At 40.0% G+C, this 144,179-nt stretch overlaps 2 long non-coding RNA genes across 3 annotated transcripts in view; both read right to left on the bottom strand.

The window, feature by feature from the left end:
* LOC135984294 (uncharacterized) overlaps nucleotides 1-168 on the bottom strand; it is a 3,051-nt gene extending 2,883 nt beyond the window's left edge. The window contains exon 1 of the long non-coding RNA XR_010602222.1: nucleotides 1-168. This exon is cut by the window's left edge and continues 1,125 nt beyond it. This is a non-coding gene — a long non-coding RNA (uncharacterized LOC135984294).
* Nucleotides 169-49,271: 49,103 nt separating this feature from the next.
* Nucleotides 49,272-137,248, bottom strand: LOC112059427 (uncharacterized). Of its 2 annotated transcripts, XR_010602221.1 has the most exons (5): nucleotides 137,110-137,248; nucleotides 123,298-123,447; nucleotides 120,888-121,159; nucleotides 111,476-111,670; nucleotides 109,447-110,083 (listed from the first exon to the last, which is right to left on the bottom strand). It is a non-coding gene; the product is annotated as an uncharacterized LOC112059427 (long non-coding RNA). The 2 variants fall into 2 exon arrangements; XR_002888724.3 differs by lacking the exons at nucleotides 109,447-110,083; nucleotides 111,476-111,670 and adding an exon at nucleotides 49,272-56,236.
* Between the last annotated feature and the right edge of the window lie 6,931 nt (nucleotides 137,249-144,179).

Here is a 144,179-nt window from a genome sequence, read left to right as displayed (position 1 = left end):
TTGATTGTGTATAGGTTTAATGCCTTTTGTGTGTTAATTAAATTGATATCCTGGAGGATTCATTGGGGTCTATACAGTGCATTACTTAAAATGCCAATACAAAGAAGCCTTATCCCCCGACAATGATATGCAGAGATCCTTTTAAACAGATTCTGACAGGAGATCTTATTTGCTGAAATCTCTGTATTTTAGAACTCTATCTTTGGAGTCATTAATGTATAACTTACCTCTTACTTAAGGAATTTATAGGGTACCTATCACCTTAGTTTATAAGCATATAATACAACAAATGAGATTTGCACAGCATTGCCCATTGTTGCTCTCATGGCTGATTCTTTACCTCTTTCAAGTTGTTGATGTCTTACCTACTATTTTTTTGTACGTTGTCTCTGTGTGGCAGGGAAGGCCTTAGGGAAAATGGTGCCCTGGGCGAACTTGTATTTTGTCACCCTTTCTTTGAGTCCGGATGCATGGGTGGACCGGGGGCAGTTCCCTATACAGTGACACATCCCCCTATGGCTGGGGAGAAATGGGGGCAGGATGGAAGGGGTCAGAGCTTTCTGCAGCCAGGGGAGGTTCCTGGAGGTGGATCTGACTTGGCCCCAGGAGAAGCACGTGCAGGGGAAGCGGAAGTCCTGTCCATCCCCATCCTGGCTGAGACTAGCAGTATGTCTCTGCTAGCTGAGACTACAGCACACAGTAGAAGCCCCCAGCTGGGGCACCACCAACCCTGCCCCTCCCCGACTCCGGGCACAGCACTCGGAGCTAAAGGGGCCTTGGGCTAGCTGTGTGTGTTGGGGGAAAGGGGGGGGGTGAGGTTGACCATGGCACCCCACCAGCCATGGTGCCCTGGTAGTCGCCCACCTGTAAGGCTGGCCCTGTGTGTCTCTGTGCATTTTCTTGTCATTGGTTATTGCAGGAAAGCTTTGGCAAACAGTGAAAATGATCAGACTTGGATAAATGTGTTATTTCCTCCAGTAAGTCATTCTAAAGTTGAGTCCACAAATTGAGACTGTATTTGGATAAATATTTTAAATGGGGAAGCCATTCATATAGGTGTAAACTTCCACCCACAACATAAATTGAATGCACAAATCTGAATACTTGCACCTCTAGGTACCTGACTTATGCCCAGTCTCACAAGCTTTATCCTGGCCACAGTATGTCTACATTGGAATAAAAGACCCACAGCACAGCTGTGGCTGGGACTAAAAATTGCTGTGTAGACATTTGGGCTCAAGCTGGAGCACGGGCTCTAGGACCCTTCCCCCTCATGAGGTCCCAGGGCTCAAGCTCCAGCCTGAGCCCAAACATCTACACAGCAATTTTACAACCCTGCAGCCCAAGCCCTGCAAGCTCAAGTCATAGAATCATAGAAGATTAGAGTTGGAAGAGATCTCAAGAGGTCATCTAGTACAAGCCCCTGCTCAAAGCAGAACCAACCCCAACTAAATGGAGTCAGTTGACCTGGGCTAGCCACAGGTGTTTAATTGCAATGTAGATGAACTCTGTGAGAAGCATTGTCCCAGAGGAGTACAGCTGTTTCAGTTAGTCATGGATGGAGAAGCAAACTCTGATGTAGCAGCACCTTAGCTCTTTGAGGACTATGATTATTTATTATTCTAACTATTACAGTAGTATTTCATTAGTAAAATGTGATGCAGCAGGCAGGATTATAGGAAAGAAATCTTCACTAAATATGCTGAAAGGCCCATGTACATGCACACACACAGTCTTATCATAAATCTTAGGATATTTGGTCTTTTTCTTAAAGACCAGCTCCTGAACTTATTTTATTTCATAAGAATAGCAGCTTTCATTTATAAAAAAGCAAGTTTTTAGAGCATTGAGCAGCAAAGCTGGAAAATGTGATGCAAGTGCATCCTAAAGGCTCAAAAACCAGATGGCAAATAAAACTAATCCAATATTTATTATTTTTACATTTTAGAAATCATGGGTTTTTTAAAGCCAGTCGTGACTTTTGGGGGACGTGACTTTTTGAATGCTTGTGGTTGGCAATACTGCAGGCTGATGCACCAGACTTTTTGTGCAAGCAGCTTCACCCTAGCTTGCATTCCTGCCTATGGTGCAACACCAAACTGGGTCCCCCTGAACCTTTCTCCAGTTCTACTCAGCATATTCCAAGTAGCACCAAAATCTGCTAGGCACTGTACATGCATGTAGGATGATACAGTCCCTATCCCAAACTGTTTACAATGGACTGGTCAACAGCAGATACGGGGGAGTGAAAAGATTCAGCATAATAAAAGTAGTCAGGGTGATGATTGGTATTTGCCTTGTTCCATGGTTGCTGTTGGGTGGTGGCTGAGGATTAGGGAGTTGGAGAGAGTTACTTAATCTGAACTGATCTAACCCTAAACAGGATTTCATTTGATTTTTGGTTTGAAATTCTTGCCTATTTTGACTTTTTTTTTGAACAGGTTCACCCTTTTTTATTTTTTTAAATATTTTTAAAGATATTGTCATAAAGACTCATCTACTGAAAAGACGTTCACTGGAATATGAATTCTCAACTTCTTGACTTACAAACATGATACAGTATAATGTAGCTTAAGTCAAACCCTCATCCTGTTAACTTCAATAGTTTTGCCTAGGTAACTAAAAAAGACTGCTGGATTTGACCCTTCTCTTCTAACCAGGGAAAAATTGTATATGGTTTTATTACATGTTGTATCTACCTTTCAAGCATATTTGCTATGATTCCAGTCCTTTTATTGTGTGTGCATATAAGGGAAGTATAATGAATTGAGTGCAGTATAGTGAATAGAGTGGTTGTTTTTTTAATATTGATTTCAGGGCTAAGAACTAAGTGAGGGTTACTCTCAAAATATTGACCTTTGATTTTTGTTTTTGTTTTTACTCTTTTGTTCACTCTAACACAAGAAAGAAGCTGCAAGAAAAAGAATCTATGGAAAATAGAAACCTTTTGTCCACTAGGATTTAAGCACTCAGGTACTACTAATAGCATTTTGTGAGTTTGTAATAAAATCAGAAATTTCCCAGTGGGGGAGTAATGGAATGCTTTTAAAAAAAGGTACTTTCAGTTAATGACTAAGGCATTTTTGCTAACAGCAGTTTGGCTACATATCCCAGGTAGAGGAAAAATACATGTTAAATAGTAGATTAAAATAGCCTTTCCTATGCTTGGTAATGCCAGCTACTACAGGCTTGGGCATATGTGAAGTGGCATTTAGTTGATGGCCATGGATGTTTCAGGGATGATGGGAAGAGAAAAGTCTTGCTTGGAAGGGGTCCTTTAAACACTGTGTGTGCAGAAATAGAAAGTGCAGGAACCAGACTGGTGTGGTACATTATACAATCTGTTCATTGCATTTTGGTTGCTAATTAAGGAGCAATATAGGCAGTGTTTCATGAATGCATGTAACCTGTTGAAATTCTGTCAGATTCTATCTTTGCTTTCACGTGTTTGAATGTTGCTTAAAAAGATGTCTTAATGGAAAGCGGAACAATATAAAAGGGGAGAACAGATATGTTAGATTACAATTCTTACATCACTCAACTGTGTGTGTGTATGTTTGTTCATGACTTCTAGCTCCCCTGAGCATTTCTAAGATGGCTACCCTAATTCATAAGCACAATATATAAATTCCACAATTCTTTTTTTCTGCAGGGGACTGGGCTGGACTGCAAATTTTGGAAACACAACACCTAAATATAAGTGTGAACCTACCAATGATTAGCAGATATATAATGAAAAATTACCCCCTTGTTTGCCCCCCAAAATACCATTGTTATGAGGCATGTTTAAGGAAAAGAGGAGGGAAAGTGTGTAGTTACTTTTAACAATGTACTGTGTGTGTGTGTGTCGGGGGGTGTCTTTCTATAACATTACATACTTCTCTTCATCTTTTCCTTGGTTTCATCTGGCAGCTTTTCTTTCAGTGTCCCAGAACGCCAACACTCCCTGCTTTTTCCTGAATTGCACCCCCCACACGCACTGCACAGTGACAGGATTAATGGAACATTTCTTACATTAACTGGATTACATTACATTAGCTGACACTGTTAAATATTAACACAGAATTTATAATACTGGTGACTGGTGAACTTCTGAAAGTTTGGAGATTAATACTTGAGGCTTATCTATATTTTCATATCCCAAGCCTGTAAAACTGTTTTTGGAAATATCATAAAGTTGGGAAAAGAAAGTATTCAGCAATGGTGACGCCTCAAGGATAGATTCTAAGCCCAGGAAACATGAAAGAACCTGATTTCCTTTCTATTGGTATAACTTTTCTGCTCACTAAAAATATCTTTTCCATGTTTTGGGTATTGAGACAGTCCAGTTTATGGGTTCCCACTGCCTCTGATGTTTCCTCATGGGCTCCAATCCAGCAAAGTTTTTGACTTCAATAGCAGTACTCACGGGCTTAAGCATGTGCATAACTTCAAGTCCTTTGCTGGATGAAGGCCATACTCTAATATGGCCTTGCAAAATATGACAACAGGAGTCTAAAGGCAGAGCTCACAGCCGTATTTTATCAGGGGCCCAACATTAGTACTGGAGAAGGGATTCCTCTTTCCAAAGATCCATTCCAGACACCCCTCAGACAGCTTGACACTGCTAGTTTTGGTGATGCAGGGTTCTTTTGACCACTCTTCAGGGACAATAGCAGAGCTGTTGAATCCCTTCTAAAGTTATACAGTAGCTGTAGTTGAAACTTCTTGAGCCATTGCCACTGGCGAGTCTACAAGATGATTCAAGATAGGAGAAAGTAGGCATTACCAGAGTGGTAATAAAGGATCCATGTGGGGGCAGACAACATGCCTTCATTCCATATTAGGAAATCTGTCCTGGAGGAGAGGAGGCATGTCAGGGTACCCTTAGTGACTCAGTGTCCCCTGTGCCTGAAACAAGTATCTCCTGCTGTAGTCTTGTGACAATGCCCAGTGGTGTGGAAGATGTGTTGGGCAGATGACCAATGGAGTCTCATTACCAGGACTTCTGTGAGATCTTCCAGAATGGACCGATTGAGTGAGAAATAGGCATATGAAGAGTGTGGGTCAAAATGAAGCAGTCAGTGGGAACAGCTTCCTCCTTCCTGGTGTAAGAGGAAGTTTGTGAGGTGGGTGGAGTTTTTGAAAGATACAGCATTTCAAACTACAGTGCGGATGCATGACTCTTCCACATGGCCTGACAGATGGATGCGAGGTGAAAAAGTCACTGAGGAAGGTAAGTTATGTCTTATTTACAGGGGACTCTGATGACTTTAGTTTGAAAGGTATGAAAGATAGCTCCACCCACTCAGTATCATTTAAAAGGCAAAGTAGTTACTCATTTATGAAAAAATGTGGTTTTCCCTAATTCCCTGTTTTTTGTATTCTAAGCAGAACTGAATCTTTATATAATGTTTTCCGTGAGTCACCAGGAGCTCTCTGAGGATCTTTAGGTTAGTACTAAGAATGTAATTGATTTTGTTCTGATTTCACTCATCAACTGAAGGGAACACTTTAAAGATTTTCAGGAATCTAACTGAATGGTTAGCTGGCTTTCAGGTGTTCTTTAACTCTATCAGCTCCCTATTTGAAAACCTTGAGTATCATATGTATTATAGTCTGTATATACTGTCTACAGTACAAATGTACAGGTAGTATAGTAAAAAGACAAGGTTACTGGTTTGAAGAAAGAACAGGAGTACTTGTGGCACCTTAGAGACTAACCATAGAATGCATCCGAAGAAGTGGGCTGTAGCCCACGAAAGCTTATGCTCAAATACATTTGTTAGTCTCTAAGGTGCCACAAGTACTCCTGTTCTTTTTGCGGATACAGACTAACACGGCAGCTACTCTGAAACCTGGTTTGAAGAACTCTTTTCTGCTGCTCTTCTTTTCTTTAAAAAGGAAGGATTCGGTATTAATTAATGCAGTTAATGCCATTCATCTTCTTCTGTGGTCTCTATAAGAGGCAGCATGGTATGAAGGAGTACAAGGCTAGGAATCACAATCCAGACTTTTAATCCTGGCTCTGCCACTGATTTTCTATGTGGCCTTCAGCACATTACTTAATCTCTGTCCCAATGTCCCCAATTTTCAAATGGAGACGTTAATATTTCCCACCTATTGACCTCATAGGACTGTTGTGAGGATTCATTGAAAGCATTTTGAAAGTGCGATATAAATATTACGTTTTTTATCATTGTTGTCTGTGCTTTGACAAAGCACTTCCCCTTAGCAACTGACAAGAACACATTTTATGAAGGAAACAACATGGAATAGAGAGCAAGAGACAGACTAGTAACAATGTAAAGGCCTGCTGGAGATGAAGTACCTATAAAAGTCAAGGTAAATTTTTTTACAGTTTATAAAATTGGACGATATATCTTTAAATGTTCTTCTCGAAGACTGAAGAGCTAACTAGCATACTGCAGCATTTCCAATAGAGTACACAGCAGCAAACATTTCCTGCCCACACCTCTGTACAAGTATATAAACAACTAAGTGAGAGAGAAGCTAGGAGTATTTTAATAAGGCTAGTCTTGGACTGGATTTTGGATGTATCTCAGAGCAAGAAGGCCAAAGTATAAATAATTATGCAGCCCTGAGATGTCTTAAACCAGAAGTTAACAAGGCAAATAAAAGGAATCACCCAGGGTCAGGGCCGGCTCCAGCATTTCTGCCACCCCAAGCAAAAAAAAAAAAAAAAAAAAGCCGTGATCGCGATTGGCGGCGGCAATTAGGAAAAAAAAAAAAACTGCGATTGGTGGCGGCAGTTCAGCGGCAGGTCCTTTGCTCCTAGAGGGAGTGAGGGACCTGCCGCCCCCGAATTCCCGCCAGTGCCGCCCCTCTCCCTTGGCCGCCCCAAGCACCTGCTTGTTAAGCTGGTGCCTGGAGCCGGCCCTGCCCAGGATGAAGGGAGAAAGAAGAGGAGAAAAGGGTGAAATATTTGGAATGGCTACTGAGAGTTGTTGATATCCACTCAGAAAGCAGTTCTATAAGAGAGGGGGAAAAAAACCTACATGAAGAGTTAAAGTGACCATATAATAATTAGGGCTAACACAAACTATTTCCAGGAAACAATTCTATGCCTAAATGGGAAACCATCTGATCTTATTTAGTAACTAAAGTGATCTGCCCATGTACCAGGAACTGAGAGAGATCAAGCCAAATGAGCAAGAAAGTCCTGGAACCAGGAGAAAAGAAAAGTCTATTACTCAGCCTGCACTATTATCTGGTAGTTTGTTTATGTGTTTATTTTATAACCACCATCTCAATTGGAACAAGTTGATCCTTTCATTTACAGTCTCAGGAAAGTGGCCAAAGTCTAAATGATCTTGGAGACTGAACTCCTCCTGCCTCCAGAGGCAGTCCCTAAAGAATAGACTTAAGGCACAGTACCAAGGGGGGGCCTGCACTCCTATTATTTTGCCCAGATGTGTTCTGTGGCTAGAGGACATCCGTATCCAGGGCTATCAGCCTAGCACCTTCCACAAGTATTACATTTACTTACAGTTAAAATAATTTTTTTAAATAGACTTTCTGATGTTCCATAAAATATGCCTCATCTGCCGTATGGTTTAGTCTTGTCAGAACTGAAATTAGGATAACTAAGAAATGCTCTTTCTACAGCATCTGGCAGCAATCAAAGGCTTATAATATTTAGACTGAAGAGAAATACAGTAGAATGTTCCCATTTGAGAATGAAAATGTATATTATTACCACAACATGCTGCCATAATTATTACCACTGGCTGCAAAAAACATGGTTTGTAGTTTTACAGTTGTAGAAGTTATCTGCAATAAAAAATCTGCAAAGGAAAGAGTTTCTTTGCTTTCCCAAGACAGAATAGAGGTTGTTGTAATATTCCTGGTGCTGAACTCTAGTTCTCAGTTGTTACCAGCAGTTTGTAACAAATATTATCCACAAAAGTAGAAACTATTGTATCAGACCTTTTCCACCTTCAATCCAGAAGCTTTGTCTTCGAAGCCTTCCACACTGAAAGCCATTGGTCTGTTTGGTGGTGGCACAACCTGGCCCATACACAGTAACTGGCTTTTCTAGATCTGTTTTCAGTACTGAAGGAACTTGAACTGTTTCTGATTCCATGCATCTAAACCCAAATAGAAGAAAGCAAACAGTAGCACTTTAAATTGCTTATATAGTAATCACTTAATTTTACTAACTAATACCAGGTCAACTACATAGTAATTACACATGCTTCCAGAACACTTAGTAATTACATTTAGTCGATCCAAAAGTTCATATAACCTGCAGTCTAGTTTATAAAATAATCTGTTTACTCTGTAATTACTATGGAGCCAATACTACACTCTCCGTGCATTTATTAATCTGAAAAGCGGTATTTGCCTGTGCGAAGGGAGCAGAATTTGACTCTGTAAATTTGCAGATTTTAAGGCCAGAAGTAACCATTATGATCATGTAGACTGCCTGCCTGCCAAACACTGGCCATAGAGCCTCACCCAGTCATTCCTACATCAAACCAATAAATACTCTACCACTACTGTGTGTGTGTGTGTGTGTTTATATACTAAGATTCTTCTACTGTGCCTATCACCATGTTTCTGAGCATCCATAGTATTTAGTATTTCCTATTTAATTAAAAGAGCAACAGGTACTGTGAAAATCAGGAGTATTTACTCGATATTCAGACCCTGATGTCCTCTGTCAAAACTTAATTAAAATAATGTATAAAGAAGTTGCTAGTGCATTATGTTGTAAGCTTAATACTGTAATCTAAAAGTCAGACCCTAGCATGAGTCTTTTATATTCCTTTTGTGAAGTTGAAAAGGAAGAAAAACAAATTCAGTCAGTCTAAGGTGAGCTATGGGACAAAGTGTTTTAGCCTTTGATCCCGGCAGCATAGGCTCAGGAATATGCCTGTTATTTTCTCCACATGATCTCTCTATAAACCAGTGAATGTCACTCTCTTGGACATTATTCAGAGAGGTATAGTATTCTGGTCAGATGGCAGAGATAAAACTTAGTTATCCAGTGCAATCAGAAGTGGTTGGTAGTAATTCAAAACTATGTATCACCTCTGTTGTGCTCACTTATTAGTAAAGGTAGAGATAAATAGAAAGAATGTAGAGAGCAAATTATGATTGCATTCAGGATTGTGGCCAAAATGTATAATTATATTAACATATGTTATCTGGCATAATTTGCTTTATACTGACCAATGCTGGTTATTGTTTGTGGTTCCATTAACCTGTAGTTGCTTATCTTTCCTCCCTTTAATATTGTTCCATTATTCTGCAAATGATTGAAGTTAACCCTACCAGAAGGTCAGTCATTTTTTCCTTTTAAAAAGCTGGATATCACTGTTTATTTTTTTCAGTCTTCTGGTACTTTCCCATTTCTCCATAACTTTTCAAAACCAATTGTCAATATTTAGATGACTTTATTATCTAACTCCCTTAGCACCCTGGGATGCATTTCAAGCAGACTTGCTGATTTGTATATATTTAGATTTTCCAAACTATTCCCTTTCCAGCTTTATATCAATTATAGTAATTGCAAGATCTTCATTGTTCCCTAGGTCCTGATTCTCCACTGTGTCTGAGTGACGTGAGATGTATTGTAGAATGGCAGCTGCAGGGAGCCGGTTGCTGATCTCAGATCTTCAGCCCCTGTCAGTCAAGAATAGCCAGATGCCTAACCTATACATAGACATAAGGTCCAAGAGATCTTATGTGAGTGGAAAATCCGGTGCAGCAGAGCTCTGCTCCACCATACTCCCTCCTACCACCAGGCTGTCCAAACCCTACTGCCAGAAATCTCCTCCTCCTTCTGTCACTCCTGTGGAAGAGGGTAGCTAGTGCAGGAGCTGGCACTAGCTGGCACAGGCTGTTCCTGATTCAAGGGGAATTTCTGCTGGCCCAAACATTTTAAGGCCACTCTGTGACACTTACACTTTGGCGAGCTAGAGAATATGCCCCTCCTTATCCCCACCCCTTCCCTGCCAAACTCTTCTTGTTGAAGACTGACTGATTCTTTTTAAAGCAGGTTAGCATCTCATTCAGTTTAGAGTCTTTAATGAATAGTCTTTTCTATTTTTCATTGATTAATGTGTGGGCAAACTGGTGGCCCTGTACATAACTACAGTATCCAGTTGGTTAATTATATGATTTGTGCATGCAAATATTAGTTTGTGTGCCCAACTATAGAGGTTGTTTGAAAATTTAGTCCAGAGTACAACCTCCCTATGTTTTCCTTGTCTTTTCTTTCTATCCTATGCTGGGACAAACTGTAGCCACCAATGCTAATGTGTCAGTTGTGAGAATCTTCACTAGATTGTGGCAATTCTTGTAGGATTGAGATTCAGCCCCAGAGTATTGCCCAAATTTCAGCTCAAGTATAAATAATCTACCTACCTAAATTACTAGGCAGTTTTTATTTAATACTTTATTCTTCTTAGTTTCATGTCCGATTGTGCTGTGGTGTTGTAAGCAGTTGATAGCAGTTATGTTCCTCCCTGAAAGTAGCTGCATTTCAGCAATGTACCAAGTGATTCTCAAGATATATACTGTCTGCCATTTATCTCACCCGCACCCCACATATCCATGAGGTGATTTAATCCTAAGAAATTTGCCACTGGTAGTGGTAGGATACAGTCATTTCTGATTGCCCACATGTCCAATAACACTATTCCAGAGATTGCTTTTATTTCTCATCCAGAAGACCACCTGTTTGTTACAATCTCAGCAATTTGTGTATTACCAAGGCCTTCTATAGGCACATGTAAAATATTTATAAATGCCAAGAAAAGTTTAGAGGATGCATTTTACAAGTATCACAATATGATCTGCAGTGGAGAAGGATCTCTTTCATTAGAACTGTACCAAAATATTCACCTTAAGTGAAACTGGTGGAAAGGAAATTTCCTTTTCTGCTGCCAATACCTAGATAGAAAAAATGTACTTTGTACCTCAGCGTTTGTCTGATCTTACCAAAAGACATTATCTTGTTGCAATAATTCAAAAACGATACTTTATTTTTACATTAAGTAGATTGTTGAATGGTTAGAAAGTGTTAAATTGGCAGTGCTGAAGATCAAACTCCATTGTGAACAAAATGGGAATGCAGGACCAGTAGCAGTACAAGTCTTTCCACTGTACTCTGCCAATATATCTTCAACCTGTCACTGAGGTATCACATTGAGGAGTGGATCTCTGGGGTCAGTCAATTCATGACAAATCACCCAATAATGGTGGCACTGGCAACTTGTGATGGTGCTTTCTGTGATAGGGAATCTTGTCCCCTAGGAATTTGTTTTGAACCTTTAATTCATTTCACAGGTAAATTTGTTCGTATGAAGTCAATATAAAATGAAAAGACAGTTAATTTTTTAAAATATGATTTTACAATAATATTTGACCTTGAATGTATTCATTCATCATTTGAAAATGTAATTTTTTTAAAAAAAGAACAGTTGTTATGTTCTCCTCTTTCTTAAATAGCATTTAATGTCATTTGAGATTTTTCACTTTGAAATGTAATTAAAAATGTATTGACTAAAGATAGAGAGTTATATTTTTCATAGATACAAAATAGATTCCTGGATATTAAAGTCATATAGTCAGTGTAGGATTTTCCCCTCTGTATATTTTCCAGTGGTAGATATGTGCCTAAAATAGGACTCATAAACATGTAAGACCAAGCCCGTAACCAGTACAGTGGGATTACGTGTTGACGCCCAGAAACACAGGGAATGCTAAAAGAGGAAACTTGACAGAAAGTATCCTTATGTGACTAATAGAGAAAATCCAGGATCCTTTGGTGAGCTAGAATACTAGCTTCCAACTGACATTTATCTCAAAGTAGTACTAACTTCTTGTGTAACTCCCCCAAATTAGTAAACATTTTCATACAATTCTAATAGTAAGTATAAACTCATCAGGTATAGGTGGGATAGGAGGTACAATTAATTAAAAAAAAACTTTTATAGTCCACTAAATCTCTGAGATGCACAAATTCCCACCATAAAATTCTATTAAGTTTTTTTTGACTAATGTCTCATCTGGTCATATGTGAAGACCTGTTAAAAGGATACATTTTCTGTGCTCTGTTCTGTATATTTCTCCATGACTTGTTTAGAAATATATTTTTTAAACACTCAGTTATTTAACAAATCTAAGATACTGAAAGATGATACGACAAATATATTCTAGTATAATATATTCAAAGCCAGTGGAGTTACAACAGGGATGAATTTGGCCTGAGATTTATAAGGGGTACATAAGGCTATTACTTGACTCATTTGTGTCAAGGGAAGTTTTACAGATTTAGAGTTTATGACTTTCTGATGTGTGGGTGGGAAACATCTCAGAAGGTAGAAATTCACCTCCTGCAATGAGGAGTGTTAATACTGAAAGATCAGCAAATCAAGCTGTCATACTTTCATATACTTTCCCCAGATCTGTAGTCCCAGTCTGCAAACCTATTCACATAGGGCTCATTAAATTTACATTAAATAGTACCTTAGGCCTTGACCCAGCAGAGCACTTAAACACTTGCTGTTTATTACTATTGGCATTTATTTTATTGAAACATTAATATTAATGTTGCAGTAGCACCTAAAGGCCAACCAAGTTGGGGCCCCATTATATTAAGCATTTTACAAACATATAGAAAATGACAGTTCCTGCCCTAATGTGCTTACAAAAGATAAGACATAACAGTTGTACTTCATAGTTGTATAACTCAAAAATCACCAAACTGAACTTTATGAAAATATTCCCTTTTGGACTGAGATCTGGCATGAGAAAAATGAGCCCCCAAAGTGATTGTTTTAGGAAGATGTAATCATCCTAAAATGAGGGCCTATGACTGAAAATGCCTCATGAACCACAGTCCTAGGCACGGTTACTGAGGCATTAGACAAACAATTCACACAATGTAAATTTTGTCTTCCTTGTTTTTGTCACACTCTTTTTCTCTTCCTTCCCTTCACTCCACTTCTTCTTTCCCTCCTCATCTTTCTGTCTTCCCTTCATTCTTTTTCAGCATCTGGTTGCCTTTACAAATTTTTCTATAACGTTCAGCGCTGTACTTTTAAAACATGTTTTTTGCTTTGATATCATCCTTATTCCGTCTCTTCAAGACATTTTTGTTTAATGTTTATACTCTGTAAATATATTTTTTCAAACTGAGACAGACCTTGAAACATAATGTGTCTTTTTATAGTATGACCCACCCACTCAGAAGAAAACAATTCACGAACATAGAGTTTAAAATACACCACAAAATTCACGCTTCATGCTGTACCAATTTAACTCAAATACACCACATCCCTTGCATTAATAACTATAGCACATGGAATTAGATATTAAAGAGTTCATAAGATTACACAGTCTAAAAATGTATGGACTTAACCCTGAGATATCCAGAATTAAATAAAAACTATACTAGGTTTAAATATTAACTTAATCAATGAATGAAAAGAAGACATTGGTCCGTGTTCACTAAGTGCAGGCAGGTGATCATTACACATCCTCATACTAGCTAAGACCCCATTGCTGCAAGGGATATTCACCCTGAAAAAATAAAGGTAGCAGTGCTGGTTTTCTGACCAGGGACTACATAGGAACTCCACAAGTGGAAACTGGTACAAAGATGTACTGAATGAGCATATTCTCTGTTCTTTCTGGCCGTGACCATTTAGTTCTGCCCTGTGTGGGGATGATGCTGGCTATTTTACATGGCACTTCCTCTGGCAAAGTTGAGTGTGGGGTCATTTCTCCTAATGCAGCTTCCTCCACTCAGAGGCCTTCCATTTTGGGAACTAGGGCAAGGTTGCTTACCTCTTGCTGTCAAGATGCAATTATCCCTACGTTTCCTCACTGGAAGGTAGTCTCCATCTCACCGGGAGCTGGGTAATTTAGCCCTCCATCCAAACAAAAAGTACACTGTTTCTAGAATAAAGTAAATCCAATTAAAAAATCCACTCTAAGGCCATGTTTTCCCCAGTCCTTACCTAGATTGCAGGCTTCTCCATGGAGGTTTGCTCTCAGTTCCCACCTGGGTAAGAACAATACTTGGAAACTACTACTACCAACATTCCCAGAGATAGTGACAGCATGCCAGATAGTAGCAAGCACACCCTGCTACAGATACTCTGTAACTGGCTTTATCTGGTAGCCCTTGTGAACCTGGGCTGAAGTTAGCTTGTACTCTGAAATCTCTGATGGAATATTTCAAAGTTTGCACCACATTTAAAATGCCCAAATAAATTAGTTAGTCTCTAAGGTGCCACAAGGACTCCTCGCTGTTTTTATTTAAAATGTAGAGAGCTAAATTCCTTGTTTATGTAGCTCAGCAAATGATCTCCGTTCAGGGAGTAAATAATTCATGATCCTTGTACAGATGATGGATTCTCTGTAACTTAAAGTCTTTAAATCAAAATTTGAAGACTTCGATGACTCAGCCTATTCCAGAGTAGGTGGGTGAGGTTCTGTGGCCTGCAATGTGAAGAAGAACTAGATGATCATGATGATCCCTTTTGGCCTTGAAGTCTATGAGTCTAAGATACATCTATACAATATATAAATATACAGGGCCCAATTCTGCAAACCCTTGCTCATGTGAATAGTCCTTACTCACATTAGTAGTCTTGTTCTCCTCAGAGGGACTGATAACATGAACAAGAACTCCTTAAAGATCAGTGTACTGTACACACAGAATAGTACACAGATAGCTAAGAGGTACACTATAGCACTATACACACATACTGAGTTTTGTATTAGAGTGCAGCTCATGAACCTTCATCCATTTTTAGAAACCAGCTGGAACCGAACCTTATGAATGGTTTGAATAACTTACTTTCTTCCTTTTTTTCTGATCCACTCAACTTCAGTGTTCTGTCCAGGGCTGAAAGCAGAAGGACTGAACTTCAATGTCATGAGAAATGCTGTCCTTGCAGTGTTTCTAGCTTTCTTGCTGATAATGGAAACATAAACAGCTGGCACTAGCCCTTTCTTCTATGGTTAAACATGACTAGCCACAAACACTTTTCTATTCCTTGTCTGTTCTACACTTGCAGCGGTACTCAGATAATTGAATACCTTTCCTAGGTTGTTCATTGTGTACAGCTGCTTTATCAAATTTATTTTATGGTTATGTTAGGTTTTCAGGCATTTTGGTGGCATCATGTGCTTGATTAAGAAAATTTAGTTTAAGTAAGAGCGTGAAATAAATATAAACTGTAGTTATAAAGTGAAATGCAGGTCAGATTCTGCCCTCAGTTAAATCTGGGCCTCAGTGTGATTTGTAAATGTTATATACCTCTTTCAAAATCAATAATATGCTGCAAACTCAAATGTCTCAAGAATTATGGGTTGTTTTATAGTGTACTAATAGTTTGCAAAACCGGCTTTCTCTCAGATATATTCTGGGGATTGCCCTCTTGGATCCATGTAGGAGGGTATTTTTGCATATGTAACTCCCTTGCCCCAGGTTGAACGAAAGACCAGTTGTGTGGGGACACACTGAACATGTACAGTGCCTCCTCAGTTTCCCAAAAAGATGGAGAGAAGGTACCTCGAGTTGAGTGACATGCAGCTGGAGACAAAACAGGAAACTAAATAGAAGTGCATGACTCAAGGCCTGTGCTCCCAGCTAGTAACACTGAAATGGAACTGTTAACCATTGAGCCTGTGGAGGCAAATGAAGCCTCCACCCTCCTACTACAGTCAGGAGGTATGATTTAGGACACAATTCCCCTCAGCAACCACTAATGATTCACTGCCAAGGTACCAGAACTGAACTAGGTCAGGAACCCATCCTTGGTCCTCTCCCCACTCACTTCCCTAAGAGTTTGCCAGGTTCACTTTCCTCCTGTTTAATAGGGAACCTCCTTCAAGCATCCATCTAACTCTCTCCAACACTCCACATACACCAGATCTGGACACATTCCTTATTATTTCCCCATCCTCTCACATGGGGGACTGACCCCCATCTTTCCTGCTGGTATGGGAGAGCAGTGTGGGACAAGCGGGGATGGTGGGGGAATTGTAATAGAGGGCCAAGCAAACAGTTTTGCAAAAGGGTCCAGCTTTCCATGAACTGGCCCAGGCTCAGATCACTGAGAATACCCCTTGATCTAATAGGGTGATAAAAGTAGCAGTAGGCAGAGATGACAGGGCTGAATCAGACAAAAAGACACATTCACCAGTTGCCAGAAGAAAGGCTTTGTTTTGTTTTAAAAATAATTGTGATACTCTCCTTTCAGTATATGTCACAACCTATGGCTTTGCTGCTCTTCTTCTAGGAAAATTAAATAAATCACTATTATTCCCAATATCACTTAGACAGGATTACTCTTTAATTCCCAGAAAATTAAAGGCATTGCTTAATGTGTTTGGAGCTAATTTTGTTAACTATCTCATCTCTGCAATATAGCCCAGTTAAAGGGCTAAGTTAATTTCACATACTTGTTCTTCTCATTGTTCCATTTTTGCCACCCAAATGATGGTAGCTGTGCAGGTCATTAAGGTCAGAGCTCTTGAAAACCATTCCATAAAATCCAGGTTGGGGTTATTTCTAAAACACCAGCCATTCTGCACAATGGGAATCCTGCAAATGTCTAGGGTGATGTGCTGAACTAGAATACCTGTTTTTTATGAGATCCATCTGGTCCTCCCTTTTTTAACAAGGTATCTATTTTATTTTATCAACTGCATCTCTCCACTCCACTTGTGCAAACCTTTGAAGTTCAAAGTCTGTCACATTCCCTGTGTCAGATGTATGATGGGTGGAGAAGTGGGCCATTTAACTTCAAAGATCAATCCACGGGAAGGGTGGTTGGAGCAGTACAACAGAAACCCAAAAGGAAACAGATCTTTCTCCCTGAAGGAAGCAGAAAACTATTCCAAGTGAGTTTTCCTCTTTCAGCTCTTTTTAATCTTTGGTCAGAAAACGATAGCCCATAGAAATATCAATAAAAACTAGGGTGTAGCCTACGAATCATAGTAAGTAACATTGTTTCAACTATAATTTTAGATGTATTTATCCAAGCTCACCAAATGTTTCAAATCTACTGCTCCTAAAATTCGGGGACTAGTACTGTATCTGATGCATCTCCCACACATTAAAATAAAGGAAATATTGTGTGCACAAGTGCAAGACTGGGTCCTGTTAATTGAGAAATAAATCTTTACATTTTTCTTGAGAAATCATCCACCCCATGAATTAATTTTAAGGAGATGAATTTTAAAATCTTATATGAAATTTGGTGCATATGTGTCACTGTGCCTCAGTGGGTCACAGCTGAGAATACCAGGTTCAGGACAAATTGCTGAGAAATAGGACAGACTCACCCCATTAATCATTAGATTATTCCAAACCAGTAACAAAAGTAAACTTCTCTCTCACCACACTGGTTAACAAGAAGTCAAAAATGCAGTCTCCTTAGACATTCCAGCCCTCATTTCACCACCTAGACACTAGATGATGAGTGGTTATTGAAAACCAATTTCATCAAACAAAAGGTTCTTCTGATCTCAAGAGATCAGCCACATAGACAGGTCTATATAACACAGATCTTACCCAATAATCACGCTGCTGCCAGTCCTTTAGTAACTAAAATCTAAAGGTCTATTAGTAAAAAAAAGAATAGTTAAAATGGTTAATAGATTACATACATACAATAATGGCAATGTTCTTATATCAGGATTGTAGCAGTGATGTTATAGAGGCTGCTGGCTTGTAAAGGCTCTGCAGGGGTGGCTCTAGCTTTTTTTGCCACCCCCAAGCACGGCAGGCAGGCTGCCTTCGGTGGCTTGCCTGCGGGAGGTCCCCGGTCCCGCGGATTCAGCAGCATGCCTGCGGGAGGTCCACCGGTCCCACGGCTTCGGCGTACCCACCACCGAATTGCCACCGAATCCGTGGGACCGGCGGACCTCCCGCAGGCATGCCACTGAATGCAGCCTGACTGCCGCCCTCACGGCAACCAGCAGGCTGCCCCCTGCGGCTTCCGCCCCAGGCACGCGCTTGGAGCGCTGGTGCCTGGAGCCGCCGCTGAGTCTCTGGTAACTTCCAACAGATTGGAAGTTCCTCAGTCCATAATCCATATGGAACTTTTAGTTGTAAATCCACAGTCCAGAGAATCTGAGCAGGAAAGAGGCAAAATGGTGTCAATCAAGGGGTCTTTTATACCCTTTGCCATGTGCCTGGAAATTTACTGGTTCAAAACAGAATTCACAGCTTTTTGTTGGTGGAAAGTTACTGCAAGCTTCACCATATAACCCTGCCATTGTATTTTAATCCTGAACTACAATCTTCATGCCTCTTATGAGAAGAGAATATGAACTAGATCTAATTATAGCAGATTGTAAACTATTGAGATTACTTCACATGTCGCATGTGTCAAAATGTGAGAGGCTAGTGTGTTTGCTCTGTCCCCCATATCTCTTATTTATGGTTTCTCAAAAATTAATAATAAGAAAATGAGTATAGAATTCATAGGACCTGCATAATGTTAATGCTCATATCTCTGGTTTTAAAACAACACAGATGAGTTTGAAACTGCGCTTGGTGGGAAGAACTCAACAAAATACTGAACTAGATCATCTTGAACAGTCCTCCAAACCTCATTCAAACCATTCTTTATAGATTCACATAATGGGCTTGATACTTCGTTAAAGCAAATGTCGGTGTGCAGCCACCAAATACTCTCACCCAGTAATGTTGACTCTGTACTGATGATCACATGTAAGCACGTTCTGGACTAGCTTCTCAGCAGGTATAAATTAACATAGTTCCACTATATTCATTGATGTTATGCCAATTTGCACTAGCTGAGAATCTGGTCCTCTTTATATATGATGAATCATGCCAAGGATTGTATTTAAATGCAGATTCTCTCACACATCCAGTCTCCACCCACATTCTGCCCCTTTATACCCTCCTGTCTTGTGACTAAGGGAGCAAGTAAACAAGGGGTTTGAGACTTGTTATTGCTTAGTGTGCACAGAGGCCACACATAGCTGTGGCTAGTGATGGGGTACAAACGAAAGGTTCTGGAGTGTCACATCCCCCCCCCCAATTTATCAGGACACCTCTGGCATGGATGCACAGCAGCAAGGAGGCAGCACTCCCCCTGGCAGCAGCGCTGTCAGTGGAGGGAGGAAGCAGCAGGGCAGCTGGCTGTATTATCATAGCACCTGGGAGCCTCAGTCATGGACCAGGACCCCATTGTGCTAGGCTGGAGTCCCATGTGTTGCCTCTGCTTCCTCCCACCCCCAACTCACCTCAGCGGATGGTCTGCAAAGGGGCTCCAGCAGCAGGGAAGGGAAGCAGCCCCACGTGGTTGGGGAGGAGCTCAGCCAGCAGCCAAGCACCCTGCTGCTTCCTCCCTCCCCTGGGCTGCAGGGACACAGGGAGAGTGCCACTGCCAAGGGGAGCACTGCCTCCTTGCTGCTGGGCATCCCCACCAGAGGCGTCCTGAGAAATTGGGGAGGGGGACACAGGACTCCAGATGCCGCCCCCCCCAACATGCCACATGTGCAGCCCAGTGCCTAGTGTGTAAACTTACCTGTGCCCACATGTAGTCTCCACTCACACTTGTGAGGCAGAGTTTCAGTTTTGCACTCATGGTTGGTCAGCTCGCAAGGACTTACAGGCTCAAAGCTGTATTGCATAACCCTAATTGGTCCTAAACATAGCCTCTGACACAACAGTGTCATATGTAGTATACTGGCTTAGTGTATGCATTTCCCTTTAGTGATGGCCTCAGCAACTATGACAGTCTAATACTTACAGCTCAAGGAGCTCTCCTTTAGTTCAAGTGGTAGAAGCCTGTGCTTTTGGTGCTGAAAATCCTGGGATCTATTGTGATGTTTATATGTGTGTGGCAGCAGTTTCTTATATACAGTAGCCAAATCATTGAGATGGCTTTGCTTTTCATAAGACATGATTTTCTGCCCAGCTTCTACCTGCATGTTTTCAGCTTTAAGTGCGCACACAATGTTTTTCAACCGTGACACCTACAAGTGCAGTTGGTATATACCTGCATGCAGAGGGGATAGTTCTCAAATGTGCACATACAAATGCATGTTTTCAAATTTCAAGAGTGCAAGCGGAAGCGAACATCTGAAAATCAGGCCCTCAATCTTTAAATTCCATTAGTAAGGAAGGCTTTATTACTGATTTACAGAAGCATTTAGTGAGCCAGCTTTGTTTTAGAGTCATTTATTTCTGCAACAATTCCTCGGCTTTGATTTTCCTGCAAATAAAAGAAACTTTCTAAATATAACAACACAACAAATATTTTTGTCTCAGAGCACTTATCATAGCTGCAGTCTGACTGTTGCTACCAGTTAATGTCTCATTTCTTTTGTCAATCAAAAATAATGGAAATACAGGCATACAATTAAGTTAGGACTTTGAATGAAGGGGTTATGTCTATTTCTTGTCTTCTTTGGCTTGAGGCCATTTTGAGTAACCAACTATGGGTCTTTTAAATAGTTATTATTAGGCAATTGTGAACTTATGTTTTGTGTGTGAAATCCTCACCTGCCCTTGATCCCATCCAGCAGGGAAGCTATTTGAAAATGTATTGCTGCCTTGGTTTTGAACATACTACTCGTAACTACAACAGCCCCAAATAATCATTTTCAATGTATTAGAAGGAGTAATGGTGGCAAAGAAAGCAGAACTGCAAGTGGAGGTGAGTCCCGCTCTAAACGTATTTGGGCTTTGCATGCCTCAATAGGAAGTGTAGTACCTTTTTTTCTGTTAGACTATTCTGAGGCAGCTAAAAAACTGTACATGTTAGCTATTATGTATCTTATCATATTTCAATTCAGTAGAGTTTAAACCAGAATACAGTAGCTCTGGATGACAGACAGAATAAGAATGCAATGCAGTTGTTTGAAATTAGGAAATGGGTGTTTATTGAAACAGCTGGCAAATCAGCAGGAAAATGCTGATTTTGAAAAACTATTATTCTTCTGGAGAATCAGCCCTATTTAGCAACACTGTTACAGCTGAAGACAAAATCTGCACTCAAATACCAGTAAGGGTGAAAAAGAAATTGAGGGAATACAAAATTCAAACTTAACGCCTGCCATAGCCAGAGGTGTGCCTTGTGCTAATGAATCATGCATGGTCCTTTATCACAGGGCACCACAACACTGAAAGGACAATGTCCTGATGATCCTTTGCAAATAGATTGTATTCATTTGAATGTATCTTATTTTTATATAGTTCATTCAGAGAAAAAAATCTCAAAACACTGCAGGGCAAGTGGTTCACAAAATATTTATATTTGTCTGATGTATTTAGCTGAGAATAAAAAAAAATAATTCTGTGTCATATCTCCCATTTCTACATATCAACAAATCATAATGCAGGGCAGATGAAGGCTTAGTTACAGGTGCTTGGGTAAATTTAATTCAAAAATATATTGCTGAATTTTTGTGGGAAATTTTATTTTCATTTTTTGCTCTAATTGGCTCCATTCTAATATTTTAACATCAGATATAATTGGTAAGATGACAGAAGAGTCATTCAGAAATGTTAAAGGGTGGCCTTTTCTACTTCTGTTCCAAATGTAACGGAAAACTCAAAGTCCCGCAAATCACATCGCAAGAATCAAATGCTTTGTAACTGGCCATACTATTCAAACCCCTTTTGAAGGACTATAGCATGCCTCTTGATCATCTGAGTAATCAACAAAATAGGTAATGGCAGGCCAATAGCTCTCCCTTATATATCTCCTTAATGCTTTAATTGTTTTACTATAGATTTTCAGTTTAATTTCCCTATTAGTGGCTTAATGGTAATATGTGGAGGGTGATATTATGACAAAGTTACCATAAATGTATTCATCATGAAAATATCACAATACAGTTTGTTTTGGGTAGAGCAACTTTCATTCTTAGTTTGGCACGAATAGCCTTACATAGTAACGAGAAAGATACCAATTATATGATGAGTGTGAAAGGCAAACACTGAATAGTACATTCTGGACAAATGAACTTGTAATAAGAGAGAAGGTGTTGACTATGACATTAGGATTTCTCCTGAATCTTTTCAGAAAATGCCAAAAGGACTTTAACTTTCTCCATGACAACCAGAGAGATATGAGTTTAATTTCTCATCAGGACACTAAAGGACATCTAACAAGATACAGTAGAACCTCAGAGTTACAAACACCTAGGGAATGGAGGTTGTTTTTAACTCTGAAATGTTTGTATCTCTGAACAAAATGTCATTGTTGTTTTGTCAAAAGTTTATAAATGAACATTGACTTAATACAGCTTTGAAACTATACTATGCAGAAGAAAAATGCTGCTTTCCCTTTATTTTTTTTAGTAGTTTACTTTTAAAAGAGCTGCCTGATTGCATGCTTCCGGTTCCAAATAAGGTGTGTGATTGACTGGTCAATTTGTAACTCTGGTGTTTGTAACTTTAAGGTTCTACTGTAACACTCATCTAGTACAGCACTGTAGTCTCATGACTTTTTATGGTACCTGAACTCTTGGTCTTCTGTCCCAGAGGTAAGAGTGTTATGACTACCATGTCATATGGCAATGGGGTTTCCAAAGATCGGTACTGACATTAATTTCCAACTGTAATGTGATTTTGAAATCCATAGTTTACTGAGACCAAATATGTGAAGGGCTGAGAAGTCTACAAGAGTTGAGAGAGAGCTATTTTTTCTCAGGAGGGATTCTATAGAAATGCATTGAAATATTATTAAGTATGGCATAAATCCTAGTCCCTGTGCACAGCCCAAATATACTCACTGCACAGTGGGACTATCTATGGGGATCTAACATGGAGCTTCCCTCCCAGGTCATGGAGAAACAGTAGAGCTGCTTGGACATCATTAGTATTGTGTCTAACCTCCCTCTGTCAATATGCACTTGCTGGAGCTGTGCAGGTGCATATATAGAAATCACCACTACTCCCACCATATCCCCCAGATCACCTATGGCACAAGAAGCCCCAGTGGATCTGTATTCCATTGTGTGCTGGAGGTTTGGGCTTGATGCTCAGACTCCTTGCATACTGTTCCCTCCCACTCAGGCCCGCTGACAGCAATTCCGGGCCCCAGGGCCGTGCCTAGGAGGGTGCGGGGCCTGGGCGGAACTGACAAATTTGTCACCAACCTGTCACTTCCGGGACTGACTGCACTGGCCAATCACGCTGGCCCGTCGGGCCCCCCAAAGCATGAGGCCCAGAGTGGTCACCACCCTGTGTGCGCCTAGGAGCCCTGCGGCCCACCTGGGCAATTTAAAAGGGCCCAGGGCTCCATTCTGCTGCCACCATGGGCCCCTGGGCTCTTTTAAATCACCCAGGCTCCTGGGCAATTGCCCCTGTTTCCTTCGCCCCGTCCCCCATCGGCAGGCCTGCTCCCACTTGCAGAGAGGAACAACACTAGTTCTGCTGCCATTAGGAAGCAGAGTCATGATGTAATAGTGCCACAGATATGCATAGCACTTTACAGACATAGAAGCAAGACAAGTTCATGCCCTAGAGACTTGTGGTCTAACTTTTACAGATAACACAACCACTACAATGAGTAAACACATCAAACCATACACAGTAGAGGGGGGAATAGGGAGGCAATATGGAGAAAGGTACAAGCTCTTCCTGAGGGAGTTTTTGATTGTGTGGTCTCTGTTCCCACATGTGTATGCACATAGGACTGGATTGTGCCATATCAATACAAATCTGAGTAAGACACAATCACTTCCCAAGTTTCCAAATTGCGAAGGGGGACTGATCAGGCTCCACTGTCCTGGTGCATGGTGTAGGCTGCTCCATGCTCCCTCTAAGGTTATGTATGCCCATGTACTCCATGGAGATGGAAGCTGCATGTTCCCCTGAGTGAGCACATGGACTGCAGTTGTGTTGTCCCTTGCAAATGATATGTAAGGAGGCGGAGATGGAGGCAAGCATAAGTGCCAGTCACAGTCTGCTGGGTTACAGGCATCGGAGTTATATTATATTGATTCTTGGTGTCCTTTAAAACTGATTTGGCATGTTTAGCTTTCTAATACTCTCATGTCAGGCATCGGCGTGGCAATGGTGAGAGCAAGAGAGGTGATCAATAGCAGATTATTAGCCAAATAACTAGATTTTGAGGAGGGACTATTACCATTACATAGTGAGCTCCCCATAGTTTTGCTTTTTCTATCGTGGGGTCATACAAGCATTGCAAAGGGGTCTCCTTCAACATGCATTGAAATCATGTTGCCATTAAAAATAAATCTGCGTAGAGTTTGTTTGACATTGTGTTGCTCTGATAGTGGCTGTATGACTGTGGTCTCAGTGGACTTGGAAAGAGATTGTTTGACCTTTGTAACGTGGTCTTCACAGACTTTCAGTAAAATAACTTTCTGTTGTGATGTGATTTCCATTAACTTGCACTAAAATCATTTTCCCATGTAGCAGGGTCCCCATGGATATTCCATATAACCATTATGCCCTCAAGATGGCAACATAGGGAGCTTTGATGTAAAGGCTTCACAATGTGCTGGTGGTGTCAACGCTGATACTGCTGCTAAATCAGCTGTGTATAGAATCAGGATTCTGTATGTAGACAATGCCCATTTTCTAGGGTCAGCTATGTTTTCCCAAACTGCTCTGGCACTAATGCCAGCTTTCAGGTTTGACACAATCTGAAGACTCCCCCGCCCCCCCCAAAAAAAAACCTGGCCTCAGGAACCCCGTCTCAATACTTTTGTATATATTTGTACTAATTCTGGGTCCTGAATTTCAAGGAGGGGCTGCAAGAGAGACATATGTGGCTAATTTGGAACTGGGGATGATTTTAAGGCCAACTCTTTGCCAGTTCCAATGTAGTTAAGAGCAGCCTATGGGGTGCTCCAAACCACATCAGCCAGTAAATGTCCCAAGGGATCATCTGATAACAGAGAGTAGCTGAAATACTTTAACCGTACTCCCTCCTTCCCTCAATTCAGCTGTACACTATGGCCTAAAAGAGGGGAATAGAAGTGGGCTATGCCAGTTTTATGTCATCCCAACATCCCCCTGCCATCATAGGGAAATTCTCACTGGGAAAAAAACAACAAATTTCCAGTCACTTTGCCCCTGTAGAATGACTGAAAGGAGTGGAGTGTATTGGAGAACCTGAGTGTTTATTTTACCCTTCTTTTATTCTCAGATGTCTTTTAGCATATATACATCAAATAGCATTTTTAGTAAATTTTAATAGTTTTATCTCAAGGGTCCATTTCCTTGCCTGATGCTGTGGACATGACTAATTTTGATATAGGTAAAATGAAGTGGCTGTTGGCAGTCTCAGTAAGTGTTAGAGAGATCATAACACTGGTCCACCTGTTTTGTGGATAAGAGAGTTTCAGACCTGGCAAATCTGGCACATGAATAGCAAATTCACACATTTAAAAAAATAGCAGTGCCTCGTTTCAGAGAGATCCAAATTTTTTAGAGCAAGTTCAGCCCATCTCTACTTTAATTTAAAGATGGGTCCAAAACCATACCCCTGCTCCTTGAACTGAACCGCACAAATATTTGGAAAGTTTGGCTCCATTTCTGAACATCATGGTTTTTATCCTTTCGCTATATTGGACCTGAAACTGAACTATGGTGTGAATGCCCCAGACTTGGATCAGGAACCAAATCACAAGCTTTTAAATGGTAGCTAACTCTTCCTGTCAGTCCTGAAATCAGTATTACACATTGTATAGTTATAGGAGAAAAGTCATACCTTTTAGGGTGAGGGTAAAGGGACTGGAAATAAAACAGGGCTGTGGGCAAAGGTCTTCCACCGTACAGTACTTCTGATACAAACTTGAACCAAATAATCATCATGTTCTTGTGTAATTAGAAAAAGCTGATTCATTTGTTTCTTTTTATATGTATAAATCCTATACTGACGAAAAGAGGAAAAGGCTGAGTTTGGCAGCTGATGGTCTGAGGAAGGAAATCTTCTTTGCAGTTAAGAAGATTTCTGTAAATCTCCATAAGCAAAAAAAAAAAAAAAAAAAAAAAAAAAGAGTATGGTCTAAATATCTGAACTAGTGATGAAATTTTATGATTGTAATGTAAATGACACTGTGCTTGTTTTCTACTTCAGCTGCAGTGTTTACTTGTTGGTAGACAGATGAAAAGGAGCAGGCTGTGTCCTCTTGGAATCAAGCGCAAAGCACACTTCACTTCTGATGACTGCAAAGCTTAACCCTGGCTATGGTATACTAATGGGGGTTTTATTGATGAATTAATCATGTAGTGGCACCCGATGGAGCACAACTTGGCTAGCCAGGTGAAAACTTTATTTTCTGCTCCTTTATATTATAAGACAAGAACACAGATTTTTCAAAACTATTGTATATCGGCGGTGAACTTGCTTAACCAGCGTTTTTAAAAATCAATTATTATACACAAAGCAAGTGGGAGGAGACTCCTGGTGTAGGTGGATGATTTGTGTTGCTAACTATGCTACCGGAGCCATCTTCATGTCTTTGATAAATCAGAATAGCCCTGCTTGCTGAGGATGTATAAGGGCAAAGCACAGCAAGCTTGATGAAGTACTGAGGATAACTAAGGGCAGAGAGCTTAAATGGGAGGCATGATTGTACAGGTTTTAAGGGCAGATTACATTAAGTGAGTTAATGTGGCTATCTAAGGACACAGAGCATGCCCAGTATGTGGCTGTGGCTTTTTAAACACTCAAAGCATGCTTTTGTACACAGCTCCTTATGCCACATAATCCCTAAAGATGCCATTTTATGCCATCTGGCTTTTGTTATTCTCAGTCAGCATTTCTAGATTTTTTTTTCCCACTGTGAAACATGTTTCCCTTTCATTTTGGAGTTATTTTTTATTTTGCTCAAAGCTTATCCTGCATACCAATAAATCAAATCATATTTCAATGGTTTAAGGCATCTTCTGTCTTATTTTAGCTTTGTCCATGGATCCATCTTTCCTATAATTACTAGCCACCTTCTAGCTTTGTCCTTTTTCTTTCTCACAATCATATGGGGCCAAATTATTTTATGAGTTGTGTGACATGTACAACCCCCTCTGCCATCAGTAGGAGCTGCTCAGGCATGCACCTGTCAGGATAATCAGGCCCATGATATTCTTCTTTTTAATATTCTCATTCTTACACTGTTGCTTGCACATCAAGTCATACACTGATTCAGCCATGTCATATTTTGGGCTGAGTTGGACACCTTTCCATTAGCCCTGGTTTCTGGAACCCAGATTGCACTGAGAAGACACATTATGTCATCTCCCTCTAAGCCAGATGTGCCTGCATATTGCTTGCTTTGTATGTGCATTCAGGGTGAGACGATATACCAGTGGACTAGACCTTAAGCACCAGATTTTCAAAAGTGCCCAGTGCTATGTTCACAGCACACACACAGAGAAATTAGGTAAAAACATAAGTAGTCTTGCAATGTCATACTACATTATTTTTTAGAATTCAGAACAATGACACATAAGAAGCCAAAAACAGAAAGAGAGAAAACAGGCTGCTCCCTAAGGCAGCAAGCCACAAGTCACCCCCTACCCATTGCTTTAAACAGGTTCTTTCCAGACTGGCTTTCTCTGCTGACTGACTCAGGTGACCCAGATCACATGACTTCCCTCAGAGCCTCTTACCCTGCAAGCAAGACCAGAAACTCTCTTACCCTTAAAGTGATAGCTTGTTATTTTTAGCCAATTTCTAATACACAACACTTAGTACTCAGAGTTAAGCTCTCAGTTAGGCACCTGAATGCAGTGGCCTGATTTTCAAAAGAGATCAGCACATTAGAGATGATCTCTTTGGAAAATTGGTGCATAGATGTCACAATGGGAGCTGCTGGGTGCTGAGCACTTCTGAAAATCTGACCTTATTTGGGTGCCAAAATGTGAGAAATCTGGTGCCAGTTGTGGGTGTTGGATACTTGAAAATCTGGTGCTGTATACGTTACCTAAGAGGTATTTATCTATTAACTGGATGTTCAAAGATGAGTAAATTTGGAGCAACTCCCAGCAAACAAAAGAAAGAGATGGATATGCAGATAATTTTTCATGAAAATAGTTACAATTTCAATTGACTTTGTGAGAAGATGTTGTTACCAGTGGGTAGGAGCATGGCTGAAGTACCTGGAGAGATGGATAGCATGCAGGTCACAACATGGGACAATGTATGTAATCTCTGACATTTCTGCTTTTATATGTTCTCTTTCTATTTCTGTTTGCCTTTTGTAAGCTGTCTGAGGCAGAAACACAATAATAATCATGAGAAAATGGAAAACATTGTTAAATGTTATTAATTCACCTAATTTGTATGCTCAGTAGCTCTTCTCAAAAAAACCCTAAACCAAACAAAGGTGAGAACACAGACTGATGTTCTGAATGAAACACAATGGGGTTTGGTGCCAGGGAAAGAGGTGATTTTTACCTCTCCACTGCCTATCAATGCGTGGCTAAATGCGATGTGATGAACTCTCTGAACTGGATTTCATTTGATTGGAATCTGCTAACTGAAGCAAGGAATGCAGTTTCTGGGTAAACCCAGAAAAGGTATTTTATTTAAGTATAGACATGTCAAAATGGAGGGAGCCTCATTCATGCTTTCTCACCCTCTGCTCTAGTTCTTTAGTGACAAGTGAGGTTTTTTACCCACAAAAGGTTATGCCCAAATAAATCTGTTAGTCTTTAAGATGCCACCAGACTCCTTGTTGTTTTTGTACCCACTTGTTCCCAGACAAGACCAGAGTAGAATCTGAGGCAGGATTGAAGGAAGCAAGCTACCCCTGGCCATTCTCTAAAGAGCACCAGAGACTAAAAGGCCTCTAAAGGTCCACGCCAGGTCGGGAGGAGAGTGGGCTGTACTGCTGTAGAAGGCATTTGGTATTTGATGGTTGGTTATTTGAAGGGTGCTTAATGATTTTAGTTCAAGTTTGGACTGGGGAATAGTTGAAGGCTGTTATAATTAACCACTATTAATAATAAAACTAATATTTTTGTTTCATTTCTGCATGTTTATATTGCGTAAAGTTCTACACAGCTTTATAGAAATTGCAGCAGGCAACAAACTCAAAAAGATTTCCCACAAACAGTCACTTGTTTAAAAACTGAATTTGCTTTGGCTGTGTTTGCCCTTTTTGTGTTTGCTTTTCACTAATGTGTTAGACTGGGATTTTCAAAGAGGCCCAAAGGAGTTAGATACCCAACTCCTGTCACATTACTGCCATCCCCAAAATGTTTGAAAATTCTGAGTCTGCTCCCCCCCCCCCCCCCCAAAATCATGAGATTGGCCTAAAATCTTGAAAAGTTGGGTTATTTTTGTTTACCTTCTGGTTTCTGAACCTTTAGGTTACACTCAGGCCATATTTCAAACTTTTCTGCACAACCATGAGGGCTAGAAATATACTTTAAAAAAAAAAGAAATAAAGTTGAGATGCTCATGCAAACACTTGTCTCCAGGAGCCACAGGGATTAAGTAAAACATAAAATATGAAACTTATGATAAAATCATGAAAATTGGTAATTTTGACTTTCAAAAATCCCAGCTTTATTGACCAAGTTTACTGACAGAAATGGCCATAGAAATGGTAAATTTGAAATGAATGAGAGTAAAAGTGAATATTGATCTCATAAAAGTAAGTATTCACCTCAGAAAGCTGATTCTAACAGTCATCCAATCAGGGAACAGAACCATACCATGTGTCTTATATGTCCAGTCAAAATCAACCAACACAGTTCTTATATATTGAATACTCACAACAAACTGCTAATGGATGATCTGCAGACCAAGAATTATTCACAGAGACCATCCCACAAGTAATGCTAATTAGCAAATAAACAATAGAATATCTCAAGCTGCTCACGGACAATTTGCAAACAGAATTAGAAGATAAATGTATCTGATAAATTAGGCCAAAATTTTCAAAATTCCCAAAGTTAGTCTCTCTAACCCATATTTAGGCATCTAAATAAATGGCTTAGCTTTAAAAGGTACTGAGCACCAAGCAGCCTCTATTGACTTGCATCCAACAAAAGCAAGGAAACTCAAAGGCAGGGCTAAATTTCTATCACCTACCATGCAGTATCTACTGCACAAATACTGTGTGGGCCCATTGTGATATTAATCACCATATATTATGGAGTTCCCAGAAATTTATATATTGAGAAAGCTAAGGACAAAGTTCCACAACAATTTTTTTAAAAAACCTGTGGTATTTATATCAATATTATTAGCTAACAGGTATAATTTGCTCTTTAGGTTTATTAGATTAGTTGGGATCAACAGGACTAAGAATTAAGCCATTAAGTGATTTTTAACAGGGTTGCAGTGAGATCTGTATAAATCAATTTAGATTTCTAAATGTCATTAACCTCTGGAGTAGAGGTCAAAACCTAGTTACACTTGTTCTGTTTGCTCCAGCCAGGCTGCCTGTTCTGTATATATTCCAGAGACAGAGATTCACATGTATCCTTGTTGTTTGCACCTCAAAAAAGAAATTGGATGTAATGCAGTGAGACTTAAGTTAATGTAAAATAAATCAAAGCCTAGATGATGTTTGAAAAGAGAAATTTGGCAGTTGCAGAGACGAGAAGGTGGTGGGCCTGGAAACATATTTTTCTTTTTTAAATGCTCACTTTTAAGTGTGTCTGGTTTCTAGCCCAGTTTGTATCAGAAGGGATCAATTTTTTCCCCCTTTCCCTGTTCTACTTTTGTGCTGGTATTGTCTGAATCCCAGAGTGAACAGCAATACATCATCCTGTTTCAACATCTGCTAGTGCCCCCTCTCCTCCTAATCTGCCCAGATCCCAAAAGCCTTTCCCACCTGCTATAGCACCAAATGCTCATTATAGCACACAGCTACGCCCTTCACTGTCCTTTCTCCCAGACTCTCAAGGTTAACATGGAACAATGACTATTATTAAACAGGGGCTTTAAGAATATGAAGGCAGCCTAGGGCGGGGAAGAGGGGGAGGGGAGCACAGAGGAATTGGGTAGCATGCCAGCAGAGCTGGCAGCAAAGATCTGCTAGAAAGCTGTGGCCAATTTTCCAGTTGAAACATGACTCACTTAACAGAGATGCGCCCGAAATAAATAGCTTCCCTGTTCTATGCCCAGCAGAAGCAGGAACCACACCCTCCTGTGGTTTTGTGTCAGGGTACTGTGTGTACTACTTTGAGCTGTTTGGTGGAGCCAAGTGGATAAAAATGGCAATTTTGAAGGAGCTGGCGGCTCTGGGGGCTTTGTTTATTTCTTGGCAAACTGCAAATTGTAAGCAATTGAAAGCCCTTTCTTTTTCCTTTCTTTTCCTGTTTTTTTTTTTTTTACTTCAAACTACCAACCTGCTCCTTCTGCTTACATCATCAAATCCATTGCCAATGGAAAACCTTATGAAGAAGAGAAGAGAGAGGCAGGCAGACTTGTGCACTGTTCTGAAATCCATATGATTACTGAGCACAGAGGGACTACTGTGGTGAAGAATGAAGAATCAGCCTGAACACTGAATACGCTTCCTTTGGCCATTCTGTGTCACAGCCTACAGATGACTTAAATGAATTTTTTTCTGACCTGTGCTGGTGGTGGTTTTCAATGGCTGTTCTTTATTTTTGAAGAAATATGGGAGAGTTGTGGTGATACACTGTGGTGGTGCTTTTTGACCCATTAAAATCCGATGTGCAAATGTGTAACAGAAAGACTTAAAATACAGAATAAAATATCTGGCTAGATCACAAAGTTTTAAGGCCCTGGCAATGCCTTTCCCTTCATGCATTGAGCTTAAAAGGCCATGAAACCAGTGTAATACCTACTGTGAATGACAGGTGTGATGGACAGGCTATGTACTGATCATACAGGCAGGGATTTTGAAACCTTTGTCCAATGCTCTGCAGAGCTGAGCTCTGTCATAAGAACAACCATACTGGCTCAGACTATTGGTCCATCCAGCCCAGTTTTTGTCTCCAACGGTAGCCAGTACCACAGTTTCAAGGGGAGTGTACAGGGCAGTTGGAGTGATCCACCTCCGTCTTCCTTTTCCCAGGTTCTGGCAGTCAGAGTTTAGGGTTGCCCTGAACATGAAGTTGCATCCCTGACCATCTTGGCTAATAGCCATTGATGGGCCTGTCCCCATGAACTTATCTAGTTCTTTTTTGAACGCAGGTATATTTTTGACCATCACAACATCCCATGACAATGAGTTCCACAGGTTAATCGTACGTTGTATAAAAAAGTACATCCTCTTGTTTGTATTTAAACCTGCTGCCTAATAATTTCATTGGATGATCCCTGGTTTTGTACTGTGGGAAACAGTATATAACACTTATCTATTCACTTTTTCCACACCATTCATGAATTTATAGACCTCAATCATATCCTCCATTAGTTGTCTCTTTTCTAAGCCCTAATCTTTTTGGTCTCTCCTTGCATGGAAGCTATTCATAGAATATCAGGGTTGGAAGGGACCTCAGGAGGTCATCTAATCCAACCCCCTGCTCAAAGCAGGACCAATCTCCAGACAGATTTTTACCCCAGTTCCCTAAATGGCTTCCTCACCGATTGAACTCACAACCCTGGGTTTAGCAGGCCAATGCTCAAACCACTGAGCTATCCCTCCCCCCCATACCTTTGATCATCTTTGTTGCCCTGCTCTGAAACTTTTCCAATTCCACTATGACTTTTATGAGATGGGGTGCCAAGAACTGGACGCAGTATTCAAGGTCTTGGCCCACCATGGATTTAGTGGTGTTATTATATTTACTGTATTATTTTCTATTCCTTTCCTAATAGTTTCTAACATTCTGTTAGCCTTTTTTACCATTGCTGTACATTGAACTAACGTTTTCAGAGAGCTATCCAAGGTGACTCCAAGATCTCTTTATTGAGTGGTAACAGCTAATTTAGAACACTTCATTTATATATATGTAGGTGAGATTATTTTTCCTAATTTGCATTACTTTGCAATTATCAATGCGGAATTTCATCTACCATTTCTGTCAGGGCCCTAGCTGCAGTAGCACAAGGTGGGATTTTGAGAGTATGACAGAGACAGGCTGTCATGTGATAGGTCTCCTTAGTCACATGGTATTGTTTCTAATCTATTATTGGGTGCATGGAAAGATGGGGAAAGTCATAGTTAAGTCACTGCAGGTACTCCACCTCCATGAGGGAATTAGCTTACAGAGCTGGGAGTGTGGCTCCCAGCGCTGGGGCACTGTTTACACTGGCGTTTTACAGCGCTGTAATTTGCTGCACTCAGGGGGGTGTTTTTTCATACCCCTGAGCGAGAAAGTTGCAGCGCTGTAAAGCACCAATGTAGCCATGGCCATAAAGACAGATGGAGGGAGCAGCTTGTGGCATTAGAATGAGTTGGGCCAAGCAGATTAGACAATGTTTAGGTTATTTAAGACATTTATTTCCATTTGTCTGGCCTATTGGAGTCAGAGCTTGCCTGAGACATCACTGCTAGAAAAGTTAGTGTTGTAATATTATAGGCCAGAGTAAAATTTAAAAGCAGCATTTTATTACTTAATTTGTCCTGACCACAACGGACCAGATCCTCAACCCCTTTTAAGTCTTTAAAAAGGGGAGGAAGGGGGAACAAAAGGGATTTAATGATGCCTTAGTACAGCACCTGAGGATACTAGGTTTGGAAGTCCTCCGATGGCATAGAGTTGTCCAGCCCTAAACCAGCTGTTCCTGGTTCCCCTGGCATAAGGAAGTTCCAATATGGGCTGGGTCAGAGTGGGAGAAAGTAGGGCCAAAGCATAATGTGCTGACCTGGTGCCCTTGGGAGTCTGTCCCAAAGAGTGTGAGCAAGTCTTTGTCAGGCTTATTACAAAAGGTGTGGGGCTGGATTCCTGTAACTGCCTCCACATCAAACCTCCGTAATGTGTCAATTAAGTATTGTTCCACTTGTGACTGCCTCAGTGGGTTTTCAGCACACACAACAAACAGGTGAGGCAGCAGTAGAGGGGGAAAGGGGTCTGCTAAAAAGATGTTTAAGCCCAGCATTGTTACTGTTATCAAAGGACTGTCCCAACAAAGAGAACCCCTAGGCTAGCTTTGTTGTCACAATATGGTGCTTTGGCTGTGGCTGGCCCTGGCTGCCTGCTGCAAGGAAACAGCTGTCTTTTTTGGACAAATTGAATGTGATTATTGCAGGAAGTTTACTCATTCCACTTATGTGCCAAATAAATTGTGTTTCTTCATTATGACCCTGATGCGACAGTCTATGTCTATTCAGAGACGCACTTAAGCACATGCCCTTGAGATTTAAGCACATGCATAAATGCTTTCTGAACAGGAATGGATTTAAGCACATGCTTAAATGTTTTGCTGAACTGGGGCCTGAATGACTGTCAGCTCTGGACTTAACATGTGTATATGAAGTTTTATATGAAAAAACTGCACTCACACAAATACTGATGAAAAGGTAACACAGAAAGGATTTAAATGCAATGAATCAAAATTCGGTTTCCATTTCAATGAAAAGTTCACAAATTATTTTTGCCACTCTGGTTGCTCAACATTGGACTCAAGTTTCTTTGAAATATTTAAACATGGGCTGTGTTTTGGACTTGAAATGAAAGTTAAAATCAGGCTAGTTTCAGGTTTTACGGCAAACATTTTGCACAGCTGTAGCAATTAATTCCCTGCCCTCCAAATTCCCCCAAAAATCAATGGCCAAATTCTAGGTAAAAGCTGAATATGAACTACAAGATTTGGCCCTGGACTGTAAATAGCCAAATGCTATTTGGGGCTGACCCTGTCCCTTTAGAAGTCAATGGAGGTTTGGCCATCAGTTTCAGTTGGAGCAGGACTGTGTCCTCTATATGGACCATGTCCTGTTTGATGCTCAGCACCGGCAGCTCCCACTCAGTGCACTGGAGGTTGAGTATTTTCAGTATTTAGTTCTTTTGTCTTTGGGATTAATAAAATGATCTGGTAAAGTAGATCCTGCCTGACCTCACTGTAGAACAAGGACAGAGGGAAGAGGCAAAGCCAGATAATGCTATTAGGTTACAGCCTTGGACTGTAGATTTAAAAGAGGAGGAAACCCCCCTACACACAAAGATCTGCTATTAAAAAACAACACTGGTCTAATGACAGCTGTGGGTGGCTATGCTTCAAAGATCACATAAACCTCTCTCAGCTGCATGAGTTTCTGAGGCAGTTTCAATATGGGTGATAGGATATTTCCATATGCCCTTCCTTTCAGTTAGTCTTCTAGTGAAACTTCCTGCCTGCTACTGAAGAAGAGAACACCACCTCTACCCACAGCACTGTTTCCTGGCCTGAAATAGGCTGATGGAATGTGATCTACAGGATTTTTTTTTATCTGACAGAGACAGGACCACTGTGATGGGCTTGATTGCATAATTAAAAGTTTCTAAGCATTGGTCAGGAATCTCAGTCCACTGGAAGTAGAGCTACTACTGTTTAATAATTGGAAGGTATAAAAGCTGTTTTCAATAAGTTTTGCGGGTGACTCAAACTATATGTGCACATATTTACATTCGACATCAAGGATTGACTTAATTACTGTATACTTTATAAGGCAAACTTTTTGGCCCGAGGGCCACACTGGGGATTAGAAATTGAATAGCAGGCCATGAATGGTCACAAAATTGGGGCTGGGGTGTGGGCTCTGGGGTGGAGCTGGGGATGAGGAGTTTGGGGTGTAAGAGGGTGCTCTGGGCTGGGACCGAGGGGTTCAGAGGGCAGGAGGGGGATCAGGGCTGGGGCAGGAGTCAGGAAGGGGGTGTGGGTTCCTGCTAGGGGTGCAGGTTGTGGGGTGAGTCTGGGATGAGAGGTTTGGGGTGCAGGAGGGTGCTCCGGTCTGGGATGGAGGGGTTTGGAGAGTAGGAGGGGGATCAGGGCTGGGGCAGGGGATTGGGGCATGGGGAGGAGCTCAGGGGTGCAGGCTCAGAGCAGCACTTACCTCAAATGGCTCCCAGAAACAGTGACATGTCCCTTCTCTGGCTCCTACGCGGAGGCGCAGCCAGGCGGCTCTGCACACTGCCCTGTCTGCAGGCACCGCCCCTGCAGCTCCCATTGGAGTGCTGGAGGGGGCCATTGGAGTGCATAGGAGCCAGTTTGGGGCCATGCCGCGGCTTCCAGGAGCCGCGTGGTGCGGCCCCGACCCTGCACCCCGGCCAGAGCGCCAGAGCTGGTGCGGCCCCCGATCCAGTGCCCCAGCCAGAGTGGGGCCAAGCCCGCTCCCCAGCAGGCGCTCACGGGCCCGCTTAAAACGGATCGCGGGACGGATGCAGCCCGCAGGCCGTTGTTTGCCTACCCCTGCTATAAGGCATTAAGAGTGAAAGTGCAAGTGCGTGTAAAGAGCAAGTCCAAGAATATAACTGTCATTTAAATGTTTGTATTATTTCATTAGAAATAATTGATTTAAATAATTAACACAGAGAGGGAGAGAGAGTACAAAAGAAGTAGATATAAACTTGAATCAAAACCTTGGTCAAACACCACTCCAAATTTTGATCCCTTTTTCTACAGTGAGATAAATAAAAGCACTAGGTATGAATGGCTCCTGAACACTGGGGAAATTTTGATCCATATCTGAACTTTGCAGCTCAAGCTCATCTTTGAAACAAACTTTAAATAACATTAAGATTGTCACACAAACCAAATTAAGCTAAGAAATTCAAAATTATGATAATTATGGATGAACTTGACACTCTTTCCTTAAGTCACACCTCTGGGTCCTCCTCCCTTGACCAAAAGAATTTTGAAAGTTTTGGATATTAACTGTACTTCAGTTTGCCTTGTGCTTTCATGACATTTAAACAGTGAGAACCAAATGGTCAAATGTCCACACCCAAGGTGTATCCATAAAGATAGGCACACATGCACAACTAGTTATTTTGGTATGCAAAGCCCACACTTGTATACTCCTATAATGAGCTACTTCAATGTACAAATACATGATTATGTGTGTTCATGGATGCATTTTTGTGGGGGCAGCATTTGCACAGAGGTTTGAAAATGTAACTCTTAATGGTCTGATCAAATCGACCATTAAGCCAGATACCCAGGGATTCCCGTATCTATCTGGAGAGCTTATATCTAAATTACACACAAAACCCCCTACAAATTAAACAATGAGGATAAAACAAATATTGAATAGCTACTCATTAAGTGAGCACTGTTCATCCTCTATACTGAATAAGGCAGGAGTCGTGTGAGAAAAAAATAGTATGTGATCATGTAATTAAAGACTTTACCATAATGCAGTGGTTCCCAAACTTGTTCCGCCACTTGTGCAGGGAAAGCCCCTGGCGGGCCAGGCTGGTTTGTTTACCTGCTGTGTCCGCAGGTTCGGCCGATCGCAGCTCCCAGTGGCCGCGGTTCGCTGCTCCAGGCCAATGGGAGCTGCACCTCAGCCTGCACCACTTCCATATATATAAAAGTTAAAAGACCATTAAGGTTGCAAAATCAAACAAGGAAATGTTAGCAAAATGCCAAATTTAATGCTGCAACTGCAACCTTAATTTGTCCCCCCTTTGCATGTATATTGTGACAGTCTTTAATTTCATGATCACATAAATCCCCTCTGCCCCTCATGGTATCTCGGAGCCTGAGCTCCAGCCTGCGCCTGAACATCTACATAGCAATTTTATAGCCTTGCAGCCTGAGCCCCGGGAGCCAGAGTCAGTTGTTCCATGGGTCTTTTATTGCAGAGTAGATGTACTCATAAATAGCTAGATAGAATAGAAAGAGAATGCATTAAAGTTGCACAGGCAACCTTAATTTTGGAATTTCCTACATTCTGAATGCTTGACTTTGCACCTTAATGTTCTTTTATGGCACTTGTGTGTGTGTAATATTTATTTAACAATTCTCAAACCATTTTCTGATTCATACAAATGTAGCTACATGACTGAAAATATTGCATGCTGTTGTCCAGCCCCTGATGCAGTGACACAGTGCTCCATGTGCAGATGGCTTGACTTGTGCTTCTATGCCATACCAGCAGCCCTGACAGTGTCCCCCTTCCCATCCCAGCAAATGTCCAAGACTTGGGTATTATTGTGCAATCTCCATTATTAGAAACACTGGGTAACAGTTCATTGTTATTGTCCCCAGCCCAATCAATGAACCACATTCTGCACTCTTACTGAGATTGAGTAACGCTTACTCATATTGACATGCATAGTGCTACTCAGGTGCATAAGTGCTATTCAGCCTGAGTTAGAGTTGCACAGTCTGGCCCCAAGTTTGTGCCACATAATACAATTTGTATTTGCAAATAATCATGCAATATTCATCTTGTTTAGGCCTTTTATTTGTCAGACTCACAAAAGGAAGGACTTTTGGCACTTGTGTATTATTGGAAATTCCCCAACCACATGCAATAAAAGCTCAGTCAGTTTAATGAAATTATCAGCTTTTACTCAGTCTGTGTTTAGTCTGTGTTTGTCTAATGTCCGGGTGGATATTTTCTATTTATTAAAATCAATAAATCTGCTACTTTGAAGATAAAGGCATATTTTAAGTAATGTGTACTAAATATTGCTCTCTGATACTGCAGTGTATCTGCTCTGTCCAACAACAGAGAAGAAAATGAAATTGATATGCAGCATGTCCTCTTCAAAACAATTTCCAAAGTTGTGTTCTAGAGAAATAAGCAGTGAAGATCTCTGACAGTCTCTTCTCATGCAAGCATGTGACATTTCTTTACTGGTATAAAAACATATATCTGTAAACTTTATTATACTCTCTTGTGAGGTATAAATAGATTCCCCATAAGTAGCATTTGCAGTGCTAGCATAATCCTGGCTTTGCAGCAGATGAATTTAGACTTCTTAGGTAAAATGTTTACTCTGGTAATTTTATGTTAGTCACTTACAATTGTTAGTTTTCTGTTTATCTTGGGACCTGACAACATCTCCGCCTTTATTACGTGTTCTCACCCTGTAAATATTTAAGTTGTCTTTGTCTTGTATAATATTTTATTTTTCCTACTGTGACAAATTGTCATTTTACTCTAAGCGCATGTCCAATTGGATCCTGGGTTGTATGCAGTTAATGCATCACATTATCATATGTGATATAACCCGACTTGGTTTTCTTATTGTTGTGCCGCAATGCAAGCAAGAGTCAACAGCACTGCCATTCACATGTAGATACAAGAGACACAGATGCTTTATAATTGTGGAATAATGTGGAAGTGACACAGTCAGCCCTACTTCTATATGTATGAAGGCCAACAGAATTAGCACTTTAAGCGCTTTCCAGAACATCTCCCCTCTTTTAGCTTCAGGAACACTTATGAAAATTGAAACATCAAAGTAAACAAACTCTTAACTTTAGAGAGGATTAGGCTTCTAATATTCAATAAGTTCTCTGTTAACATGTTGTACTTCTCTCCTCTCCTTGACTTTAGTTTTGTCCTTTTTCTCCCTCTAGCTTTCAGCTTGTTCTTTGCCATCCCTTTGACTTTATGCTCAATATATCTTTCTTTTTCTTCTCTCCGAATTTAGACCTGGCTTTTTCTCCTTCTTAGCTTTAGGCTTAGTCATTTTCTTCCCTTTGGCTCTAGACATAACCTTTTCCTTCACTTTTTCTTTATATCGTTTGACTTTCTTTCCCTGACTTCCCAATTCAGAGTTTTCCTGAGGGCTGGATCAAACATCTGTGCTTCTTGATCAGAAGGCCATCATCTTCTGCATCGTCAAGTCCAGCATAACATTTCTGAATGGCAGCTCTCAAGCTCTCATTACAGACTTTTCAGGCCATGCTTTCTCGTTGAACCACAGTAGGATGAAATTTCCCTTTCTTATCTGTGTGAGGTTGGTCAATGAAACATACATTAGTTTCCTCACTGTTTCATACACTCTTTTGATCTGGAGTTAGGCCTCAAATCATCAGCATGCCATCTGCCTGATCTCCCATAGCATACCTGAGGAAATTTACTTGTTGGACCTAGCTATTGAACGAGGTGGTGCTCAATCTGCAAGGAGGCTAAATCCTCTTGGGATTCAACCTGATGATGATGAAGATGACTCTCGTTAACAAATACTAACGCAACACAAAATTGATTAGAATAGCTTATTTATTTTGGCCCAGCTGATTTATCAGCAAAGCTAAAGCCTGTTGGAGGGATCCCGGAAAATATTAACCCCATTGCCCTTGAAAAATAACATGTGTTCCTTTACAAGTTCTGTTTTTCAAGGATTCCCGTCCCCCCTCCCCTTCCTTGGGCCCCCCCTGCCCCTCGGTGCTTCTGTGCCTTTAAAACAGTTTTTTTTCTCTGTCACTGCTTCTATGGAAATGATTGCCTCCCTTGCTGTTGTGATGGGCTCTGGGCCTCCTTGGTGCAGCTGTTGGGTTTTTAGCCTGCAGACTAGTTTCTCTGCTGAGCCTCCTTCAAATGGAGTTTATTTTTCTGTCCCCTGACTCTTCATCACTTTGTTCCTCCTTTAAAATGGGATTTCACCTACCCTCACAGCCCTTTTCAGAGCCTTACATAGTGGCTCTTCTCTTTCTCCTTGAGTTTTAACCTGCACCATAGTCTATTATGGCAGTCTGCTCCTGTGTTTGGTGCTGAGGAAACCCAACCCATTGTTTATCCTTCAGAGAGTTTCACTCTCTCTTCTTTTATTATTTTCTCTTTGCTTTTGTTCCTCTCTAGAAGTGAATCCAGACAATTCTGATATGGCTTCCTGGCTGCACTTACTAAGGGCCCTACAACTTCCTGTGATGCCTCACATATAATGATTGGAACAAAAGTTACTGAACTCTAAAAGTGCTGGACACCCAAGCAAAATCTGGGTTAGGGATTGTATGGCATCTGATTGGACTGTAACCCATTGAATAGATATGGTAAGAAAATGTGAAATGGTAAGTGATGATCCAAAAATGGAGGTGTGGCCATGTTAAAAGTGGGAAGAACAGCTAATAAAGTATCTGAGTTGGAATCACCAGGTACCAAAGCAGGGGAAGAACACATACTAGTCTGTAAGAATTAATGCTGTTCAAATAAATTCAAGGCAGCACTAATTTAGTGAGGATCCATCTGCATAGCCTGCTGTAGGCTGTCATCAGCTGCTCTGGTGGCTTCAGATTGCTGAAGGAAACACTACAGCTGCATTCATGTGGACTGAAGGTCTGGGATAACAAGCAGCTCCACGGCACTGGCAATATATTAGTACCTTGGTGCCACCTCTCCCACTCCAGCTATGGATCCATGGGACTGCACATAGCTCTGCAGATCCCATGGCCCACCTCAACATTTTTTGTGTTTCTTATTCAATTCCACCTCCTGCTTTCCATGTACCTACAAAATCTCCCTGTAGAGTCACTACTTTCATTCATGATTACTTTCTCTCATTCCATGATAGTTTGCATAAGAAGGGGGTTAGGACCCAAGTTCATTTCAGAGCAGATTGTGAAAGGCGACTTTAACTCAATTGTAATTTTGTGTTTTCAAATATGCCCTTGAAAATACCTGCATACACACGTGTTTCTAGAAATATATTTCTTGCATTTATTTTTAACAGAAAACCAGAAGAACAAAGAGAAAAATGCAGTGAGCAAGATATTTAAATTAAGCTAACATTAATTGTTACCAACATCACACCAGAGTCTGCACACATACTTTTAAGAACTAGCACCTGCCTTCACAATGGCTAGAATCTTCAGTCACTTGTGCATGTGGATATTAGAGCGTGAGAAGGACCAGTTCAGCACAGTGGACAATGGCCAGGAGCCTAACAGTGACCAGTGACCAGTGGCCACTACAATAGAAAAATCAGTGGCAAGGAGGAAACCCATATGAAAAATAATTTCTACTTGCAATAATCCCTAGTTCTTATGTAGTGCTTTAAATCAATAGATCTCAAAGGGAGTCAGTATCCTTATCCCCATTTTACAGACGGGGAAGCTGAAACACAAAGAAGGGAAGTGAGTTGCCCAAGATCACTCAGCAGGCCAGTGGCAGAGCTGGGCCTAGACCCCCCCCCCCAGACTCCTGAGTCCCAGTCCAATGCTCTATCCAATAGGTGACACTACCTGCCACCAATTTCATAAAAGATTTTCATGCCATATAGTAAAACCTGTATTTGTATATATATAGGCCTACTAGGAAAATGGTAAAAGATCAGCCTTGGTTTTGAATGTTGTAGGAGGTTTGGCAATTGTTTAGAGTTCAGAGTGAAACATTGTGCCAAGTCACCATTTCCAGGACAAATTGGGTGGAACCACACCCAGTCCCCACCCAGCAAGACACCCTGCAAAGCTGCACTTTGCAATACCCCATCAAAGGGCTCTAAATAACTCAGAAAATTACTCTAAAAATGACTCTAAGAAAACTTTATACCTACATTTGAAGTATTCCATCAGAACCAGATAAAATTATTATGTAAAATATACTGTGCAGGCAGTTTTGTAAAGACTCTAACATTTTTTTTAAAAAATGATGACAAATAGCTGCTGCTCTAGCAGGATTATGATAACAGCTGCTCTAGCTAATATTACCAGAATGCAAGGTGCTTTTAAGAACCTCGTCTTGTGAATTATGACTCTTTTACAGTCATGTGGCTGAGGGAAAGAAAAAAAATCTACAAGAAGTACTTTGAAAATTGGGTTCAAAGCTTGCTTCTGTAAGATGCACGTAAAACATGGCAGAACAGCTGCAGCAATCTACCTGAATCTTATCTTGGTTGGCTTGAATATCATTGCTGGGTTTTATGTGTTGTTTTTGTGGCTTTTGAAAAAAAAATCATTGCATATCATATCAGGATCTGATATTGTGGCTTGTCTTACTTGATAACATAAAAGCGAGAGAAAAAAGAGTCCTGCTGAGCTTGAATGAAGCTTGTGTTTTTTGAGCCTTTGTGAAATGAAAAGGCATCCTTAATTTACATTTGTGGGGGGAAGTCTACAAAGCTCACACAGGTTTATTTATGAGTTCTAGTCAAGACTGACAATGCAGACTAGTCTCTACCTAATTTAATGTAACTCATTCCTGGATGGATTCAGGTTGAGTTTCCAGGTGAGAGACGGGGTGGGTGTGCAGGAGAATAGAAATGTTCTCCCATGGGTGTGCAGGAGAATAGAAATGTTCTTACCCTAAAAGAAATGTTCTCCCATAAACTTCTACCTCTAGGTTCTTCAGCAGTTCTAGCCCACTGTATTTCAGGTAGATCATTTTGTAACTAGTGGCAATCCAAGGAAGCTTGCAATTCAAAGCCATTTGGAGAATGGAATGAAAGTGAAATAATTCATACTCCATGTACCATAAAATTTAACAGAGAGAGAGAAAGAGACAGAAAGTGCTTCATTCATTACAGCTGGCATCTTTTTTATCAGGTATACTATATAAGCAAATATGGTGTTGAGCTGTTGAGTCTGAGGTCATGGCTGCTCCAGAATCAGAGCGGTTTAGTATATTTTAGTATGCATTCATTACAAGGTACAGTGTACAGTTAAGAAACACGCTTGTGGCGCCAGCATGTGATTATGGCAAGACAGGCCGACCACTGGGAAATTGCTGAGCTAACAGGGAGAGGAGTCGGGCTGACCTGTGTTGGAGCCAAGTTTTATAGACAGTCACCACACCAACACACCTTCTAATGACATATCTGAAGCGCTCTGTACTCAGGATGCTCGTCTGAGCGACAGAATGTTTTTGTAAGCAAAAGGTAGCATGCATTTTCAAGGAACTGTTTATGAATCCTCCTGCTATTCTATTTTTGAAATCTCTTGTGTGTGTGCGTGCATGTGTTTGTGTTTAAATTGTCCCTCTAGCTTACTTTCTATCTCTCCAGATTCTTTCCTATTTTTTTTCTTCAAAGGGATAGAAAAAATTGAAAGACTAACCACAATGAAAAAAAACCCAGCTTCATACTTAGTGGTCAACTGGCTGCCAAAATCCTTTTCAGAGTGACCATTATATGAGGCAGGTATAGGTCAGACACCTTAAATATAGTGACATTCTGGTCACCATACACAGTCCATTAGTCTGTGTTATTTTGTTGGTCAAAAATGTCTTTCTCCCCCTGGTGAACATTTCTCTTTGCTCACAAACATTTCTATTTTTTTCCTCTGAGTTTCAAACAGCCTGTTTATGCAGGGTAGAAAAAGAGAGTTGTTAAATAAAAAGAGAATTTAGAAAGGGTGTCAAATGATAACCATGACAACTTGGAAAGCAAAACAAAACAAAACAAAGCACACACACCTGGGAGTCTAATGCTTGTCTCATGAGCACAGAAAACTGGCATTTGAAACCAACCATGCTCTGATGTATGTACCTGGGCTTAGTCAGTGAAGATATGAGACATCTAATGAAGCATAGGGGCTCACACTTAAAATTGTATTTTGGAGTGGAGGCAAATGCTACAAATTCACTATTACAAGCTTTAGTAATGATATGGCACTGTGATTCACCCTACGCATAGACATAAAACCGACAGTGAAACATTAAGGAAAATTCTCCACCCCGAGGTGTTGGTAATTTGGTACATCAAGGGAACAAATTCACCACACAGAAGCGCAAACAATTTTTTATTAAGATTTACTAAGATTTTGCTTTGTTTCTTGGAGTGATAAGATGCTTCAATTTTTCTGAACCTCTCAAGAGACTTGCATTCCTTCTCCCCAGGCGCTCCCCCAATTCTTCAATCTAATATCTCTACCTCTCTTTTATTCTCCTTTTGGCTTCTTTTCTTTTCTCTTGTCTTGTCATCCATTATGCTTTTTTTCTCTTTCCTCCATTCTCTTATCCTTTTATCACACATTTGTAAGGCTTTTTACAGTAACGATGTGTGCAGGCCATTCTCTCCTTGCCATGCTAAATCAGCACTTTAGGGCCTGTCACCACCTCAGTCAGGTTGGCATGCATTTCTTTAGTATGGCTAAAAGAGGGGATTTGGCAGCAATGGAAAGAAAGAAAGAAAGAAAGAAAGAAAGAAAGAAAGAAAGAAAGAAAGAAAGAAACTACTGTGAGTGAAGCCTTTTTGATCCTTAATCCTCCATGTCCATTGGTAGTATGGTTTGTTGGACCATGCTTGGGATGGTAAATCAGCAGCACCTGAGCTCTAATTTGCCTGTCACTGACCTGCACTTTGGTCTTGGACAAACTTCTCTTTGTCTTTTTCTCCATATGTAAATGAGAGTAATATAACTTCCCTAGTGCACAAATTTCTTAGTAGGATGAACTAGGTAAAGTTTGGCAGGTGCTTCACAGATCTGAGCCAGTTTGGTGGATGGAGCACTAGATGGGGTACAGGAAACCTGGGCTCTTGGCTTGCTGGGTGACCTTGGGCAAGTCACGTCACTGCTCCATTCCTCAGTTTCCCCATTTGTAAAATGGAGATAATTATACTGACCTCCTTTGTAATGTGCTTTGAGACCTACTAATGAAAAGCATGCTACAAGAGCTAGTTATTAATGAGAGAGAGCTTTGGCAACCAAAGAGGTTTATCTCAGGGTATTGAAACTAGTGCTGTGTGAAATTTATGCTGGTTTCAGATCATACAAACCTCTTCTTCAACCTCACTATGCCCAAATAAATCTATTTGTCTTCAAGGTGCCACCAGACTCCTTGTTGTTTTTGTGGATACAGACTAACACGGCAACCTCCTGATATTTGTACCTTTGAAAATCGCCCTCTATATCTACATGAAGAAGCCCCTAGTGGACTTAGTGGTCCTTCTGCTTTTCTCCCTTTCCATTTCTTACTATTATCTATATGAATTTTTCCATACTACTCCTTATGCCTGCTATTCTGGGTTTTCTTTTTCATAATGAGGGATTGATTTTTAATAATGGAAGACTTAGTCATTTAAGTTGGAAGTAACAAGCTCTTCATATTTCACAACAGATGCTCTGTGAATTGTATGAACTTGTGAATTCCAAAGCTTCTCAAAAGCATTCAGCAGCATTGCTAAAACCTGTAAAGTTTAACTGGATAAAAAGAGAAAATATCCCTGAGTCCTGACATCTATTTGCATTAAACCTTGCTTATGTAAAAAATGTGAGGCATCTTCTTTACATTTGTCATAAAAGCTATAGGGTTTCTGTGGTATTGCAAACATAGAGCATCAATTCTATATAGAGCAGGTGACCTAAAGGACTGTATATTAAAAGCCTAGTTCACAAAAAAGATCACAGCACCTGCGGTACACTAATTTCTGCATATTTTTCTGAGCAAATTCTATGTCTTTGCTACTAGTTGACTTGTAGAGAGCATAAGGATAACAGCTTATATAGCACAAGAGACTTAAGTTTGGATTCAATAGCTGCTGCTGGGAGCAGCCTAGAAAGTTCTGAGGCTTTTTTAATCCACTTCTCTTCCCAGTGTGTTCTGTGCTCTGAAGGTCACCATGTATCTGAGCACTGCTCAGTTGTTTTGGAACATTTTCTTAATGAAACAGGTGGCTCATTGTTATGTGCACCTTGTACTGCTCATCTGTATTGTTTATTTTCCTTTAAAAACAATTTAGGAGGTGTCCAGTCAGCTTCTTCTGCTGTTGTTTTGTGGCTGTATTTTGGTGCTGTTGAAAACTCAAGTTCTCTCATTTATGCTTTTCCTTTCTTGTTTCTATTCCTATCCCTTCCTTCTTCTTTTTTTCCAGCAGAGATTCAGATCTCTACTCCCTCTGCAGATTGTCACAAACTGAGAGCTGAACAGTGCATGGACACTGAAGACTCAGCAATGAGAAAACAGATGCCTAGGCAGCCAGTGTAGAACTGTGGTTTGTCTAAAGGACCGACTGAGGCAGGAAGTGCTGCAGCCGCCACAACTCCGGTTTTCACAAACAGTGCTATTGCCTCCTCTGCCTGGGTTGCCATGTGCAGCACTGATGCTTCCATTTTTGCCACAGGGCATGCTCACTGCCACCTCTGCTCCAATTGTCATAGACTGCCTGCCAAGACTGCCTGAATTCTTACTTGTTGCTAGCTGCAGCAAGTACTACAGCAAGTAATCACATAGTTATTGCCACTACCATCCATGCAGCTGCTACAGTGACAAATACCATTGCTACCATGGCTCCTGTTACCCCAAACCATAGAAGGGACCCATCGGAACAAATGCTAGGGTTTGACTGTCAGATTCTTAGATGTGTCACATTTTTCTTTGGAGCTTGGGGCTGTTGTAACAGCTGTTTGTAAACACTACAAATCCAGCATTACACAGGAGAAGGAGAAGAATATTTTTTTTCAACTTCTGGCCCTTCCTCAACCATCTTTAAAAATGTTGCAGATACACTGACACTTCTGCTGCTGATTAAAATAGCAACCGGTATCAGCTTCCAACTAAACAGGCCAATGGGCAGGCTCCATCTCTGACTCCTTCTATGTCAGATGACTCATCAACATGTCTGAGAATGTCCATTAGGCTGCAGACACCAGTAGGAAAACCACAAACAATTAGATAAGTATTTGGGAGCTGAAGGGGCTTTGCTCATATTCACCCTAATGCTTTTTTTTCTTGAAAAAAAAAAAGACATTTCAACCCATAGCCTAACCAATTTCAGCATTCACATGGGATGTGAAAGGTGCTGTAGGATAGACTCTCATCCTCAGACTCTCAAACATCCACTTGCCAATATATAAGAATGAAAAGGAGTCCAAGATGGTGTAATATACAAGCTGAGGAGCTGGAAGTCTTGAATGACCACCTTTGTTGGGCATATTTCCATTTTAAAGGAGACAGCAATTTCCATACTCCTGAAGGGTTTTGGCCTTCAGAAGAATTTCCCTAAAGTGTATCTGAATGGTTGGCTGTATACACAAAGTAGCTCAGAGTGCTTTACATAGCATTAGATATTGGGAAAACTTGCTGCCACAGGCCAGTGTGACAGCTGTGATAACAATACAACTTTGCTCCAGTGAGGTAGGAAGGAGTTATCCTCATTTTATGGATGGGAAATTTATTTGTAGTTCTTTTCCTGGTCTGTCACTGGCTTAATGCTGTGTAATTTAGGAAAGTCACTAAGTCAACATTCCCAGCATTCTGCCAATAGTTTCAAACTGGGGTGCCTAAAGATTGGCATCATAGGAACTCAGCACCTCTGAAATACTATATAGTTGCCTAAATATGGTGTCCCGAGTCTAATGTTATGCACCTACATTTTAAAATATTGGTTCCGAAATCAGAAATTTTGACCTGAGTGATTTGCCTAAGCCATGCAGCATCTAAATCTATAAGAGAACCAGGAAAAGAATCCAGGAGTCTTGATTCAAAGTTCCCTAGTCTAACTCCTAGAATATAAATACTAGATTGTACCCAGTTTTGGATATCATAACCTGTTTCATTTAGAATGGGAATGCTATTTAAATAACTATTTAAACCTGTTACAGCCCCCTGCATACAGTGAATAATTTGAATAGCTAATAACTTGGAGAAAATAGTGGTTCATTAGCGAACAATTCAGCAACAGAATAAAGGATTCATTAAGAATTATTTGCCCAACTCCTCTCTAGTGCTTCTCAATACTAGCGCTTGTCAGTTTCACTCTGCAGCAGGTGACACCAAGAGGTGAGTACTATAATGACACAACAAAGCATGGGTGGTGCTTTTTGTTCTTCAGGAAACATGGGATGGCCTAACTCTTCATATAAAATTTCACAGAGCTTTAGTCCTTCAGACTCCTGATCATGATGTCTATCGTGAAAAAAAAATCTCTACATGTGTGCAGCTGTGTCCTTCAGATCAGGCATAAAGCTGAAGTCTTTGGCAGCTATCTAGTTACAAGTAGACCATTGGTAACAGTAGGTCAAACTCATAACCTCAAAGCTAAGTCACCTCTCTGGATGTGCAGTAGCAGCCATGGAGGGGAGTTCGCAGAAGATAGTGCATATTCAATAACTCCCAATAGGATTCACTAATAGTAATTTTCATAGGACAATGACACAGAGAATGCCTGAGATCCTGCTCTCCCCTCTTATCCCTAAAACCCGGTGGAGTCAGTCACATACAGAGACCAGAATCAGATGAGGGATTTCTGTACAGTTCCAAAGAGGAATGGACATTCTATCAGACTCTCCCAGCCCCCTTCCAAGTTCTCCCTCAATCCATGACTGATATAATGGATTTCAGTCCCCTTCGCTTGTGGAAGTGAAGAGGTCCGTGTAGGCCATAATATTTTTACTGTGCTGTGTCCCTCTTCAGGTCACCAAACACCTATTGATTATTCTCACTGTGGCAGTAAAACCAGGTGGCTCAGTCCTGCTCCTAGTGAAGTCAGTTGGAGTTTTGCAATGGTAGTAGGATCAGTCAAATCTCTAATGAAGATGCATATCATGAGTCATGAATCATTCACAGTCTCAATTCAAATGATTACTTTTGTGTCTGTTTTCTTAAATAAAAATTACTACACTCCAAACATGAATCCCACGTGTTGTTATTCTTTTCAACATACAATGTGTCTTCTTTCAATCTTTACAATATCTACAGTAGAATAATCTTATAAACAACACAAATCACAAAATAACAATACTAAAATTAGAGCTAGAGATACTGTGACCACACACATTCCACTTAAACATAACAGAACCCACCTACAGTAACTATTTTTGCTCATCTGATATTGTTAGCAATGAATCTAATCTCTACTCATGCTGTCAAGATTACAGTAGATAAAATAAATACAAAAAATATAGGACTATAGATTTTTATGGCTCAGCAACATCACAAGCCCAGTGGCTCAGCACAATCATCACTTTAATGGCTAAATTAACACTTTATTAATCTGAAGGGTTTAACAAAAACTGGCACAGAGTAGGGGGTAACAATGTTGAAGGACATTGTCAACTAGTGTGTCCTCAAAGTTTTGTACCCACGGGAAGAGGATAACATTTTCTTCTCTGGGAGGGCAGAGAATCTAATAAAAAGGAAATAGTCCTAACATCCTGAGCCTTGGGGAAATTATTCTTGATCTGTAAAGAGCCAATTTTAAATCTGGTCATAGTTTTCACACATTGTTTTTCCTTCTAAATCACTTGTTCTCCCCAGTCCAGAAAAAACGATAGGCTTCTTTACAACACTTGCTGTTTCAAAACTTACGTGAACACCCAGTAAGTATTCTTAGCACAAATATATAGTAATAATAAATATGTGATTTGCAGTACATAGCTCTCCTCACCCAAATTATTATGAAACACATTTCAATCTCAGTTACACTTCTATAAATCTGGAGTGGCTTCACTTACTAGTTACTTTAGAGGAGTTACTCCAGGTTTACAGTGGTGCAGCTAAGACAGCCAATAGTAGTAGCAGCCAATAAACATTTAGGAGCAATGAGAATACCTTTGACCTCAGCATAATTGGGCACATCAATGGACCACATCCACCTGTTGTGTAACTCCACTGATTTCATCTGAGTTTTATTGGAGATGAATTTGGGCTAATAGTGAAAAATGTTCTGTAGCTGTTTTTCGCCAGATTGTGCTGGTTCAGTGCAGACTATGAGGGACTACCCTAGAAGGGCACTCAGTGTCTGTAATTAGTAGTGAATACAGCTGCCTGCTAATTATTTTTGCCATTTATTTAAATATACCTGCTGATCAGCCTCCAGGGGTTATTTAAAATAAACAATAAAAACATCAGCCCTTAATATAAAGAGAATAGCTACAACTCCCATAGTTTCAACATGTTCTCTCTGAAAACTATTCAAGCAGTTTACAATTCTATTTGGAGGATCCCATAGGAGAAAAAAATAAGGAAACAATTCTCCCATCATAATAGAGGTGGGTTTCCAGTACGGTAGAGAAGACTTCTTAAATCCAATTCTACAGCTGGGAAAATCACTGCATGAAAGCCAAAATTGTTAGGACTAAGAGAGGTAGTGTTTGTATTGCACAGAGGAAAACCATGGAGAACCAATGAGTGGAAAACAAAGCAAATGTCAGTTATAAAGGCATTCCCATCAGCCTATAAGGTAGCAAGAACCTGGGTTGTGAGTACCCTCACAACAGCAAACGTCTCCAGCCTTTGAACTACATAAGCTCCCAGAATGCACCGAAACACCCACACAAACGTTCCTTTCTTAAATTTCCCAAATAGTTCAAACAGCTTGTCTGTCTGCCAGGAAGACAAGGTCCAAATAAACAAAGGGCATGCTGAGCATCTAGAAAATGCAGACACTGGTCCTCAGTTTCAGTCAAGTGCAGACATCTTGACGAAACTGCAGGAATTAATCTGTGATGAGCACATGATTTGGTGGTTGTTTAAAAACTTGCAACCAATTGTAAGTAATTACTTTCAACACTCATGGCTACTATATATATTGGATTGGCATTTTGATGCATTAATATTTCTCAGCAAATCAAAATCTAAATAAGTGAAGTATCCGTAAAGAATATGTAAAAAGGGCTCAGATTCCACCATGGATTTTATGAGCATTTCCCCACATCTCAGAGACCTCTCCTTTACAAGGGTACCTTTCATGTTTAGTGACTCAGAATTTTCCAAGTTGATTCAGCTCACCTTGCAAATTCTCATCAGCTGGAGAAATCAGCCCAGATCAAAAGACCCACGTTTTGGAAAATGTACACTGGAGTCCTAATATGTATCTGGTGGCCCATCCCTATAAGGAAATGAACCAAATCTCAAAACCAGGCACTCTTGAGCTTTAAGATTCAGGTCCTTTCTCTGCAGCTTTCCAGCTCCAACTATTTTCTGATTATGAGATATTCAAGAAATCCCTATTTAAAGTGCAGATTTGAACTTTATTTTATCGTCATTTTATTTATTCATTAATATATCTCTTTTTATTACAAGAAGGAAAGTAAATGCTTTCTCAGTGAAAACAGTCCGCAATATATTTTATAAGCTGATACTAATCTGATCATTTTTTTCTTCCTTTAAAGTTGACAGTGCTTTAGCTTTGATAGTGCCAGGTGGTAATCCAATGTGACTTAGATTTCCTATAGCAATAACTTTTGGCAGATTCACTCCTCAATGAGAGGAAACCATTTCTATTCTTGGCTGCATTTTGTGATAGAGCCATAAATACAGAAAGCCTAACAGACAAGGAATAAAATAAATCTATTATGCAGTATAATGAACCCCATTTTCTGTATTTACTAAAGATAGTTATGGTGAGAAAGAATAGAAAACAAAGACTAAAAAAAAAATAAGGCAGCAGGTATACTCTAAATTCAGTGCACACCAGCTTAAAGCTGATAGAGTATGTGATATTCTACTGCATACCCTACTCTGGGGTCAGAGTATACTTTACCCTCTCTTTTTATACGATTGTTCTGGAAAGCAGAAGAGATTGCAGTCTCAGATTTGTATCCGCGTTGGCAGATCCATTGTGCAGTATACACAAGAGGTAAATCCATCCTTGCTGTAACTCCATTCATTTTAGTAGAGTTCCACTAGAAATGGATATGGCCATTTACTAGTGCTTAGCTACCACAATGATGGGAGCATTGGAAGTATCTGGATAGATGGATAGATAGATCCACTAATGTACTATAGGGGAAAGATTTACATATAAAGACTAACAATCCAGTGATTAGATTAACAGCCTATCATCATACCATATCATAAAATGGATGACAATGACATGCCATGAGAATATTCCATCGTTGAGTAAGGACTAGATGCCAACTGACTGGGGCATACAGGGTCTCCTCCCTCTACTGCTCATGCTGATGCTAGCTACATGAAAGGGTGCACCAGGAGGTCAGGTCATGACCCTGCCTTTCCTCCACATTAGGCAGTAGGTCTGGCCTGCCTTAAAGGGGAGAGTAAGCTGTACTGCTGATATGCAGACCCTGGATGATTCCTGGGGGTTCTAGCTGCATCATGACTCTGCTGCACCTCCTTCATCATGTCTCTGTGTGATGGTTCTTGGGGCACCCAGAAATGTGAATCACCATGTGACCTCTTGCCACAAGCACATTAGGCTGGTTGGGATCCCGACTTCATAAATGTAAACACACTATTTGTTTACTTTCTAGGTGCAGGATAAAGGGCTGCACGCTAGAGGGAAATACTTAAAAGGGCTTGGGGGTTGGGGTGCACCTATTGTTAACCTGCAAAGCCAAGTAAGGCCTAGCATAGTACAGAGGAGACTGTATGGAAGGCTAACAGGCTGGTGGTAACAAGGTGATTCGCAGACCTGGGTATCCTGAGAACCATCTCACTCTGGGTAACTGAGCCTGTAATTAATAATACTAATATTCTATATTTTGTACAGTGCCATTCATCCAAAATGATCCCAACATGTTTTACCAGCTACATACAGTGCATGCAATACATGCTCTGGAAGGAAAGAAGGAGTGAGATGAACAACTAGTCCACAGTCCCCTGCACTATCATATAGGGAAGGAAAATTGCAACCACAGAAACTGGGGCAAAGAGCCATTCTTATGAAAACCGCCAGGGGATGTGTATATTTATTTGTTTGTTTATTTGGCCTTGTACAATTTGCCTATCCCCCAGGTGGAGGAACAATTCACACATTAAAATCACAAATCACAAAATAATTCAAATTAATCTAATTGTGAGTACAACAACAACTCACCATCTTAATATAACTGACATGCCCCTCACTCAGCTCAGTCCACCCACCCTCTTAAGAAAAGTCTGGGCAAATAGACAAGTAATGTGTCATGACAGTCAACACATTGAGGATCTATCAGCTGAAGGAAGGAAGCTCCCAAATCAGGAGCCTTCCATGGAGAATATGCTGCACCAGCTCCCCAATGAAGAAAGCTAAACTCAAGTGTTCCAGCTGATTTCAGTTGCCAACTTAAAACACGAGGATGGAGGTGGTCTCTACGATCCTTGGGACCCAGACCATGAGTGGTTGTACTATAGATCAAAACAAACACCTTGCACTGTACCCAGAAGTTGGTTAGAAGTGAGTGGATTCTCTGGAGCACAGGTATAATATGCAGCATCTAAGCGGTATGATTACATAAGGACTGGATTGTAACCTCACCAACAATAACAGTAGCAAATTCAGATTTGTGCTCTTCTGGCAGCTATTCTGTGAATAGGAAAAAGGTCTACATTTGTTGAGTGAATTATTTGCTCAGTTCTAATTCTTTCACCCTTTGCCATTCTATTCCCATAGATAGATAGTTATGTTTTCATTTCAATGATAGCTTGCTCCACGCACAGGTTAATAATTTAGGAAAGTGTCGGGGCAAGGGGGTATTGATTGTCAGTATAATCCCCAAACTGGGGAATATTCACATTAAAAGTTTCATATCTGAGGAAGCAGATAAATAATAGTCACTATTTGGTGGTTATTATGTTCATAAAATGGATGGGCTCTGGCCTGGGCCTTATACCTTATCTGTGCAGAGGAAATGTTACAAATGATGCCTGAGGGAGATTAGCTGTGGGCTGACTGAGTCATTATTCAGCAAGGTAGTGGCCTGCCTCTCTCATGCTCATGCAGCATTCTGCTAGGGAAAGTGGCCATGGAGTTTTTTTATAAGAATTAATATACACATTCCATGTATGTTACAGCAAAACCTGCGTCAAAGGCCAGGAACAACACCACAAAGACTATGAAGCAGTGTCAGCCTGCAGAGAACACTGCAGGAAGGGGCAGGTTAGCTCCCACCCCAGAGAAAGCCAGTACGTCAGCTCAGGAGCTATTTTTGTTGCAATTTGGTCTATAAAAATTGCCCAAGGAAACTTCAGCCTATGGTAACTCTGGAAAGATTTTCTTTTGGGGATGGGATGGGCAGGAGTGGACAGATAGGGACAAATAGGCTGAAGTGCTAAGATAGTTTACATATAATGATATTGTGATGTGACATAACATAGATAAAAAGTATGAAGTCTGATGGGTAGGAAAAGGTCAAATGTAAGCTCAACTATTCCAGTACCCCTGAAGACAGTATGAGAATTCTTATCCATATATACGTCTCTGTAATCTTTTCATAGCTGAAATCATAGCCAGAATGAATACCATATCAGTTAGAAAGACATGACCTCTCCTGTTTACATCAAAAGAGAAGCTCTCTAAATGACTTTTTTTTTTTTTGTCATTTTCAAAGTCCTTAGCTGTCATGGAGAGCTACTTGTCAGTTTTGCTGACCCGAGTCTTACACTGATGAGAAGCACTCAGGAGCTAGCTATTTAATCTAAGTTTAGGTCTCTACTTGTACTTTTTACATGCTTTTGCCAGTTTCTAAGGAGACAGGGAAAGAGCAAAGTAAGAACGTTTAAGGACCCCGAATTAGAAGTTAGGATCAGAATGAACTAATTAAATGACTGAATTTGCTCCACACATAGCTCATTAAACACAAATTTTAATTTCATAGTTTTGTTAATGATGCAGCTGATAGGATGTCTGAGTTGGTCTCTATTTTGCTGTGATTTAAAATGTACTGAGATTTCCCACACAGACACACAACCTGCAATATTTTTTTCTCCTTTAAAAATGTTTTTTTAAGATCCTTCCATGCTATGGTTCCTGTTTTATGGCACTAAGCCCAAAGCTCTTTCCTTTTTATTTTACTTGCTCATCAATCTTTGACCAAAACAGCAACAGCAAATGAGAACAGCTTCCTCTATTATAAACTCTGAAGTTGTTTTGTGTAACGAACACTTCAAGCAGCATTCTCATGGCTCAGTCCAGTCCAGTGAGTTACCATGTACCTGCATAAAACAGCTACTGCACCCTAAACTGTTCTCACCCTCCAAATCTGACTTTGCCCATTTTTCTCTAACTGCATGGGGATAACATTGTGTAGCAGAGCTCCAGACTACCTGGGACCTCTAGCCCCCCTGTGCGGATTCCCCATATCCTTCACCCATTGTGCATGATGTAACTGTACCAAATCTTTTTTCTATCAGGGGGTAAGTGCTCAGGGAAGGGTGGACAAGGCTTTGTTCTTCAAGGAATATTTGCATGGCCAAACTGCTTATCCTAATAAAAAACTGTATAGCAGAATGCCTCGAGTTTTTTTTTTTTAATTGATTGGTGCCTTTCCTTTTCCATGGCCCTTCTGTAAGAGAGAGCTCACTGACAGAAGCATCAGTCTAGCCTTAAGGGCTCAAATTCAAACAAATGCTGCAATAGATTTCTGGATCTCACTCACGCAAGGCAGGCCAGGCCATTTGTCTTCGTAATTTGAAGATGGTTTACATCTCAAGAGGGAAGAAAGAAAATAATATGAGTCTGTGTCGTACTTGTCCTGTTAGTCCTTGCTCACAAACATTTCTTTATAACTCCCAAATGGACCCAGAATGAGCTCAGTAGCAGATCAAGGAAGGTGCGGGGAGACCAGCATTCACGTCAGCTGCCTCTCTCTTGTGATGATGTACTTATCACAGGAACAAAGATCATCTGTAAGGGGATTAACAAGTTATATAGCAGCAGCAAAAAAGTCATAAAAATAGGAGAGAAAAAATAAGATATATTAATAACTTATCATAACCCGAATACATCATATTGTAAAAGGATTAGGTGAAAGCTATTTTGGATTTCACTGCATGCTACTAACACTGGGTGTCATTCCTACTGTGTTTCTTGCTTTCTTCATGAATGGAAGATGAGTATGGTACCAAGAAAAAGCACAAAAGTATAGGAATGGTAAGTCTGTAAGCAGTATGGTCACTAACGTCCACATGTACCTTGCCTGATGAGCTAACACTAATATGAAGAAACCCATTCAGATAAAGGTATATGAATGATGTCACTGTATTGTGACACAATACACAATATACAGTTGTGACACTGGCCTGTGTAGTGTATGTGTGTGATGAGGGTGTGGAGAGTACAGAGCTACAAGTGGAGCCTAAATGATCTTAATTTCTGTAATGTGAGGTTTGCAGCCCAGAGAATCTGGCTGTTGGCTCTTCACATTCTTTCTTTCCAGCATGTGGGCCTATCATGGAACAAAAGCCACTGGCAGTGCTGCTCAAAGCAACCAGAAAGCTGGTGTCACCAGCTGCCCAGGATTCCCTGTCTATAAAAGGGCTCAGGTGATGTAGTGCCTGTGCAGGAGTGGTACGCAACTACAGCTGGTCAGGAATTTTTTGACATGTTTTTCATCAGAAAAATGTCAATTTGTTGAAACTGACACTGATGAATTTCCTGCTTTGAAAACATTTTGGAAATAAAAAGATGTTTTGATAATTTTGAAACTTCTAATGTTTTTTGCAATGAAAAAAGTTCCTTTTTTTCTGTGAAAATTACTTTTTATTTCAAAATTCAACTTAACTGAGAATTAAAAAAAAATTAAAAAATCTAAAGGTCAAAAATAAAATAAAGCTTAAACGTTTCAAAAATTATTATTATTTTGGATTTTCAGTTCATGAAAAATGTGAGATTTTGACTTTTTGTCTCAAGTTGGGACATGAAAATTGTTTTGAAAGATGGAAAATTCTCCTGGGGTAGGAAAACCATTTACCATCCAGCTCTATATCCCATCATCCTTCCAGCTGCAGGAATAGGGGGTGTGTCAAGGAAAAAAGGGGTGAGTTCAGACTGCTGCTGTGTTCTGCTGATTCCTGTCTGCCAGGATTGCCCCTTGAGGCTGTTGCAACCACATGCAATTCAGAGTGAATGGATGGGGTATAAAGGTAGCATTAAGCCATCATCGTCACCTCGATTGTGCCAAAGTCAGAACCAATGCAGCTGAGTATCTGGCCCCATACTCTTTTAAAACTGCCAGATATAGTAGATAATTGAAGCAATGTGTTTGCCCTTTTGCCCAGTTGTCTCATGTACATCTTGAAGTAAATCATTTGAATGAATGTATGTATTTACCATTAAAACTGAAGCATAGGTCCATCAGGAGTGGAACCCAGTTAATCACAATGCTGAATCTTCTTTAGAATAGACTCCAGTAAAAACAAAGTGTAATATCTTTTTCTCATTCCAGGATTTCAATAACGTGATGAGTATATATGAGAAACAAATCAGTCTGATCAGTATTTGTTCTCCTAATGAGATGATCCCATTTAATTAGGAGTGAAACCTTTAACATGAATTAAACTGAAAAGTTATCAATTTTTCACGAGTTTTAAAAGCTCTGAGACTCAGGTTGATAGGTGTAACTGAATATGTCCTGAGATCTTTTATTCAACTGTACCTAAAACATATAGAAAGTTTTTTTGATGCCAATAATATAAGTATGGTACTTTCTGTGGTGCATATATCTTGCAGAAATATACTAAAGGGTTTGAGAATGTTTTTCACATTAATATTTATGAAAAGGGCTTTTGGCTCAAAGTCACAAAACAGCATCCAGAATACAAGATGATTTTATAAAAACAAAACCAAGCTTTTTATTTATTTATCTATGAGCAGTTATTTCACTGGGAACCTTTCCTGGCAATTAAATGAAAAAGAAATGGGGAAAATCAATATCAAATTTGTGAAAGAGCATGTGAGTGGTGAAGACAGAACAAAATTTGTGGTTTTTCACTTCTAAACAATGTATGAGTGCATTGTTTTATCCTTATTAAAGAGGCAGGACTGGACCTTAAATTAATTGTCAAAAGGTCTACACTATGAACTGGCATGGTGAAAAGAAAGAATAAATTAACAGGAAGAATTTTCCCAAGATAAGATAAGAAAATTTTCCAATATCAGATCTCTGTTCAACCGTCAAAAACAATTCTAATTTATCCCCTATTAAAAGAGAAAATTGACAAATCAGAAAGTGCAAATGGTGATCACAGCACTCACCACTAAATTCAACCAGCTGGCACCTTAGGTAATTAGTTTAGAAAGCCAAATTAATGGAATATATTGGCACATGATATTTGTAGTGGAAGCTGCTACCTAAGGTACACTTGGAAACTGGTTCATTTTTAGAGCAAAAATCACAGACTACAGTGCATAATTTGTATAAATTAATGTCTGAGCAAATATGTTCATTGCATTGTTACAAAATTCAGACTTAGACGAATGCTGAGACTCAGTTCCATTAACTGCCTGACTATGTTAACAGAACATTAACAACAGAGCTGATAGTAGTAATTATTATTCTTAATCATGTTTATTGCAATAGTGCCTAAGGGCCAGCCAAGAATAGGGGTCTGTTGTGCAAGGCCTGTAGAAGCACATTGTAGCAGACAATCTCTGCCCTGAAGAGCTGACAGTCTAAATAGACAAGACAGACACAGTGTGGGGGAAGGGGTAGAGCACACGTGCAGAGTGAACAATGTGATGATGGCAAATGGCATGTTAATGCCTCATTTTTTTAAGTGAATCTACTTAGGAAGGGCTCAGCTAAAGGAAAGAAAAGTGAAGGGAGAGGGGACATTGCAGGGACCAGGTGAAGTGGGCAGAGAGTGATATAAGAGGAGTGATGCTGAGATGAAGAGACTGTGAAGGAGGGAGAGGGTTGGCGCAAACAGCCAATCAGTACAGAGCAGAGAAAGTTCAGTCAAAACTGTCATAAGTTCTATGAATGCCCAGATGTCCCCGCTGTGGCTGCTTCTGCATGGTGTTGATGAACTCACACGGTAATGTACTGATGAGCGTTTCATTCACAAAGAGGATGTAGCTGTAACCTTGTGAAGACAAAATAAACAATTTTATTTCTTTGGCTATAATGAAGCAATGGACCATGGATTCACGTTCTTCTTGAAGCAGCAAGAAGGGTCTGCTGACAAGATATTTTGGAACAACTTGCTACTAGGAAGGAAGTATGAGTGGGTGGGTGAGAAGTAGCTCATGCTCATATGACACACACTCTCTGTGAATATGTTAGAAGTCCATGATGTAGAACATAAAGGGTATAAACATGTATCTTAGTAGTGTAGGATATACCAGGAGCCCTACTTAAATTTTCTGATTTTATACATGTTTATCTTTGCTTTAGCTGCACTCCTCTAACATATGCCAATGGGGTGGTTCAGTATCCTGTCCATGAACACCGTGAACAATGGGAGAATGACCCACTAAATTATTTGACTGAGTTGGATATCCCATCACATGGTCTATATATTTTTACCTATATTTGCAAATTAGTCAAAATTAGAACTTGAAGAAAAAAGGGGTATATTAGTTGCCATGTCACTGAATGGGAATTTATTAATATAACTATCAATACTGTTTGCTTTGAAAGGAGAATATAACCCCAAATCAAGATGCACCCTAGTGAAACGGATGGAGAGAACATATAGTATTTTCATAACTCCCCAAATTCATTTAAAATACAGTTAATATATTGGATGTTCACTGCTCTGCCTGAATAATATACCATACCCATATTCACACTGGACAAAATTCTGGCCCCACTGAAATCAATGGCAAAATTCCTATTGACTTCAGTGGGGTCAAGATTTCACCCATTGAATAGTACCTTAATCCATAAAAAGCCCTATTTACTTCAGTGGGCATATTTTTGCAGTAAAGCACTATCCATTGTGAATACAAGTATCAGAATATGGCCCATGATTTGGTCAAGAATTAAAATGTCAAAACTATTCAGGTTTTTTTTTTTTAATGAAAGAAATTCTCTAAAATTCCTCAGGTTCTCACCTGGCATCAATTAGTCTTTGCATTAATGAAGTTGAAAACTATCTATTCTCCTCTTAACATTAGATACCCACACCCCTCCGTCCCCAAGGAATTTTAAATGTGAGAGTCCATGGTAGTCAAATACTACAGGCATCTGAGACTACGCTAAAGCCAAAGCTTCAAGCACATGCAAAAGCTAAATATAACTTTTGTGAGGGTTTGATAAAATAGGATACATTCCAAAATTAACAGCAAACAACAACAAAAGAACATGCAGAAATAAATCTTTTGTTTCAAAAAGGAAACAATCTGATCAGAAGATACCAGGTCTCATGGGTGATGCTTTTACTAATAGTGCAAACTTGGCTTTTTTTCAGTGGGAAACACTTAGAAAGCCTTGGAAAAGTCTGCCTATTATTGTTCTTTGAGAGGCTTTTAAACAAATGGCGGAGGGGATGGTCTGCTGTTATGAAACATACAGTAAGTGAACTAATGACCCACACCTGTAGGGAACACATAGTATTCACCTGCACTTAGGTTCACCTAGAGTAACAAATGATAAGAACAAAATTGCAACCAACAACATAAAAACAATCCTGGTTCTTCTCCCGTCTCCTCACCAATGCAATAATGTCTCAGTAATGGTGAGATAAAAGGGAATTTTTTAAACCATAGGGAGCTTAAATTCATGTCACAACCATACAGTGTCTGAGTTCAGAGACCTGTTGGTAACCTCTCGGTTCCATTATCTAAAAACTAGGAACTCTAGTTAAAATCTGCAATGTACCTCCCCCTTTTCTCTCACCTTTCCTTGGCCTGGAGTTTAATTGTGTGTGTGTGTGTGTGTGTGTGAGAGAGAGAGAGAGAGAGAGAGAGAGAGAGAGAATGCAGATCTATGATCTATGAATGCAACATATGGTCACATCCAAATGAATAATCAAAGTCAACAATAACATCTTCACGTATAGTCCAGATCTGGATAAATCTGAATCAATTTGCAAACTCGATTTTATTTGGATTTTCTTTTTAAAGACAACACAACTGAAGATATTTGCTGCATTTTGCTGTAGGATTCACAAATCTATGAATTAATGAGGTTTGAGGGTATAGCATGAAACATGGTAGACAATAGCACGATGTTAAATGGATTGCAGAACTAAGGATATTACTAACATACTTCTTCATGGATTCTAAGGCCAGAAGGGAGCACTGAAATCACATATATAACACAGGTCATAGGACTTCCCTGAATCAATTCCCATTTGAATATTTCGGGTAAGTACTTAGCACATTCAAATATTTATCTTAGGTACTTATCTGGCCCCCAACGGGGAGAGGGCCAGGTTTATCCACATGCCTGCCCAGAAAGCAATGGCCCACATGCCTGCCCAGAAACCAGGCAGATCCCAGGGATCCATGGGAAGCCAGGGCTGTCTGTATATAGCTCCTATATCTACATAGCTGCTCTGGCCCCCAGTGGGCTTCCCACAATAGTCCCTTTTGGCAGTTTTCCCACAAAGCTTGGCTGGTGTAGCCGCTAGCCCCTTCTTGTCCCAGAATGCTCACTCTGACCGTCAGACTACCCAGTCTGGAGGAGGCGGAGGAGGCTCACTCCTTCTCCCCTTCTCTGCAGGCAAAGAGAGACAGTTGCATGCAGGAGAGTGTCTTCTCTCTGTACTGAGTGTCTCTGAGGGGGGACAGGGATAATAATTCCATCCAGTGCTGCCCCTGTTTTTATACAGGAGTGAAGGCAAAGAGGTTAAGTAACTTGTTGAATATCACAGATAGGGTCAGTATCAGAGGGATGAATAAAATTCAGGAGTTCCTGGTACCTATTTATGTTCAGAGACCATAAGGCTGCATGTATCTCTTCAACACACTCAACAATTTGGATTTACAGTGCTCTATTTTTATAAAACCTGTTTCCCTTGCCTTTTTTGGCCATATTCTCTACAACCTCTTTTTTAAATGATGAAAAATAATAATACTGTGCTCGTTTTGCTTAGGATAGACTACAAATGCTTATTTTGGCTGTATTATGTAATAAAACAACAGTAAAATAAGAAGTATTATGTCTTACTTTATATCACCATTTATCTTAGGATCTCAAGCTGCTTTGCTGACATTTTTAGTGAGTTAAGTCAACCAACAGGCCTGTGAGGGTACGTATTACTTTTACTATTTTAAAGATGGGTAAACCAAGGCATGGTATTGTTAAAGCAAAAATTGTCAATATTGCCACTAATTTGGGGTGCATCTATTTCTATATCACAAATTGAGACACTTGCAGACTGATTTTCAGGAAGTGCTTGGCACCTGTGTGGGTTTTCAGCACCTCTGAAAAACATCAGGTCTTAGATGTTGTAACTTAGGTATAAAAAAACAGAGGGATTTAAATCAGTGACCACATATGAAAATTTTGGCTCAGGTCTCTTGTCTCCCTGTCTTGTGACTGAAACAAAAGATAACAGGCAGATCTATCCATACATAGTAATATAATTACCAAGATGGTACATCAGTACTAGCTTCAGACCCTAAGTTTAAATCATGCTTACTGTATGATATTAGGCTTGCTTTATGGGGGAACTTCCCTTTATGTTCTGGGAAATAATTCAATGCATGACCTCACCATTAACTTTTTTGTCTTTATTTCCCCTCAGGCGCAGCTCAATAAAGCAGAATAACATTTAATAAAAGTGTTTTTCCCCCTAAGATGCTTGATTTACTTTTTTATAACCAAATGTGAATCATGCAGTGTAACATACTAAATTATTACTCATATTTTCCTCTTCTTGGTACAGAGACAAGGATCTGTGCAAGTTGGGATGGTTTGCTTTGTTTTAATGTGAAAATTGTTTCATTTGTATCATATGTTGCTCTGTTTTTATTTTGTTTATATTGATTTGGACTATCCATTACTGCTCAGTGTTCTTATCTGCTGGTTTAGTTTGTGTCATGAGCTGTATTGTTCATGCTGTATGAGTAACATATGACTGCTATACACACAAATGAGTAAGACTATCCCAGGGGGCAAAGTTTGAGGTAAAATGAATATGGATGCAAGAAATGGTAAGTATACAGATTATTTTTTGTCGCAGGGGAGGGGGGACATGTTGACAAAATACCAGTTTAGGGCCAACTTCTGCCCTGGAATATGCATTGTAAAGAGAACCACACATTCTACTCACATATGCGTTCAGGAGCTCAGTTTGGCCCTTAGATTTTGTGAAATGCTATCTTTGAGTGAAAAACTGAAATGTTTACCCTTGACTAGTGAAAATCCATAGCAACCATAAAAGATGAATAATCTACTAATTGGTGTCAGGTTGCTACTTCAAGGCTGTTTCCACTTTCTCACAGGCTAACTACTAGGAAAGAGGCTTCCTTCTTATATATATGTGGAATGACTATTAGAATCATAGAATCATAGAATCATAGAATATCAGAGTTGGAAGGGACCTCAAGAGGTCATCTAGTCCAACCCCCTGCTCAAAGGAGGACCAATTCCCAGCTAAATCATCCCAGCCAGGGCTTTGTAAAGCCGGGCCTTAAAAACCTCCAAGGAAGGAGACTCCACTACCTCCCTAGGTAACGCATTCCAGTGTTTCACCACCCTCCTAGTGAAATAGTTTTTCCTGATATCCAACCTGGACTTCCCCCACCGCAACTTGAGACCATTGCTCCTTGTTCTGTCATCTGCCACCACTGAGAACAGCCGAGCTCCATCCTCTTTGGAACCCCCCTTCAGGTAGTTGAAGGCTGCTATCAAATCCCCCCTCATTCTTCTCTTCTGGAGACTAAACAATCCCAGTTCTCTCAGCCTCTCCTCATAAGTCATATGCTCCAGACCCCTAATCATTTTTGTTGCCCTCCGCTGGACTCTTTCCACAGCCCCCCTAATGCAGCACTTAGCGTACCTCCTCTTGGACAGCTCCCAGGCAAACTCCTGCTGTTAGCCTCTGCTGTTCGCCGCTCAGCTGGTTCGCTGCTGACTGCCCTTATATACCAGTCAGGCCCACTCAAGGCCCACCTGGAACAAAGCACTCCCAATTCACACTTTTCAAACAAACAAGCAAGCAATCAAGCACACGGTCAAACTGACCAACTGTCCCAGCAGCAGGCACTCAGATACTCACCAACACAGCCCCCCTAATGCAGCACTTAGCGTACCTCCTCTTGGACAGCTCCCAGGCAAACTCCTGCTGTTAGCCTCTGCTGTTCGCCGCTCAGCTGGTTCGCTGCTGACTGCCCTTATATACCAGTCAGGCCCACTCAAGGCCCACCAACACAGCCCCCCTAATGCAGCACTTAGCGTACCTCCTCTTGGACAGCTCCCAGGCAAACTCCTGCTGTTAGCCTCTGCTGTTCGCCGCTGTTCTCTACACATTCTATATGTGCCCATGTTACTAACTTTCCAGTCAAGAAATCAGCATTGAACTGGTTCTTGAGTCCAGTGGATTCTACTAGACAAATTTTCAAAGGCCCATGAAATGGGTGAGCTACACAGCATGCAGTTGCACCTACAAAATCCCACATTTATATCCATACATGAGTTTCCTTATGCACAAATCATGTAGCTGCATATTGCAGCTACACCCTTTGTCTGAGCTGTTACCTGGTTAACTCATGAGAATGGAAGATTTTTGTGGACATAACCAGTGGGTGACCATTTCAAGTGGCTACCTGCTGGACAGGTGTTTGAAAATTTGGCTCTACCAATGACACTCCTTAGCCAGGTGTGTGGGCTCAAGACAGTGAATTAATACTGAAATTAGAGATGATGAGCCAGACAGCTTTGTAAAATAAAATTCAGCTACCCAAACCTTCATATATCTCTCAAATTAAACCTGCTTTGGAGATGAGAACACTTTTGGTTAACTTTCTTTTTTCATACTGCTATACAGGGACAGCCTGAGGTTATATGGGGCCATCAGAAAATATCAAAGCATGATCTCTCACATGGCCGTGCATTTGCTCTGGTTTCTTCCATTTTCATTGCCCTACCCTTCTGGCTGCTGGGATGTGTGAGGACCTCTACCTCGGCCTCTGGAAGGAGGACTTTCTCCCCCTCTCATTCTTCAGGTGCTCGTAATGTGACTATCATAAAATAAAGAGAGGAGCTCTTCCATACTCACCACATGACACAGTAGAATGATGGGGAGTGTAAATGTTATGCCCTGACAGTCAGCATAAAGATTGTGTTTGCTGCTGAACTGTTTCTGTAAATAGCTGAAGTGAAATAATGACTAAATGAAGAAATCTGAGGAAATTAGACTCCTGCCTGGTGTGATACCTGACAGCCAGAAGGAAAGGCTGTCCCTATCATGTCACACTCTGTTGAACTGCCTGAAATCTAGACAGTAGGAGCTCTGGGTGCCTTCAAACATAGGAATCAGCAAATTAAACATTTTGAATAAGTTAAATCTTGTTTTGATAGCTAAGCCCCACACACTTTAGGCTTCCTGTATTTAATGTATCATTTCCTGTTTGGTCAGCAAGTTGCATTACACAATGTATTTAAGTTCCAGGAATGTGATTTGTCACTGTCATTAGGGCCTTAGCTTGAAAACTTACCAAAAACTAAAACTGAACTAGGAACTGACAGCCAATGTTCAACGGGCTTCTTCTTTTATTTTTATTGTGGTATATCTTTTTACAAAGTAATGTTTTGATTCATCTGGAAACATAGCTCACTCTGTAGTCAATAGGTTCAACACCATTCTTGCAAAATATCATCATTTTGACCTTGTAATTTGGCATTCTGCTTTTCACATGTGAACCAGTTTGGTTGGTTTGGAACAGAGGGAAGGCCATGATCTTTGGTTGGATGAGGTTGTCAGACTGAGAGAGCAGAACGTTTATGATGTTCCTAATAACTGCTCCTAGGATGAAAAAGAGATCCAGTGTGTGCCACGTGATTGTGTGAGTCTGGAGGTGGTTTGGATAAAATCCACGGTTAGCATGTGGGACAGGAAATGCTAGGCTACACTTGGTATTGCCTGTATGGAAACTGAGCTCACCAAAAGCAATGAACTGGAGGCATGCCAGTGCTGTGTTGTTTAAAAGGACTGTTGTATTCTTCTGCCCTAATTCCTAGTGTTGGGATGAGAGAGACTTCTAGGTGTTTCCCTTAGCCACTTTGTTCTTTGATCCTATCATTGCTAACAAACTAAGTGAGAATGGACTGGGTCTAGAATTGAATAGGATGGTAGTCCTCAAAGAGCAATTGGTGCTACAGGAAGTGGCATTAGTGGTACAGTGATGGCACTATTCCTCCTGAGTTATAAATTAACCATCAGACTAGGTGATCACAGTAGTCCCTTCTGGCTTTATAATCTAGGATTATGAGATTTCAAAGCATGGTTCTGGCTATCTGTGGTCGGAAAAGGTCCAATGACTCTGTAAGGGTAGGATTGTTTTGTTCCTGGAGAGATGCCAAGTAGGATAATATTACAACATGCCCATCTAACTTCCCCTTTCAATTTCAGTTGATTAAGACCTTCTTCAATTTCTGTCCTAAACCGATGTCTTTGTTTCTGTATGATGCTCAACGGTTGCTGTGGTTCATCCAAGAGGTGGCTGATTTCAGTACTGGATGTAGTGACCCCTTTGTATCATTTATAGGTATATCTTTCAGGATGTAAACTGCTATAATAATATTATTTACGCTGTGTGAAGCATAGGGAGTGGTAAAAGGTGATTCGATACAATCTTTCTACTCCCACAGTTCTGGCAAGGAGCAAAAAAAAGGTTAGCTGGGGGCCCAAATGCCTCCCAGTGACTTATAGAGGCTTCAGAATCCCCCAAAAATGCATTATGAGAAAAGAGGGGGAGACAGGTTGCATAGGACTGACTACTCTGGCTTTGCACCACCAGAAGATTCCTCTGTGTCAGAGAATATTTGTACATTGGCCAAACTGGACAGTCACTACGCAAGAGGATAAATGGACACAAGTCAGATATCAGGAATGGCAATATACAAAAACCTGTAGGAGAACACTTCAACCTCCCTGACCACACAATAGCAGATGTAAAGGTAGCCATCTTACAGCAAAAAAACTTCAGGACCAGACTCCAAAGAGAAACTGCTGAGTTCCAGTTCATTTGCAAATTTGACACCATCAGATCAGAATTAAACAAGGACTGTGAGTGGCTATCCAACTACAGAAGCAGTTTCTCCTCCCTTGGTGTTCACACCTCAACTACTAGCAGAGCACCTCACCCTCCCTGATTGAACTAAGCTCATTATCTCCATACTGATTTATACCTGCCTCTGGAAATTTCTTACTTGCATCTGAAGAAGTGAGGTTCTTACCCACAAAAGCTTATGCTCCCAATACTTCTGTTAGTCTTAAAGGTGCCACAGGACCCTCTGTTGCTTTTTACAGATTCAGACTAACACGGCTACCCCTCTGATACCAGAGAATATTTGGTTGATCTTTAGGACAGAATAGGCAGGGACCAAGTGTTGAGCACATAGTTATACTATTAAAATACTTCTTTAAAAACCATTTCCTTCCTTATACAGTACTGTGGGTGTTTTGGCACTATCTATAAACAGAATCAGGTAATGATTATTGGCATGTGCTCACTTCTTTGGTTGCCACCTCGCCATGTGTGATATAACCTTGTGTGACTTGAGGCACTGAAAAATTAAATGGAATCAGTGTCTTTTGAACCTTTCTAGCCACTACCAATTCACATGGTGAAAGTAAATCAAGCCCTATGTAAACAACACAGATGGAAGTGATGCTAATAGTACAATGTCAGCAGTATCCACAGATTGACAGAGCTAGTTATGTTGCCAGATGCACAGAATGTTGCACTACTTGTTCCTTATAAACTAGGCTTGATGGAGTATGTCAATGTCAAATTCCTCGCTGATTTACACACGAGCATACACAGACATGCACACTTACAGACACTCATGTTCCTGTGATCTATATCAACCATACCATCTGCTTTCTGCTTTGCATGTGGTAGCTAACTAACTATCCTACTGTGCACGAGTATCGCTGAGTACATGCTGTGGAAGGAAACAGCAGTTTTTCCCTACCCAATTTGGTGTTATAAAATAGGTTCTTTAATATTTGCCATCTATGCACATATAATATTCCATATTAATTTTTGAAACTTGTTTTTCATTTACATTTATTCCCTTGGCCAGTGCATCTGATTCACAGACCCAGAAAACAAACAGCTTTTACTCCATGCCTAATGGAAAACTGTCCTGCTTCTAACACACAGTGCATCTATCATTTTGCCCATGAAACAAGCATAAAATAGTGCCTTATGGATAGGTAACAGCACATAAAATGAAGGTGATTTTTTATTATTTTTTTAAATAGCCACACTTGATTCGTGAGTCTATTGAAATGTCTTCGTCATACTTCAGAATTAACCATGAGTGCAAAATGTCTCAAGAAGGATCTGCTGCTTGAGGGGGCAGAAAGCTGACATTGCTATAGCCTGTGTCTAAAGTCTGTTTCTGACCCATTTCATTGTCTGGCACCTGTCGTTATAACAATCTCTCCAAAAGATCTACGGAAATTACACTTACCCTCTGGTAACTAGGTAACATAATCTCCCGGAGGCTAGCTAATTGCAGCCCATGATAACCTCACATACAGCAACTGTTAAATTTTTCATTTCTTTCATATTATTATGGATCAGTGGAGAGATATTGATTTGATTCATTAACTGATTCCCAGTCTGTTCCAAGGTTAATGATTACATGTATCTCAATTACATCCTTAACAGGTTATACTGTATGATTTGTTTCAACTGCATTGTACATTGCGTATCTTCCACACCTGAAAGCCTTCTTAGCACTTGATGATTTAATAAGCCCTTTTTTCCATTACACAGAACATGCCTGGAAGGCACAAGTGCATTTGGGACATCAGCGAAATGAAAGCTTTTCCTAAATTCTTTAAAAAGCATGTGCAAGATGCCTTATGTATAACAGTCTATAAAGGTCAGATACACCTGAAAAAAATCTCAGGGTACCTAAGATATTTGAAGACAAGGATGTGATGACTGAGTCTCTCAGGTTACTTTACTTTACCTTCACCTAAAATTCTTTTTATCTGTCAATTACATTTTAGGCTTCTTTGTTTCACTTGCCTGAAAATTATTTTACAAATGTTGGGTAAGTGCATGTCATTTTAATTTCTCTACAAGAATGAACTGTACATTTTACTAGTGAAGCAGCCATTCCACTCTTTTGAGAATTGATGCAGAATCGTATTGGATTAAGGCTACAGCCCTATTAACAATTGATCTTACTTCTCACACAGTCTCACAAACTGATAGAAGTTCCATTCCTTCTTCACATGCTACCTCTGCTAAAATTTTATCATTACAATTTTTTTTTTACTTGTAGTAGTGCTGAGGAGTCCCATGAATCTGAGTTCCCATTGTGCTTGGCTCTGTTCACATAGTAAGAGACCACTCCTGCCCTGAAAAGCTTACCATCTTAATAGATAGAAATAGGAGGAGGGGAAAGAGGCAGTACAAGGTCGAGTGACTTAGTCAGTATGACGTAATAAGGCCATGACAAACCAGAACTCACATTTTCTGAGTTCTAACCCAATGTCCTATCCATTAGACAACAGAGCTCCTTGTACTTGTTATGCCTATGATTTTGCTGATGTTTCATTATAAACAAACCATTCCTTTAGATGTTGTTTATTTGAATACACCACTGAATCAACAAAATATTGGGTGAGACGAGAGAGTTTTTTCCTGCATGATTTAGGATTTAAAAAAAAAAAATAATACTTTACTCTCCTATAGTAGTTCAGCCAAGAATCTGAAAGTGCAAACATTAGTCACAACACACTTGTGAGGTGGATAACTATTATTATGCCCATTTGAAGACAGGTAAATCAAGACACAGAAAGATTGAGTTTAACACCCCAGGTTACAGATCAAATCAATGACAGAGTTAGAAAAAAAATCCAGAACTTCTGACTCCCAGTCCCCTGCTCTGACCACGAGACTACACTGTGTCTACTAGTAGTTGTCTTCTGCAAACACAGAGACCATTCTTCTCTTTCATCACTCTCTAACTCCCTTACTTTGGACCCCCAAGATATACATATCTCATAGAACTGGAAGGGACCCTGAAAGGTCATCAAGTCCAGCCCCCTGCCTTCACTAGCAGGACCAAGTACTGATTTTGCCCTAGATGGCCCCCTTAAGGATTGAACTCACAACCCTGAGTTTAGCAGGCCAATGCTCAAACCACTGAAGAAAGTAGGAAGCCAAATGAGTATAGTCATGAGGAAAGACTTCAGTTATACAATCCATTAAATAAAACAATAGAGCTTGCAGCTGAGCTATTAAAAAGAGTAGAGCAATTTTTATTTCAATGGCTACATTTTATTTCCTCTTCTGAGTGATTGTTAACAAAGGGCTGCTGAAAGGACTGGATAAAAAGTAGACGTCAGATGCAGTATCCATGAGTTGAACAACATTATTAGATACAATTTCATAAAATCTAGTTGCTTTTCTGCTACTAGAAATCATGTCCTTTTGTCAACTTGTGGTCACATCAGCACTTCTGTTGATATAATTTGCTCCAGCTGCAGAGCGTAGCTGGCCTGCAAATCAAGAACTAGAATAGGGACAGTCAGGAATAACTCAATGGGTTGGATAATGTGCAAATCACTACACATCTTGCTATTAGTATAGTTTATTTTCTCTCAGAATATTTGGAACATGAAAAATTTATCTTTAGCAAAACAGCCGATCTGACACTTTGCTGAGAGCAGAACTGGTTGGCTAGCTTATTGTAACACCCCTCCCCCAGCCTCATACATACACAACATCTATAATCATTTAAGTGGGATTATCATATCAAACCCCTTCATTATCTTTCATTGAATTGAGACCAAACACCTAATTTCATATATTGTTTGAGGTATCCCAATAACATTGCTTGCAGCCCTCTATACTCGCTCTTCAGTTCAAATGTGTAAAAGGCTATTTTCTATTCTCCACTTCATCTGCTCTATTTACCCTTTCCTACACTCCGCCTGAAATCAACAGGATAAGTAATAGTTCATCCTCACATAGTAATAACATCCTTTAAACTTCAGTCTTCTAGCCAGATGGGAACCTGGTTTGAAATGAAATGTAGCACATCCAATGGGGCTTAGAATGAATGAACAGTGTACAAAGATTGAAAGAGAGTTACTTTCTGGTTAATTTAAGCCAGTTCCATTTTCTCTCTTTACTCGAATAGGTACCAATCAGAAGCAAAATGAAATTAATATGACATTTCATTTTAATCTAAATTGTATTACATACAAAGCCACCACTAAGTATGACGAAGAAAAAATTCCTAAGTAGCAAATCAAACTCTGGGTTCACCTTGAGATCAAAAAGAGCTTCATATACCAACAAACAAGAAAAGAAAAATAATAGAAAATATGGCACCCATAAGAACAAAAGTGGCTAATCATGTGTGGAAATGCTGCAGATAGATTGTTCACCAGTACAAGTAAAGTGCATATCCTCTTTTTACAAGATGGAAGTTTTTCAGTGCCAGGCACAATGAGAACTGCAAACTCATTGCTTGAGCTCTCAGGTCCTGTGAAGAGGGAAGAAAGGTACATTTTTCAATCAAGTTAGGACAATTAAGCTAGCTCAAGTCAGTTGAAAACCCCATTTAACACTATTGTAGACACAGCTTAACATCTCCATCTTGGTTTTTAAGAGCTCAAATTATAACTTCCTTAGGCTATAACTCAATTTGCTAATTTGTGTGAAAACGACAAACTCTCTTGTCTTCACTAGGATTTTAACTCAAGTAAAGAGCACACTGTTTTTAAGTGAAGACAAGGTCCGAGTCTGTATTGGTGTTAATAAATTAAGCTAGCTTGATTTAAAAAAACAACAACCACCTTTATTTTTAGTCTAGACAGGATCTCAACCTGTAAAATTTACTGTCACAACAGTTCATAAAGTCAAGTGCCAGGGCTGGATTTAAATCAAGATTGAATAACTTTTTGGTAAATAACAACATCTAGAGCTGTACATAAGATAAGGCAACCTCTTTTTTCAAGATGTAAAAGGGTCAGAAAAAAATTCACTTTTCCCTAGACAGCGTTTCATAACTAGGTAGGTGTACTATGGGAGTTTTTCTCTTTCCTCTAGTCACTGCCAAAGACAGGATCCAATGGACCAAGGGTCTGATCCAGTATGGCAAACCTTACATTTCCTGTTCAAAAACTGCTGGCTAACGAAAATTTTGAGGTTTTGTGGGCTGGGTGTGCAGTGGATGAAATGTACTATCACAGCAATAGTCTTTCACTACAAAATAATAATGATTTCAGATCTGACTGCTCAATCAGAAACTTGGACTCAGCACTACCTGGTGATTGCAGATCAAAATTTGTTAGTGACTGCACAGTTTAAATTGCTGAAAAATAAAAACAGAACCAAAAAATGTAAATTTTGCCCTTTATGTAAAGTGAATGATAGCACTAATTTGCAGCCATCTGCTCTCCCCAGCTCTTGATTCTTTGGTCCCCAAATGCCTCCTCCTTCTCCACAACTCTGCAAATCACCATAGTTCAGAGATGAACTGCCTTCAAACCTGAAGAAGAGCAATGTGTACGCTTGAAAGCTTGTCTCCCTCACCAACAGAAGTTGGTCCAATAAAATATATGACCTCATCCACCTTATCTCTCTAATGGAGCATTAAGACACTGGCCTGGAACAATCGTGACACAAAAGCTGCTCTGAATCATATCAACAGCAATGCAAGGAATTCTGACAAACATGGACTGCTACCAAGGGGGAAAACTAAATTAATTTTCTTCTCAGCTGCCACAGACCCAGGAAGATCAAGTCCTCACAACTATTTTGACTAGTCAACCAGCTAATCAACTGCCTTGAGCTAACCTGTGTCAAAGAGGCCTTGTCCTGTTTTGATGACAAGATCAAACAAATATGGGAGAGTCTCAAGCATTCCACTTCCCTGGCACTAATAGAGGTCTGGTCTACACTTAAAAGTTAAGATGACATAGCTATGGCACTCAGAGGTGTGAAAAATCTATTCCCCTGGGTATTGTCACGATGCCGACCTAACTCCCAGTATAGACATGGCTAGGTCGATGGAAGAATGCTTCTGTCAACCTAGCTACGGTCGCTGAGGAAAATGATGCAATACAGCACTGGAGAGACCCCTTTCACTTGCTGTAGGCTGCATCTACATAGGGTTACACTGACATAACTATGGAGCTGTAGCAATGCTATTATAGGCCTGTAGTGTAGACATGGCCTGAATTCACACAAACTAAATGAAGTGCTGGAGGTGATGAGGCAGATCTGGAACACCACCAGTGAAATAGATTTCTAGCCCTAGCGGCTAGTGAAAACTTGTGAGCAATGCTTGGGACATCTCCTGCCCTACATCTCCTTCAAATAAGGCAATATACTAAAGATCTTGAAATAGGCAATTAAAAGATAATTCCTTAAGAAACCATCCCTTAATGTCATTGGTCTTGCCGACTACCATGCATTGTCAAATTTCCATTTCCAAGACAAGTTCACAGAGTTGATGTTGGTAACCAAATTCCCAATATCATTTGTCTGCTGGCATAACTCTAGACCTCTAAACCCAGGACATGATGGAAATATGCCTCTGGTGACACCGATGGCTAATCTCCTTATAGCCATGGACCAAGGACAAACTTCCATGCTTAAACTATCATCCTCTTGGTACTGATACTGAATGTATGCAGTTGTCTTCACCCCCACTAATCACAGCATGCTGCTGTATCACATACACCTAGCAGGTGATACTAAGTTTGGCGTCATTCATTTTTCTAGGACAAGTACCTGACCGTTCTAATGAGCAATTGCTTTTCTTCCACAAGAGCACTCATAATCATATGTAGAGAACTGATGGGATCTGTCTTCTATCCTCTCATTTTCAACATGAAAAGGAAGCTGTCTTCTTCTCAGCAGATGCAGGCAAGTCCATCATTCATATGTCACAATGCATGTGGATAAAGAGCAATTCAGGCAAGACGGAAGTGCCAGGAGATCAGCCTTATCATTTAATGATGGCATCTGCACACCAATCATTAAAGCTGTGATCCAATTTCAAAAGACATTTGTTTTGCAAAGCTCTAAACCCTACATCTCCCTTCAGAGAAGGATATTAAAATCAATAATTCTAGGGCCTGGACCCAATCTTTAAGGGTCTGAAAGCTTAATTAGGCAATCAGGATAAATCCAGGCCTAATCATCTTCAGAGTTTGATGTAAGACCCACCTCTTAATCAAGGCTTTCCCTCTATGAGAGGGATAAAGAGCACTTGACTCTCATGAACAGATGAAAATAGGGTAGAAAGTAGAAAAAAAGAGTGTGGAGGAAGAGAGAAAAATAAAGGAAGAGAAAAAGCATGAAAAATATCTCAAAGTTAATAGTACAGTCTGCTACATAAAAATCTTTTTATGATCCTAAATTATTGCTTCGCATCTATTTGCAATGCTTATTGGCTTTATAATTACCTAGCGAAACAGACCAATATATATCCAATTAAATATAGACACTAAGGTGAGAAATAAACATTCACGATCAAACAATATTCTTAGGATCATTTGCTTCAGCCACAGAGTTCCATAGACACAGTGGAACTGGTCCAATTCTGTAGTGACAGCAGCATCTGAGGAACCTGTAGAGAAGGTGCTCCCCAGGTAATCCCTATAACGCCCCACACAATGGCATTTGGCAAAAGTCATAGTCGGGTGAACGGAAAAGCAAGGATGAATCTAGTGGATCTATTGCTACACATATTCATCAGCCATCGTTCCCTGTAGAACTGGAATATAGAAGCAGACACAGAACTATAAAAGTGCATGATTTAGATGGTAGAAGTCCTTCCTTCACTAACCTCTGATGAAACCTGTGCCCAAGGCTGGCTGCTTAGGCTTGGGAGATGACCCTTATTAGTTTTTATGTAACAATTCCCATCCTTTTAGATTCTGTACTTGATTAGAATTCTGAGACATATGATCAGGTTGGGGAGGTAGGTCATGAAACTGCCTTTCTCAAAATCAGTATATAATTTGTGAAGTGCCTTTTGAACAGGGATCTATTACTTCCATTCTGCTTTTATGACATTTGTTCATATACAGAATGAGCCCATGCTTTATCATCCTTAAACCAGGAATTGGTTTTAGTAGTCAGCAAAACGTACAAGGCTTGCCCTAAATGATAGTGCAAACACACATGCTTTTCAGACTGCCAAATTGCTAAGTCTATGTCAACTCTGAAATGATTATCTATTATCTTCAATTTGGTCTGTGTCTAGACAGAGAATGGTAACCAAAGTATGGTTTTTCCACAGTTTGCTCTTTGGTTTTAAGCGGGAAACATATTTTCCCTATGCAGCTGGAATGAAAAAGACCCTGTTTTTGAAAACGTTTCTCCTTTTAGTTCAGAATGGCATGTCTTCAGTTAGCCCCAAGCCAGGCTAGTGAAGGTATATTATTCTAGAAGGTCACTTAACAATATGGTTTCTAGAAAGCGGAGCTTGAAATTGAAGCATATGACATATATATAAAAATATCTTTTGGAACGATGAATGAGCTACTGCTGGGATTCAGTTCCATGAGGTGTTAAACCTATGGTGTGAAGGTAAGTTAATGCTTTTCCATCACACCAGATTCAAAAGAATCTTCATATGAAAGATGAGAATGAAATTATTGCCAGTGAGTGAGCTGTCCTATTAGTATAGGAAATGCTTTGGTGAGGTCTTTCTTGTTAAAGATAATGTTCTGTTAAAAAAAGACAGCATTTTCTACATTTTAATTTTACTGCATTTCCTTTCTGCTTCCTCAAAGCTCAGAATATTCCACTAGAGAGGTCGGTGAACCACAAGGATATGTTGGGGGAGGTAACAGCTCTACTGGGACATTTTTGAGGTGCAAAAAAAGTTAGCTAGAATGCTCCACAAAACTCTTTGGGCTAATCATAGAGGTAAGTCTGGAAGGGTCCCATTCAAAAATGAACTTGGAATGTTTTGTTATTCCTTCAACTGTTTTGTCTGGTTTAAATGGCTTATCGGATTGCTCTCTCTTTGTTTTATTTTGAATAAGAATCTGTTTAGTTAGGATACTGCAAGCAAAGCACTAGAAGGGAAATCTCAAAATTGTGTGATTTTACAAAGGACAGAGAATAATTTTAATACACACACCTTTGAGATACGTAGACCACTGACAGACACAAAGCAGTTAAAGACTCTCTTGCTTCTGATTCCTTTTTTATACATCGTTTATGGGATCTGATCCAATTACCAGAGCATGGGATTTTATGTTCCAGCTGTGCCACTGATTTACTGTGTGACCAGGAGGCTGCCAAGTCACCTTCCTGCCTCAGTTTACTCATCTATAAAATGAGTGATACAATTATCCCATCAAGGCTTAATTATGTTTTATAAAGTGCACTGAGAAGCTCAGATTTAAAATTCTAAGTTAGTGCAAAGTATTATTATTATGCTTTTTTCCCATATGGAATTACCACCTGTCGCAGTTTTCACAGGACAGTCATGATTTTTAGTGATCCTGTTCTTCATAGTTCACTGCTAACAGGTCAGTCAAAGAATCCTAAAGTTACTTTCTCCTGACTTAGTCATTAATTTGTGGCACACAGTGTCTTACATCCTGACACAGGATCTTGGGCATTGCACAGGAATAACATAAGGTCATAATATCATGCTTTCTCTTGCATGACAAGAACTAAAACATGTCTTTATCTATTTTTCTGTTCCATTCTTCTCCTGTGGTAGACCTGATCAGCAGAATGTGGCACTAGATCTACCAACAACTACAACAGTGAGTGGATTTAAAATCAAGACACGTGTAACAAAATGGGGCAACATTCTCTTCTCTGATCTACTCTATGGATCTCTTTTATCCTGTGAATTGTAGCAGGGCTACTGTTGTGGGTGAGTGAGTGAGTATTCTTGGCACAGTCCCAGTCCCCAAAGGACTTAGCTCCTCCCATAGGGAAAGGGCCCCAGTTCAGGCAGTTATTCTGAAAGGATGTTCTCTTTGTCTGTTCTTTCTGTATCCGAGTGTGAGGGGAAACTAACATAATTTAACAAGGAAAAATTGTGCCTAGCTGTGGAAAAAGAGAGACATCACTGGATCAGGAATAAACCCTATTAACAACTGGAGAGAGGGCTCAAAGCTCCAACACGATGCGTAGCCCTATCCTGAATGGATAACTATCCCTGACAGAGTCCGTATGTTTTTTCACACTGGCAACTCTTGTATAGCTTGTCATGCCACGTCTCATTGAACTGAACTCAACTGAACTTATAACAGCCTAACCAGCAGCAGGAGAGGTAATTTGTAATTTCTTTAAAGTCTTTGTAATTTACTGAACTAAACAATCCCTTGTGTTAGCCCCCCAATAAGTGCAATGCCTCCATTAGCTGCTTCATGTTTTAGGATTTCCTGAGCCCTTCTTGTTTCCTACTATTGCCTTAACTCTTGGACGAGGAAGAATCCCCCTGCCAGGGTAACTGGTCAGTAGCACAAGCAGACACACTCCCTGCAATAACAACCCTGCCACACATTTATTTAATGTGGTCTATTCATTGCTGCCCCTCCCGCTGTTGGTTTTACCATCACATTCAGTTGCCATCTCTCCCAGGGGTAGGAAGAGCAAATACATGGCTGAACTTCTTCTCGGAATTACTTCCTGATCCGGGATTCCTTCCCATAGGGGAGGAACTACAGTCTTTGCGGCCTCTGTGTGTGTGTATGGCAAGAAACACTCACAGAACCAGCATGGTAATTCTGCTACAACAGATATACCTTCTATACTATAGCATGAGTCTCAGCAGCTTAAGCAAGCAGTCAATTTGGCCTAATGATCTTATGAACCATACTATTTCTTTCAGAGAGTTTTCAGAAATCTTTATTGTTCCTAGCTAATCTCTGTATTTATTTTTGTGTTTAATTTTATTCCTCTAGTGTTCTATTTCCAGGGGGCTCAAGAGCTGAATCACTGTTTGACTGAAATATCCCTGCATGAAAAAGCACGAAATAGCTTAGTCAGTTTCACTACTACTTTTCAGAAAGTACTAGCAAATGGGACTTGCCTGGATTAGACTGTTTGGGAGCAAATGCTTCTAAATGTTAAGTGCGCAAAAGGTTTTGAAACATGGTTTAGCTATTTAGGCCAGCAGAAAGGGGAGAGAAAGCAGGCTTACTCATCCAGTTGGGAATTCCCCTCATATAGATAAATCCCCAAGCGGTGTGAAGCTGGTATAGCCAATCCTATACCACCTCTATATTGCCTCCCTTGGAATAGGGGGCCTACCATGGTGAGAGGACCCATGTGGAGAATGTGCTGTGCTCTGGTAATACTGATGGGCAAAACAGTTCTTTGTTAAGCCATTTTAGCTGCTGCAGGTTAGAAACGTGTTGTGACTGCTCTAAATTGTGCCAGGGCCCAAGCTGCCCCCATGGCTACCCCCAGGTTTGTGGGCAAGCAAGGTGAAAAGCCACTAATATCTCCCCTTATTGGGGGAGCACTCAGGCACACTTCAAGGACCAGCCCTTAGAATCTTTCTGGATTTCTTTATATTGTATGTCTGTCTGCAAATGGAAAAACTAAAATATTACTAGGGTGGGGGTTAGGTGATACTTCACTGAAGCTGGTTAGCATAACAGCTGCCCATCGTTCAAGGTAAATGTAAGCTGCAGTTAAGCTCCTTTTGGAGTAAGATAGCCGATAGAACAAGAATAGGAGCTAAATAATAGGAGCCAACACCCTAACCACAGGTCATATGCAAGGCCAGTCAACAACTGAACTATGTGGGTGGAGGGTTTTCACTAGGTTTTGTTTGATGGAGCTGTATGAGATGCAGTCAGAAATACCTCAGAAGCAGACAGAAGGTAGCAGAAAGCCAAGGACAGCCAGCGAAGCACTTGTAGTGTGTCCCTGAGAGAAAGCTAAGAAGCATTGCTTTTGGGCTTAGAATATTGAGCAAATAAAATGTCTCCTGCTTTGATTCCTACTGTGTTCAGTGAGACATTTCTTTGTGTGCATGCTTTATAAATAAACTGGATTGCATCAAAGAAATACCTGACTGATCATCAATTTTTCCTCCTAACAAAAACAACTCCAAGTAGGGAATAACCACTCAGTTCAAAAGGGGTAATACTATGATGACTGCATTAATGTCCTGTAAAGTGTATTTGATCTTGTTAATGAAAGTGCCATGCTGATAGATGAAGTATTCTTAAAATTTCCTGTTGGGATCCTTTCTTGATATTATAGGCTTATAGTAAACGCTAAGCATATCTTCAAGATGATGCTTCTCCAATCTTGACAACTGTTATCAGCCAGGGTTATTTAAAACAGTATCATGTATTTAAAACCATTTAATAAAGAAACATATCTATATCTAATATCTATATCTAACTAATACTTCCTAGAAATACCTAAACTAAGTGGGAGCCCAGAAGCCAGAGAAGGATGAAAGGCTGTAACAGCTGAGACAGCTTTTGTGAAGGCTCCACAACTGGAACAATCCAAAATAGCTATAAGTAGAGATAAACCTGAGCTGCAAAATTTAAATCTGAAATGAGAATCTTCACTCACCCCACCTGCAGTTCAGGAATGTTCAGATCTAAGTTTTTGGGTCAACCAGAATGGGGTTGGGCAACTCTGTCTCACCCCTATTTAGACCAGTGCCTTAGTGACCCAATCTGACCCAAGACATATATTCTGCCATTTCAGATGTACATATTTAAAATCATACCTTATGAAGCTTTTATAATGGTTTGTAGAGTGAGAGTCCATTTTCTTGGCTATTACCTCAGGACTGCAAGCTGAAATTTATCAGTTGACTTTATCCTCGACATCAAAAACTACTGTGCATACACGAATACCAAATCCTTCCCATGTTTTGCAACCCTCCATCGCTGAAAACTACCTTGATTGGAAGATTATTACCGACACAGATTACTCTGAGTTATTCCAGATAGTTTATTCCCATTTAAACAGGAAACAGTAAGGACTGTAACACACAAAATAAACAAAATAGTAAGACCACATGCAAAATAATTATATACAATCCATTTATATGGGTTTCACTTTTCTTGATTCTTATAGGATCAGAACAGCGTTTATTAGACCTGTATTTCTTTAGGACACAATCCTGTAATGCTAGGGTCTAACCACTTGGATTGCAGGATCAGAACCATAGGTTGGAAACTCCTGAGAGCACAGACTGTAGCCATTGACACCAGTGTAGATGAGAAGATGTTTTTACACTTACCACACACTGTTTCGTTTTAAAAGAGAAAAATAAATACAAAACATGGGGCTAAATTCAGCAGTGATGTGAAATGGTGTAAATTACACACCAGTGTTACTGGGTCAAGACACAGGAGTGTGCGGTTGTAAGTGCAAAGCTGTTTGACTTTGGTATTTAGTGGGAGTGCAAAATGAGTGCAACTTACATTCCTTGAACCAAAGCAAGAAAAGCAGCCAATGGGAGGGTCATTTGGAAAGTTACACAAAGTTTGCACATCCACTGAATGTCAGATTACTGCAAATTAATCTACTTTGACATTTACGTCAATTTTCTGAACTGCTTACTTCCAAAAGGTCAGATCTTCAGCTGATGCCAATAGAATTACACTGATGTACAACAGCTGAGCATCTGACCCAGACGGTAACATATAGCATTGTTTAGTCACCACTGAATTTGACCAAGAGATTTTTGGTCCTCTGTTTTTATTCATGTATTGGACAGTGTCAAGCACACAATCAGTGATTTTAAAATAAAGTAATAATAGTTAATTCATAATGCTGAAGCTACTGATGGAGGGGGTAAAGTGCTATGTATGGGCTAAAATTCCCTAAAACATGATGAATACCCTCTATCATCTGAGGATCTATTGGTTCCTAAAGTATTACCTTATTTGGCCTGTCATCCCTTTCAAAACATTTTAAACATGCAGAGATCCCAGCAAAGATATCAGGGATTTCACTACGACAGCAAGAAGCTAGGGATAAGACTTAAAGTCCCCTCCCCCCAGCACACTTTTTTATGGCAAGAGAGATGCTGTGCCCGCAAAATCATTTCTCTAACCTTCTCAAAAGCCTCAGGCTGTCTCTAAACAGGGTGGTATAAATGATGGCCAGAAGTCAGTGATGTTGCGGGGAAAGGAGGGACAGAAAAAAAATACTTTGCAGACCCACCTGAAAACCCCAAGGCAATCTCTGAGGAGGAAGTTGGTAAAGGGATGAGTATTATGTTGGAGAAGTGAAGCATAAGGGAGACCTCAAAAGGTTTGGAAATGCTTGTAATAAGCACCCAAATTTTTAAGTATATTTGCCCATCACTAGTCAAAGGTCTTATTCTTGTATCACATATATTTCCCCTGAGTAAAATGGTCTTTACTTCTGGAAAATGCATCTCATTTTAAATTGCTGCCAACGCTAATCAAAACCACCTACACAACAATACTGAGCTTTTTATTTCCGCCCCCCCCCGTCTTAGATTTTCTTTCATGATTACTGAAAATTGCATACAAGCAATTTTAACAGATAAGGATAAAAGAATTTAAACTAACAAATCCTGTATCCTATGTATCTGTATTTCTGTACTCCAGTACAATTCCTCAGAGAAGCCTGATAATACATCAGTGGATAAGACATTCCCTTATAGTCATGCAGACACTTTGCAATGACATTAGAAACCTCCCTTCCATTAATAATCTTGAGTCAGGCTTTATCAATTTACTATATGGAAGTTGGTGATCAGCAGTGATTTATTTGCAAAATTCCCAGTGGAGGGAAAGCCACACAAAGGTTTTCTGGGGCAAATAGTGTGTTAAAATACAGAACCAGATTGGGTAATCTTTACTCAGACTGAGTAGTGCCTTCCTTCTGAGGCAGTCCCATTGAACTTTGTGGGATTGGTTGTGGAGTAAGGTGCTACTCAGAATGAGTGAGGGGATCAGAATTTGGCCCACATTTCACAAATGGAACCATGGAATATGCAGATGAAGGCAAAAATACATTTTCTAGATTTGAAGTTATTGATTGTTTAGAACCAGGGAAAATATTATTTTAGAAGGGGAGATTTCCCCCTACTTTGTCCCCCAGAAATAGATCACTGGTGACCAGTGGCTTTGCAGCCACCTGGCATCGGCAATTCAACTTATTTTTTTCTGAAGAGTTGGAATTCTTTCTAAATTCTCATGTTCTTGGAAGTGCCTGCGTAACACTGCAGTCTTCCTTCTTCAAAAAAGTGCTTGTTCTTGTTATATTTCTAGATGTGATGGAATGTACTGCAGGGACAGGTTTGGATACACTTCCTATCTGTGAAGTTACTAATAAGTTGCTACCTTAATTAATGAACCGTTTACTATATTTTCAGTTTAAAAGTACATTGTACTAAAATATTTTTAAATACAGTTTAACAGTGAAAAAACTATATAAGGCCAAATCTAGGTGTAAATTAGCAATGTCCCATATTTGTAAAGTTACTATATTTAAATTGTGATTGGATAATTTAGAAGATGAACAATTGAACATAGAGCCTTTCCCCAATAGGGCAATACTTTTAACCTAGCCCAGGTTGATAGTGACCAAATACCATTGCCATTTGCTGGCTCCTTAAATTGTGTATCTGAAATGAGTTGGAGGTCTCCATAGTTCACATCTAAGTTGGCAGGTGCCCACATTATAATTGAAGTAACTGGCAGCTGTAGTAGAGAGACCAAGGACTTGGAAACTGAACGACCCTTTCATTCTGAGTGGTGATCCCCTCCCAGTGAGGGTTGTGGTATAGTGGCAGGATACAGTGAGGTGGTTTCACCACCACTACCCATGCTGTACCTATTTTGTGGATAGAGTTTAACCGCAAGAATTTCCGAGGCTTCCAGTTGGGCACCTTTCATGAGCAGTAGATGCACTTTTTAAAAAAGATGTTACCATTATAAGGATTTATGATCTAAACACAGTGTTGCATTTATTTTTTCAGGTCAAGAGCTACATTGATGAGAAAATGTAAAATATATAGATAGATGAATATTCCTAAAAAATGATCTATTTGACTTTTTTGTTTGTTTTTGCACAGATTGTCAGGCAACAATTCATTGAAGGCCAGTTTCTGACAGCCTTACTTACATTGAATTCTAGAGCTAGTCAGGAATTTTTAATTTTGATTTTGATTAATTTTTTTATGGGAAGTTTTCTTAGGTCCAGGATGGGGTGACACACTCTCTCATTTATGTTTTATTGCAAAAATTTTTTTGAAAGGTCTTGGAATTAAACCAGAAGTTGCAACAAGTAACTTCAGTGAGAGTAAAAGGCTGATCAGTGAGAGTAAAGTGAACAGATTCTGCTGCTCATTAATTCCTGCAAATAACTCTTGGCAGGTAGATTGGTCATGCAGAATTCATTCCAAGTACCTGATATTTGAAAAATGATCGGTGTTGGTAGTTTTTATTAGATACATAAGTCACATGGCTTGTTATATTCATGGACCAAATGAGCATAACTGTTAGAATCAGGTTTACAATGACTTCGTTTACAAATTCAGTATTCACGTTTTATGAACATTATCCAATACTCAATTTTGCTATGAGTGTTACTAGCAGTATATTCAGTCAGTTGTATATGCATGGAAATCAAACAAACACAACATTTAAATTAATTTAGGGCCAGATGCCATGCTTACTCACATTGAATATTACCTTATTACTACTCTGCAGGAAAGCAGAAATTCTCAGGACCTTAGGACCAATTTAGCCCTGATTCATTCTGAGTGCAGTCTCATTTCCTTCAATAGGATTGCATGGGATATAAGTTAGCAAATAATTTGACTTGTGGTCTCTTGAACTGGACACAATGGGTCTGAGTTTATTCCAATTTACACTGGTTTTACACTGGTGTAACTCCATCAGTTGCAGGGGGTTACTACTGATTTATACCAGGAAAATAAAGTACTTTGGTGCCTTTGTTCCAGCTGTTTTGAAAATGCTCCAGGATAACTTATCTAAACCAATTTCCTCCCCACCAGTTTATTTCCTCTAGCCTAAAAAGAATGATTGCAGAAATTGTACTTTATTTTTCATTGAATTGTTCTTTCAGCGGTGTCTGCAATTAAGAACCAGCTCGCTAAACAAACTGTAATTATTGCAAATTGTAGTAAGCACTAGTAATTGATATGCTTCAGTAAAGCAGGCTAGTTTTTAGATGGCCTTTAAGAACAACAGCATAAAATGAAACTGTAACTTTAGATGACGTTTGTATTAGGAAGAAAGTAAAATCTAGGGCACACTTATTCCCATTAAACAAAAAGGGCACTAGTAATAAAGTTAATTGTGAAAATGTACAAATATGCTGTTGTATAACCTGCACTCAGTGCCCTCCCTACAAAAATGGCAATAGCCCGGACACATCCATGAATTGGTGTTATCTCTGAAAAATGTATTTTTTCTTTATGTAGATGTTTAGGCATTTCTTTGTAATGCTTACCTGGATGCAAAGAAGCTTAAAATCACAGCATTATTTTGAAACCAAAGTCTATTTTAAGTTATTTGTAGATGTTTTTAAAATGTATTACTCATAGTTTTCCTTTCTCTCTGAGGCCTGCGAAGTTGGACTTAAAGGAAGGGACATGGCCTTACACAGGAGGTAGAAAAATTAGTACCAACAACATTTTTTTACAATTCTTTAAAACATTTCTAAAATAATTTCTGTAAAATACATGGCATATATAAAATACATGAGAGTGAGGTGTAAAATAAAGGCTTTATGGGTATATGTTTTGGATGACCTGTGTAACTAAGGCCTGGTCTACACTGGGGTTGGGAGGGGCAAGCTAAGTCGGTCTAAGTTACGCAACTTCAGCTTCAAATATAGTGTAGCTGAAGTTGACATACTTAGAGCTACTTACTGTGGTGTCTTCACTGCGGTATGTCAACTGCTGATGCCTTCCCGTCGACTCCGCCTACACTTCGCACTCCGGTGGAGTACTGGAGTTGACGGGAGAGCTGGATCAATCATTCCAGAGGTAAGTGTAGACATGCCCTCAGTCATCTATTGACAACCAGGAGTATCGCAGGCTTCCCTAGATGATATCAATAATACCAATATATCACAATGTATTTCCTTATTCATTGTGTATGTATCTATCTACCTATAATTATAACACACACACTCACACACACACACACACACAACTACATTAAAACAATTAAGTTTGCAAAGTCAAGTTCTTAAAAGTTAAGAAATGCCAGAATTAATTTGACCCCCATGTGCATATGTATTATGTTGCAGTCTTTAATTATATGATCACATACTATTTTTCCCCACCGTGGCTAATTTCTATTTAACACCTTTTTAAAATACTTTTAAAAAAATCTAAGTGGTAGAATTATGGCAACAACTACAAAGGGTAATAAACCCACACTTTTTATTCAGCAGTCATTTTAAATTTTCCCCAAGTGGTCATTGTAGCAACCTGCATGGAACTAGGAGGGAGGAGCATAGGTTTCAGGAAGGCAGAGTTTGAAGGAGGTTCCAAGAAGTCAGTCTGCTTGCACATCATTGGAATGCCAGTGGCAGTTATAGCATTAACACGTCTCTTAATAAACAGCTAATTTAATTTTAGAGACATGGAGTCCTCATGTTATTATCTAATATATGATACGTTGGACAGTCAGAGCTTCAGGAACCTGCCCTAGAGATCATATTAAGTCTTTTTTGTAACTGCACTGTGGATGTTTTTTAAAGAAACGTCCACCAAGCTGTTTTTTAGGGATATTAAAACAGCCCTAAAAAATCAGGCCCTTAAGACTATAATCTCTGAATTTAGTAAATGCACAACGAATAACACCAAAAAAGGGCAATATGTTTGATATGTTTTGAATAATGAAGTCATGAAGTAATTCCAGATGGTAAATGACTGTCAGACAAGTCTCTCAGCTTACCAGCATCTGAGACTCTGCTTAATAGCAACACCCAACTTTAGGAGCTCAACAACCCTACATCATCATGCACCACATTGGAAAAAAACAATCATTTGGCAAGGACATTTTGGTTCTTTACCTCAAACTATGTTTTGATCTCATTTGCAGTGTTTCGGTTTAATTACAAGTATTTGTTTTATGACAAAGTCTAAACATGAGGTGACTCTTCTCTTTTATCACTTCCTTTGTTACAACAACTTTGGATTTATATTCCATCCTGCTATGATCACAGGCAACACATTTTTGAAGTGAGTGGAATGGTGTAGTATTCTTTATGTATAACGGATTATGTGGCATCCATTCCAGAACATTTTCTATTCCCGTGCCCTTTGAATGGTGGAGAGGAGAATAACAAGGGGATGAGGTGGGAGAGCCTCCTGCACTCACAGATAGATACATAAAACCTAAGTCCAAGTCTGACTTCAATATAGCTTCACATGGACATGTACAGTTACTGGGTCAAATCACTTTTGCTCTTCTCCAGCAGAATGCCCGGGAGAGAACAGATTTCCACTCCAACAGCAGCTGACTGACACCCTGACAGTAGAGGCTCCTGAGGAGATGCACTTAACCAGTGAATCTCCCCTGGTTGCCATAGCCACCATGTTCCCCAGGCAGAATCACACTCTTTTGAGGTTGTGCCAGCTGCAGGTTCCACAGTAAAGGAGATGTTGTAGCCACATTTTTTCTATGGACTTTCTATCAATATGGACCCCTTGCCTTGGTCTATGCCTGGACCCTCCATGAATTTTGGCCACTGCATGTTACTCCACAACATGCCATGCAAGTGGGCACAATTTAGCAGTATTGCAAGTCTACATGCAAGAGAAACAAATTTGGGGCGGTTAAGAAATAATGTATAAGCAAAGAGAAAATTTAGAAAAACAATGTACAGAATTATTTCTACCACCTGAGGCTGTGTGTACCCAGACAGAAACTTCATCCTGCTCCAGGCTTAAAAAAACTCTGAGTTCATTGCAAATTCAAATATAATGTCAAAGGTATGAAGGATTTAGTAGGAAATACACCTTTCCAATGTGTGTATAATCCTTGTTTTTTTTTTAAATTATTGATTAGAAATGCTTACTGGGTCATGAGAGTTCCAAGTATGCGTCATTAGACAAAAAAACTTGAGCTAGAAAATGTCAGTGCTGATTTATCTTGAATACTTTCATGTCACTCCAAATGCTTTTGTGAGCTTCATTTCATTCCATGTTATTTAATTGAAGATGCTTTTACAAAATAGTTTAGCAAACCCAAAGATTTGTTGATAGTAGGGTATGATGTGTATTCTAGTAGGTTGCAGAAATGCCATATATTCGTGCTATTAGCAAACTATCCAAAGTAGTAGAACATGGCTATTGCTCCATTACCTCCCTTCTCAAACAGATTTATGAGGAGCTGAGGTAGTGCTGTTGTATAAAGAAAAGTTTGAATGATGATAGCTCTGACTTTCAGTATAATACATGTACATTCCCATTGTTGAAATGTTGGGAGCCAGTGTTCCATTGAAAGGAGACCTGAACTTGTTAGCTCTTTGGAGCTGAGTCACAGAAAAAAAGCGGCAAAGCTGTAAGTATGTTTTCTGAAATATTCATCATGATTCTTGAAAAGACTTGAAGAAATTGCTTTGAAATTGCAAGTAAAAGGATATCCCTCAGTAGCCTCGGGTAGAATTATGGAGGAGCTTAATATTATACTACACTTGGGATGGTAAGTAAATTCAGATGAATTAGTTCCCTCTACATTGGTCATGCTTAAGCACTTTCCAATATTGCCTTTGATAACTCAGGATGATAAATTTATCTAGTAGTTAAGACTCTGGATTTAAGGGAGGTGGATTCAGGTCTTGGCTCCACCTCAGACTTCCTCATTGACCTTGGGTCACAATCTCTCTCTGTCTCAGTTCCCCCTCTGTAGGCAGTTTCACTGAGGAATGCAGTGAATATTGTGCAATGAGCACCTTATCAACACTGAAAATAGAACACATAAATGGGTGCATAGTAAAAATAGGCCTAGTGGCAAATAGATTCAGCTCAGAGGAGTATTATCTGTGCAGTGATAAGAAATTGTACCTTCACCATGAGATCCCTCACTTGTGGACTCCTACAAGGATCAGTTCTCTTTCTGGTCCTTTTTACAACGACTAGGTGAACTGGTTAGCTAACATGGATACTCATTCCAGCACTGGGGGCGGGGAAGGGATAGCTCAGTGGTTTGAGCATTGGCCTGCTAAACCCAGGGTTGTGAGTTCAATCCTTGAGGGGGCCATTTAGGGAACGGGGGTAAAAATCTGTCTGGGGATTGGTCCTGCTTTGAGCAGGGGATTGGACTAGATGACCTTCTGAGGTCCCTTCCAACCCTGATAGTCTATGACTATGGAGATGACACAGTTCTCCCTATCCTTCATCACATACCACTACCATCAAAATGGCCCAGTGCATGGATAAATGCAACTGACTGAAACTGAATCCAAGCAAGACAGAATCCAAGCTGGTGGACAGAGGAAAACATTTTGAATAGTTTTCAGTCACAGTGCAGTGATTTTGGTTGAAGGTACACTTACCATTGGTCAGGTCAGTGCATAGTTTAGTACTGTTCTTGGATTCCTTACTGACCACAAGCTGTCACATAACATCCTCCATTAGTAATTCTATTATCATCTCTGGTTAGCTAAGAGACTCCATCCCATCCTGGTGCGTGATGATCTGGTCTCAATTATCTACATCTTTGTCACTTCTCCAACAATGCAATATACCTGGGCATGAAGCCATCTCAACTAGTACAGAACACTGCAGCACATCTCCTCAGCAACACAGGTTACTACAAGCAAATGAGACCTTTCTACATTAGTTTCACATAGAATTTTGAATCAAGTTCAAGGTCTCAGCCCTTTATCTTTAAAGCATTCCATGGTCTGAACGCAGAAATTCTGAAAGATCATGTAAAGCTCAGTGACAAAGACCATGGTCAACAATTAAACTCCTCTGATGCAATGGAACTCTCTACAGTAAAGGTAACACTTGTCTGCGAGAGATAGAACTTTCCCGTGGGCCAGTCTGAGATGGTGGAATTAACTCCCCCAGGAACTAAGGACCATCACAAAGCTCACCACTTTCTGCTCCAAGTGAAAGGTGTATTTCGTTGACCTTGCTTTCTCTCACATATATACATAGCAACACATATATTTAATAACCAAAAAAATACACTCTACTAAAACTAGAAAGTCCACTGCACATGCTTCTCCCCTTAGGGAGAAGATGAGAAAACAAAGAGCACCGAACAGATGTGTAGTCAGTTTTCTTAATGCATTACTGGAAGGTGCTCAGATACTATATACAATAAAATATATACAATAGAATCTATTAAACCCATGGAGATTTTGGAAGCCATTCCAAAAGTACCTTCCCTTTAATCTTTCCCCCAAACAATATTGTTACCAGGATGAAATCCCAGCAACATAAAATGCTGACTAGTTGGCACGATGAGAGTAGATGCAGGGCATTTTCAGTAGGGCGTTCTAAATTCTGAATTCATTCCCTTACTGGTCCAACAGAGGCCCAGAAGTCTGTGATCTTCAGAGCATGCTGCTAACTGAGGGCCTCCTAAGAAAGGAGAATAAATGTGATCAAATAAGCACTTATTCTTGGAGGAACTGGTGGTGACTCCTAATAGTGAAGGTTGCCTAATACTTTCCATTAAAAGCATCTATTTTTGGTTGCTTATAACTATTTTCATGTATATTTAAAAGTTTCACCAAAAATGGTAGAGCCATTTCTGAGAATGAAGTTAGGGGAAAAAAGAGAGTTCTGCCAACGTTAATTCCACCTCTGCCCCACCAGTTCTTTCACTGAAGAGCTTAGCACCTACTGTGTTTGGAGGGGAAACTTGAAATTAGGCAGGGTGGTCCTGGTGTTACAGAGGTGCCTTTTGCTGTCCCTGTGAAAATCAACCCAGATTTATCTGAATCACAATCCTCTGCAAATCACCATTTCCACATTCCCAGTAGAGGTTGTTAGAAGTCTGCTGCTAAAATCTCTGAACATTCCATCTGTACTAAGCATGCTCCAGCCCTGAAGAGCTATTCTATTCTACATTTTGTTCTATTCAGCTCTATTCTATTCTACAGGCCAATTGTGCTGAATATGTTCCAATACCCCAGTGAGCCTCCATATGATTGGCCCAGGCTAGATTTCCAGTCAGTAGGTGGGCATGAATTTCATAGATGAAGCAATCCTTTTGATATTGAGCAAAGTGCCAACAGAAGTCCATAGGTGAAATCCTGGCCCAATAGAAGTAAAAGGCAAAATCCCCACTGATTTCAGAGGGGCCAGGATTTCACTCCATATATTCTATTCTCGGCTCTTCCACTTACTGGCGTTAATAGTTCTGTGCACCTTACAATACAACCTTACAATAAGAAGCAGGCAAGCGTCATTCCCCTTGAGAGTTAGCACTAGCCACTTTTCTAATAAAGCTATATGGAGAAGTGACCCCAGTCATGTTGTAAGAGCTGTAATTATGTCTCTCATTATACAAGATGCACTTACTTTAAGAGCAATACCCGTGGCTCTTATACCATGTGAGAACAATGGCAACCCACATTTTCTCTCCATGGAATTTCCCTTCTAGAAGATTGGAAACTGCATCACCATGGCCATTTTCACTCACCTCATATTTATATGCATACCTTTTTCTGTGCAAAAGGATGTCTGCTCTAATGTAGTCCCACTATATACATAGATAAGCACCATCATTCCCTCCACCCCTGAGGAATGCAGAGAGTGGAGACAGTTTTGCTGCTCCATACATCCAACTTGGATGTGGGAGTCATCATTGAGAAAGTCTGGGACACAGAAACAATACATCTGGAACCATTTCAGTGTTTAAAATCTGACAAGGGGATGGGGAGGGTTGAATGATGGATGACATTTCCTCCACACAGAGGAAGGAAATGGAGGACTTCCAAAGGCAGGCTCTCTATGTTTTCTGGTCATCTCCTTCTCTTCTTTCCTTGGAAGAATTCTCATCCATCATTTAAACCCCCATTTCCCTCTTTGCTGAAGTCCTCTGATATACCAGCTTCACCCAGAAACAAAGCTGCTCAGACACCTCCTGGAAATTATCATTGGTGCCAAACAATTGGTTACCCCTATGTAATCTATTACTTCTTTTCCAAGATGATCAGCTATGATGCCAATAAGTCCTACATTCTAGTCTCCCCAAGGAACAAGACAGAAAACAAAAACTAATTTCACAAACAAATCCAGAAAAAAATGTTTAAAAGTATTTATGTAAATGAGAGATTCCTGAAACTGTCTCGCACCTGGCGTTTTCAGTACAGTACTAGTTTTCCTATTCAGGTCTGACAGTACTTCTGTCCCCTTCACCTAGAATCCATCTACTGGCTCTAGTCCTAGACCTGTACTGATCAAAGTATGTCAATCATAGCAAATTGTCTTAATGGCTTCGTGAGGTGCACAGATGTCAGTTAGGGACTAGGATAAAACCCAACTTAGTTTTACCCATGGTTTACTTTAGGCTCCCTTTGAGTAGAAGTTCCATGGCTACCTAAGTTCTTAAAGTTTTATAAAATAATGCAAAAACCTTGAAAAAACTTTAATTATACTATTTATTTAAAAAGGAATTATATTTGAACTAATATATTTATTTGAAGTGCTGTTGTAGCTGTGTTCATAGAATTATAGAAGATTAGGGTTGGAAGAGACCTCAGGAGGTCATCTAGTCCAACCCCCTGCTCAAAGCAGGACCAACACCAACTAAATCATCCCAGCCAGGGCTTTGTCAAGCTGGGCCTTAAAAACATTGGAGATTCCACCACCTCCCTAGGTATCCCATTCCAGTGCTTCACTTCCCTTTTAGTGAAATAGTGTTTCATAATATCCAACCTAGACCTTCACCACTGCAACTTGAGACCATTGCTCCTTGTTCTGTCATCTGCCACCACTGAGAACAGCCGAGCTCCATCCTCTTTGGACCCCCCCCCTTCAGGTAGTTGAAGGCTGCTATCAAATCCCCCCTCACACTTCTTTTCTGCAGACTAAACAAACCCAGTTCCCTCAGCCTCTCCTCATAAGTCATGCAACCCAGCTCCCTGATAATTTTCATTGCCCTCTGCTGGACTCTCTCCAATTTGCCCACATCCTTTCTGTAGTGGGTGGGCCCAAAACTGGATGCAATACTCCAGATGTGGCCTCACCAGTGCTGAATAGAGGGGAATAATCACTTCCCTCGATCTGCCGGCAATGCTCCTACTAATGCAGCCCAATATGCCATTAGCCTTCTTGGCAACAAGGGCACACTGCTGACTCATATCCAGCTTCTCATCCACTGTAATCCCCAGGTCCTTTTCTGCAGAATTGCTGCGTATCCAGTCGGTCCCCAGCCTGTAGTGGTGATGGGATTCTTCCGTCCTAAGTACAGGACTCTACACTTGTCCTTGTTGAACCTCATCAGATTTCTTTTGGCCCAATCCTCCAATTTTTCTAGGTCACTCTGGACCCTATCCCTACCCTCCAGTGTATCTACCTCTCCTCCCAGCTTAATGTCATCCACAAACTTGCTGAGGGTGCAATCTATCCCATCCTCCAGATCATTAATAAAGACATTGAACAAAACCGGCCCCAGGACTGATCCCTGGGGCACTCCATTTGATACCACTGCCAACTAGACATCGAGCCGTTGATAACTACCCGTTGAGCCCGACAATCTAGCCAGCTTTCTATCCACCTTATAATCCATTCATCCAATCCATACTTTTTTAACTTGCTGGCAAGAATATTGTGGGAGACTGAATCAAAAGCTTTTATAAGTCAAGATATATCACGTCCACTGCTTTCCCCATATCCACAGAGCGAGTTATCTCATCATAGAAGGCAATCAGGTTGGTCAGGCATGACTTGCCCTTGGTGAATCCATGTTGACTGTTCCTGATCACCTTCCTCTCCTCCAAGTGCTTCAAAATGGTTTCCTTGAGGACCTGCTCCAGGATTTTCCCAGGGCCTGAGGTGAGGCTGACCGGTCTGTAGTTCCCCAGGTTCTCCTTCTTCCCTTTTTTTAAAGATGGGCACTATATTTGCCTTTTTCCAATCATCCGGGACCTCCCCCGATTGCCACGAGTTTTCAAAGATAATGGCCAATGGCTCTGCAATCACATCAGCCAATTCCCTTAGCACCCTTGGATGCATTAGACCTGGACCCATGGACTTGTGCATGTCCAGCTTTTCTAAATAGTCCTTAACCTGTTCTTTCACCACTGAGGGCTGCTCACCTCCTCCCCATACTATGTTGCCCAGGACAGCAGTGTGGGAGCTGACCTTGTCTGTGAAGACTGAGGGAAAAAAAGCATTGAGTACTTCAGCTTTTTCCACATCATCTGTCACTAGGTTGCCTCCCCCATTCATTAAGAGTCCCACACTTTCCCTGACCTTTTCCTTGTTGCTAACATACCTCTAGAAACCCTTCTTGTTACCCTTCACATCCCTCGCTAGCTGCAACTCCAGTTGTGGTTTGGCCTTCCTGATTACACCCCTGCATGCTTGAGCAATATTTTTAGACTGCTCCCTAGTCATCTGACCAAGTTTCCACTTCTTGTAAGTTTCTTTTTTGTGTTTAAGCTCACCAAAGATTTCACTGTTATGTCAAGCTGGTCACCTGCCATATTTGCTATTCTTTCTGTACATTGGTATGGTTTGTTCCTGTGCCCTCAATAAGGCTTCTTTAAAATACAGCCGGTTTTCCTGGACTCCTTTCCCCCTCATATTAGCCTCCCAGGGAATCCTGCCCATCAGTTCCCTAAGGGAGTCAAAGTCTGCTTTTCTGAAGTCCAGGGTCCATATTTTGCTACTCTACTTTCTTCCGTTTGTGAGGATCCTGAACTCAACCATCTCATGGTCACTGCTGCCCAGATTGCCACCCACTTCTACTTCCCCTATCAATCTTCCCTGTTTGTAAGCAGCAGTAAGCAGTGTTGATCCCAGAATATGAGAGAGACAAGGTAGGTGAGGTAATATATTTTACTGGATCAACTTCTGTTGGTGAAAGGTGTGAACAGGAGCAGCCAACAGGAGAGTTTTGTAAGGGAGTTCTCCAGGTGAAGGAGGAGCGAGGATTCTTGGGGTGAGTTTGTCGTCAGTTTGTTTGTTTGTTTGCTTGTGTGCTTGCTGCTTGACTGTAGCATATAGTGTGGTCCATTTGAGGATCTATGCTGAGGATCTGTGCTGAGCCCACCGGCCTGCTAGGAGAAGCTGAGGGCTTCTTAATTAGGCTTTTAGCCCTAAGACTTTTAGGATCAGTTAACTGTTAACCAGGGTGCAGAGCTACTCAGGGAGAACAGGCCAGCTCCTAAGAGACCATAGGAACTAGTGAACAGGAGCAGCAGACGGGGCAGTTTTGAGAAGAAGCATAAGAACCAGATACACCTAACATTCTCTAAATTTAGGCTAGTCAATATCTTCCCCCTCCCCGAAACAAACAAACAAACAAACAAACAAACAAAAAGGATGCAGACAGAAGCCCAGCAGCAGAGTGGGGGCTATCCAGTTTATTGCATTGAATGCAGTATGTATGATTACCTGCCTTGTGGGCAGGTGGCATATGTGTGCATTTGGTGCAAGGAGCTCATGGACCTCAGAGACAGAGTATGGGTTCTGGAGACCAGAGTGGCTCAGTAGAGGAGCTAAGAGAGACAGAGAGGTGTGTAGATGAGACTTTCTGGGACACAGTACAAGAGTCCCATCCCCAGTCTGACAGCCTCTGTGCTGTTGAGGAAGATGAAAGTCTCGGTGAAGGAGAACATCAAACTGGAGTGGAGAGAAACAATCCCATAGTTGGGAGCCTCCTTCCAGATGACTTCGTGGTATCCTCTTGCACTGAGGTTACCCCTCCAGGGGGAGGATCTATTAACAGGAATTCTCTATATTCTATATAAAGGAGAGGATAGAAGTTGATAAAATACAGGTAGGAACTGAAGAGAAACAGTTAAATGAAAAAGAGGCTAATTTAATTACATCATCTCCATACCAGGCAAATTGGTTGAAACTAAAGTAAAGAACAGAATAATCGGACACATAGATGAACATGATTTATCGGGGAAGAATCAACAGGGTTTTCTAAAGGGAAATCATTCCTCTCAAATCTATTAGAATTCTTTGAGGGGTTCAAACAAATGTGGACAAGGGTGATCCAGTGGATATAGCATACTTGGACTTTCAAAAGCCCTTGACCAGGTCCCTCACCAAAGGCTTTTAAGCAAAGCAAACAGTCATGGGATAAGAGGGAAGGTCCTTTCATGGAACAGTAACAGGTAAAAAGACAGGAAACAAAAGGTAGGAATAAATGGTCAGTTTTCAGAATGGAGAGAGGTAAATAGTGGTGTCTGCCAGGGATCAGTACTGGGCCCAGTCCTATTCAACATATTCATAAATGATTGGGGGAAAGGGTAAACAATGAGATGGCAACATTTACAGATGAAACAAAATTACTTAAGATAAGTAAGTCCAAAGATAACTGCAAATTGTTACAAAGGAATGTCACAAAACTGGATGACTGGGCAACAAAATGACAGATGAAATTCAGTGTTGATAAATGCAAAATAATGCATATTGGAAAACATAATCCCAACTATATATACAAAATGATGGGGTCTAAATTAGCTTTTACCATTCAAGAAAGAGATCTTGGAGCCACTGTGGATAGTTCTCTGAAAACATCTGCAGTCAAAAAAGTGAACAGAATGTTAGAAACCATAAGGAAAGAGATAGATATTATATATTATTAGTATTATAAATATTATAATGCTACTTTACACATCCAGATGGTATGCCCACACCTTGAGTACCGCAGAGAGTTCTGGTCACCCCATCTCTAAAAAGATATATTAGAAATGGAAAAGGTACAGAGAAGGGCAACAAAAATGGTTAAGGGTATTGAACAGCTTTCATATGAGGAGAGATTAAAAAGACTGGGACTGTTCAACTTGGAAAAAGAGATGACTAAACGGGGAGATGATAGAGGTGTATAAAATCATGAATGGTGTAGAGAAAGTGAGTTAGAAAGTGTTATTTACCCACACACACAACACCAGTGCTCTCCCAATGAAATTAATAGGCAGCAGTTTATAGCCCTACAAAAGGAAGTACTTCTTCACACAACACACAGTCTACCTGTGGAACTCATTGCCAGGGGATGTTGTGAAGGCCAAAAGCATAACTGGGTTAAAAAAAGAATTAGCTACGTTCACAGAGGATAGGTCCATCAAACCAAGATGGTCAGGGATGCAACCCCAGGCTCCAGGTGTCCCTAAGCCTCTCGCTTCCAGATGCTGGGTCTGGATGACAGGAGATTGATCATTTGATAATTGCTCTGTTCTTTTCATTCTCTTTGAAGCATCTGGCATTAGCCACTGTCAGAAGACAGGATACTGGGTTAGATGGACCATTGCTCTGATGCGGGATGGACAGTCTTATGTTCCGTTGGTGAAAGGCACAAGCTATCAAGCTATGCAGGGCTCAGACCTTCCACCAATAGAAGCTAGTACAATTAAAGGCATTTGCTCACACATCTTGTCTCTCTAATATATTTATAGCATTCTGCAAAGATGATGAAATAAAAATAAATGCCACTTGAAAGTAGATCAGCCCAGTGGTTCAGTGGCAACTTTAGAAGTGGGTAGTGGGTATATTGCATGCATTGATATTTATTTATGGTTGACACTCTCAGTCCTGAGATGGAGTAGGAAATATGACTTTTCTTCAGAAGTCGGCTTCTTCACATATCCAAATGTGGGGTTTACTGAGTTAACTCTCTCAAAGTCAGTTGTGGTAAACCTTGGGATTGGAATCTATATAATTTAAAATACTCCCCCATCCCCACTAATTCATACCAGTGTTCAAAGGCTGCCAAAAAATGGAAATAGGGTATTGCCACTAAAAATGAAAGGTATAGACACTGGATACACACAGATTTTGCACCAATTGTTTTCTACCAAGTGGAAAACTCAGGTACATATACCAGACTCTCCCAGTCATTTCTAACTTCTACTGCAGAGGTAGAAGGCTCTTATTTTATTTTATTTTATTTTATTTTTTGGATGAAGGGTTATTTTAGTATCCTGGCACAGTAAAATTGGCTGGGGTATTTTTTTGTTTTTGTGTTTTTAATTTCTACATATTTTATGGGGTGATTGGAAATTTCAACATTTAAAAAAAATGTTTGAAGGGTTGTTTGGACTTTTTCCAAAAATTCAAAATGTCAACAATTTTTTTTCATGAAACTTTTCAGACGAATTTCACCCACAATTGTCTCCACTATTTCTCTTCTACAGAAACATAACCTGACTCATCAAAATCAGATTTAACTGAACTCACAAAAAAGCCTTCACAACTGGAAGATAGTTGTACTGATGCAAGATATGCTAGAAAAAGAAAAGTTACACACAGGACAAAGCCCTCATGAAAGGCATAGAGTTAAATTTCAGCTCTGCCACTGAGGACCCAGATTTAGTTCTATCCTGCCTCAGAGAGGAGGGATTTGTTCCACAGAAGACAGATGACAGTTGTGAGAATTGGAGACCTGGCATTTAAGGGAACTTCCTCCATCTCCCACCACTCCCCCCAAAAAGGCTCATCTGATAGAGCATTGTCATTCAAGGTTCTTGGTAAATTAATGTACCTAAAATATGTGGTGTAGCTTGGATATATTTTAAAGGAGCATTCTCTATTTTAAAGGGAAGATGCAGCAGGCAGTACTAAGTGGCAGGTCCAATGCCCCTTGAAGTCAATGGAAGGACTCCCATTGACCTCAATGGATGTTGGATCAGGCCCTAATTGATTACTGCTAAATATGAGCTATTTGGATGCTTTTAAGTTCCCATTCCAGAGCAGAGATGCTATTGCATTCTGCCTGTTAGAAAAGCCTCTTTTCAACTCAGACAGGGCCACCTTTTGATCTTAGTTGGGGGTCTACTGTTAACTGCTGTTGGGAAGCGGTTTCAAATCAGCAGGTCAACTAAATCTTTTGAAGATAGAGACATTTATTCAGTAGCTAGAACAGCAACCGCAAGCAGCCAGAACAGCATAAATTTTATGTCTGGAGTTGGTCATTAAAACAGGGCTTTACTGTTTGTGGTCTTAAACTGACTCAGTAACACCACTGCTACAGTGAAATGATAAACGTGTATTCATTGCAGTTTTATATTTTAGTTATTGAAGATCTCTATACAGAGTGGTTGTTTGAGAATGAATGCTTGATTGCAAATACATTCTGACACCATTGTATCAATCTGCACTCGAGATGGGGGGAGGGGAGAAGGTGGTGATGATGACAGGTGTGAGTAATCTACCCAGGGAATATGTACTGACATATTCATGGGTATTTATTGTTCACAAAGCAGGATAGCTTTTGGTTTAACACATGCCTGAGGAGCTCAGTATTCTCAGTTGCAAACATTTAGGAAAGCAGGTGAACATTTCCCTGTTCTTTGGTGGGGACTAATTAAGCTATCCTTCTTCCAGTGGAAGAGTCTTTAATAGATCAAATATTCATATAGTGTACGTAATTTGGTGTCTCTGATAAAAACGTAGGGCCAAATGCTCCCCATCTAATTCAATGCAGTTACATTAAGATAATTTATCCCTTAATGTTCAGAACATGGTTAAACTTGTTTCATAGTCAAAGGTGACATTTTAAGTAGCTACAGTAAACCTTTGTTTTGATTTAGGCAATAATGGATTAAATAAGCAATGCTAAAATCCCTTCCTAAATATTTTTTAAAGCAGTCACTAGTTACAGAACCAGATGGGTTCGCAGAACTAATGGCTTTTAAGTGTGCAATGTTTAGTAACAAAATAAGGTAGCTAGTTTGCCTTGATGATGTTTTTTTTCCCCTGGTTTCTACCCAGATGTGGAAGTCTGAGGAAGCCTGTACTATCTTTCCAACTTTTGATGTGGGCCAAAACTAGTCAGTCTTTAAGAAGATTACTTCCTGTGGAAAGATTCTATGCACACTAGAATTAGTGTTAATCCACAAGAAGATTATAAAAGCTGGCAAACGAGCAATGAAACAAAACCCAGTGCAGTTTGTATGTTTTTACTGCAATCAAGAAACTAAAGCAGACATGGGAAGAAATTAGGATTCTCTGCAGGTATTGTTAGTTTTGGAAGGTGTTGCATGCCTATGTCATTAGAGACTATATTTTTGCACTCCTTGAATCCTTTAACAAAATTACCTTTGGCACGTGGAAGAACTGTGTCTCCTGAACACAGAAATATTCTTTCAGAGGCTATTCCAAGATGATGTTTCGGTTTGCTCTTTGGCCTTGCAATTTCTGGCAACCCTGTTCCACCATCAGTGTTTACAGAAGGTCAATAAAACTAGCAAATTCTGATGCTGTCTAGTGTGAATGTGAGAAAACCTGCTGTTGCGGTAAATGCAGCGTCCACAAATTCATTAGGAATGCTCTCATTCCTGGAAGTGCCAGCTATTCCTGTAACCGGCCGCCGCCAATGTTTTTAACCATACTCTCCTTTCGTGCAGACATTACAGAACGGAAAACCAACCTTGTACTCTCACCGCTCATATCAGTTTGTAGTTTGTAAAATGATCTGATCAAATAACATTCTGTCTAGTGTAAAGGGAAATCTAAAGGTCTTTATAGAGTGTAGATTCTTGGGTCTGTTTTAACAGCTGAGCTTTGCGACTGTAAAGGCTTTGCCTAAAAGTTTACTTTAAGGCCAAACCTAAACATACTTAACCTATTTAATACAATGGCTGGGCAGGGTGGGGGGGGTGGGGGGGTGGAGCGGAATCAAAGAAAGAAGATAAAAAGGGATTTTTCACTGCGCTCTGCTTGCATTACTGTTATTGTTTTTAGAAAGGATAGAAACAGAACTTTATGGTAGTGTAGGGTACAGTATACATCAGTCTATGGAATATGCTCACTCTTTGTTTCAGGGTGTAACTGTGTGTCAGCTGTGAAAGCAGAGGAATAAATAAATGTCAGGCTCTCAATCTCCAAGAGGTATGAACAGCAGGAGTTCAATATACAATTGCAATATATTATTAATTATTATTAATTATTATTATTATAAGTGGTTCTCCAAAATTGGTTGCCATCATGACCTCACAAAGCTATGCAGTTTATAATGTATGATATCCCCACTACTAAACTTAAACTATACCAGACTATGTAATTAATGCGTATAACGTTCAACTTTTGTACTGTTGGCTTCCAAGTTGCCCTTATTCTTTCTCCTCCTGTTTGTTTTTCTCTCTTTCAATGTTTAGCTTTCCTGAAAAGTTTAAAGCTCCTAACACACCAAGCAGGAAGAATTTAATTAAAAACAGAATGGATTTGTTAACATGCCTCTATAGTTACATACTGATTTATAAATAGATGTCTGAAATAATGGTGACAAGAGCAACGTACTTCAAGTATCTGTCAAATTTAACCGTTTCATTTTTCTTCGCATATATTTATGAGGATAACCAGAGCTGAGATTATTGATATAGTATCATTTTATTGCACTAACTGCAAATGAACTTCCTCTGAGAATGGAACCCGACAATATGTGGCATCAGTTTACTTGTAACTGGCATATTAGAATTTTTCAGATGCAACAGACCCTTCCATCAGGAATGGATCATGTCTATCCAGGAAATATTCATTTACAGTGCTGAAATGCTTTTAGTTTAACTGCCCCCAAAGTATCCTGTGCCTCATGTCAGAAAATCCTTAATATTTCCTTCCCTTTTATTTTGATGAAAGTCTTGCTATATTCTACTCTTATTAAATACCTTCTGCAATCTCCTATGTACTATTTCACAATGATGTGCATAGGAAATCATAAACTGTGCTTTGACTGCCTATGTCCAGCTGAACATGATAACCATGATAACCACTTCAAAAAACTATTACCACACCAATAAATTGTATTTCATAAACAGAGTGGCTCAGTTTCCAACCTCTGGATGTGGAAAAATAATTTTTACAGTATATTTCCATATTGCAGTAAACCTGTCTTTTGGGTGAAAAAAACAGTTTCTTTAGATTTTTCTAGTGATGTGTTCATAGATTTGTAGATTATAGGATTGGAAGGGACCTCGAGAGGTCATCGAGTCCAGTCCCCTGCCCTCATGGCAGGACCAAATACTGTTTAAACCATCCCTGATAGGCATTTATCTAACCTACTCTTAAATATCTCCAGAGATGGAGATTCCACAACCTCCCTAGGCAATTTATTCCAGTGTTTAACCACCCTGACAGTTAGGAACTTTTTCCTAATGTCCAACCCAAACCTCCCTTGCTGCAGTTTAAGCCCATTGCTTCTTGTTCTATCCTTAGAGGCTAAGGTGAACAAGTTTTCTCCCTCCTCCTTATGACACCCTTTAAATACCTGAAAACTCCTATTATGTCCCCTCTCAATCTTCTCTTTTCCAAACTAAACAAACCCAATTCTTTCAGCCTTCCTTCATAGGTTATGTTCTCAAGACCTTTAATCATTCTTGTTGCTCTTCTCTGGACCCTCTCCAATTTCTCCACATCTTTCTTGAAATGTGGTGCCCAGAACTGGACACAATACTCCAGTTGAGGTCTAACCAGCACAGAGTAGAGCGGAAGAATGACTTCTCATGTAAACACACCTGTTAATACATCCCAGAATCATGTTTGCTTTTTTTGCAACAGCATTACACTGTTGACTCAGATTTAGCTTGTAGTCCACTATAACCCCTAGATCCCTTTCTGCCATACTCCTTCCTAGACAGTCTCTTCCCATTCTGTTTGTGTGAAACTGATTTTTCCTTCCTAAGTGGAGCACTTTGCATTTGTCTTTGTTAAACTTCATCCTGTTTACCTCAGACCATTTCTCCAATTTGTCCAGATCATTTTGAATTATGACCCTATCCTCCAAAGCAGTTGCAATCCCTCCCAGTTTGGTATCATCTGCAAACTTAATAAGCGTATTTTCTATGCCAATATCTAAATGGTTAATGAAGATATTGAACAGAGCCGGTCCCAAAACAGACCCCTGCAGAACCCCATTGGTTATGCCTTTCCGGCAGAATTGGGAACCATTAATAACAACTCTCTGAGTATGGTTATTCAGCCAGTTATGCACCCACCTTATAGCAGCCCCATCTAAATTGTATTTGCCTAGTTTAGCGATAAGAATATCATGCGAGACCATATCAAATGCCTTACTAAAGTCTAGGTATACCACATCCACAGCTTCTCCCTTATCCACAAGACTCGTTATCCTATCAAAGAAAGCTATCAGTTTGGTTTGACACGATTTGTTCTTTACAAATCCATGCTGGCTATTCCCTATCACCTTACCACCTTCCAAGTGTTTGCAGATGATTTCCTTAATTACTTGCTCCATTATCTTCCCTGGCACAGAAGTTAAACTAACTGGTCTGTAGTTTCCTGGGCTGTTTTTATTTCCCTTTTTATAGATGGGCACTATATTTGCCCTTTTCCAGTCTTCTGGAATCTCTCCCGTCTCCCATGATTTTCCAAAGATAATAGCTAGAGGCTCAGATACCTCCTCTATTAGCTCCTTGAGTATTCTAGGATGCGTTTCATCAGGCCCTGGTGACTTACAAGCATCTAACTTTTCTAAGTGATTTTTAACTTGTTCTTTTTTTATTTTATCTGCTAAACCTACCCCCTTCCCATTAGTATTCACTATGTTAGGCATTCCTTCAGACTTCTCGGTGAAGACCGAAACAAAGAAGTCATTAAGCATCTCTGCCATTTCCAAATTTCCTGTTACTGTTTCTCCCTCTTCACTGAGCAGTGGGCCTACTCTGTCTTTGGTCTTCCTCTTGCTTCTAATGTACTGATAAAAAGTCTGTTGACTGGCTATGATATTCTTCACTTCCTGTCTTAAACTGTATTGTACATAGATGGGCTGGAACCAGAACATTGGAGCTGGCAAAGTTGAGATTAGAGACCACCTCCACATATTAGCCTCGAAATTTTGACAAGTAGTGTTGTTATGCACCATTAAAAACTGTAGTGTTTGACCCCATAAACTCCTGTATTTACGGCTGTGCAAAACCTGACCATTTCTGTTTGCATTATCCTAGCAAACCAAATATGTAGGATTTCATTTGCCCTAGCTCCAAAGGTTAATTATTATTTGTAGTAGTAGATATATTACAGTGCTACCTAGAGATTTCAATCAAAATCAGGGACCCATTTTTCTTGGTGCCATATAAACATAGAGTAGGAAACAATCTATTCCAAAGAGTTTACATTCTGCACAGACAAAACACACAAAGAGCAGGTAAAAACAGAGGCACAGGGACGTGAAGTGATTTGTCCATATTCATATATCAGGACAGGGGCAAGTCTGGGAATAGATTCTAGATCTCCTCATTCCTAATCTACTGGCATCTCCATTAGACCATCCTACCTCTCAAATCCCTTGAGGTTATTTGAGATTTGTTAAATAAAATCACTGGAACCCTTTGAGGTTCACTTCATGCAAATTTGTGCTGGCCATCCCTGAAGAGCAGTCAACTTTCCTCAAAGACATGGAGGGAAAAATAATATGATTCAGCCTCCCTCCAAAAGACAGATAAAGAAAAGCAGTTGGGAGTCAGGACCTTTTAGAGAAACTAAATTCATAGACTATGTAGGTTCATGAAGAGTTTTACTGAGGGGGCTCAAAACTGGGTGATTTTTTTAATAGTCCTCAATTCAGACTATAAACCTCTGAGCATTGAAAGGTCTTTAGATCCAGGGTTTGGAGTCTTCAAAGCAGTTTGGGAACGTTAATGATGACAGATGTTATATACATGAAATATTATATATTCAGAGGAACTATGGGTACCTTTGTAGTTAAAATTGTATCAACACTTTCATTGTAAACCCAATTTTTCGGGCAGTTATAACTTAGTCAGAAAATGTTCAGAACATGGTTAAACTCATCTTGGGAATAACTTCTTCAAAAAAAGTCAATAAAAAGTGTTTCATAAGAATCTCCCTCCCAGAAAATAAATAAAAATAAAAAAATACCCAGAAAGTACAACACTTTTTTACTGTTTTATCTGTACGCTGCCCTCGTCTAATACACTCTTTTAAATTTCCCCAGGATATCTGTTTTGAAGCTATCATGATAACCATAATATTTGGTTTAGTAGGGTATCTGTCTACGATGTCAGGGTCAAGAGCAAATAGGCAGGAGTAATGGTGGGGACAAGCTATTTCTGAATATGATTGGTATTTGAATTAAGTGTCTCCATACACAAAGAGAAAATACTTTCTGTAAGAATGGCAATTATTTTAGATTAAAGGAACAACAAAACAAGAAAGAACATAAGTAAAGTTTCCATGAGAGAGTACATAAAGGGTCTCTTCTGATAGTCTTCTGATTGAATGGACACAAAATGGCTGCCCATATCTTCATATAGAGTCCTTTGAGATTTAAAGGGGCAATACTCTGCCAACAGAAAGGTATAACACTTACATAGTTAATATACCACCTTAAGATAACTCAAACTCTATTCAAGGGAATTCACAGGCAATGATCTACCGACACGAGGTAGCTCCTTGATCATAGGCACTAACTTCTGGAGTTCCCGGGGGGGTGCTCGACCCCTGCTCTGCCCCCGCCCCGCCTCTTCCTGCTCCATTCTACCCCCACTCCCTCCTTTTCCTGCCCCCACTCGTATTCTTTGGGCCCAGCACTGATTTAGCTGTGTCAATAATCACATCTTTGAACTGGTTCCATTTTTTCTGTTGGGTTGCCAGTGAATAGTGGATATAGAAAAAGCTTGTCATCAAAGTGACTGCTGAACCTGCACCTGATATTCAGTGTGCTTGAGCTTTGCCAGATCCTGATCCAGGCACCAGCATTCCAAGCAGGTGCCTGGGATGGCAATCTGCAAGGTGCGGCAGTCCATGTGTTTTTGCTGCCCCAAGCAGTGCGCCGAATTGCCGCCACAGATGGCAGTCCGTGTGCCATTAGGGTGGCGCGCGCATTTCCACGGCAGAGGCAATTAGGCGGCAGCTTCTATGTTCAGCTGCCCGCGGCGGCAATTCAGTGGCAGCTGAAGACAGAAGCTGCCGCCATATTGCCGCCACCACGGAAATGTGCGTGCCGCCCTAACGGCACACTGGCTGCCCCCGCCGTCTGCGGCGGCAATTCAGTGCGCTGCTTGGGGGAGCAAAAACAGTAGAGCCGGCCCTGAGCTTTGCTATGTTGAAGGCTCTTCTGTTGAGCTGGGGGTTCTTGAGATGTGGGGGGATTATATGCAGGTTGAGCACTGCTCTTACCAATCTGTAGCCTGACCAGCATTCTGTGCCACACATGGCTATGGTGATTCTGAAATTGCTGATGTCACCTTCAACATAGCAAAGCTCAAGCTCCTTGATGACCTAGCTTCCAAAACATGCAGAAGCAAGAAAACTAAAGTCACACACAACTCTCTATGTATATACAAATCTATGCATCAGGTTACCATCACAAGATGGAGTTTCTTCAGTCTAGATCATGAATTGAGTTTGTGAAAGCTCTTGCCCTATTACATTTTTAGACTTCCTAAAGTTCCCCTCACCCTAAGAGAAGGTTGTCTCTTTAGAAGATAAGGTTGCCCAAATTAAGTTTTCTGGTGTTTTGCATTACAGCAAGGCACCATGCAGTGGCGCTGTTGATTCTAGGTTGCTTACATTATCCAATACCCAGTTCCACAAATTGGTTCTGACTCCCCAAAGAGCTGCATATGTGTCTTGGGTACTGGTAATACCCCTCCACTCCAAAAGGAGAAAAAATGGTTACTAGAGGCTGCAGTGTCTTTGTATTAGGCAGCCAGCATCTAACTAAAGGAAAGCCAGACACCTGCGCTATAGTGTCAGAAGAGATAAGTTACTTGTGAAATTCCTAATGTGTTGTATACATCTCATTTAATTGTCCACCCTTACACCTTTTTTTAAACAGTGTAAGTCCAAGGACTTCAGTGGAGCTACCCTGGCATAAAATGGTATAATAGAGTGGTGAATCAGGCTCATCTGCACGTTATTAAACTTAATATGCTAGGGTCTGTGGAGGTAATGGGAGTTTTCACTAACAGAGGGCTGTGGCATTTGACTCTGGTTTTGTGTTGGATTCACTAAGGGCCTGATTCCACATTGCCTTTCATTTTGTGTGGTCACTCACACGTGTGCAAAATGGGTATGAAATGTCACCATTCTGGTTTTGTAGCATTTTACATTCACTTTGTACTTTGCACCAAAGTAATTGCACGAGGTGTAAGGAGTACCCTAATTAATTTATTTGTGTGTGTGTGGGTTCTTCTCTTAGCAGGTTGTATCTCCTAAAGTATTGTCTGACTCTCCCTGGGTGTTTTAGCCCAGATACCCACTCATCAAATTCATCTCTGAGACCACTCAAGTAACACCTAGAGTTGGAGGACAGATAGCAGGAAAGTGCATGGAAGAACATCACATTCTGGTAAAGTGAATAAGATTTAGTAAGGGTGATACTTTTCCTGATTACTTTTATATTAGTCCTAATGTTATTGTTGGCTAATCCTGTCTCCCTTTTTATCTTTCAGATCTCCACTGTTGAAGACCTACTACTCAAAGTGCTTCATAAGCAGGAAATGACTATATTTCCAAATGTTATATTCTTCAGAAACTACTTCCTTTATTTCAAGACTCATGAATTATGGAAGGTTTGCACTTTTTTCCCTTCAGTAGTTTAGAGTCATCTGAGCTGCTAGTGTTTAAAAAACAAACTGTAGAAAACACTCATGCATGAAAATCATTACTGCTGCTTTTGTTATAGGGATGCTACAGGCTTCCCATCCCCCAGTAAATACTATTATTGAAATGTTTCCATATCTTGTCTTTTTTTGTGTGTGCACAGGTGCAAGGCATTGCTCACATTTTTTTAAGCACAGCCAAAAGCAGCTGAGTAAGCTCCTTGTCTGTTCTAGGACTTGCTCAGAAATTCTCAAGCAGTGTCCTCAGCATTCTCTGCCACAGCTTGCTGTAGTAGTCAGTGAAGACTAATAGCCAGTTTTCTTATTATTTGGCAGTGAGAAAGCCCGCATAGAGAGGGTTTATTTGGCCAAAGCACCTTAGCTACTGGTAAACATATCCTAACTAAAGCACATTAGGTAAGGTCCAGTTGTAAAGCATTTTAAATAGATGAATTTAGCTACAGCATTTCAATTATCTTGATCCTCTCCCCGGCTCTTGGCTCCTCATTTGCTACTGTTTTCGTCTGTCAGGCTTCCTGTTTACTCTTCATCCTCCTTTCCTTTGGCTTTTCCAGCTCCCTGATATGCTGAGGAAAGTAGTTCTGATAATCCAACCCCTCTGATTAGCTGATGCTTTGGGGTGTTTCTTAAAGCAGGGAAGAATTCATGTGATTGCAAATCAGATTGTTCCATCTCCCTCCTTAGTCATTACTATAAACTCTTTTGCTGAAGTTGAATAATGGAAACAATATTAAATCCAGTTCCTGTTGGTTTAGTACTTCAGGAACTAAAGATAATACTCACTTGCTGGCAACTACAATAGAACATACAGAACAACATTTTCCTTACAAGACTGTCATAACAGCAGCTGTTGAAAAGACTTTTGATGGGGTGGAGTGGGAAGCTCTAGAGGGGATGGCTTTGAAAATACCTTCCTGGAAGCTATATTGTGATATCTGCTGTGAACACTTTTGTGGAGCAGCTATGGATACTTGTTACTACTCTGTTCCCAAGAGCATTGTTTCTTGGTTTACTGCTTCATAATGGAGGATGTAAACAGACTGAGCCTGATTCTGAACTCACCGCAGTTCATGACAGCTGTGATTTTGTTTGCTTGGATGAAGTTATTCCAGAATTCACCAGTATAAATGAGAGCAAAATTTGACTCATTACTGCGGGAGAGCAGGGAAGGAGAAAGAGGGCTTGGAAGATTAGAGTTGCAAATTGGATGTGTTCCTACCTTGCTTATATGTTGGACTCTGAGCTGCAGAAAGTTCCATCCATTTTTGGAACTTCTGAACTGCCGGATTATCTGAGCTTTTTTTCCATCTGGATGTGACTTGAGAAAGCCATTCAAGCACACTAAACCATGGCCTGTGGCCACTGACTAAAAACACTTCACTGCAGTTATCTTTTCCCATTGCAGCCAGCAGGCACACAAACCAATCATGTCTATCCTAGATCAGAGACAGTGTGGAACAAAAATTCCATCTCTTTAGCTTTGGCTACCTTGAAAAATTAGATTCCTTTTTGGATGTCTATATTAGGCATTCCAAGTGAAGTTAGTCCTGGCTTCTGAGAAATTGCTGTGAAATTTGAAAGTGGTTAGTTGAATTAGCCATAAACTAATGCATTAGTTCTTGAGGTTTGGGCTCAAGTAAAATTAGTTTGAGAGCCTCTGCTTGCTCTTTATTGAACATTTATCTGCTGCAACAAACAAAAACAAAGAAATCCACCAAAGTGTTTGGCTCAATTAGACATCTCTGCCTAGTGGGATCTCAGCACTACAATAACAGAGTTTTGTGGTTGCAGTGGAAATAGATATTCAGTGGAGTTGGGGACTGAGAGAATTGCGGAAGAGGAGACGGTCTGCCCAGTCACTTCCTCGATGAAAGTGACAGACTAGGAGTAGAGCCGAGTGGATAATCTGCACTGTATGGTTTGTTCAGGGAACATAGTCCTTCTTTGCTCATGGAATGGCCAAAAATAGATAATAATTTCCTTTTTTGTTTGAATTTACACACATTTTGCCCTCACATTTAGATTTACTCATGGATTCATCATTAACTGCTTGCAGTGAGTTGTGACATAGCATGCGTGCATGTGTGTGTGTGTGAGCGCGTGAACAGTTTGAAAAAAACCAAAATGAAAGTATTGATGAAATAATGGAAACCAAGCACTAAAAAATGTTTGGTAACATTGTTGGTGTTTGGTTAAAAAAAAATGCTTTTGAATACTGAAAATGTTATCAAAATTAGAAAATTACCAAAAATAATTTTAAAAAGCAGACAATTTTTCTGTGTTAAGTCATGGTTTTTCATTAAAAAAATGAATTTGTTTTTGCTGGAAATTCTGAAAAAAATCTTGAGAGAAATGGGTATTGTTGACCATCTTTAATATTTTATCTTACATGATAGAAATGTATACTGTATTGATTAGTCATATAAATAATTGGGCTATTTTCCTACTCTCTTCATTTAGAAAAGTCACTATCTTATCTTTACATGATCTGACAGATTTCTTCTTCTCTATCCACTGTGGATATGTAAGCTTCCCATCATTCTGGGACCTGCCCAAGATATTTTTGATGACTGAATGGACTCAGCTCCAGTTTTGGGGCCTCACCAATGTGATTATCTGGACCAAGTTGTCTAGTAATTCCTTCCAGATTACATGATTTATTCTGGACTGATGGGGATTCTGGCTCTGCATTTCATAAGGCCTCAGAAGAGGCTTAGGTTCTTGTACGTATGTTTGACTCCTAGATGGATGTTCTAGTTACTTCACTATAAGAGAAAGTAAAGCAATCAATCTTTAGACATAGTGGCTGAAAATGAATATAGATCACAATGTTTTCTGCTAAGAAAAGGCATAGTCTGAAGAGGATAGGGCACTAGACTAGGTCTCAGAAGACGTGGATTCTTTTCCTGGTTCTGCTAGTGATCATTGTGCCTAAAAAAAAAAAAAAAAAGGATAGTGATATTTACTTCCTTTGAAAAGCACATTGACATCTTTGAAGGAAAAGAATGAGTTATTCTTTTTTTTCTGAACATCATTCTATGACATATTTAATTCATCTACATTTGTATCCCGAATACTTAGATATACATTAGTGAGGATCATGTCAGGGGCCAAATTTTGCTTTTAGAGTTGCTTCAGCACATCCAAGACAATAAGAGTATTTATCTGATGGCAGAATTTGATGGATATAATTAAAATAACGAGGCCAGATCGTCAGCTGGTGTAAACTGAGTTAAACCAGTAATGGATTTGGCTAAAATATATACTACTGCAGACCTATGAATTACGCTTTGAGTTTTTGTACATATTGTTCCTTTTGTAATATTGACCTGTTTTGTCTGAGTTTTAGTTAGACAAAGCTGAACATGTGGGAGACAAACTGCTAAAGCAAAACAAGGAAAACAGATCATAATTGGCTTCTTGGCCTCCTTCAGTCACTTAACATTTTCTATGCTCAATACTTGTGTTGTTTAAAAGCCTTTATTAAAATTTTTATCAGTTCTAGCAGTGAAATCCTGGCCCTGCTGTAGTTAATGTCAAAACTTCTAGTGACTTCAGTGGTGCCAGGATTTCACTTAAGATTTTTGTTGAGCATAGAAGGGGAATAATCCTATCTGATAGCATGAAGTCTAAAAAAATGCATTTGGACAATCATCACTTGCTCATGTACATGTAAAGTACAGTCCATCAGTTTTCAGCAGGGTTTTAATTCGCATAGCTATGCATTACACAACCTTATTAAAGTCAGTAAGTGTCAAGTTTTGAGCTATGGGCTAGACAATATTGCCCAATAACCACAATTATAGGTTCCAAAAATCTGTTGTTCCTCTTTTGTAAATCTCATTTATTCCCTTTAAGTGATACCATGCATGCTTGTGCATGCTGAAAGAGAATAACTTCTCTGCACTATGACCATCGCAGGCTGTCTTGCCATGGTGTTTGGAAATCATTTGATCCTGCCTGAAGAAGAGAAAGAAACTTTACCAAAAAAATGGTTACTCATTTGACAAGCATTTATAGAGGGGTTTTCCTTTCACACATTGTATAATTATATTTTTCTGATGGCTTTTTGGTACTTATCCCATGTAGGATATCTACATGTCTGTGTTCAATGAGGAAAATCATAGCTAAACTGAGAAATTTGTCCATGCAAATTCTGAGTTTAGAAGACAGGTCAGGTCTTTATTGTGTGAAGTTCTCTAACCTGCAGTTTATGATTTTTATTTTAAAAATGTAGTGATGACTGGGCCTTAGCCTTCCAAGCAGGTGGAGACACTTGTCTCTTTGACCCACAGGGAAGCATATTCCATTGGGGGCTCTTACCTCTGCAAGACAGTAACTGCAACATAAATATAGCTGCCCTAAAAAGGAATCCACTCCTTCCATCCAGACTACATTTGTCTCTCTTCATAATCCCATTCTCCCGCCCTTTCAGCAGCAGCTGCAATCAGTGCACTCATCTTGAGGTTGATAAAGTAAGCAGACTCCACTAAGACTGCAGTGTTGCTCTGTGGCCAGCTGTTAGGAGATACCAAAGTGAAATGCACGATATACTCTCTCAGTGGAGGCAGAGAGCATCCCATCCATAAAGCCCTGATCTTCAGGCATATGAATCCATATATTTGCATGCTGGGCTGATGCAACTCCAAACGGTTCTGGAGGTTGTGGGAAATGTGCATTCATACAACACAAAGATCTAAAGAACCACATATTAAAACATTCCAACCATAGATAGTTATGTCAGGCTCCAAAACGTTGTATGGAGAGAAAAGTCTGGAATTGTTTTGACCACCTGTCCCTGGTAAAGATCAAGACATATGATGATGGCTTATGCCAGCTGTTGTTTTCCCTCTTTGCTGTTGGTTGAATGTCCTCTTGTCTGGGAGCTACTAACCTCAGGCTGCTGCTGTTTGTGCGACCGCCCTTGTTATTTCTATTACAGCAGTCTGTTTCTGCCCTTTCACAATCTCACAAAAATGGTGCTCCTATTAAGGCTCTAAATTTCATTGAGTGTCACATCTGACATAAATAGCCATCCCTCACTCCCCCACCTCTTCTACTTTAGGGCCCCTGTGCGCATAAAAGGCTCCCACAGGAAAGGATGGGAGACAGAGAGAGGGACAAAGAAGATTACAATGATCACAAATCACTTATCTTTCAACTTATAGTTTACAAACTAAGTCATTAAAATATTTTTGGAAGAAACTTTAGTAACGGCTGATCAGAATACTGCATTGTTGCTACATGTACAACTCATTTGTTCTGTAGATATAGAACTGCAGAATTCTTTCACACTGGAAATAATTGACCAGAAAAAGCTGGAAATGAATTTATAGTAAGAATGTATTTAAAAAAATAACACCTGCTATCACTGCTGGCATATTCCGATTCAAACCTTTGATACTGCACTGAGGTAATCCAACCACTCTGAGGCAGCAGTAAAGTGATCAAGGTTTTAGATACTATATTAAAATGACCTAAGCTTTTTAAATTTTCATGGAAGGGTGGCTAAAGCTCTTACATTCAGCACTGAGTTGATCCAGGTGCTTAGATACCGCAATAATGGAGCTCAAGGCCTGAGATGGTTCAAACCCTCTCACATTATACTAAAATAATCCAGTTCTTCCCTGTGATATGCTTCAAACCTTTGACAACACGTTGATCTTTTACAAGGTATTTAATGCTGTATTAAGATGATACAAACACTCTTGCTGCAAATATCATATGCTCCATTGTTAAGATCTAGGTTTTTTGCTACTGTGTCGGGACAAAAAGGGCTCTTAAGGCTATGTTGATTGAACTCAGTGAGGCATGTTGAGACAACCTCCTCCTCACCTAGATGGCAGGCATACATCTGTTAAGTAACAAACTACTGAGTGATGCAGTAGGACATTTTCAAATACAGTAGAATCTCAGAGTTATGAACACCTCGGGAATGGAGGTTGCGCGTACCTCTGACATGTTCGTATCTCTGAACAAAACGTTATGGTTATTCTTTCAAAAGTTTGCAAATGAACATTGACTTACTACAGCTTTGAAACTTTACTATGCAGAAAAAAATTCTGCTTTTAACTGTCTTAATTTAAATTAAACATGCACAGAAATAGTTTCCTTAGTTTTTTTTTTTTAATTTAATTTAATGTATTTATTTATTTTTGTCTCTGCTGCTGCCTGATTGCATACTTCTGGTTCCAAATGAGGTGTAAGGTTGGTTGGTCAGTTTGTAACTCTGGTGTTCATTACTCTGAGGTTCTACTGTACTTTTAAGCATGTACATGTACTTATGAAACATGTGAAATAGTACATGACTAATGCCAATGCCATGCAGTACTGTTTTTAAAGGACTGATTAAAATTTCTTTTTTTTTAATTATTGTTGGATATGAAAAGTGTCCATCAAAAATAAGTCTTGGCAGTCATCATACTCCTGCTTGAGCCTAAGTTTACAAATTCCTTCAGCCAGATAGTTCAAGTAATATCTGTGGCTTGCTACATAGTTATACTGTAGCACAGGACCAAAAGCAGGCTCTTGGGCCTTTGATTTCTGTGGCAGCTTGAAATCTCTTCCATCTCTACTCTGGAGTAACTTCTTTTTCCAATTTAAAATATGGTTGTACTTTTAAACTGTAAAACTGGCAATATGGGAATCAATGCTGGTTGTGTCTCCATGATTTACATATCCAATGTGACCAGTTTACAAGGAAAGAAAGTTTAGCTCACATCCTCAGTTGGTGTAAATTGACAGAACGCCACTGACTTCAATGAAACTATGCAGATTTACACCTGCTGGGGAACTAGCTATTCCTTCCTAACTGAAAACTCAAGTTGAGGTCTAGAGGTTATGCCACGCTGTATGAAAGTCAGGTATACAAAATGTTTAGGGACAGAACTGAATACACAATTTGTGTGCCTATCAAAGGGCATGCTTGCCTTATAGCACCCCCTGGTCACCAAGCATGGCTCAGCAGCACCCTGCCTCAGTTTCCTTTTTTGGATTCCTTAAAAACTACACAGAGGCTTTTCTCTTCCAGTAATACCCTATATCAGAGGGGTAGCCATGTTAGACTGTATCACCGGACTCCTCATTGTTTTAGTTAAAACCTGGTTTATTACCATAAACTGTTCCAATCAAAATAAAATCCTCAGAGTCCAAACTTCATCATTCCCAGTCCTACCTGGCTGGAGTCTTCTTCTCTCTTGGAGTCTGCTCTCTGCTCAAGCCCCCAGCTCTCATGCTAGAGTTGGAGTTGTAATTTAGGCCAGCTAGCTTCCCATGCCACTGGCCCTTTCCCCAATCAGTCCTTTTACCCTCAGGCGAAGAGGGTTCAGAAGGCAAACTTTCTCCTGCTGGTATCTCTTGTGTTCTGAGGAAGAGACAGAATATATACTGTCTTCTTCCTAGAGCTTGTCCCAACTGGCTGGGAGAGAGGGGGAGCCCTGCCCAGCCACTCTACAAAGGTACTGGTTCCAGCCCCTTAAGGAAACAGTAGCAGAGTTTCCCCAAGCCTAAACTATTCCCCTGGGACTATATTCTTCTCTCTCAACACCTACCTCTGCCCTTCCCTAGGTCTTCATCCACTCTAAAAAGTCCCAGGAGTTAAAGGGACATACCATGGATCAGGTGTTGATTGACCACTAGTCCTTACTCCCCATAAGGGGATAGTCACTTTGTTACTTCATACATTTGTCTAATTTACATGTGCAATTACTGCAACTAGGCATGTATATTTAATATTTTCTATACCAAAGTGCCACATTGGATCCTATAAAGATCCAGGGGTCAAACTCTGGCCCCACTGAAGTTGAAAGCCAGACTCCCAATGGACTTCAGAGAGGCCAGGATTTCACCCCTGATTTGTTAACAGTAGTGAAGTAAAGCATGCATTTAAATTTCTAAAAAACCCTATCATCATAAGCAATAGTATGCGTGCATATAGAATATAATATGATGCATGAATCATGTTTGTCTGTAGCTCATTTCAGCTTCTCAATGCACATCTGATATTATTTCAGTGTTTACACAATTAGGTTGCACATTTTAACCCAGTTTGTGAATCTAATTTTTATTCACATTGTAGAGGTATGGCCTTTCACCAGTAATGTCATTTCATGTGATCCTTTTTATATTTGGATACTTGTTTAAACTCCTTCGAAGTTATGAACCAGTAAATGTGTATTGTTCTGGAGTCAGCTATACTAAGTTTTGCTATATTGCAATGAAAAGAAGCCGTTTTCACTCAACAGTGACTTTTACTATGTAAAAAAGTAGAAAGTCCAGCAAACACCCTCAGACTCACTTCCTGCCAAACCTGTGTGATAATCAACATGGTCATGTTTTCTGCTAAAAAAGAAGGAACAGACCCTTTTGCTTCCCATGTGGAAGCAATATCTTGGTTTTGCTCCTCTCCTGGGAATGTGTGTTGGTCTGATTGAGATCCAGCCACTCTCCACATTCTACATTTTATCAATGTTAACACTTTTGGTCTATCTTAATATCTAAAGCTATAACACAGTATTTTTCCTTCCAGGCTGGAGTTTAGTTTCCTCCCCATCACACTGTCATCCTCACATTGTTTTATGCTACTCAACTGAATTTGTATGCTACCTGCACAATATTTTTTTTCTGGTTCCTTCTAGATCAGTTCAAACTTGTTAAAATAAAATAAGAGTTATCCTGAACTTTCATTCACAAACTCACAACTCAGAAACCATGACTGACAATGACTGACGTGAAAGATGATAAACAAGAGTGCCTCACCAGAACTATTGAACTGCTGACAAACAAAGGAATGTTCTGAGTAGTAGAGACAGAAGTTGCACAGGAGCTAGACCTAGTCAATCTCTTCAGCAAGAGATAAGAATGACCACAGATGAACCCTTTCAGAACTTACAGCAAAATTCATTTCTTCAGCCTAGCTATCCCTCAATCATTTCTTCACACACAGACATAGATAGACAATACACATGAACACATATATTTTTAAAATGCTTTGGAGGTGCTCAGATACTAGAGTGATGTGGGCAATATAAGTACATATTATTTGATTAGCATAAGGCATAATGAGTATGAATTTTCATATGTCTTTAATAACATGCATAACTATATATTTGCATGTGCAAATGGAAGATTTGTGGGAGCACATGCATTTTTGCAAGTGCATCCACAATGCGGAAAAATACAATTCATAGCACTGAAGTTATCATCTTTTAATTCAATTTTTAGCTTGTTTTAACAAGAACTTAACCTGTACAATAGCTAGTCATTATTAACTGGTTGTAGTTACATAAGGCTTTATTCACCCCTCTTCTTAGTTGTTTTTGCCAAAGAGGTCACAAAGTGATGGAACTTATAAATAGAATATAAATATGTACAAAACAACAGACTATATTTTTTGCACCCATGCACAATTCCAATATTTCATCAATCGATCTTTTTTTTTTCCATTTGTGAAAATTACTTATATTGTGAATTGGAAAAAACAAAGAAAATGAGAATTTTGAAACAAGAATAAACTAGAATGAATTGCATTTGAAAATCTGGGAAAGTCAGGAGAACATGCAACGTATTTTCCCTTGATAAAATTCTGTGAAGCACAAAAGTACTCTTGAGACATATGTATATCCTTCTGCTGACTGACAGCCTTTAGGACAGTACATGTGAAAAAGATGTTTTTAAGGTAATTTTTTTTTATTTTAACTGAATAGCAGAGAAACCTGTGATATCTGAAGCATGTGTAAAGCGACAGTGTAGACAACACTATTTTTCTCTATTTCATGGATATTTCCACGTTCTGCCCTCTTGCTGTCTCTGTTCAAGGTTTCGAACCACTATCAAGGAGAAATTAGATGCACAAAGGCACAGGACTTTGAAGAATCACAAAAAACACTGATGTGTGAAACAGGAACTCATAGAAATGTGAAGGAATTTTATTATCCATTAATCATATCTACCCACAGGCAACCAAAAATACCCACATAGCTGCTATAACCCCTCCAGAAGACTATATATACACATGAGGATTATGAAACTGTGAATCAGTATTTTCACACAGTAATGTCACAGTTTCATAGAGTTTAAGGCAAGAGGGGAACATTAGATCATCTAGTCTGACCTCTTGTATAACCAGGCCATTACATTTCACCCAGTAACCCCTGAATGGAGGCCAATAATTTGTGTCTGGCTGAAGCATTTCAGCCCACACAACGAAAACTGTTGTGCACTACAGGCAGACAACAGGAGAGACCAAAGTGCCACCAATGACCAATGGTGTCACCAATGGCAGGGAATTGCTTAGGTGAGTTATACCCAGAGAATCCTAGCGAGCAAACTACGCTCCATGCAACACAAGATGGCAAAAATATATATATAGTTTCCTGCCTATTTATCAAGGTCGCACTCGCCTTTACAAGTGCCATCACCTGAACACAATTGTGTTTCCACAAAACATGTTGCTGCAAAACATAGCACTGTTGCTATCTGAGTTACATGAAAATGAAAAATAATTCAGAACTTTATCAGTTCTTGTAATAGGCATTGAGATTTTGGAGAAGAGTTTCAGTGGGTGAAAACTGAAACAGAAAACTGAAAACAGTATCTCATCTGAACTGCTGCACCCATCTACAATCAAAATCCCCATCCTATCTACAGTTCTGCAAAGACCCATTTGCTTGGATGTATGTGTGTCCTTATATAACTAAAACACACATAGACAGGAAGAGGACCCACCAGATATGACTTTGAAGGAATGAGCAGAGAGTTGGGATAAGAACCAGATGTGGAAGGTGGTATGAAAGCTAAGAGAGGACAAATTTTCAACAAGCAGGTTATTATTTACTGCACCAAAAGCAGCCACAAGACCAAGTACAGATGGGGTATAGGCCATGGAATTTAGCCATAGAGAGACTATTGGAGACTTTGGTGTGAGCCACTTTAGTAAAGTGCAGAGGATGGGTGCTAGTTTGGAGGGGATTCATGATGGAGTCAGAAGTGAGAAATTCAAGCCATCAGTTTAGATGACACACTTGTTATGTTTGGAGACAAAGGCGGAGAAGGTAAATAGAGCAGTAGTTGGACAGGTGGGTGAGGTCAAGTGTTTCTCAAGACAGGAGTGATGAGAACACACTGTGAGGGGAAGAAAGTAAGAGATTAAGGAGGAGAGTCGAGAAGTGAGAACAGAGACAAGGAAAGTCATGAAGTGGAAGAGAATGGGGATTATTAGCATTGGTAACGGTGTCGGGAAGAGATTGGTGTGGAGAGGAAGAAGGAGGTGGCAGATCATGGCGGATCTTTCAGAAAAATGCTTCAAAAATTAGTCAGGGATTATTTATCTTTGTTGTGCACTCATTAAAGTCTTCAAATAGAGTCTATAGTTGATTAAAGGATGTCATTGTTCCATTCCTGTTAGAAGCAACTTTTTGATGTTTATATATTAGAAAGACTTTGCTGAATTGAAAACTCCTTTGTAGAATTCTGGATTAGCCACTGTATAGTAACAGCAATGATGGCATCCACTAAACTCTATTTTTACAAACAAATCAAATACAAATTGAGTGTAAATGGGTTTTGCCTATATACATTCCAGCATTTGTATGCACAAATGATAGAGTGCAAAAACTGTACATTGAGTGATTTTTGTGTACAGAAACAGAAGCTGAGTCAAGGACCCTTTGAAACTTTGTCCCATAATTGTCTCCTGTTCTCAGTCTGTCTAGCATTAGAAAGTTCTCTTCATGGTTATTTGATCAACTCATTGCAGTTGGCATTGCTAATTAGAGCATTTTATAATGCCCAAAAGAGACAAGCAGAGAAGCTCTTATACGAATTCAAACAAAGAAACAGAATATTAAATCTTAGTAATTCTAGAAATTACATTTATAATTTGGAAAAACTCTTCAGATCATGAGTTGGCTTTTTTGCACCATCCAGCCTCAAAGTGAAAAGATAAAAGCAAATGGTTAAGAAACAAACAGAAAAGGTTTTTGAGGTTCTAACCAAAACGGGGCTACAAAAGGTCTCAGAACAGTTTTTTTCTGCTGGTGGTACTTCTTCAGTTCACCAGTCACATGATTCACACATTGGTTCATGTTTTTTTCCAGAAATAGAATCAATAGAGAACAGACAAACCCACAGTTGCCAGTTTGTACAGTCTTGTGGTTTTTGTCTGGGGCTCCAGCCTTGCACAGGTCTACCAGATAATGAAGACAAACTATTTCAGTTCCTGTGTGTCCATATGCTCTTCTGCTGGGTTCTACTTATCAAATAAAAGTACAGCAAAATAAGTGGTGGTTGAAACTGTCTAGCTAAAGTCTACATTTAAAAAAGACATTGTTTAAAAACTACCCTCACATTCTCAGCAATAGTTTCTTTGCAATGTATTCCATAAATCACTCATAATTTATGTTAAAAGCCTTTTAACAGAAAATCAATATGTTTAGGCAGTTATGAAAGCATATCATGCCACAGCATTAAGTGCATAGAGCAGCAAACGTGCTCTGAGTCCTTTGCATTTATGACATGAATTTGAACACTAAACGCTACTCTGACTCAAGTCTTTTCTAAGAAAGCCCTCAGCCTTAGCACAACATTTTCTCATATCCATTTTCTCATATTCCACTCCCCCAAATGCATGCAGAACCTCTACTGACATTAGTGAGAGATTTGTGTAAGCAGGCATCAGTATATGAGAGTCAAGTTCAGCTGTATGGATCTGAGAGGAAACTTTTGCCCTAATAAAACTAAAATGGGGGTGGGGTGGGGGAGGAAGGCCTGAGTTATAGTGAGACCTAATAACATAAACCCATAGAGAAAGCAAAATCAGTTCTGCTAAAGATTAATAAGAATTAAAACCTTGAAATATCTGTAGGAAAAGCTTACACACCAGAGTTTTTCAGTGACTCTCTGAAACTGCTGGAAAAATAACAGGCTGGAGTTTTATCAAGCTTACCCCAAAACAGGGAAAATATCTTTCTTGGGGGAAAAAAGTTACCATGGAAAAATTTTGACCGGCTTTAGTATCATGTATTGTTTAATAAGTATCCAACAACACTGCAAATGATGAGGTATAAAGGGAGCATGGAAGAGAAATTACAAGCATTTTGTTTTTTAGGTGAATGGGCTATGATGTGGCTTTCAGCTGTTCATCCAAGAGAACATCCTCCTAGTGATCTCTCTTTGCATCAGGTTGAAATATGCTACTGACTTAAAATCATTTCGGTATTCTTATTGCAGGCACAAAATTATTCATGAGCAGGTAGAGAAGGAGCAGAGTGAAAAGCATTTGGTATGTTTATAGCCTCACCACCCTCTCTTCCTGCATATGTTGTAAATGGTCGAATACAAACAGCGTTTGAGTCTTTACAAACTTAGGTATATTTTACCACGAGGACTGTTCCAGCAAAACGTAAGTTCAGTAGAGGGATGTCTTTATGTTCATTTATGGACTGCAAAGAGGCTAAAACAAATACGGAATCAGCCATCTTCAAAACTGTATGTTCTTGAATTTTTTAAGGGCCCACTCCTGAATGATGCCGAGCACTCAAAATACCCATTGACTTTAGTGGAAGTTGAGGGTGCTCAGTACCTCACAGGATTGGACTCTATTGGCTGTCTGGTAAAATTCTAATAGTTTGTAATATGGATGCAGAAATTAGTACACATACATTGTATTGTATATTGAATTATTGTGAAAACTGAGATTAGAAAAGGATAAATTGATTCAGATAAAATAAGGATTTACCTCCTCCACATCTTCGTTTGAACAGGCACAGGAATCAGAACAGCCAAAACAGCATGAAAAATTCTTTTCTTACAGGATTTCCAAATTAGATGGAATAAGGAAGTAGCAGAAACCTTTCCAGAAGACTGAGATTTTCTATTCATTTCTACTGTAGAGGTTTTGATAAGTTTCAAGTAACATCTAAACTTCAGGGTGGGTATCCAAAGTGAAATTCTGAACTTCTGAGGTTTGCTCATCACTAGTTGGCAATATTCCACAGTATTGCTTCTACACTAGAAGCAGAAAGGAAAGGATTTATAGGCCTCAGTTCAAATAGGTAGTTTTGAAATTATAATAAATGTACTTTATATAAAGATTTGTATCTTTATTACTACCCAATCCAGCCCCCTTCCTCACTCCCCAGGGCACCAGCACAGCGGGCACTGAAAGCACAGAAGAGACAATCTCTTTTTCTTGGTTCAGGTGCCCAGGGTCCCAGAAGCTGGGAGGAACAATTTTAGGGAAAATCCTGCTCAGCTTCTGCAGTCCTGGGATGGAGCATGCTCATTTGCTCAGTGGGGATAGTGAATTCTGAATGTGAATTCCGTGTGTACTGAGAATGTTCCGAACTGCGATTTCAGAGGCCTATAACTTGCCCACACTTGGGTGGATTTTCACAGGGATGACAAAAGGCACATCACTGCCATGAGGGAACCCCTTCTGCCAAATTACAAAAGTCTCTGCTCCCTGACTGTCTCAACTAAACAGTTGTAAGAATTTTTCAAACATGTCCAAAACAACATATTTGTTTCCAATCTTGTTCTGAGAAACAATTGAACCATTTCTGCTGAAGCTTTCAAAAAAATCCAGCCTTAGGCAGACACCTGACATGGAAGAATTTCAGCCCAAATGGTTATAGTTTGGCAAAGTTTCAATTTTATATTCTATTCTATTTTGTTAAATATACTATACTATACAATAATATAAAAGAGTCAAGTTGATAAAGTTGAAATGACATTTTCCAAAACAAAATTTGGGAATTCCTTCCTGTTCCATGGGAAATTTTGAATGTTTGTTCTGATTCAAAATGAAATTTCAGAATTTCCTGCAGAACAGGAATTCTAGTTTCTGACCAACTCTAATAAATATGATTAATTCCCCCACCATTCTACTACTTTTCTAAATAAAAATAATCCCCTACAGTGTAGGGACCTTCCTTCTAACCAACTGCTAATATACAGAAACATATTTTTATTAATTCCACTATTATGGAAGAAATTCTCTTGACCAGTGGATTCTATTTATTTGCAGCCTGTTACTGCTTCCTCTGAAGCCAATGGATTTTCCATGGGCTTCTGTGAAGGCAGGATCAGAGCTAACTGATATATACTGCAGCTCACAGCTTTACTGGGAAGTATTTATTTCTTAATCATGTATCTCTTAAATTAATTGTTTGGGATGATCAAAGGCTCAGCAGGTGGTGGGGATGATTTGGAAGCCACAAAATTGGTGTTATCTTTCTGATTGACATCCTATTAGTGTAGCATACATTTCCTGTTTGTCAGGAATGTAAAGTCTGAACATTCTGTAATAATATCTAATAATATTTTGGAAAGAAAAACCATTGGCTGACTATAATTTAACAAGCTGAAAAGTCTTTTGATTTCCTTCTGTCAGAGCTGAAACAGACGCCGAGCACATGTATCCCAACCTTTTCTGGAAGAAAACCTATCAACAAAGCAGCTGCTGCTGCCTATTACTGCTCCTGCCTTGATCCACAATCCTTCTCTCAGTGGTGCCCCTTTAAAACTATCAATTTAGTAAACAAATCAAACACAAACTAACCAAAAAAGAAAAATTCCCTAATTAAATAAAAAACCATCATTCCCCAGAATAGGCTTAGGACACAAACAGGTAGAGCTTGGTTCTAGGAATTGCTTCCCCTTACCTACCTCTAGCGGGACTGCCTCCCTTGGTTCTGGTTCAGGCTTCTATAGCACTTACTCAAACCCTTTTTCCCCCTTCAGTCATAGCAGACAAACCAACACACACTAACACAAGCTGAATTGTTGCTTCTGTGTAAAGCAGTTTCTCAGGCAGTTTCCTTCTCCTTGTTCACAAAAACTCCCATCATGGAACAGGATGTGGGTTTAAATGGTGCTGCCATTTTCCCTTTTTAAGTCAAATCATAATTAGGCTTTTAGCCTTGTTATATTTCACTTCCTACTCAGACAAATGTAGCAACCCTTTTTCTTTTCCTTCTCCTTTCTTCTAACCTGGGAGAAGACTGAGATATATTTGACGTATGAACTTGGCCAGAAATAAAAACATAAATAGAGACTGAAAGATGGTGGCCAGATATTCTCAGTAAAGGAGACAGAGAAAGCAAAACTAGAGAGATCAACAAACCAGGTTGTTTTTAATCACTCACCTCTATGGGGAGAGGCCTTAGTGTAGTCTCAGCTTTGACCACAATCACACCTTCTTTCAAACATTTCTCCCTGAACAGAGAATTCCTCCTGTCAGAAGCAGGAAGGAACAACTTCCAGACAACTTTTTCAAGGGTTCACCATCAGAGACACTGTAAAAACAAAAAGCAAATCACAGTGGAAACCTGTCTTTGGCCCACCCCAACAGAGTTAACTATATAGTACCCTTTTTCCAAATTTCAGTGGAAGGCAGAGGTCAAACTAACCTGATGAGGATTGACATCATCACAATGGACATTGAGGGTATAACACATTCAATGGCAAATACGCTGCTCAATGCTCAACTAGGAGGCAGGACTGGTGCACAGCAAAGGAATCCTCCCTCTAAGTCATAGAGCAGCTCCCAGGCCACTTCACAGAGACTATTCCCATACTCTCAAAGGCCCCTTTTATGATCCCATCTCCACAAAAAGGAGGGCACGAAGATCTGTGCATTGGCAGGTTCCTCCAACCTGCTCCTACTCCTGCCTCAATCTGCTCAGGCCAAGCTGGGGTATGTCCCTTGCCCAAATCTTCTTCCTACTCCTTTTGTTCGGGAGTACCGTGTGATTCTGGTGAGCTTTGTCTAGCACCACCTCACTTTTCCAGGTAGGGTGGCTAATTTTCTTTGCAGGTAGAGAAGCTAATTTTCTTTGTATCTAGAGTTCTCAAGAACTCCCTTTAGTTATGATTTCCTAGGCTCATTATAGGGCAGATCTTGTGATGGATCAGATATAGTTCAGGATGCTCAGGAGGCTTAGCACCTTACAGGATTGGGTCACTATTGACCAGTATCCCTAAGAACAGTTGCTAAAACATCATGTGTAAGTTCTTACTGTAAAATTAAAGAAATTGTGGTGGTACCTTGTTGCCAAAAGGGTTAGAGTTGTGCTGTCTTGCCTCTGCTATTAATCATAGAATCATAGGACTGGACGGGACCTCAAGAGGTCATCTAGTCCAGTCGTTTACACTCATGAAAGGACTAAGTAGTATCTAGACCATCCCTGACAGGTATTTGTCTAACCTGCTCTTAAACTCCTCAATGGAGATTCCACAACCTCCCTAGGCAATTTATTCCAGTGCTTAACCATTTTCTAAAGTCCAACCTAAACCACCCTTGCTGCAGTTTAAGCCTATTGCTGACTGTTACTTATCATCTTATTATCTTCTAGGTATTTGCAAACCGATTCCTTAATTATTTGCTCTATCATCTTTCCAGGTACTGAAGTTAAGTCTGTAATTCCAGGGGCTGTCCTTATTTCCCTTTTTTATAGATTTGCACTATATTTGCCCTTTTCCAGTCCTCTGGAAACTCTATCTTCTATGACTTTTCAAAGATAATCGCTAATGGCTCAGATATCTCCTCAGTCATCTCCTTGAGTGTTCTAGGATGTATTTCATCAGGTCCTGGTGACTTGAAGACATCTAACTTGTCTAAGTAATTCTTTCCCTATTTTAGCCTCTGAGCCTACCTCATTTTCATGGGTATTCACTATGATAATCATCCAATTGCTACTCACCTTTTTGCTGAAAACCAAAACAAAAAAGTCATTTAACAATCCTGCCATTTCCACATTTTCTGTTATTGTTTTCCGTTACTCATTGAATAATGTGCCTTGCCTGTCCTTGGTCTTCCTCTTGCTTGTAATTTGCAGAATGTTTTCTTGTTACCCTTTATGTCTCTAGCTAGTTTAATCTCATTTTGTGCCTTGGCCTTTTTATTTTTGTCTCTACATACTTGTGTTTTTGTTTATATTCATCCGTTGTAATTTTACCTAGTTTCCACTTTTTGTGGGACTCTTTTTTGAGTTTCAGATCATTGAAGATCTCCTGGTTAAGTCAGAATAATAATAAGCAGAACATAAAAGTTCTTCATCACTATGGTGGGTGGGTTGGGAGTAGGGGTAGAACATTGCCTACTGCCAGAAGTAACCAGCAGCCAGTGTCCTGCCTGTGCCAGAGCCATATCCTCTTCCCTCAATGGCATGACAGCCGTCCTCTCTAGCTGGATAGCTTCCTCAGCCTTGGACTCCACATTAATATTCTCAATGAATTCCTCGTGGGCATGGATGCTCCTCAGCCTAGTCACCTCCTCCTATGGCTCTGTCACCTGCTTCCTGAGAGATTCCACCAGCAGACACCTTTCACACTGGTTGGCTTTCTAAGAGTGGGAATGTAGGCCATGGTCTCTACAGATCCACACCAGGATCTGTGTAGAGGCATCCATGCCACTTTGGTCATTTGTGTTGACACTAGGTACTATAATTTACATTTCAAACCTATCACAAAAATAATGTCAACTTCCTTATAGATTTATTACCAGCCTCCTAAGCAGATGTCTAATTTTTTATAGTAGGTGCTGTTTTTATTTTAGGTAAATAAAATAAAGGCACTAAGAAATAATACTTTTCAAGCTTTCTGTTTATAACATAGGCGCTTGTAGATTGACACGGTTGATTATTTTGGAGTACACTTTTGTTGGAAGTTAATTTTATAAAAATAAAAATATTTCCTCCCCCACTTTCCTGGTTCCTTCTAATCAAATGTGGTTGTTGATGCATATGTTTACAAATACAGTGCAACATCAGTTGCAAAAAGCTTATCAGTCATTGCTCAACAGCAGCTTAGTCTCTGCTGCTAAAAAAAACAGCAACCCTGCTGTATGCTAATGCAAGGGTTAGAAATCAACTGTTTGTGGTTTTGAGTGTGTTTTACTTAACAGAGTAGGAATTAATGTGTTATTCATTGAAAATGTAATAAGCAGAGAATGCTCAAGAACAGATTCATATGAGAGAGAGCTCCAAATTAAGATACCAAGGCCTCTTTACATAACGTCAAAGATCAAGAGTGCAATAAAATGCCTGAAAAGCCCTGGTTCCGGCTGAGGGAGGATTTCCTTGGCCACAGAAGATAGCCCCAGGCTGTGTTCCAAGAAGTCCTTTGCAACTCTTGGTGTGCAGGGTGTGCTGGGGGTTGGAGGCCTATGTCCGGATTGGGGCTGCACATAGCACTGTGAAGATTCCCATGCAGCACAGAAGCCTGCAGTAACTTAGACTTCCATTGGAGCAAACTCAAGCCCTGGCTTAAACTTGTTGAAGAGACAAATGTATACAAGCAGTAAGACATAAATGTGGCTGACACATGGATTTTGTTCTTTTTGTTTGAAGAGAATGTTTTTTATTAAAATATTTTTGTTGGGGTTTTTTTATAATGTTTTTATTGTGCAGCAACCCGCAGTGCCTCTATGGGGAGGCAGTTTATATGTTCAGACTTATTAGCAGTATTTATTATTCTTTCAAAAGGCCAGATTAGATCATTTGTATGCTACAGTTACAAACATATTACAAGCTCTCTTTTTCTAAGCTTTAGGAGAACAGAAGACAAATCCTCAGAGGTGATAAGCACCCGCAATAATAATATAAATATATGGGGCCACTGACGTCCCAATAATACATATTTGGGGGCAGATAGTTATTATTTATAATACGGTAGCACCTAAAAGCCCCAACTGAGATCCGGGTATCATTGCACTAGGCATTGTATAAACATCGCAAGACACAGAGCCTGTCTCCAAAAGCTTATTAAAATAGACAAGAAATACAATGGATGGGAGAATGGAAATTTCATATCCCAATTTTACAGATGGGTAACTGAGGCAGAAAGAGATTAAAAGACTTGCCCAAGGTCACTCAGGAAGCCGGTTGCTGAGCAGGGAACTAAATCCAGGTCTCCTGCATCCCCATTCAGGGGGTCAGTGTCCACAAGTCCATTTTGCTTCACCACATCAGCCCTTCTGTAGGTGTGCAATAAGGGGAAATGAGTTCTGGAGAGGGTTCAAGGAGTCCTCCCCTTTGTTCAGCCCACCTAAGGCCCTGGCACAATTGTAGTCCCTGTATTCAAGGAAAGGAAGAAACTGTTCTCTCTCTTCCACCTCGGGCATGCACATTGCCACAAAGGAGGCAGTAAGGATGAGGGGACATAGTCTTGCTCTCCAATCCCCGCTCGGCTGACTGGCCTATAGAATGGGACTGGCAAATAAGCTGAACCCCTTAAGTGATGTAACAGCAAAATTTCTCTCCCTGTATTCCAGGGATTTGGGGAGTGTCCTACCTCAAACAGAATTCTATCCCAACTTCCCCCAGCGAAGGTGCAGCTCTATACCACCCTTACTATGGATTGTACCTCCATGGACTAGTTGATCCCTTTAACTTCAGTAAGAGTTTCCAGGTCTCAGGGGCGCTCAGAATATGGACCATTATTATTGTTCTCTGTAAGTCTCACTGCTATATCATCTATTTCAGACATCACTTAAATGTACAGTACTGAATTTGAACCCTTGTCATTAACTGATCTAACTTATGACTTTTATGTTATCTGTAGCAGTGATCAAGAAGAGGCCACAATAAGAGTATGTCTTTTGTCCTAAACTCATTCAGTATTCATAGTGAATATAGTTACACAAAATAAAAAATGGTGGCTCCATATGGCCTGAAGCTCTAGACAGTAAGGAGCTCTCTGCTCTCATTTATTGGTTAAAAGAAGGAAAATGGCCACATTGCTGCTTTATCTGCTTAAGCTGGTTACCCAGAACTCCAGATCCATAGAAGATCCAGAGTGGAAGGAGCATTCTTCCTCCAATCTATTGGTAGACAGGGAAGCACAGACACAGAGAGCTTCATTAGCCCAAGCTATCTACCCAGAATTCCTCCAGTGACACTTTGGGAATCACCATAATTGTACTCAAACACAGATTTGGTTGGGTGGTAGAACTGAGGACTGTTGAAGATGTAGAGGTGGCTATTCAATGAGGTGCAATGTAGAGAAGGTTCTTAGCTAAAGTTGCAAAAGACAGCAGTAAAGCTGAGTGAACTCTGGACAGGCCCCTCTTACCCAGCCAACAAATAAAACTGAAATTGCTATAGCTGGATTAGATGATAGAACCTCAGGCCAGGACCAGGGAGAACTTTACAAGAATCTGGACGCAGGTCCGCACAAGTCACCTCATGACTCTGGGACTATGCTACCGACTGGCACCAAACAATGAGTGGTGTTTCTTGGATGGGGAAGCATGTGATAAGGGGGGATTTGCTTATTGGACGTTCGCACATATGCGGGGAACCAAATTAATGGACTCATGCCAAAGCTGCTCTGGGAGAGTGTTTTATTTATCGTATTATGAAGTTGATGCAGTGTACCCTTTTCCCCAATAAGGTTTTCTTTCTTTCATATGCAGACTAAGTTCTTACATGTGGGGAAGTATTGTCTATGAAGAACACCCAGGGAAGATATTTAGTGATCACAGAAAGTCTGGGTATGGGCTCAAGTTGGTAGTGTTTCTTAATTTTAAGAGGGACGCTAAGTTATTTGACACTGTGCTTGTTCCTGCCAACACCACCTGCCAGAAGTTTTACATAGGGGAATAGCTTGATGGTATGGATGTACAATGGGGAAATAGTGTTTTAGGATTTGATACATGAATTACTAACTTATTGAGAAATTAGGCATAATTTGCAAATCTAATTGGGATTTATTTTTATATTTTATTTTGTTGTTCCATATGTATTGTAAGAGGCAAGTGAATCTTGGTTTTGTAATTTAATAAAATATAAATAAAAAAATAGATTTTTTGTTTTGCTTTGAATCTGAAAGAGAGATCTTGAGCTAAGTGGAAAAAGGAAGGAGTCTGATTTTAGCTTTTTTTAAGATCTAGTTTTCTATAAGTACCAAATCCTCAAGCGTCTCTGCAGGCAAAAACGATTAGTATTCTATTCTGAGCATGAATGGAGTCTGACTGACAAAGAATTAGGTTTTCACAAAGTTTGACAGCAGCTTTTATGTTGACCTATACATAATGTACCTTCTTAAAAGAAGAAATTAGTTTTAAGTTCTGTTTAAAACAAATGCTTACACAAAATTATGTTATTCAAGCTCAATTAATAAAAACATTTTCTTTGTGGAGATTTCTTCAGGAAATCTTACTAGCATTGTGGCACAGGAGTTTAGTTGTAAAATAACAGCCAAGCAAACTGGGCCTGGTTCACCACTGTGTTGCTGCAGTGTAACACTAGTAAACTCCACTGATATCAGTGAAGGTATGTTGGCATAAAACTGGAGTACCAACATGGTGAACTAAACGCATTATAGATTTTGGTTTGTACAAAATTTAGTCATTTGATACAAAGAGGAAGTAGAAGGCTGAGATACATACATTTTGTTTGACTTAAGATAACTGTTCATTGTTTTTCTTTATTTTCCTGAACAACAATGTTATTATCAGTGAAATGTGTAAAAGTTTTGGAGTGCAAGTTCTACAAACTCAGATGCTTAGCTGAATAATCTCAATTACTTGGTTCTGCAAAAGAGGGCTGGAAATCTCATGAGAACAGATTTTCTTGCAAGGCTTTTGGTATTACTGAGAGATCAGCCTGTGACACCTTATTATGGCACTGCAGCATTTATCTGAAACCTGCAAAATGCATAAAAATCAAGAAAAAAGTTAACAAAACATTTTGAAACCTCATTTAAGGTTCACTTCAAGTTTAGTTGATGGTTTGCCTCAGTTCTTAATTCATCTGAACTGGTTTGTTGATCCATATTTTATACTTTAGGAATATTTGCTTATTTAATCTATTTTTAAGTTGGCTATGGCAAGGTATCTATGTGTGGTACAATAAGAACAAAACACAAAATAAAAAAATTACAAAGGAACTAGCCGATGCACAGTCAGACAATGACAAACACTATGACACATGGACAAAATGAATAGCCACCAAGCAAGCCACCGCACCACTAACTAATAAGAGAAAAGGAGAACACAAAAATGTTAGGCAATATAACAGCGAGTAGGGGGAAGTGGTAAAATAGGCCAGCTGAAATAAATGAGACTAACGCCAGGCCCTGATCACAGTAACTGAGACATTCCAGTGCTCTCCTCCGGGATAAATTTCTACAACTGAAGAGTATCAAGCAAGAAAGATCTGCCTCAGGGCTAAGTGCTGAATGAACCTAAGGATTGAGAGCCCAACAGTCCCAGCTGATGAGAGCCCACCAGCCCCAGCTGATTGCAACTGCTACCTACAGTTCAAAAATGTTATAAAATGAAAACTATCAGAGCCCCTCAGCTAGACCTTGGCACTCTAAAATGCTAAGGTCCCTTTTACTCTGCTTCCAAGAAACAGTTTCGCTGGGACCCCAGTCCTGATCCCACTGAAATCAATGGCAAAACTCCTATTGGATTTAATAGAAGCAGGACTGGTATAGCAATTCCTGGGTTCCTGTGTCCCTGAGAATGCACATACTATTCAACACAGGGGCCAGATTCTGCCACTCTTATGTTAAGTATTATCATGAATAGCCCTATTTAAGTTAATTAGGCTACTTGCAGAGGAGGGTTATACTCAACATATGTAACATTGGCAGAATTGGATCCAGGTCAATCTCCTTGTTTCCATTCTTCCGCTGCAGGATAAGGGTAATACCCACTGATTTCAATGGCAGTTATCCATATACTGGAGGAAGGAGTAATACGAGCCCTGGTCGCTATCCATCTGTCCTTTCTACCCTGTCTCTTCTTCTCAACTTATTCTAGATACCAATCTACTAGACCTAGCCTGTACACAAGTCTCACAAAGACTTCACTGAATTCTCCTGAAGCATTAGCATAAATGGTGCTTCTAAGTCACTTGAGTATGTCTACACAGTCCACAGCAGCGAGTCTTCTAGCCTGCGTCAACAACTGGAGCTTGGGCTCTGGAGCCCTGCGGCTGGGCTTCAGAGCCAAAGCTCTAGCCTGAGCGGCAACTTCCAAGTGCTGTCTACACACAGGGCCAGCTCCAGGCACCAGCTTACCAAGCAGGTGCTTAGGACGGCCACTTCAGAGAGGGGCGGCACGTCCAACTGTTCGGCGGCAATTCGGCGAACGGTCCCTCACTCCTGCTTGGAGCGAAGGACCTCCCACCGAATTGCCGCCGCAGATCGCGATCGCGGCTTTTTTTTTGGATTTTTGGGGTTTTTTGTTTGTTTGTTTGACTGCTTGGGGCGGCCCTGTCTACACGGCTATTTTTAGAGCACTAGTGTGAGCCTCACTAACCCAAATTTGTTGAACCAAGCTGTGAGGCTCACTGCTGCAGGCTATGTACACATACAGGCTTTTTGGAAAATTTTACCCTGTGCTCCTATTTATTTACTGACGCAAGCTGCACAACAGCTTTATTTAAAAAAAATAGTGTTTGCAATATGAACGTATTGGAAATAGGAATTTATGGTGGGGTTCCTGTATGGGAGATCTTCAGTACAGTACAACCGACAAGGTAAGACCATTTTTTAGACTATGACCCTTGACAGTGTATCCATATAGATGGGGGGAGGGAAAAAACACGATATGTTTGGATTCTTTCACTCATCAGAGAAACCCTCTTCTATTTGAACTTCATTCTGCCTGATCCTAATGTGGTTGTACAGGATGCAAGTGGGGGAATAGAGAGCTTCCCTACTCCTTTTCATGGGTTTATCAGGACCGGGAAAATTGCAGTGCAGCACAGGGACTGCTTCCTCAGTCCACACACAGTGAGTACCCACTATTCTGTTATTTCATATAGCTTCAATTGGTAAGGATTTAACATCAGGGTGTGGAGGTCAACAGAGCTCAAGCCTTTTCTTAATCTTATTATTTTTTATTTGTATTGTGGTAGTGCCCGTGATGGCCCAGAACCCCATTGTGGTAGATGCAGTAGAACAAAGAGCTTACAATCTCAGTGGAAGAGAAGAGAAAACAGGTAGCTACAGACAGAAAGATGGGGTGGACAAGGAAACAATGAGACAATATTGGTCAGTATGGCAGACTGTGCCCTCAGCACACAAGCTGCCTAACCATTATCAAGTTTTTTCATAGATATCATAGCAAAGGAGAGTTTTACCATGGTATTTGAAGGAAGGCAACGAGAAAGCTTTGTAGTGAGCTCCTCCAAAGCAAGAGGGGCAGCGTGGGAGAAAATACAAATGAGCTTGTTTGAAAGCCCTGCACCTGATGTCCTACAAATTGCTCATCTGCTCCCATGAGCAGAGAAAGACCAGTGCTTACAGGCCCCATCAGGTGGGGCTTAAAAAGCAGGAAATGGTCCCTTCACAGTTTGCTTCCCCCACAGAAGGTCTTCAGTGGGGTTAAAGCCAATTCCCCCATTAAATGTGGGAAATACCTAGAGGAGTATCACTGCCTAAGAATGACGGCAGAACCACTAATTGAAACCCTTCACCTACCCACCATTTGGCTCTTCCTACACACAGCACCTCCTTACCACTCATGTGGTGCACCCCTAGGACCAGATGTGAACTCTCACACAAGCATGCATAGCCTCTCTGCCCATGTGCATGCTACTCTTGCTGTCCTCAGTCTCTGCTCCATTGCCCTCTTATCTCTACCCAATGCCTTGTCCCCCATCTCTGTATCTGGGGACTGCTGTCGAAGCTGCTGAGGCTGAAGACAACGAGTTAAGTTAAAATCACTGTTTTCTACATCCCATCACCACTATATTTATTTATTGGTTTCTCTTTTTAAAATCTTTTTTTGGTAAGAAATATTTTTGGAAAATTCTCCCACCTACCCTCTGTGTGTTTACTACAGCTCCTGTGGATTTAACAAAATTGGATAAGTTTTAGACCAGATTTGGGCCTTAGAAACATGTGTACAGAGTCTACCGAAATCAACAGGCTTTGTGCACAAGGCAAAATTTGACAAATTGATTTTTCAGCTACTTGGAGCAGTTCACTTTCTTCATAGTATCCAGCCAGCCACGGTGTCAACGTCAAATGGAAAATCTCTGTCAATTGCTTCGTTTTCCATCCTAGCTAATAAACATCTAGCTCTGTGTCAGACTTGAGCTTACAGTGAAGGAGAGGAAAATTTCATATTATCCTGGAAATATATTTCTAGTGCTCTCTTTATATTTGTATGAGCAATGCAGTCTTCATACTTCTTTAATCCTTAGACTGTTTCAAAGGCTATGGCTGGTACTGTGCCAAATGCAGTGATTATGTAACGTGAACAGAAATCCAGTTTGGAATGAGCATAACAGATCAAAATCATTTCATCTAGGACCTTTTATAGTAATTTGATGTAATGATGCTCACTGATTTTTGAGGTACTAAAAACCAGACACTGAGATAACGCATGATTTGAGTAAACATGTGACTTACAAGGTGAAACTGTGGGTATATCATGGTCCTTTACAAGACTGTTTTACATACAAAATAATGATATATATGCAAAACCTAAATCCCATGACAAAGTTTCTGACTCACTGACTTTTACACTGTTTCCTGTTAAGAAATGCTTCCTTTTCACATGCCAGCAGTGCTTGCAGTTGTTCTATTCAGTTTTCTTTTACAGGCTGCAAAAATAGCTTTCCATTTTCCCCTCCCCCACGACTTTCTCAATCTTTTTTCTTAATTTGTTAATACAATAATTATCTATATTTAGAAAAAATATTTAACAGTTTAAGCTATCTTTTTAACTCACGAAAGGTATGGGACAAGTTCTTTGCTGTTGATTCACCCAATCTGACACCCATCATATGGTATGTTAATAAATATCATATTTCACAGGCTGATGTAAATGTCCTTTATGCCTGCTTGTTATGGACATTAGAAGGAAAAATACTGCAAAGCTCAGATAAAAATTTCAACGGTTCTCCCAAGGCTTCTGTTCTTTTCATTATTATTATTTTTTCTTTCTAAATTTTTAAATTGAATAGAGCACTTGTGAAAAGTGCTAGATTGACAGCCCTGGCGTCTCTGTTTCTCTACAGCTTTTCTCAATCATTTCCACAGTGAAATAGAAAAGACAGCATTTGGACATGCTCAAGCAGGAGTAAGCCCATCTTCTGTGCCTTCTCCTCTGATAACAAAAGGGGCTAGGACTCTTTCAGGACTGCAAATGGTCTCTACTCTTTTGCAGCTCTCTGCAGCTTTGGCTAACAACGGGCCAAATTCTCTGCTTAAGTAAACTGGGGCAGCTCCATCAAAGACAACAGAGCTGTCTTATAGCCTCTTGGAATTTGTCCCATGATCTGTTTGCAGAGAGAGACTTTTATTATAAAATATCATTTTGAAAACTCTTTTGACTCTTTGGTGAATCATGCATGAAATCTACAAAGAGCTGTTGATCATCTCCACATTCAGTGTATTTTTTTAATGGACTAGTTTCCTAAGAAAAGCCTCCCTGATCAGTTTAGGCAAATGTTCTAAAATTAGATAATTTGATCATCTTGGCCTTAGATTTCTAATACATGGATTCTTTTTTTAATTTTATGTCAATGAGAGGTGCCAGAATGACAGCCCAGGAGGGTGTCCTCTTAGCTAGGTCAAGGAACTGGTAATAGGATACAGAGCCTTTCACTATTACAAGTCCCCAGGGCTATCTAGTCCTCCCTGCTCTATATTTTTAAAAGACTTTGATGTCATAGATCTCCCTATCCAGAGTTTTGCCCATGAGGCATGAGTACTAGCTACTGAAAACTGGTCCAGGATGGAAGCAGTTAACATTCAATTTGCATTAGCCTAAGGCCCATCATTGCTGGTACAAACTGATGAACCATTACCCCAAGTGTGGATAGGACCTAAAATAAATAAATAAATAATGAACTGATTGAAACAAAGCTTTGTTTCTGAGACAGGATGTATATGTTTTACTGCCTGAAAAGTAAGCATTATTAAAGAACTAAGGTAAAATAAACTAAATACAAGCAAGTCTACATACGCACACTAGTACACATAACTGTTCCAGGGCCCAGGAAGCATTGACAGTGCGGCCAGGAGTACCTGAGATTCTTTACCTGCCTGTTTGCAAAAGTCCATATTACTCAGCAGCCTGGCTTTGCCGGGGGTGCTGATGATTCTATGGATGAATGAATGTCTTAAATTTCCACTTGTCTTTCTGAATAAGTTTGCCTACAAGGCTTTAACTTGGATTCATCATAAACATATTACAAAAGCAGTGTAAGACCTGAATGCTCAATTGTGGCTGATCTGATAAAGATGAATCTTGTACATGAGAAAAAATCCCAGTGCTCTTTCATTTCTCATACATTAACTTTGATGTAAGCTGTAGGAAAATGTCAAAGGAAAGAAAGAAGGCAAAATAAGGTATTTAAGGCTTAAGTGTTGGGGGTTTTTTTCCTCAAAATTATACATGGGAGGATGGGCGGTACAGTACAGGCACAAATCACATTACCTGGCCTGTTTGTGAATGGGATTTGTGTGTGCCTCCAATGCACCATTTTGAAAAGATACCTTAAGTCTTTGAACATTTTTTATTTGTCTTTAGTTTTTTGAAAATGTAATGCAGTGAGTCACCCACTGAAAACAGGGCTATGGACACACTGATTAAAGGTACTTTATTGTCAGAAATAGGACTGCACATAGAAAATAATATAAGTGCAAACTGCAGAAGAATGTATTCTTGCTTCCTTTCTAAATTCAAAATATCAGTGTCTATGCATAAGGAAACTTTTATTAAATTATTGATATTATTATTATCATCTTTAATTTTATTTGTGGTGCTCCAGAGTCAGCTAGGAACTTTACAGACAAGTATAAAGAGGTGTTACCTGCCCTAAATAACTTGCAATCTTTCTACTCTGTTATTACTTTTCAAATTATTTTACAGTATCACAATCTGTACTTACTGTAGGTGAATAGTTATACCTGCAAACATCACAAACATGGAATTAAGGCTTCAGTCAGCAAGTAGAAAAAGATAAACTGTGATTGAGTCAGGAAGTTTTTGTCTCTTTACAGATAAACATTTTAATAATTAGCTAGTTGGAGAAAAAGAACAAAGCACAAAGTTGAGAACTGGACTCTGCTTTTTAATGCCTTATTGCACATAAAATGTATTGTGTAAATAGAATTTAGAAAATTGTTGGTATTTAGCATGAGACTGTTACTTGCCCTTTGCAACCATGCAGGAGAGTAAGGGGAGATGCTATGCACCCTTACTCTTCTACACTGCTTACCCGTATCATAATTAGCAGTGGGGGTGGGGGTGAGGCACAGCCTCTGTGGCTACTACTTCTTCTGCCCAAGGGCAGACAAGGAGTCAGCATATTGGGCTGGGGAATGAGTGGCCCATTGGCTCTGCTTCCTAAACACTGGCCAGGTCAGTTGAGTCAGCCATGAATAGGAAGCAATTTAGCACATATAGGGCTGGCACAGATGACTTCCCCTCAATATCCCACACAAGCAAAGGGGGAACCAGGAGCCAGATTGTGAGTCAATTTGTTTGGTTCCTGGTCTGCTTTTGGGGCAATGCATCTATTCACTGCCTCTTACTCAAGGCTCGTGGCAAAGCCATTACTCATGTAGTCCCAGCACAGTTCTTAAATTGTGCCAGTATGAATTCTACCCTAAGAGCACACGAGAGCCTTCCTTTGCCTCTCGGGCACATTTCCTGGTCACTGACTCTCTCTGGTACCCCTTACAGAAATGGAGCCCCCCAGCCTGCCTGCCTTAGGTCCCCAATACCAGTGCTGGCCCCCAAGATAGCCCACTAGCTTAAACACACCTTCTTCCAGAATCCTACCACAGGTGTGAGCTATCTGGATTACACATTAATTCTCTCAAGGGGATTGCCAGGTGTAAAGCGTGAAACACACATATTGAGAGGATTTGCACAGAATTTGAACACCATTGCTCTTTTCCTTTACAGATAAGGAACAAGAAAGTACAGCTCATTTAGAAAACAACAAACATCCAAAATGCAATGCCCCTCTTTATCTCACCCTTGTCTTGGGTATCCCTTGGGAGCCCATCTGTGTTCATGAAGGAGTGTTCCCTCCTGCCTCATCAGACTCCTACATGCAACTCCTCTCAACTTGAGCAGGTGAAAATGGCCAAAGAGCCTGAACAGATCAGCTCCTGACCATTTGTAAATTTCCAGACCCTCTATCAAGTGACCTCCTTATCAGTCCCAGTAGGTGACCTCATTGCTAGGCAACTTCTTTCCTGCTCAACCAGTTCCGGGCAGGGACCAGCTTTTTGCTTAGTGATTACTTTTCTGTGGTTGTGCATATAACTAAATGACCCTCTTTTCTTAGCCATTTGCCACCCACCTTTGAAATTTCAGTCCAATATAGAGGCAAACAAAAGTACATGAGAGAAGACAATTAGACCCTACATTTAAAATGGAGTTTGCAGATTAGTGAAAATACATCCAGAGAGTTCATAATCTCACACAGAATTCATTAATTGTACAGGCAGATTCCCAAAATCATCACAGCTTTGTGTGGGCCAATGGCTCTGGGCTGATTTATTCAGCCCCCTCTTTTGCAGTCGTGGAGGGCTACTTGGCAGCAGAAGCAATGTGGGTCCACTCTGCAATGGTGAGACAGAGCTGGATGCCAGGGGCCATACATGAAGTCTTTTTATTGACTTTTATGGGAATTGGATCAGGCACTAACTGTGTAGCTAGATCTAGAGACAGACCTGCACACATGATAGTGTGGTATAAATGTTCTATCAGACTGAGTATGCAATGACCACACTACATATGAATGGCAAAGCCATGACTGAGTTAAGCAAGTCACTCAAAAGCCAATAATACCTTTGTATCAGACCACTCTGTCAAGAATTCTCCAGAAGCCATATATTTTAGAGCAAGTTTATTTCAAAACCTTTTAAAATATTTTATTGGCATAATGAAGTCCCTGATAAAGGCAATTTGTCACATAATTCTGCAATTTATCACATGCATAGCAGTGCTGCATACTGTTTCTTGAATATATATATATTCTTGCCAAACACTTGTATACTTGCCAATTAATTATACATTTGGCCAAATTTATGGATTTCAATGGATTTACCCCAGGCATGAAATTGACCCAATGTTTGTGAAGTGCTAAATGAGAACTGAGTATAATGTTCCCAGATTATACAGTGGTTTTTGTGTTATGGACAAAATTCTACTATTAATTAGGCTAAGCCCATCAAACACACTTTCATGAATGTGACTTTGCCTTGGATCAGAACCAGGGATCCAGAAGCAAAGGCTTTTCTATTTCCTATTATCTGTATTCATTGTGTTTCTTTTTTTCAAACCAGGGCACATTTCAGTTTAATTGTATTGTTTTCTCCTGCTTTCTATCTAATTTTAAGGCTTCATGAAAAAAATAAAAGTAGAACATTCAGGAAACTTTAGAGGTTAAGTAATTAAAAATGTAATAACTTGATCTGGTTTGTATGAAAAAAAAGATGAATTAGAAAAGCAGATACTGTATCTCATATCAAATGGACATAATATGAGCTGAGCAGCTCATTGGAATAAGGAAAGAACGTGGTAAAGGACAGGAGAAGAAAAATTAAAAGTCTTTGTATAACAATCATTGTTTACTTTAAATGCAAAGGATATTCTTTTGAACTGAATATTGTGGTAAGCCAAAACCAAAATTATATGAATGGAAACAAAGTAAAGGCTTTGAGTCCCTGATGAATTTTTTGAATTCCTGTGGAAAGTTTGATGGGCTGTCGTTCTTTATATAAATAAACTATTGTGGTTTTAAGACATGTGTTGAGTCTTGGTTTATTTAATTCAGAATAGCCAGGAAAAAAAGGAATCCAGTGTGTACTACACAATATATTGACAGTCAAAGTAAACTGTGGCCAACATAAGGCAGCCTAAATTCATATGTTATGGAGATAAGACAGTTTACAGATTTCTGTAAAATGTGCATATGGCAAATTTTTGAACAGCTTAGGTGGGGATGGTGCTATATGTTGGTTGAAGCATTTAAGACATAGTAATGGTTCTGAGTTAGGTAAGATGATCACAGCAGGCCTGCCAACTCCACTGCTTTTCCAGTTGGGTTACTGCTTTTGCCCTTTCTAAGCTCTGTTAGGAAACCTGACTAAGCCACTATCATCTTTGGATGAAATACTGGCCACACTGAAGTCAATGGTAAAACACTCCCCAAATTCAACAAGGCCAGGATTTTACCCTCGCATCAGACTCTAAGCTCACAGCAGGCTAATAATGAAATCTGAAAGTGTTTTGTGTGTCTTAAGAAATAGCCATAACACAAGATGGCAAAAAAGTATGGAGTTGGTGAAAACAGCTCGACATTTACAGTGTTAAGTGATTATTAAGTAAAGGGTAGAGTGGCATCAGGGGATACTACTGTGACTGAAAGTACCCCTGTATTCATATCCTACACACCAGTGCAATCATCTTTGTACAAAGTATGCCTTGTGAGGTATCATCTGAAAACTGATAACTTGCTGGTCAATAATATCATGGTGAAATGTATGTAGCAACATTATATGTTATGAAATGCCCCTGTATGATGTTGGGAGCACAAGTTCCAACCCATCAGCCCTGACTAGGCAAAAGTTGTTAAACAGTTCTATCCTAAACGAAGGAATTTGTCAAGTATCAGAGGGGTGCCGTGTTAGTCTGGATCTGTAAAAAGCAACAGAGAGTCATATGGCACCTTTAAGACTAACAGATGTATTGGAGCATAAGCTTTCGTGGTTGAATGCCCACTTCGTCGGATGCAACACAAAGGAATTTGTGTTTACCTCGATTTAAATATAAGTAGTAAACAGGGTCCTTGAGACAGCAGGAGGGGGAAATGGCAGGAGACAAGGCAAATTTGCATTTCAGCATACACAGGGGAGAAGAAAGAGCATGGAGCCATCTTCACCAACAGACTCTGCATTACCTTCTTTATGGTTTGAATAAACTTTGCTTTGAGGGGTAATCCTCAGAAGAATCCACTTCAAAGGGTGACTGGACTATAAAAGTGAGGGGCAAAAACACCCCGAGGTTGCTCTCTCTCTCTCTCTCACACTCACACACACACCCCTAAGATGACAAAGGAACCAGCCCTTTGATTTTGGTGGAGGATGGGGGGATCCTGACCTGAGAATTTGGCCAGCCATGTTGCTGGGAACATGTGGTAAGGATTTTACCTTGAACCAAGTTTAGCGTCTTAAGTTTTAGCTACTAGAAAGTGTTTTATCTTTATTTCTCATCACCATTTCTGACTTTAATGCTTTGTACTTGTATTCACTTAAAATCTCTCTTTGTAGTTAAATTAACTTGTTTTATTTTTTAATCAAAACGAATCCAGTGTCATGTTTAAACTGAACTGTTTGAGTAATTCCAATTAAATTAGCAAACTGTTGCAAATAGACCCCTTATGGGGCAACAGACCTCTAATATCTGAACTGCCCTTGGGAGGGCTGGACAGTTCTGCACTGTCCAGCCCTGTCAAAGTTTTGGGGGGAAATTGGGATTGGGAGTATGTTGGGGGAAGTAGTAACCAAGGCTGTTGGAAGCCAGATTGTGACTGGAATGTTGCTGGCAGGCTGCTGCAGTCAAAGCTCCTGGGCCACAGACACTCAGGGTGTGACCTGCATGCTGCTAGGCTGATTGTGAGTGGCCCAGGTTGGGAGTTACGACAGCAAAGCATTGTGAGGCATCCAGAGTTATGGGGCAGGTGGTGACAACCTCTCACTGGTCTGGATTGCACCCTGGAATGTGACAGCTACCATGAAAACAGAATAGGAGCAATATTGGAAATAGAGCGTGAGCATGCAAGTGCTGTCCCTCCTGCCATGTGGTAGCACGTGTTTGGGATGCTGAAGCTGACCATTTCCTCACTGGTGGAGAAATCACTGACACAAAGACTCAAGATATTTCTTCTAGTCTGTTTTATTCATAATATGTACACATTGTGTCCTGTTCACATTGAACTAAGATGGTAAAACTACAGCAAAGCTGCAGAGGGACAGTTCTATTTTGAAAATCAGGCTATAGCACTTGTATGCTGGACCTCTTACCAGCTGCTTCTCCACATGATTCTTTGGCTTGCTACTTTGAAACATAAGGTTACCTGTCAACCAGATTCAACCATATTACACGTCCACTGAAGCCCTGTCTCATGTGCAGTTTTATGCTCTGAATGAGAGCCTTAGAATATGCATTGAAGCAGGTGTGTCACTTTTTCAATGAGGGAATGGCCTGATGACATCCTTGGCTACTTCATTCAGTGTGCTCTTCCATTCATTGAACAAGGCAGGGCTCCTGCCTCATTCAGAATATCCCACAGAAAGCAGACCTCCTTCACTTAGAGCATGTTGTCAGAACACATTGTCGACAGGGGATATTGCTGCTCCAGTAGCTTCACCATTACTGCCTGGGAAGAGGATTTTTCCTCGTGGAGCAGAGCAGCATTGGTGAATTTGCCCCTAAAAGCATACACTTTTCTGTATGATTGACAGTGATAACACACATATCTTGAAAGCTTTACTGTCGATGATTAAGCCTTAATAAAAGCAAATAAGGTGGTGTCTGTGAGTACCCCAGTCAGCCATCCAGATATCTACCTGGCATCTTGTAAATTAATCTGGGTGTTTATGCTGTAGATCATAATGAACATGTTGCTATAGCAACATACATTTCTTCCAAAAAAAATTTTTTTGCTGCTAATTACCCTAACATCAACACCAGCTACTAAATCTTTGAATTTCTAATGAATGCATGTGGAAAGCAGTGTCTTGATATATCTCTTCTACTATATCAGCAGGATAAGGAAACAAAAGATTAATGGATATTGATTATTTGGGTTTATTGGATCCCATCAACCTTTAATTCTAATACATGTGTACACATGCACACTGAAGGTCTGACTGCATATGACTCCTTCTGCCAATGCTGCTCCTACTGTTAGCTAGGGCAAGTCATTCAAGAGTGATACACTTTCTCTAGCAGATGCTGAATGTGCTGTTCTCACAGGCTCCCAACCCTTGCCAACTTGGGAGTCAGCATGGTACCTGAATTCAACTCCTTTACTGGGCAGTGTTGCCATTACACCCACAAACTGGACACATTTATTTATATACAAGAAAAAATGAAATTTACATGCAGTATCCTGGGAGGGATGAATGATACCTTTAACAAACAAACAAGACATTTTAAAGTGCCAGGGACTGGTCTAGGTCCTAGTACACAAGTAAGGGGCCAGGCCTCCTACATTTTTCTCCTCCTGCGATTTACACAGAGTCCTTGCTGGGGTGGTGTAGGCATGGTCCCCTTGAGTAGTAGGTCTTGAAGTCAGTATCCTTTTGAGATGTATGGGGCAGTTCACACCTCTCAGAGCTAATGTTTCAGGCTGCCTGCAGACTCAAGCAGACACCACTGCGCTAATTACTTTGAGGGGGGGTCAGCATTTCAAGGCAGGTTTTCAAGGCAGGTTTGGTTTTCTTTGCAACCATGAGGGCTAGAAAGAATGTTAATGATGCTGTATTTCTGATGTAATCATCTGACTTGAGGAGCAAGGGCCCTCTAGTGCCTGTGCCTTAATCCAACCTTGCTGCATTTTCCTTTCCTCCATAAAGTCTGGATTAGGAGAGCTGCATTTTAGATTACACACTTTGGCTATGATGTCAGCCAGGTCCTCCCAAGATTGACAATTTTCATTCAGGAACAAAAGAGGGAAAACAGGTCCTGAAATGTTAATGTAAAAATAAACAAGGAAAACAAACACCTCTCACACAACCATGAGGGAACAGTAAAGGATGATGTTCTTTTCTTTCTCTCTGAATTTGATTTTCAAGAAGCAATAATTCATCTTTCTTCTTCTTTTGTTTTTAAGTTAATAATACTAACCTGAGGGACAGGCTATGGGAAAAGCACTGCTAAAAGTTCTAGTAATAAACATCTAACTTGTAGGAAGAATCAGGAGAACAAGTTAAAAGGATGGCAATTAGAAAGCCATTACACATAAATGTACATAGCCATATTTTGTAGGACTTTTTCTTGTCTTTAGGGAAGTACATACATCATAATCAAATCTACTCTATGGATTGTTTTATTCCCTGCTTGAGTGCCAAAGTAGCTGCTGTGCAAACACACTGGGCCAGATTTTGTACTCAATTACATTTTACAGTGGTGTAAAAGTGAATTCCATTGACATCAATCTGAATTTAGACCTAAATCAGAAACTGGAGCATTAATTTTATGTATTAGAAAAGCTTTAAGCATTTTGATATAAAAACATCACAATGGACAAAATATTTTTGGAAAAAATGTGTTTACGAAAATTGCTTTCTAGCTGAGATCTTGAATGCCAGCTTTCAACAGAGAGTGAGGTTTGAATGTTGCATTATAAGCGCCTAGAAAATAAGGTTTAATACACAAATGTTAACAAACCCTTAATTAGAGTAGTGTTTGCAGCAAGCCAAGCTATAATATTTTAGTAGACCAAAGCTTCGCGTGTATATTATGTCCACCTAATATAATTACTTTTCACCATAATCAATAAGTAAGTAATAAATCAATTAGGTTGCCTTTCAAAGTCATCAAAGTAGTAGGAGCATACAACCTTTTGTTCCAACCTTGCTGTGTGACTCCTGCAGGCTGGCAGTATTAGAATGATTCATGACATATACATATTCATGCCAAAGAAATGCTCTATACGCAATGAGATGATGGAAGTTTGTGTTCCTTCTGGATTTTCTGCATGAGGAAATGCATCTTCTCATGGGACAGAAGTCAGAACAAAGAAATGGGTGTAATTCCTAAAAGTGAACATGATGAGTCAAAGCCTGTGGAGTAATACCAGACGTGAATTTGTCTTATTTACTCTATGCTTGAACTCTACATGAAATTAAAAAGAACTACACCCAAATAGCTGCTATTTCCTCACTCAGCAATATTAAATAAGTTGTCTAAACCTATGGAAGAGCATTTTAAGTATATATGGGTGCTATAGGTCATCATTAGTGCTTCACAATGAAACTCAAGCAAGCTCAGACCAGATTCACTGAAAGGCTGCAGGCTTTACAATGCACG

The sequence above is a fragment of the Chrysemys picta genome, chromosome 6 (assembly GCF_011386835.1).
Source record: "Chrysemys picta bellii isolate R12L10 chromosome 6, ASM1138683v2, whole genome shotgun sequence".
NCBI classification, from domain to species: Eukaryota; Metazoa; Chordata; order Testudines; family Emydidae; genus Chrysemys; species Chrysemys picta.
This window is presented reverse-complemented; position numbering and strand designations above follow the sequence as displayed.